Consider the following 144,179-nt stretch of genomic DNA (forward strand, 5'->3'; position numbering starts at 1 on the left):
AAGATAGTGACTTGTTGCGACGTACTGGGGGTTTTAATTTCATATTTAAAGCATCACTTAGTTTTTACCATCATTGCATATTTCTCTTTTTAATTTTTTATATTTTTTATTTAAAGCATTATTTATTTTATAAAAGTATTTGTAAATGTAAAAAAAGCAAATATTAGGAGCAAATATTGACCCTAAGTGAAAAAGGTGTAACTGCAGAGAGGGGTTACGCAGATGGATGTTAAAAGCCTCATGGGGTACTACTCTAAAAAGTTTGAGAACCAGAGCCTAGAGACATCACAACCCAGCATCAACATTCCCAATAAATTATCTAAATTCCCAAACCACTGTTAATTTAAACAGAAAAGCAAAAATAGACTACTATGTTTGATTTGGCATGGCAGAAAGCACGCAAAGAGCTGTCTCTTTATAATCACTAAAAAGTGTCCCTCATTTTAATTGCAACCTCACAAAGGTTCATGATAATCTGTCTAATCTGTTCATAATCTGTCTACAATGTATAATTAATTATTTATTTATATAGTACATATTGCTTTTATTAACATAAAACTGCATACAGCACCATGTTATGACTGTTGGGAAATCAGTGGTTTGATAAATGTGTTTTTTCTTGCTTGCAGGTTCATTCTGAGAATAAACCCTGATGGCACCAAATGCCTAAATCACAAAATCAAAATCACAGATCAGCCGGGCATCTGGAAAAAGGGTGCAGAGAAAAATCGCCAGCCTGAATCCTCTTGTGACATCTTTCATCAGAGAGCTTGTTGAATTCGACTGGCCAAATTATTGAAAGAAAACAAGACTAAAATATGTTTTTACTGTTTGATTTGTTCTGCTTTTCAGAATGTTTTTCAGAAATTTTTAGCCATGTTACAAATACACAGGATGAATTCAAACACATTTGTAGAATGTACTTTTTAAAGTAAATGTTAAATAATGAAATAGTTAAACAATGAAACAGCACATTTTAATGACAAATGTTCATGAGAACTTATGCATTTTTGGGGGAGTAAAAAACGTATAGTTTACAGCTAGTGGTTTTTCATTCATTAAACATCAGTTACACCTGTTGTTAATTTCATTAATTGGTTCGTCTTTTTATACTCTGTGTTTGGTTTTGTTGCTTTGTTTTCTCAGTATTTTGAGTTCTATATTAAATAAAACTTTGACTGCTGCGATTAGATCAGTTTCATCCATCTTTATTGCAACCTTACCAGTGACATGTAGATTAAAATTGTATTAATTTTGTAACAATAAAGCAAATGAAGCTAGACCCAAATCTACAAAAAAGTCTGAGTAATATGAAATCAATTCTAGTACTGTAAATAAAAATACAGTACTTGTACTGTAAATAATAATACAATATACAGTATTATTACTGCATATTAAAATACAGTACTTGTACTGTAATTGAAAAATACAGTACTCATACTGTAAATAGTAATACAGTATGCATTATTATTACTGTAAATGGAATTACAGTAATGATACTGTAAACTATTTTACAGTAAGTTACTGGCATCCAGCTGCCAGTAAGTTACTGTAAAATTTACAGCAACCTTTTTACAGTGTACTCATATATATATATATATATATATATACACACACACACACACACACACACACACACACACACACAAACATACTTTATACTTTATCTGTATACTTTATTCCACATTATACTGATATACTGATTCCACATTACAAGTCAAATTTCATTAGAAATCTTTTTTTTTAATGATCCAACAGATAAAGCAAATCTGCAAATTGTTATGGATAATACAGTTTTGTGGGTACAGGAAACATCACCTTTTCCAAATAAACATGCTTCCTATTATTGCTGAGATTGAACAGTACTTTGCCAACTGTTTAACCCTTATTGTAGATAGCCTCCCAATGCAAAGTCCACAGATCACCAGCCTGTGTACATGACCTAGATTACCAAACACCGGCACAATAAGCTGGCATTTGTACCTAAGGTTCTCAGTGGTTGACATTAATGACTGATATGTTAAAGTCTTAGAGCAGTAAGAGTCCTCCATAAACAATTCAAATGCACATGACACCTCAAATAGTGTAACTGTTTTGCCTTTCTGAGAGATGTAAACGATATCTTGTATATTAGCAATTCCTAGAAAAGTGTTTGCAGGTGAGCTGAACCATTCAGACTGTACAGTAGTGTGTTTAAAGATCTGCTCATCAGCCACGCAGGGAATCTGAGCAGCAATGAGGTCCACAAGTCTGTCATGTCTGGCAGTATATAGTCCTTTAAATGATGAACAGCTGTTCATGATGTAGGCTACTTACACCAGATGTTGAGGAGGATCATGCAGCAGGCAGAGGGGGGAATGGGTGGAGGGAAACAGTCATAGGTTGTATTTTGTAGGAAGAACCTGTAGATGTGCTTTTACACGGAAAGTTATGATCTCCTCACTGATGGTAGCATTGCTGTAAACGGTGTGTGATACAGAGTGGTCTGCGCAGGGCAGTTCTGCCAACTTTCCCTGGAGTTTTAGATATGACCAGTACTCCATATTTTGGGCTCTTTGAATAGACAGGAGAGTCTGCCTTGATGTTCTAGGCTGGAGCGGGTGGACAGTGTTGTTATGGTGCAGCCTGGCTTCCACGATGACAGATGTGTCCTCTATGACTGCATCAGAGACCTCTACAGGTTGGTAGTGGGAGGTCAGTACCTGTCCTCCAGCTTAGGTTGTTTAAGTCTGGCCAGTCTGATGACACACCAAATCCCTGTGCCCGTCCTAGCTTTCCATTGGTCTTTCTTTTTAAACCCAAGAAGCTGTCTTCCCCACAGCATGCGTGTGGCACCTTCCGTCTTTTAAAATCCAGCAGCAAGGATGCTCTGGACATTCGCCCCACACTGACATCACAGTTTAGCATGTTGATAAGGTGAGACTGTCTTGTGGCTATGTACTCCCACATGCAATTTGGAACTCCAAGCTATTTCCTTGCCAAGTTTACGGTTCTGTTGTCCATTTCACGCAATACGTTTTATGGGAGATGGACATTTGCAAAAAGATGTTGAATTTGAGAAAAAGCTATGTCTCTTATTGCTTGCACTTTTAGAGTAACAGAAACAGGTCATGCGTCAATGAGTTCCAGTCTGGTCATAAACTGATGTGCCATGTCAGTCACTTGCAGAATCCATTCTCCAGCAATATTAAACTTGTGAGCCAGGTAGTTGTAGGTCTCATGTCTAGTGCACTCACTGAGTTGCTGGTCTAAGATGGTAAAAGAGGGGGGTTGGCCGGCCCTTGATCTATACCAATGGTTGCCACCGCTCCTCCTCTCATAGAAAACTGCACATTTACTGTGCTTTACTAGGCCAGACCATGTCAGGAATCTGGCAATGCATGACAACATGTTTTTAATCACACCTTCATCTCAGTATGCGAAGGCCACATCATCAGTATAACCCTGGACTGGGTTCGGTGACAGGATGCGGGGCAGGGCACGTGTACAGAGCCATTTTAGCCATTGATTTATTGCAATGATAAAGTTTACAGCACTCCATGGACAGCGAGTTTTGATTCCTACTTCAAGTGGTGTTGGTCTTTTCCACAGATCACTTGCATGTAGGAGTCACTATATACATCTTTTATTATGTCTACACACATCTTAGGGAACTGTATCTCAATGCATTAATCATGACTCTATGAAGTAATGTGCCAAAGGCATCTCTGAAATCTAGGAAGACAATGTATAACTTAGCAGATTCATGCTTAAAATCGTCAAAAAAACATGCTCATTCATGCCTTGTCGCTCAATGTAAGCTTTTTGTTTGTTAGACAAAATTCCAGCATCAACCAGCCAAAAATGTATTATTGAAAGCAGGCACTTCATAAAGACTTTGTATAAAGATGGCAATAGTGAGATGTCCCTCCATGTTGAGGGGTCTTCTGGTATTATCTTTCTTCAGTATTCTTTGAATGAGTGCTCCCTTCCATGAACTAGGGACTTTACCATTAATCAAACGGGTGTTAAATATGCTTTTCAATAGCAAGCACACACACACACACACACACACACGCACACACAGTGTTGGGAAGGTTACTTTGGAAATGTAATAGGTTACAGATTACAAGAAGTTAATCTATTTAATGTAATAATAACTCTTTTGTTTACTTTATTAAAGTAATGTAACTGATCACGTTTGATTACTTTTTCAAATGTTTTCAACTGTTAACCATATTCATACAGGATTAACCTTAGTATACTCAAAACTAATTACTGTCGGACTTTCAAAATTCTCCATCACTTGAATTATGATTATAAAAACCTCATTTTAAAGCACAGTCACCACAAAATAAGATTTTAAAACCTCTTTTAAATTTGAGATCGATGTGAGGTTAAATGATACACATTTAAAAACATAAGAAATAGTTTAATAAATATATTTTTGAAATCAAATATTTGCATAGTTATGACAGGAAAAACTCTCTTCTAATCAGTGCAGCATTCAATTGTTTTCTTTTTCTTTCTTTTTTTTTAGCAAGAACGCATTTATTATTAATAACTACTAATGATTTTGTATTTAATCAATTATAAGTGATGTACAATTGTCCATGAATCATGGAAGTGAAAAAATTATATTTGGGTGTGCATTTTTATAGAAACATTTTCTTTTACTGATCAAATGAGCCAAAAGCAAATTCAGGAAGATAAATTTTTCAAACAGTGTTACGAGAGGATGTGGTGCTGGTCCTTCACTTAAGTCACTGTAAAATATTATGAACTCAGCACATTGTTTTTTCTAAAGGATTATATGACTATGAAGACTGAATTGATGGCTATTGGCTGCTGAAAATGTAGCTTTGCAACCCCTTAAATAAATTACATTTGACAATATTTTCATTATAATGTTTTTTACCGGGGTTTTTTTTTTAATCAAGTAAATGCAGCGTCGGTGGGCATAAAGAGACTTCAACCCCCCATTTTTAAACTGTAAATTACCCAGAAACAATAAAAAAAGCACACAACTTTGCCATTATATTCTTGCAAAATGTTTAATCAAACAAGAGTATTTCAACTTTTTGCACAGCTATCATAGATGTGGAGCTCACTACACTGTCCCCACCGCTTTATTTTTTTCTCACATTAAATAAACATGGTTTTAAATAACAATGCTCAGTAACATTCATTTGTACCATACTTTTATAAAAGCTCAGAAACCAAAAGCTGATTGGACTCATTTGCAAAGAGACCAAACCATTATTTTCAAATGGTACCCTTTAGTAAAGTAACTTGAACAGTGTTTTGCTGTAATATGGAAGTCTATGGCAACACTTTAATGCTGATACAGATGTGTCAGTCTGAACGAGGTGGATATAGTTCTCTTATATATCTAATATATATATATTAGACGAGCAGTGCTTGAATGTGAAGGTGGCACATTTGGTTAAGCATATACAAAACATTCATCTTATAAGACCCTCCTGTTAGCATTTCTCAGTTCATCCAGCAGGGGGCGACAAGTACCTGTCACAACTCTCTCTTTGGCAACTCCTATGTACTGTATATACAGTTTCCTTTAATTCCACTGCGTCTGTATTTGTGCACTTGCCCCGTGACAACTTTATATGTCGAAATCTGTATCAGGTGAAGGCTGCATCTGTTGGATTTCTTGTATCTCGATGTCGGCTAAGTGTGAACAGAAAATAAGGTCAAGGCCATGGGCAAAGTGCTTCAATTATCACTTGGAAAAGGCGATATTCATTAAAGCGAACCACTCCAGGGGAAAAGATGAGCTAAAGCAACAGGATTAGAAATAACACACTGGCAGAAACAACATAATGTTAAATCCTGTGATTTTCCTGTGGGTTGGTATTTAGTAAGTCCCTTGTTTTCTGATGAGAAATGATGGGTAATTAGGAGTTGCAGATCATTTGGCTCAGTATGAGGTCATATCTGGTCTGGTCCAGTAAGGCCTGTTTGTAAGGCCACTGTGGAAGGTCACTGGAGGGGTTTGATAAGGTAAAGCTTCTCTCCATGTTCACTTGTAAAGATGGGAGCTTTTTTGTAGTGCTCTAACAGTTCATCCATAGTATTGAAGCGGCGTTGACCGATGCAGTAAACTCCATTCGACAGCTGCACTTTAAAGTGTTTGTTCTTCCCGACTGCTTTCAGAGACACTGAGAAATCACTCGGCTGGAGAGAAGGAGAGAGAAAGAAACAGAATGTTAGTTTAGTGAACTTCAGCCTACAGGTGGCGCAATAAGCCATAGATTCCTTTTCAGCTCCCCAGCATTGCAAATTTCTGGTGTTTTCCTTATTTAACAAAGCTGAATAAACTCATCTGCTGATAGTCCTGAGCTGGGTGTATACAATAGAGAAAACATCCCAAATATGCAGTAACAGAACTGCTCTAGATTGAAAAGCATGTTTATTTCAATGACATGTACAGGTGCATATAAAAGAATAATAATATCTTTAAAAAAAATCACTTTTTGGTAACTTATTTCAAAAAGTGAAACTTTCATATATTCTAGATTCATTGCATGTAAAGTAAAACATATCAGTTTTTTTTTTTTTTATGTATTTTTATGATTAGAGCTTACAGCTCATGAAAGTCAAAAATCCAGTATCTCAAAATATATTTCCTAAGATCAATCAAAAAAAAAAAAGAAAAAAGAGAAAAGGGATTTGCAAAACAGAAAAGTTCAAGTTCTTTAATGTATGTTAATTTATGGACTCAATACTTGGTTGTGGCTTCTTTAGCACAAATGACAGCTTCAGTGAGGTGTGTTATGGAAGCGATCAGCCTGTGGCACTGCTGAGGCACTATTGAGCATTCAGCTCGTCTGTATTGTTGGATCGACTTCATATGGGGTTCAGGTCAGATATGTTGGCTGGCCAATCAAGCACAGTAATATTATGGTCAGTAAACCTTTTGGAATTAGTTTTGGCACTGTGCTAAATTCCTGCTGGAAAAGGAAATCTGCATCTCCATAAACCTTGTCAGCAGATGGAAGCATAAAGTGCTCCAAAATCCCTGGTAGATATCTGCATTGACTTTTGACTTGATAAAACACAATGGACCAAAACCAGCAGACGTCACGGTACGGTAAATCATCTCTGACTTCAGAAACTTCACACTGGACTTCAAGCACATGGTTTTCTCTCCAGTCTTCCTCCAGACTCCAGACCTTGAATTCCAAATATAATGCAAAATTTACTTTTATCTGAAAAGAGGACTTTGACAGTTATTTTTTCCTTAGCACAGGTAAGATCCTTTCTGTTTCAGAAGTGGCTTGGGAGCCCTTTTCCTGAAGACTTCTGACTTCTGAGAATGAGAATGAACTCTTGATGAACTCTTGATGCACTGACTCCAGCTTCAGTCCACTCCTTGTGAAGCTCTCTCAAGTGTTTGAATCAGCTTTACTTGACAGTCTCAATCTTGCGGTCATCTCTGTTGCTTGAGCACCTTTTACTACCAAATTTCTTCCTTCCAGTCAACTTTGCATTTAATATGCTTTGATACAGCACTGAACAGCCACCCCTTTGAGTAATGACCTTCTATGACTTACTCTCTTTGTGGAGGGTGTCAATGATTGTCTTCTGGACCATTGCCATGTCAGCAGTCTTTCCCATTATTGTGGTTTCAAAGAACAAGAGACAGTCTTTTAATGATACTCAGATGTAAACATTCCAATATTTCGAGATACTGGATTTTTGGCTTTCATGAGCTGTAAGCTCTAATCATCAAAATTAAAATGTTTTAAATATTTTACTTTACATGTAATGAATCTAGAATGAATTAAATTATTTTTACTTTTTGAAATAAAAAAAAAAAAAAAAAAAGAGGACTTTTTCAAGATGCGCTTGTATGTCCACGATAAAGAAATGTAGCTCTAAATTTATCAAGCTTTTAAAAATGTACTACTTGTTTCATATGGTTTTAAAAAATAAAATCTTACAGAAAAGTAAAAATTTTATGGGTCTAAAATGTCATGGAACAGTAATAAAAAAAGTTTCCTTATACATTAAATATATAGGAATATATCCATCACTATCATTTATTATCAATTGTTTATGTTTTTTGGTCACACCACAATACATTTTACAACCTAAACTTAACCAAAGTACCTTATATTTTAAGAAAGTTGTCCAGAAAAAAGGTGTTATGATATCTAATGTCTAATAAATAACATGCAAATAAAACAATTAGAATAAATTACTGAAATTTTTCTGTAAAGCACTATTAACTGTTAAGTGACCTCTAATTTAGAATAAAATAAATAGGGGAATAACTTTATTGCATTAGATATGTCACATTGCTTATACATGATTGGACCAATTTCAGTGTGAGCTTTCTAACCCAGAGCATAACCTGTCCCGGGGCAGACTATTAGTTTCTGGCGAATGGCAAAAAACACCAGTATAAGCTGAGTGACTTACATAGTGCCTAAAACCCAAGCATGGTGAATGATCAGTGTTATTTTAGTATTACTTACATACTACTGTAGTTCTTATTGACATTTTGAATGAGTTTTATATATATATATATATATATATATATATATATATATATATATATATATATATATATATATATATATATATATATATATGTGTGTGTGTGTGTGTGTGTATATATATATATATATATTTTTTTTTTTTTTTTTTTTTTTCGGGATTTATTTTAATAGAATAGTTACATTTATAGTAATTTTTTTTTTCATTGTAGTTTTTAAGAATATTCTGAATGAGCGTTTATTTTTATACTTTCAGTTTTCATCGTAGAATTGTTATATTTAAAGTCATTTTGTTATATGCTTTTCACCATTTTTTTATTTAATTTATTTTTATTTCAGTTTTTGTTTTCATTTTATTTCCAGTTCATAATGTTTTAACTGTTTTATTTACCCACAATAACCCTGCAAATGTCACCATGGACACAGCACTCAAGTGACTTTTCACAGCTATTGAAAGCAGTTCTCTGGTCACTGCATTTCGATTAGATCCAGATAAACCCTTGACTCACAGAGGACTCGCTGTCCCGCACAAGGAAGTCTCCCTCCACACCCCTCTCGTTCAGTGCACTCTCAGCCTGGTTCCGTGTCACGCTGCCATAGTACCAGTCCTTTCCGGCGAATTTCCCCGTGCGGGAGGGTCCCGTGTGGTTATTCTGCTGGGAATGGGAGCCCGAGGCTAATGGACCATCATTGAGCACAACCACATAGTTCTTTGGCACCAGACCCACCTGCCCACGGCAGTTCTTACACCTCCACCATTCTGGGTCATTCTCTGGCTTCTCCAGCACCTCCATCATCTCGCCCTTCTCAAAGTTCAGCTCCTCATCCGTGACGGAACTGAAGGGGTAAAGCGTCTGAACAGAGTGAAGGACTCTGGGGCCCTGACCGTTACTGAGGTCTGGCCTTGAGGTGAAGACAGCGGGAAAGTCAGCTGACGTGTCCTCCACCTCTTCCTCCTGGACGTAGTTGGAAGGGAACCAGCCCATCTGACCATTATAGCTGCCCCTCCACCAGCCGTCACTGCATTTCTCCAACACCATCAGCTGGGCTCCCTTCACCAGGCTGAGCTCATCCTCCCGCTCCGCATTGTAGGCAAACTTCGCCACCGCTGGAGTGTTCAGGTCATATATTCTTTCTGCTCCACCCCCGTTAGACGAGTACTCATCCGTGCTGGGTGTTGGAGAGGCTTCCCGTGTGCTCATTTTGCGTTTCGTTTTTCCCAAGCCTGAGATAGAGAAACAGAGGTATTAGACATCAGACACAGTCATTATCTAAAACTCAAGCCTCTGAGCTCTGCTAATTTGAAGTTGAAGAGAAAGGGCAGGGACATTGATTAAGGCTGTAAATTCTTCAACACTAATCATTTCCTGCTGAAAGAAGACATGTGATGTCATTACTGCAGCGTACCACATTTCCTCTTCTGCCCTCTATTTGTCCTTTCTCACATTCTCCAACCTCATCCATCACATCTCCTGTTGCTGCCAACCATCAAAATATTATATATAGATACTTCACCTTTTGTAAGCTCATGGTCAGTAAGATTAGTGTTGCTTTCAAAAGAAGATTCTAATAGTCAACAAGGCTGCTTTTATTTGATAAAAAAACAGTCACTTGATCCTTCAGAAAAAGGAAAGAAGAAAAAAAATTAAGAGAAAGGCTGTCCACCCATATAGATAGGTTTTTCAAGTTCAAGTTGCTTTATTGGCATGACATTTAAATTATAGTACTGCCAAAACACTTTAAGTATATGTAAATACAGAATATATTTACCCACCAAAGAAGTAATTGAGAGATAGAGAGAACAAATTTCAGTATCTCTTGTAGTGGTGTACTTGGGACAGACCAGATGAAAGTGCTTCTTTATCCTTGATTCAAATCACAGTGTCTGCAGAATCATCTTTTTTTTTTTTTCTTTTTTTTTTTTAAACAATAGGTGAGTAGGCCGATATTTTATGTTGCTGCATAAAAGGCTACATCACAAAATATTGTGTTAATAAATATGTTTACAGGGCTTGCAACAATGCTACACAGAAACAATTGCTTATCTGGGCATTTTGAATACTGCAACATGAGACATTGAGCAAAGACAGTGAGCATAATGACCCACCAAAAAAAATATATTAAAACATAGTCAATAAACACATCTATATGTTCACACACATTAACACACAATCACACACAATTGTACCCAGCAGTTTCCTTCCTGCAGCAGATGATCCACACACCTGTTTGCACACACTTATCTCACCACTGCCTTTCTCACTCAGCAAACAACACACACACACACACACACACACACACCCTCTCACTCTCTGTCTCCACCCCTAAGCTCCCCCCTCCATCTCAATAAACACCTGCAGAGCATTCTAAATGACAATACCTTCTTCACTATACTATGAAAGAATAAAAAAAAGAATGCAGGTGCTCACGTTGTCTGCTCAGCTGAGGAAAGAGAGTAAAGGTGGCCTAGTTTTAGAAGCGAAAAGCATCATGATATACTGGGTGTGCATTGGGGAGGATTGTTGTGGATGATTGTGTACATTCACACATGGTGTGTTTCCATTCAAATGAGGAGGACATGTGTCTAGAAATGACTAGAATGGGGCTAAATTCTAAAAAAAAGCTTTATGTTTTTCCCCCCTCAAAATTTATTATAAAAATGCAATAAAAAAAATAAATTAAACCTGCCAGATTTAAACTTGGAGACAGGGTATTTAATTACCTTAAAGATCCCAAAAAATTACAATGTGTACCCTTCTTCTTTGTATGTATAAATATAATAAACAAGAACTCACATAGACAGGCATCACATCAGTGGCACTGTGTATGTAAATGGACATGTGGCGTGAGAGTGTGTGAAATGCCAATTGCATGAGTCTCACAATGAATGCATGAGAGTTAGTAGCAGCCCTGTAAATAGGAAAGGAAATTAAATATTCATCAAAAGACATATTGGTCAATGACATGAGGCTCGTGTCTGAATTTATTAATTTATCTGGGTTATTAGTAATGACACTATATATATATATATATATATATATATATATATATATATATATATATATATATATATATATATATATATATATATATATATCACACTGCGTGAATTATCTCATCTCAACAATGAGAGTCAGTCTGGTTAACACTATCTGCTATTGCTGATAAGGGCTTCCATTATTGTGCATGTGCATGTGCATGCACACACACACACACACACACACACACACACACACACGTAATCTGTTGTACCAGCAATATAACCAAAAAATGTTTTTCCACTGTCAAAATTTCAATTGCGATGATTTGCATATTCCAGCCAGTTCATAAGAGAGCACCAGCATTTTCCCCACTTCAAGCACTGAATAAAATTCACTTCATATACAAACTTCTCATAACTGTAAATCAGTTTAAACATGACGCATGAAGTAAAGGGCACATGATGAACACGTTCTGCTCAGTATATTGTTTTGCTTGTGGCAAGACAAGGAAGAATAGCAAACATTATTTGTTGAGGAAGAAAACAAAAGCCGTTCTGTGAAATGTTTTTACTACTGGATAATAAACACTAATGTACAATTAATGGAAGCATGAAATTCATCTCAGGTACACATACTAACAGACACACCAGGGACAACCTGTACGTAAATGCAAAAAAGGATTTTAATTTTTTTTCTAGTTTAAAAGTGTGTGTTGGGATTTCAGAAAACGTGCTTAAGCTATTGTTACTCAAATAATTGTTAAATGGCAGTGGACTGCTGTTTTTGTGTAACTTTAGCCAGCAGTACCCACAATTCTCTTGTCTATTTAGTCTAAATATACTTTCTATGTTGCACTCATTGCAAAATGAACATGTCTATAATAAAAAATAAATAAATAAATAAATCTTGGTTCAGTGAACTGATGACTCAAGATCTGGATCGATTCTGATTCTTGAATTAATTGTTTGGAGGTTTTAACCAATTTGACAGAAGTCGTTGTTGATGTAATCTGAAATTATTAATTAAAAAGGAATACCTTATATGATGATGAATTTTTCATTTTCTGTGAAAATATATTTAATTAGCCTTATTTTTCAAAAGTATAACAACAAATAATAGTTTGGGACACATGCTGAAAAGTTCATTTAGTTTGCTTTATTTCAAATTCTGAATTATGATTGGAGCTTTAAGGACAGGAAAGCTTTTTATGTCCAAACTGAAATAAAATAAAATTGTCCAGGCATTTATATATTTCTATTGTAGGCTTATTGGGACTCAGATGCTCCAAGTTTTACTGAGGTATTAAAGCTGTAGTCGATTAATTAAAGAAACTGTGCATCGACTACACTTGTTGTGTCAAATCATGTGATAGGGCTTTGCAATTTTGGATGTCCCCATCTTATATTTACTGTCGCTATGGTTACAGGTCTCAGTCACATATAGAATTCATACAGTCTGCTTCTTTTATGATGTCATGGAATTGAACAGCAGTATTGTAGTCACTTTGGACCGTGTGTTTGACAAGGACAAACAAGATATGTTTATTCATTAAAGTAAAACTATAAAAATACAAGAATTATCAACTTGTTTAATTCCTTAAAATTATTTTTCTGAAAAGAATCAAATTTTTCTTTGTTTCTTTCCATCTTTGTGTCACTGCTTTCAGTGGGGAAAGTGGCAAGAAAGACAGCAATAAAAGGTAAAAAATAAAAAAAATCTGAATGTGTAGCATCTGGATACATTAGAAACTGTATTAACTAGTGTTAAAGTGAAGCAAGAATCTTCCATGTGAAAAATGTTACTGTATTTCTGAATATTTCCTTCATTTCATTCTTTACATGGCTTTTTCCATCTACGTGTCATGGTTTGAGCCATCACGATGGAAAATGTGGTGGAAAATATAACAGCAATAAAAGGTAACTCCAATCTCAGTGTTTTATATGAATACATTTCCAGCATGAACTTTTAATTCTGGAAAATCACCGTATTTCTGAGCATATTCTTCTCCATTTCTCTCTTTGTATGACTCTTTCCAACTACATGCCATGGTTTGAGCCATGAAAACGATAAGAAAGATGTAACTACAACAAAAGGCAAGTCAAATCTTTGTTTTGCATATGAAAAAAAAAAAAAAAAAAAACTTAAGTATCAATCTTGTTTTCTGGAACAATCACTCTTTCTGAGCACAATCTTCTGTTTCTTTCTTTGCATGAGATTGTCCTACTACCGTAAATGACTTGGTTTGAGCCATCACAATGGCAAAAAAGGTAATAAATGTCATGTGACATCAAAAAACTTTATTAACTTGTGTTAAAGTGCAACATAAATCTTTTATTCTGAAAATCTAAATGAATTTCCGAATGTTCTTCTCTTTCTTTATTAGCATTACTCTTTCTAACTACATGCCATGGTGTGATCTGCCATAATGACCTGGTAAAGTAAATCATCCAACAGCAATATAAGGAAAGTCCAGTCTGAATGTTTTGTATATGAATACATCAGAAACTGTATAGTATTGTAAACTTTATTGTACATTTTCTTCAATTTCTTTGCATGACTCTTTATGCAACGGTTTGAGCCATCACAATATCAAACATGGTAATACATCAAAACACTGTTGTTACACTAGTGTTAAACTGCAGCATGATTTTTTTTCTGTAGAATTTCTGTATATCTGAAATTCTCTGTTTCTTTCTTTGCATTATTCTCTCCATCTGAGCCATCACAATGGCACACCTGGTAAAAAATAAGATATGATATAAATAATATGACAGCAATAAAAGGTAAGTCAAATATCAAAGTTTGAATACATCAAATAAATATTATATTCTGAAAAATCGTTATATTTCTTAGTATATTCTTTGTGTATTTCTTTGACTATTTCCAACTACATGCCACAGTTTGAGTGTTTCAAACAGTGCACAGTTTCTTACATCACAATGGCAAATGTAAGAAAGATGTGACGGCAACAAAAGGCAAGTCCAATCTAAATGTTTTTACGAGAATACATAAAAAATTATTAACTACCATCTTATATTCTGGAAAATCGCTGAATTTCTGAACATTTTGTTTTCTTTGCATTACTCTTTCTATCTACATGCCTTTGTCGGAGATGCCACAAATGGTGAATATGGTAGGAAACATAACTGTAACATTAATCTTTTTTTTTTTTTAAGAAAATCTTTGCATGTTCTTCTGTTTCTGTGCATGACTCTTGTTAACTACATGACTTAGTTTTAGCAGTCACTATGGCAAAAATGGTGACAACATCAAAAACCTGCATTATATCGAAGTACAACATAAATCTTTTATTCTGAAAATCTATGTATTTCTCAACATGTTCATCTGTTTCTTTCTTTGAATGCCTTTTTCCAACTGCATGCCATGGTTTGATCTATCACAATGGTGAATATGGTAAAAAAAAAGATTATCTGACAACATCACACACACACACACACACACACACACAAAAACATGAATCTTTTATCATGGAAATTCACTCTATTTCTTAATATGTTCATGTGCTTCTTTTCAGTATGACTCTTTCAAATTATATGTCACATTTTGAGCCGTCACTGAGGTATAGTCTAGTAGTTCAGTAGATTCATACTGCAAGAATACTCAGAAGTTTTCTTTACATCATACTTTAAGTATACTACTACTAGGGGTGTAACGGTTCGCTGAAGAAAAAAAATGAACTGCTCGGTTCACCACACACGGTTCGGCACACACTGGCACCGCGGTTCAACTTAAATCTGACAAAGCACTTGTAGTAATATGGTTTGCTATAAACAGCATGTTAAACTACGGAGCCCCACACATGACACGCAGGAAAAAATATAAGGCTAAATCGTAACTCGATTTATAAATTGTGCGCACGATTTACTAATTAGTTCCCTTGATTTGCTAAATCGTGCGCACGATTTAGCAAATCGAGCAAACACAATAGTAAATCGAGGGAACGCAATAGTAATCATATGCACGTTTTAGTAAATTGGGGGAACGAATTAGTAAATGTATTTTTTTTTTTTTTCTTGCATGTCATGTGCGGGAGTCTGTATAAAACAAACAGGGTTCAGGTAATATATGTTTCTGTTGATGGATGTGCATTCTGGCTTCCCAGACATTACAACAACAGCGATGAGAGAGGAAAAAAAAAAACACCTCGACAAATCTTTCACTTTTGTTCAAGTCATTTATTCCGTCATCACCCTGATGGTGATATTGCTCGCTCACAGATGAGATCTGAATAGCACACATTAATATGTTTAAACTAGACTCATTTAAGCTTTGCCAGTTTAAACATTTAATAGTCAGAGGACGCAAGTTTGCACGCACAGTGAGAAGATTTGTGCGTGTGCTTATCCAAAGCGCGCAAACCCGCACCTCAGAACAAGCGGAAATATTAAGCTCTCTCTGAAGTATTTTGTTTAAAATTGACAAATTCAGACAAAAATTTGGTCAGAATGCCCATCTTGGTAAGTATCCTATAGAAGACATAGATGGCTGAACGTAGGCCTACTGGATCAGTGCATTCTCTTAAAGTGACAGTCTTTACATTAATCGAACAGCAACAACAAAGAAATCACTCACTGCTCTTGATTAAAAAGTTTTTGTAACTTTAATAATTTAAATGTTTTAATGTGTATATATTTTGTTGTATGAATATCTGAACATACAAAACCTCCAAAGAAAGAACAGGGTATCTGCTTGTAAACAAAAACATTTTATTATAGCTTCATGCATTCTTTTTTAAATATTAAATGTGGGTAATTTCATAAAAAAAATAACATTTTGAATTAAAAAGTTGAAAAAAGACTATGAACTGGATTCAGAATGAGCATCAAAACGTAGATCGATCAACACCCCAAAGCTTGACTGTAATTATTACCTCTTCATCTGTCTACTTTTATTCCATAACGTTACAGTTTTGATACTGTTTCATGTCAAATGATCATGTTATATCTGTTAGTATCTGTTGTTTCTTTTTTTCTTCTTCACTTGTTCTTTTGGAAATTCTGTAAAGAAGATGTGTACTAGCGCCCTCTACCAGATAACAATGAAAACACAGATTCTAGGTCAAGTTCAAATATATTTAGACTTTTTGTAAGTATAGGACAAGTATACTTAAATGTAATTTTAAGCATATTTCTGAGAAGTACATAAAGCCCATTTCTGAGAAGAATATAAAAAGTAAACTAAAAACATACTTTCCTATTTTTAGTTTAAAAGAAGTATGCTAATAGCACACTTGAGTAAACTTCTTTTTTGTAAGGGTTATCTCAACAATGCACATAAAAGCAAGTAGAGACAGTCTGGTCTTCCCTATTGCTATCTCTGCTATCGCTTATGAGGACTTCCATACTTCCATTATCACACATGTGCACACACACACACACACACACACACACACACACACACACACAAAACAGTATCAGATCAGTTGTTTGGCAAATGGTTCGTTTAATAAATAAATTTATGTTGTACCAACTTTTGACGCTTTAGCGGTTAATAAACAGAACTGCTTGCGTCTTGCGGAAGAACATCGTAGCCGGAACTACTTCTCTCTGTTTATGTCTATGAAGAATCACAAAGGTACTGGGTTACTCCGCCGCGGTACCCCCGAAGCAATCTAAAATAGTCCGAATATAAACACTTATTATAGGTGAACCCTAGTGATTCAGGACAAGCTAAAAACACGGTTTGGAAAATGGATTCATGGTGTACTAGCTTATTATGTTCATTTTTCTACATTTTGAACACAAACAAAGTTACGGACCGCAGCTCTGATTGGTTGTTTTTTACCGGGAGCGCATGACTTTCTGCAAATGGCAATAGGAGCACTGGGAGGAGCCAGAGGAGCTTGATTTTTTTCACAGATTATCTGTCTCATATTCTACTGTCAGGACATAATGACAGGTTTAATAAATATGTAAAAAATATTTTTTTACAAAAGTTCCCCACAGCACCTTTAAAACAGGAGCAAAAGATCACATTGTGATGCAAATCCAAGTGAAATGGACTATCACAAAAGAAATAAGGGTGGAGACTTGATTGTATCAATCAGTTGTTGAAAGATCAGCTGAATGTGAGCTTGTGATCATTTTGAAAGAAAAGGTTTAAGATTAGTCAATTGACAGGAGAAGTCTGGCATACATCATCAGAGAGGTCTGGCATTTTGTGGAAGATGAAGTCATCATGACATATTCATTAAAAAAGAAAGGCATTTACAAAAAAAGATAAGGGGAATTTTCATTTCATGAAGTAGTTTTTCGTTATTTCTTTACAAAAGAGTCATATGTGTGATGTAACCAACATGCAATATACTATGAAAAATAGAACAATGAATCATTTAAATATTAGATCATTTCCACTGTTTATGACGAGGCAAGGTCAGTTCAGGGTTTTCTTTATTAGCAACAATAACAAACAGGAAACTTTTCACCTCAGGCATGATGATCCCAGTGCTTCATTAAAATAGTGATGTTCTCTATTAGCATACTATGACATGAGAAAGTACTGGTCTAAAACAAGAAAAAAAAAAAGTAAGTGGGAATCCTCTAAAGACAACAGCTTTGAGGCATTAAGGTCAAAGTTTTCCACAGAAACAGTTTCTCAGGACAGCAGGATGCAGCTCTTTACAGCTGGATGTTGTGGTCGCACTAAAACCAGTGTGAAACATCTCTGATTTATGCGAAGCCAAATACATACACTGTCAAGCTCAAAGTTAAAAATTAGGCTTCATGCATCATCATAACACTCCTGGTAACAAACATGAGTCTGTTTAGGGTTGGTTGGGGAGATGGAGTCATTCTACTGCAGTTTACAAGCAAAACAATGATCGAGCCTTTTATTCATATGCCCGTCTGTGCTTTCATTGGCTACACATTCAAACTTGAAAGAACAACATGTCTTGTTTTCTAAACTCACATCATCTGGTAGGTTTTTCCAAACAGGTGAATTATTCACAATTATGCCACACCAGAAAAATGTAACACTTGTCACACAAGATGGTTTGATCTCTACAACTGGAATTTTCTTCAAAAGCCACCAATCACGCACATCCAAACAGTCTAGCCAAGAACAAACCTCTCTTGCAAAAGAAGAGAACACGGGTGGGAAAATTAACCTTCACCTCAGGCTGTTTTCACAATACTTGTAACTGTGATGTTATTTATGACAAAGTGTGCCATATTTCATCAAGATTGTGCAAGGAAACAGAGCTTTATTCACACAAACTAAAATTAAACCAAAACCAGATCTTGACACCAAGGCCACACATTGTTTCCAACAATGTAGGCTAAAAGAGTAGGCTCCCCTGGTTCATCTGCTGTAATGTTTTCAATATAGGCTGACTTGAAATAACTTGAGCAAATAAAATACAGTGAACCAAACATCAGCGTGCCCACCTCTGTGTCACCGTTAGAAAATAACTGAAGTACAAAGCCTATTTCCAAAATAAATAATAGTTTAGCATTTGGATACATCACAAATATTGAATTGTGCCGAATGAGAGAGGTGGTATACACGAGCACAATGCTCCATTTTGCAAACAGTTGAGTGTGCAAACCTTTAAAGTATACGCCTTTGTCAGTGAGAGAAGCGTTCAGAATCAGCACATGGTCACTGTCTAGTGGGTTTTGTTTTCAAGTGCGCAACTCATGGCATTTTCTGTTCTTCAGAGAGCGGTTATCAAAAAGGGTTGCATTACTGGGGGTTCATTACTGGATTGAGGGTGAAATCCACTCAATTTTTTTCAATAATACTGTTTTCTCATTAACATGTCACTCGAGGTTTGACACCAATGAAATCAAATGTCATTGGTTATCATGAGTATCATGACAATTCATCACTGCTGTCAAATCCCCTGCAACTCATCATGACATATCATAATTTAATATAAATAAATACGACTTACAAATAATCATTTCAGTGAACAGCTTCACAGACAGTTTCTCTCTGTTTGCATAAAAATATCATACAGCCTTATAATCAGGGTTGCAAAAAGGTGGAACATTTCCAGTAAATTTAAAAAACATTACAGATATTCTGGAAACTTTCCAGGATTTTATTTTTTATTTGTGTATGTGTGTGTGAATATTCCTGGGATTTCTGGAAAGTTTCCAGGTTTTTTATCGAAAAATGTTCACCCCTTTGCCACCCTACTTAGAATACATTACATAATTCAAATGGACTAGCCTACATTTACTAAATTATTGTAGTTAAAGTGATGGTTTTCTTTCTTTTTTTTTTCTTTCCATCAGCTGTCCAATTTCACTATAATTGCATTGGGAAGGGCTGCGCAATCATTCTTCAAATTTTCGATATTTGTGCTTGATGGAAGAAATTAAGTCAGCTTTGGAACAACATGGTTGTGAATTGATGACAATTTTCACTGTCTTTAATTCCTTTCTCTACAAAGCTCACAGACTTTCCTCATGCAGAGAAAATTAAATCTTTATACACTGATAAGAAAAAAGACTGAGGGAAAGCGCAAGAAAATAGAGAGAGTGAGACAGATGAAGCCTGCCAGAGAAAGGGTAACCTTGTCACAATGGATGAGCAGAGGGGAGGTAACCTTGACAACTGCAAATTGTGTGCAGGGATGAAGGCAGGAGCTGTATGCATGAGCGGCATTGACAGAATGACCTCAAACACGAGCAGAGATGAGATTATGAGGCCAGCAGGTGAAAAACACCAATACACCAGCACACCCGTGTGTGTGTGAAAGAGAGAGAATGAGCAATAGAGAAACGAGCACACACACTTCATTTATGTAGCCCATAAACACCTCACAGACGGCAGATGAGCACATTTATCAAAGCACACTGAAAGAACAAAGAGCCTGTGAGAGAGCTGTCCTCACTCTGTCCGCCCAGGATCGATAGGCCAGTAGACTGAGGAAGAGGATGTGCTTTTAAAACATGACATCCGAGGCCAAGCATTGAGGCTGCCTGTACGGTCATGACAGTTTTTGGCTCCTTTTCAGTGCCAAGTAAAAGAGGCATTAGAGGTGGCAGAGTGTACAGTGTATTTTTGTTCTAGAGAAAGTGACGTAATAAAAAAAGTCATTACTTACTCATCTTCCTGCCAATCTAAACCCCTGTGTTTTTATTTATTTAATTACTCAGGCACCACTTAACACAGTTAATTTGAAAGAAACATGGCAAAAAAAATTGATGAATGATTTAAAACATTCACAGTCAATAAGAATCTTGCCTTTAAAAAAAAAAAAAAAACTTGCGCATTTAAGGCCCCGTCCACACGGGATTTTTTATCGGATAGGCGTTTCGTCCACACGGATCCGGCGTGAAACCGGGTCCCAGAGTGGATCAATTTGAAAACGCCATCTTTGCGTTTTCGTCTGGACGGCTAATCAGAATATTTTCTGAAACGATGACGTCATCAGCCCACGTCTCCCCCCTAGTCAGACACCTCTACGTCACGTAACAGCAACAAAAACATGAACAAACACTGAACGATTGTCTTTTTATTAACTAACATTAACACTGATTAATAAATGCATTGTTCCATGTTCGTTTGTGTACCACGCGCAAGGTTTATGAAAATAGTCCAAGTTTTCTTCTCTGTTTTTAGTGTATCTCTGTGGCAGAATTACAGCGCCACATACTGGTCTGGCATGTATACTACATCATTTTGCGGTTTCGTGTGGACGCGGATATTTCTTGAGACGAGGAAAAAAAAAGATCGGATTGGGGTAAACTCCGTCTCCGTGTGGACAGGGCCTAAAGCTGCAGATGATATAACTTAAGCATCCATTGGTGTGTAAATGCTAATAAAGTTAATATTATAGTTATCATTCTTTGAGAACAAGCAATAATCTGGGATTACTTATATCTTTCTCATTGACACAATGGTGATAATCTTTTAGTTCATATCATGTGGTGCTCTAACCCAAAACTTTATATATATATATAAAACTGTATACAATGAAGTCCTGGTTTGAATTTATTTTTTATTTTTTAATGGACAAGCTCTACTCTAAGAGTGATTTAAAACGGCAAAATGTTCTTGTTCAGAGAGGTCTGCAAATAACAAATGAACCAAAAGCAATCAAAACAGCTATTTAACAATGATTTTAATGAACAAGAAACAGTAACACAGCCAGCAGGATCTCACTGCAGAGGTTCTCGCCCTCCTTCCTCCCATTTCCTGCCTTCGACTCCATGCAGGGATTCATGTGTCAGTAATTAAGTGTAGCATGAAACGTGCTTCATGTGGAAAGTGAGGGAGGGGAGAAAAGGATGTTCTAGAAAGGTTAAGGTCAAAGAGGCAGAGAGCTGAGGCCCATTTAGCCTTACAGGGAAGGGGTGGTGCAGTGTGTGTGTGTGCGTGTGTCTATTTGTGATTTGGACGTCTTGTAAATAGCTGTCAGCAGGAAAATAAAACGGAGTGGAGGATGTTCCTAATTGCTCTCTCTGTCTCAGAAAGCGATGTTTTTTGCACTCCACAAACATCTCTGTCTTTGTGTACGTGTCTTGATTGCTGCCAAATCCCCCACCTATCGGAATTTGAACTGCAGATGTAATCCATATGCTACTGATCAAAAGTTTGGAATTATTAAGATTTTCTTTTTTATGTTTTTGAAAGAAGTCTTTAAAAAAGGCTACATCTATTTAAAAAAAAAATCAGTAAAAATTGCGAAAGAATATTAGTTCGATTTAATTTGTAATATTTCAAATGGTTACGGTATTTGTATTTTATAATATATAAAATAAAATAAAAAAATCTTAATGATTACAAACTGACTGGTACATGAGCCGTAAAACACAAATTAAATCAACAGTCTCTCCATTTCAATTTAATTTACCATGAAATGTTCTTACTTAAACCACCATGTTGTTGATAGGAAGATTAAAGAGGACGTTGAGGAAAAGATGCAACTGCCATTAGCACGGCTCATTTCCTACCATCTGCATATCAACTGCCTTTAGCTTGTTCATCCCAGGTGGTTAAAGCATAAGTGCGACACAGAAGAATCTCCACCACAATAACAACAATAATCAACCATGCTTCTATAAAAACAAAACCACTGTCTGGAACAAAGCAAAGCTCCTCCGAACATACATTCAATACGCTCCATGAAACAGCTGATCGATCTGTTCACCTCTCTCCCTTGTGTGATTAACGGCTGGAAAACTAATTAGGTTTTACAACGAAAGCCTTTAAATTAGTGCTTCCTGCTTACACATCCTTGATGATTAAGGTCATTTGTTTTTGTTTTTGCTTTTATGAAAGCTTTGAATTTCTCACATGAAATCAGGGAACAAGTCAGAAATGTCAGAGGAATGGAACCATCCTAAATAGTTAATGGAAAAATAAATAAATAAATAAAAGAACAATGGAAAAGAAAAAAAAAATCTGTTTGGATATTGCTTACTTTTAAGAAAAAAATCCTCAAGTGCTTATTAGTATTTGAAAAACTCATGTGGTGGAACCTACATTCAGAAACAAACAAAACAGGAAATGATATCATCATGCAAACCCCTCCAGACACTCATGACTGCGTGTCAAGGTTAATAAATCTCTAAAAATATTAACCTTTTCATGTCAAGGTAAGGTTAGATGATACACTACCATTTAAAAGTGCTCACCAAAGCTGAATTTATTTGATCAAAAATACTGTAAAAAACATAATCGAGTAAAATTTTTCAAATAAACGTTTTCTATACATCATTTTAATATTCTGATTTGCTGGCATTATTTTTTTTTATTTTAAACAATATCTATGGTTTCAATGTTGTCCTACTTGACTTTTTTTGGAACACGGTTTATTTAAACTAGAAATCTTTTGTAACATTATAAATGTCGCATTCTCTATTCTAATTATATTCTCTACTCTATAAAAAATGTATAAAAATAAAAAAAGCTAACACTAGCTTCTTTAATCTTTTTGAATTCTATCTTTTTCTTTTATTTATTATACAGTTAACAAAATCAAACGGCCTCTAACACTAGCTTTCTCTATTCTTTATCTATTCTATCCGTTTTATTTTTATATATAAAAATAAAAAACTGTTAAGCTAACTGAGACTTGTTCTAGCACTTGCATATCTTTGCTCTCTTGTCTATTTTGATTGCTTCTATTGTCCTCATTTGTAAGTCACTTTGGATAAATGTGTCTGATAAATGACTAAATATAATGGGTTCAATGTCATTTTTGATCAATTCAATGTGTCCTTATCGAATAAAAATATCAATTTCATACTTTTGTATAGAAGTACATATATTGGAATAAAATATTTAAGATGTGTGTACACTCACATTTACTTGAGCTGAAAAAAAGAATATTACTTTTCACTTCAAATGTTTAGTTTTTGAATTGAAATATACCGTATATATTTTAAAAATGTTTTTAAATTGTTTTTTCAAAACCAGAAGAAACTGCCATAAATTAAATTTTTTACACATCTGTCACCCTGACATTACTGGAAAACCCTTTATTAAAAGAAATCAAAATATACAAGTCTCTTACCAAGTGTATCTTTGAGATTTTTCACCAGAGAGCCTTTCTTTAGACTGTTCTTGCGTTCGACGTAATTGGAAGGGACATAGCCTGTTCTGTTGGATGCATTTCGTACTCGCCACCACGTTTTTGAATCATCCAGGAGCCACAAGCGCTCGTTTTTCCTAATGTCAAGTTCCTGGTCTTGCTGTGCCGTATAGTCCCACTTGGCAATAACAATCGCCTCCTCTGACATCTTTCATGGATTCTCTCTGAAATATAAAAAAAAGGACAAATTTAGAATCCTTGTCTATCCCAAAACACAAAGTACAAAAAAAGTGTGTACATGCCATAAAAACAGCAGATTGTTATGAGTCAAGATAAATAATTTTTTAGTAGGCTTAAGGAGATCCTGGACTCCTGAGAACCCATGTAGTTAGCCTCTCTAGACGCTGAGCAGCAACCGCAGGAGAAACAGGACGGATCTAGAGCCCAGTTACCCCTGAGGTAAAACGAACGGCTCTAAATGTGGGAGTCTCTCTCTCTCTCTCTCTCTCTCTCTCACACTCTCTCTCTCTCTCTCTCTCTCTCACTCACTCACACACACACACATACACAACACAAGGGCTACATTTACACACACCCCACTAGCAGCAGCCTTGGCCCTCAAACAGCTTTAAAAGCCTTCCCTTTTCACCTCCCCATCTTAAACACCGTAAATTATTCAGCAGAATACACTGACAGAGGAAAAAAGAGAGATATATTGAAATAAAAATAAGAAAGTGAATAATTGTGTGTCAGAATATTAATAAATGAATGAAACATCCATGTGAACTTACTGAGCAAACCACATAAGCAGGTTTAAAAAAAATACAAAATAAAGATGATATCCCACAACATGGCTACAAGTAAAAGAAAGAGAAAACAAGAGACAAATGAAAAATGATGTCATCATTTACTCACTCTCATGTCATTCCAAATACTTTTTTTTTATCTTTGGAAAACAAATAAAGACATTTTTGATTCTGATTTTTGTCAGTCTATGCATAATCAAAATATTCAAGCTTCAAAAAGCACATGAAAAGGCATCATAAAAGCTATCCATATGTGAATGAAGCACAAACATGCATGCATGATGACACAAGGAAAAAAACTCACTGGTTCTTTAGCATCAAGCACGCACAAATATATAATAAATCACTGACAAGTTTGAGAGTAAGTAAATAACCATTTTCCTTTTTGGGTAAATTATACATTTAATGAAAAAAAAATATATATATATCAAAAGTGTTACATAACCCAAAATCATTGCGTTATATTTTTTGTAAATTTATCTTTGATGTAAGGATTCTTGTATTGTAAAAAATGAATGTTCACATGACAGTTTACATTAAACTATCTTCTGCTGTTAAAAATTTCTAATTACCACAAGAGCATTAAAAACACTTTTTCTGATTTTAATTTAGTTTAGTTTAATTCTTTGCAAAGAATGAGAAAAAATATTTAAATTGTATTTTTCTATACGCTGCTGTAATCTAAAGAATTTCACAAACATTCGTACTGTAAAATCACCAGAGACTGAATTTTAATAACATACCATATATTCACTTAGACGTGTATTTATTGGATTCATGATTCAGCTCAAAGAATTTTTAACCATCGTTTGTTGAAGCTCCATGAATAAAAACACGGCATAAATCCAGTTTCTAGGTTAATAAATTAGCTTTTGCAAAAAATAAAAAATAAAATAGTTTTGCAATGACCATAATGCTGTCTTGAATAAGCATGCACTTCTCTCTGCTGATTATTAAGTAGCAAATCATACAACAAGGAGTCATGGTCCATGACTTCACTATAAGCCTATTGGCCTAAACTTCCTCTTTCAATGAAACACAGAAACACAAGACAGAAATCTGTGCTTGTTTAGCTTCATGTGATGAAAAGCAATCATGAAACCTCCCTGTGTGTGTGTGTGTGTGTGTGTGTGTGTGTGTGTGTGTGTGTGTGTGTGTGTGTGATTGAGTACGAGTAAGAGTGTGAGGGAGTGTGTCAGTAAAAGAGGCTATGATTGTGCTGTGACAGTGCCGTTTCCTGCTCCAGGGACACTCAGTGTGTTGCCATCCAATCACTCTGACAGCTGCCACACACAAACACAGTTTGTGCCGGTCAGCAGAGGACAGAGAACACTTCATGATACTGTACACAAACACTGGCCACTTTATCGTTAAACAGCCCCCTCCACACTTCATCAGTGACAGCAGGCTCCATTATTCATACTGCAAGCACAAATAGACGAAAAGCAAGTGCATTTAAATGTGTTTAAATGGCACTCGTATCAACACAAATCACGGGTCTTTTTAACTTCTCTTAAATTCTGATATGAAATGACAGCTTACAAATAGCAGCAAGCCTCAGGTATGGCTATAATCCACTACTTTAGAAGTTTAGGAGCAAACAAACACAGAAGTCATCATTCAAAACTGCTGCCAGATCTCCACATTCCACTCTCTCGTTCCCAGTGGAGTAGGGAAACTTGTCAACTCGCAGATAAAGCTGTCACGTGTGTCAACACTGGCTGATACAATTACAGTGACTGCCTGACAGCCAGCATTTTAAACAGCAAGGGATAAAATCTCCTCTGTAATAAACATGCAGGTCTCCTCCTAGATCTTTCCATTCCTTGTGTGTCGTTGAAAGAGAAACACGCTCTGAGTACAGAGAGATCTTCGCTCTGACACTCACCTGTCAAACCAGAGTCATAAAAATAATCTTTCCAAACACAAGGGGTCTGGTTAAACAGAGGACATTTAGTGCTTACAAATGCAACATTATATTCATTACTTAAAGGGATACTGACAATTTTGACATCAATCACTTACCCCCATGTCGTTCCAAACCCATAAAAGCTTAGTTTGTCTTTGGAATACAATTTAAGTTATTTTGGATGAAAACCGGGAGGCTTGTGACTGTCCCATTGACTGCCAACTAAATTGCACTGTCAAGGTTCAGAATAGTGCTTTTGCCATCAGTGGCCATCATTATGAAGTGACAAGAAATACTTTTTGTACACAAAGAAAACAAAAATAACAACTTTATTCAACAATTCGTCTCTCCGCATCACCGTAGCGCCATTTTGGAGAACATCCGCTGGAAGCAAGCAGCATGTGCTCTTCTGTGTCAGCCACGCTGCATTGATGCACTGTTTTCCTTCAAATCAAAGCAAAAATAGAAAACATATCCTTGTGGTGCGGCTGACACAGAATAGCATACGCTGCTTGCGTCCAGCGGATGTTCTCCAAAATGGCGCAACGGTGATGTGGAGAGACACAGAAGAGACGAATTGTTGAATAAAATCACTATTTTCGTTTTCTTTGCGTACAAAAAGTATTCTTATCACCTCATAAAATTCAGATTGAACCACTGATGGCAAAAGCACTATTCTGAAGATGTTTTTCATACTTTTCTGGACCTTAACAGTGCAATTTACTTGGGAGTCAATGGGAGAGTCACAAGCCTCCCCCTTTTCATCCAAAATATCTTAAATTGTGTTCTGAAGATGAACTAAGCTTTTTACTCCACCCTGAAATTCTCATTTTAGGAGTAACTCTTTAACCATGGTGCTAAACTCATAGAGGCCACATTGTGCAAATTCATAATCTGGTTATGCAACATGTTTATGGATTCAAAATGCAATTTATAAAAGCATTCATTTTGAGGTGGAGTAGTTAAAAATAAACCTCTATAACCACTAAATATAGTGCTAATGACTGACTAAGAAGGGTGGGGATAAGCAGATGATTTCAAACGATATTACTACACAAATACCATGACTATGACAATCAGTGAACACACAGTGAATCATGGCTAAACCTATACTGAATAATCCCTGTCAATATTAGGAAATGCATTTGTGGGTGGGTAGATGTATTTATAGAATCAATTTGAGATGGGACAGCATCCTTGACTTTAAATGTCGAAAGCAACAAAGTTTTAATCCGTGAATCATTCTTAACCTAATGTTTGATAACAATGTTTGTACCAAAAATATTGCGGCTAAAATATTTAAACAGCAAATTATTGCTTTTCCAGTCAAGTATTTTTGGTTGCTGACATATCTGTGCACCACTCCTGCATCACGCTAGTATCTTCCTAATTTATCCAGTAGTGGATCAAGAGATGCTATGGGAGCTTTGGTTTCACTCTCGTTTTCAGCAGATGTCCTTTAAAGTGGCAGCTGGAAGATGAAATCAACTGAGCTGAACAACTCAAGAGCACTTGAATTTCCTCTAACAAAAGGGTCTGCCAATCCCAGAGCTTCAGAAATCAAAGAAGCTCTTCAACAAAGGACCTTGGGCATCTCATTCTCCTCTAAACACCTGTTCTCGTATCAATGCCATTATAGTGCACAACTGTGCTGAACACAATAAATCACTTTACCTTGAACTGTGAAATATATAATGCGAAAACAAATTAAAAGATGGCAGAATAAGATGAGATTAAACTACAAGAGAGTTTACTGTCTTTGTCCATTTAGTTAGTAAAATCATATGTGCACTGTGGAGTGTGTATTAAATAGCGACCCAATTTTGCTTTAGAAGAGAGAGAGAGGAAAAGATTGAGGAAATACAAATGCTTTTGGCAGTAATGCTCTCAGACCACATCTACATCTGCAAGACTCACACAAACACAAGCCACACATCTAATAACACAGTAATCTAGCTCTTAGAGTTACCCTCTTCATCTCCACTTCCATTATCCTAAACACGAGTCACTTTAATGCTTTCGATCTCTTTATGACAGGAAGTACAGAATTGAACAGAACTAGGGTCATAAGCTAGGGTTATTTCATACAAATATTTCAGGAGCTGATAACAATAACAGTGAAATTTGTGAGTTACTCCAATGTCAAAACAATCTAATATAAACACTCTATAAAAATATAGTACAGTATATAGAATATACTACAATATACTTGAATATAAAAACTTGCACTAGCCAATGAAAGTACGGGGTCGGTTTTAGGCAATTTATTATATATGTGTGTATGTGTGTGTGTGTACTTGTGTCTGTTAATGACTATAACTTGTGTATCTGGATACTTTTTTTCAGGGTTCAGGCGGTCAAGATGAACCATGTGACTGTGCACTCTTGTAACCCAGTTTCTGGGAAAGCCTTGACCCTGAAAGGAAGAAGGGATCAAGAGAGAGGAAAGCAGAGAAAGGAGGGGGAGAGTGAGGCCACATGGGCCAGCTGTGAAACACAGGAAGTCAGAAAAGTGACCTCAAAGTTACAGTTCACCCAAGTTGATAAAATTCAGTCAACCTTTACTCACCCTTATATTGTTGACAACCCGTATGACTTCCTTTTTTTCCATGAAACATGAAAGATTATGTTTTAGATAAAGATGCTCAGGTTATTTACTCTTAATGAGAGTGAAAGAGTACTTAGGGCTGTAAAGCTCTTAAAACAAAAAAGGTAGATTAAATACTATAAAACTTTTGTACAAAAAAAGAAAAAAAAAAGAAAAGACAACTTAATAAAAAAATGTTCAATGAAAAGTGTTCCTATGATGTTCCTCTTAAAATCTAATTTTGGCATTTGTGAATATCTTCAGCAAATATTGACTTAACTTTTGTATGGAATAGTGCACAAGTCGTATGGGGCACTTTTAAAATCTTTATTATTTCAAATTTATTTCATATTTATTTGATCAAAATGTGCACTATGAAATATATTTCACTGTAGCCTATATAGAAACATTTTATGCAACATTTTTTAATTTGTTCATCAAACTGAAATATTTATATATACATTTGGGGTTGGGGGTTGTGATTTTTTTTCAGGTTTCTATTATAAATGTTCAAAACAATACACCTGAAATAGAAATCTTTTGTAGCATTATAAACATAAATGTTACATTTGATTAATATCTCATTGCTTAATAAATGTATCAATTTCTTTAAAAAAAAACAACAACAAAAAAACGGTGTGAACAGGCATCATTTTAATTCTCTTTTAACCTCGATACTCTCTGGTCATGGTGTTGGTTGTACTAGATATAAAATAATATGCATGAACATTCATTAAAACATCTACTTTCTTGTCCAATGGAATAAAATAATCATATAGAAAATAATCACAACAATTTTCATTCTTGGATGAACTCCTAGCAAAATGGGGTAGAGAAAGAGAGAGATCAGCTAGTTTATTTGGCTCAGCACTGCAGTTTTCCTTGTTTGCAGAAAGGAAAATTTGACTCTACGTCATGTAGAATGAATGGAAAAGAATAATAGAAAGAAGTATTTTCCTTGCTCTTTAATTTTCACTGTCAACACTATCATTTCAGCTACCAAATGCTGCCTGTTCACACAAACACAACAGATAAAGGAGAAGAAATTACCACTAACAAGATCCGTATCTTTGACAAACACAGGCTGGAGGGCTCTGGTTTGGCCTGACATATTATCACAGCTGAGGGTGAAGGCAGATGAGAAACTTCCTATTCTATTTCAATCCTGATATGACAACACCATCATTCTCTGAGGTTTCCACTCAAGTCAATTTCTTGCCTTGGTTTGGTTTTCATATGTCACAGCCACAGAACATCCACACCACATTCGCTAACCATCTGATGCATATGGCACAATGAACTGGAAATACTAACTTAAGCAGAAATTCTAAATCTGATTGCCTGACATGTACAGGATTTCACAACAACAACAAAAAAAAAAATAAACGTGTGTTTGCAAGTTCCAGGACCACAGCAATAAGGACTTCAGAGGTGCAACTAAATGTAGTACTTAAAGTAAACTTCACAGCCTAGAAACTTTAAAAACATTTAAAAGCTCTGAGTCAATTTGTTGAATTTAAAATTGCTGAAAAAATGAAAGGTATTTTCCAGTCTGTTTCAGTCTGCTTTATTCTGTTTCAACAGAAACTGACGCTTGTTTCAGTTGAGAAATCATTGGTCACTTAAAGTATCTGTCTAAGTCTCTTTCTCACCCTGCCTCTTCCTTTTCATCTCGGTTTCGCTGCATTTTCTCTCTCTGCTACTGTTCTCTTTCCAAATTCCCACAGTTTTAATGCACAAGGGTAATGTAAAATATGTTTCCCCCGTTTAAAACTTGACTGCCAATTTGGTAGTTCAAACCACAGATCCCATAAGGTCCAGCTACAGCATCTTGGCGCCAGTGTCGTTCCCATCCTGATTTATCACGCAGGTGCAGACAACAGCCTCACGGCACAGTCGCGCTAACAGGAAACTAAGCTAACAAATTTGATTGACACCCCAATACCATCCAGAAGGCTGAGAGGAAGAAGAAAGAGAGCACTTTAAATCTGTCTCAATCTCAGCAACTGCACCAGAGGGAAACGAGCCGATGTGGAACCGAGACCATGCTGTACTTAGCATTCAAGTCACAAACAGCTGTCAAGAATCAATTTTCTGTTTGTCTGCTGCCTCTAATGCTTCGCTGCATTTATGGTTGGATATGGGACATTGCTAATTGATACGAAGGCATTCCACAGCTTGAAGCTCAGATCACAAATAAGGAAGCCAAATTACTTATTATTTTAATTTATTCCAAACTCCAGTTTCTTTTTTTAGAAGAATTAAGTAATAAAAAAGCATTAAAAAAAAAAAAAGGAAATCAAACTTGTACAATTTAAAGATTTATTAAAAATCTAACAAAAATGTAAAAATAACATTTTTAGGGCCTGATGGGGGGTGGAGGTGTGTATGCGGTGTAGTATTCCTTCATGGGTCCTCTGTGTTCTGTTTATATTTTTTCTGAATTCACAGATAACGAGCACAAAGAGATCTGGGACAAAAACATATCTCGGCACATTAAACTCCACAATGTTTGTTTCTCTGTCAACGATAAGTTGAAAAACAGGTTTGTCATTCACTATAAAAAGATCTGTTGGAAACACTGCATACAAAAGCATAAATCCTGGACTCATTTTAAAGATAGTGGCACACTATTTATTTAATCTGTACTTGATTGCATCTTTTGCTTCCAGTAAAACAGTAATTGTCATGTTATTATTTGTTAATCACACAGGAGGGCACTGGTATCGTTAGTGAAAGAACGGAAAAATGAAGCGCTTTGTGAAGATACTCTACATCAACACTGTTTACTTGCTTTGGTGAGAATTGAACATTCAGAGTTCTTTTCCTATTTCCTATCGGCTCCTTTGAGGATGTACAGCATTAATCACAGCTCTGAATTTAAGAGAAGTTGTTGATAGCGTGAGAGGAACTAGGTACAGAAGGGACATGCAAGAAAGTGGAAGAAACACATAAAATAAAAAAAGACAGAGTGGAGACACTGAGTGTTCTTGACATCAGGGCCTGGTCTACCTCTCTTTCTATTTCAGTCACAAGCTTCCACAGTTTTGAAGTGAAGTTCCTCTAAGGAGGTTCTTGTTAAAACAGACACTCCCTGATGTTCAACATTGCAAACCAACCAGTGAGCACCTTGATTTCTCTCTCTCTCTCTCTCTGATCGCTACAGTGGAAAAGTCCCACCAAATGGAGTTTGTAACACTTAATTTGTATCTGCCACTCAATGCTTTTAATCCACAACTACTACATCCAAGAACATTCCAATGAATCAAACTGGGGTAACACGCCTCCATGAAGGCAAAATAAAGAATGGGGATGTAAACATTTGTCAAAGTATCTTTTAAGGGAATGATTCATTCATCCTGTATGAATAATTTTGCAAAAAGCCTCCGCATTTTGAAAACATGTGACTGCTTTTCTGTGTTAATAATGGACTGTCCACGAGACTGTCAAAGCAGACATCTCTTAGATTTGTCAGCAGCCCAAATTTTATTATAAAAGAGACTAGTTTGGGTCATCTGTTTTGACTGTTGTTTGATTAAAGGATTCAATGACTCAATAAAACATACACACCTACTTATGTAACAATGCCAACAATGCAGAAATGGATAGAATCAGTGAATGAATCTTTTTGTGAACTAATTCAAAATATTCAAATAACTGATATGATTGAGTCAAGACACCAACCTGCTATTAAAACAATTCAACATAACACAAGTGTGACTGAAAATGAAAGATTTTTATTATATTAGGCACTTGTTCTGTGTTTATGTCAGCTTTGTCAACAGAATGTGTTCATGCATCGGAACTGACTGTCTTGCGCCTACACGGCAAATGGTAGCTTCCTCTAGGCAACAGCTTGTAGAGGAGGAGTAAATTTGCTCATTTTAACAAATACGACCCATTTTGGTGTGTCTTCAGGAGGGAAACAATGTGCAATTTCCCTGACATTTGCATAAAAGACAAGCTTAAGTGAACATTACAGCAACTACACTGTGAAAGACAGCAATCATGTCTTTGTTTAAACGTTTATCTCTTTATGTTTGACATTTTGAAGGTTCAAAACTGTCTGCTGCCATATGCTTTTTTGAAGTACATCCATTCCCACCTCAAATAAGATGTCTGAAATACATATGGTGATTAAGGTGGCAAATTATATGAGGATTTCAATCAATTTTAGGATCATTTTCTTTTTCCTGGAACCAACAGACAATGCTGCATGCAATGTCCTCTCTTCGGTCTCCTCTCAAAAAGCACCAAATATTTAACTGACTCAAGATCATATACTGCATACGCCTGCAGCCCAGATTGGGAGAAAAGCAGACCAACAGCCCCAGGGCAGAACATGTTGCCTCCTAACTGCTGGTCGATCGCCAGAGCTCTTTAGTAAAAAGCAATCATTTCTGAACACAAAGGAACTGAGTGTGAAGGTGTACATGAATATGGAGTATCTGCATGAGTAAAGACTAAGTGTGCGAGTCAGAGATGTTTTGTCTGTCTTCACAGATCTCAGAAGGATGGCTATGAATATTAAGTCATGCAAGACACAGCCATCCATTTCAACTGATGCCACCTTCCTAAAACACCTTTTTACCTTAACCATTGAAAGACAGCCAGATATTCAAACAAACCGTGGGCTGACATTTTTTTAATTAATCAATCTTTACCAAACCAGTCCAAATCAAGGAGAAGATGATGTTTAAAGCAGTTAATTACTAAAATAATTATACTGGTGCAGATGATTGTGGTGGTCCCATCTGTGAGTGATTTGTTTTCAATAAATGTTTTGCACTTGTTGAGCTGAGAGCTTGTACCATTAAATGAAAGCGGAAACTGCGGAAACAGTTGTGCTAATGCACTTTATTTGCATCCAAAAAGCAAGTTCAAGCTCTGGAGCTTTTAAATAATCCAAACAGATACTGAAAGTGGTGGGGTGGGCAACAAACAAGCAAAAATCACATCCTTTTTATGATGTTTAATACATTTTTCTGAATCAGCTTGATGTACAGTACCAAGCCTACAGACCCCAAAACAAGCTTTAAAGGCAAAATCTAAAAATAAATTGTGTGTGTACGTGTGTGATTAGAATTAATGGAAATGTTAAACTTTTCAAATAATATTAACATTTAATAACAAGCACTTAGTTTCAAATGTAAAAGTGTAAACAAATGTCTCTACCCTGAAAAAAAAATCATATATAACTGATAGTAAAAAAAATTAAAATAAAATCTAAATGACCATAAACACAGTATTTTGACTTTTCCCACTTTTGTGCAGTCCTATTACTGCAAGATAGCCCTGTCATCAGATGGTGTAAGAAAAAAAAAACTTATGATATTTTGTATATATATATATATATATATATATATATATATATATATATATATATATATATATATATATATATATATATATATATATATATATATTCTCATAGTCATGAAAGTAAAGAAAACTCTTTGAATGAGAAGGTGTGTCCAAACTTTTGGTCTGTAATATATGTGTGTGTGTGTGTGTGTGTGTGTGTTTACTTATTATTTATCAATACTTTCAATTTATCAGTATTTCTCGGTAACTTGGCACTAATTTAACTAGCTATATATATATATATATATATATATATATATTTTTTTTTTTTTTTTTTTTCATGGAAAATGCAACCAAATAACATTAAACATATTGATTGTCTGCTCAATATCCTTATGGATCCCACACTCACATAATTTTAATGAAGTACTTATGTGCCACACACACACACACAGATTGTGGCACACACTCACAGATCACAAAACATGGTTTGCAGGCTTCCTCCCACTTCTCTGTTTCCTGTGTGATCAGAAAAGACATGCGGTTTCATTATAAAGAAAGCTAATAACTGAAAAATGGAAAAGAACAAGTCATGCCGGAACTCAGAGGAGCAACTGAGCACAGGTTTAAGCATGTTTGTTCTCCAGCTTTTTACTCACACTGGCAATAACAGGTTTTTACATTATGTTCTTAATGGTGATTAGATACTAGCCAAGAAACCCATTTGAAAATCAACCATTTAGAACAGGGAAAAAATAAACAACTGGCCTGAGATCACAGCAAAGATTTCATGTGCAGCATGCAAATGTAAACATTTAAAAAAAACATACAGCATGAGTCATGTAACAAGTGACCCATGAACAAAATGGAACAAATGGATGAAAAGATGTATTATGTGCAAAAAGACTGCTAATTTACATCTAGTGAATTATTAATGTGAACTAATGAAGACATCAGATGCCTAAAATAAGATACAGAAGGGAAGAGAAGAATGATTCAAGACTGGGTAAGAATTCCTCTCACTTTAGTCTGGCCTAACACTTAGAGTGATGCTGCCTGTGCTGGAAATAGAGGTAAAAAAAAGAGCAGTATGGCCATCAAGAAGCCTGCCCCTCACTGCCTGCTTCATTTACACTTATCTTCATTTACATGGTCTTCTTTACTTCTCTTCTTTGAGGAATCAAGACTCCAGCAAGAGTTCAGGCATTTGATTCGGTTCTGATCTATTCTGATCATGACAGTGATCACAAACTTGTTCAGAAGTCTTGGTTTTCTGAAAGCATTTTTCTTATTCATTCTTTTCTTTTAATTTAAAAAAGAATCCTGAAGTGGTAAATATATATGAATGAGAGAAATCTTTATTCCTGTAAAAACAAGAACTGCAGCAAAATAACTACCACTACCACATCACTAAAGTTTCTCTAGAGAAAAATATTTTTCATTTATTTTTTTTTACTTTTGCACTCTTTTACTTTTAACTATATATTAACTGTAGAGGAAATACAGCAAGAATAATTAAGCCACTCATGTTTGGGAGTTATCAAGTATATTTTGTTTCATATATTATTATTTGTTTAATTGTTTTGAATATATCTCTTCTATAAACAACCAAACAAAGTTTCTCAGTGTAGCCTCAATTATACACACAAAAGCGGGCTCAGTTAGATTAAAATGGTCAGAGAGTTTTTGGTTAGGGACTGCTATCTCTAATGAGGCCTTTGCAACACAGCTTAATTATGAGAGTTTTTAATTATGATGTTATTTTAGACAGTTATGATTGTAAACCTGCTGCAGTTAGATGTTATATCTGCTGTAGTAAATAAAATAGTCTTTCCTAGTATGAAATGCAGAGATATTCCACTGATAATGGGGAACTTGATTCCTTTTAAAAAGAAGCAATCTGAGAGAAATCGAGCCAGGATAGAAAAACGATGGAAAGAAAACATTTACCCTTATAAAGAATAAAAAACAAAGACAATACACATTAAACTGATGCTTGTAGACTCACAATTTGTTTCACACATTCCTCAAAAACACAGATTAGGTATCTACATCATCAAACTTTACCAAGAGAGAATAAGATAGAAATTGTGTAGGTCCTTGCCCATTTCACTGAAAGCAGCGAAGGTTGTCTTACTAAAGTCATTTAAAGAGTTAGCAGCCTGCCAACACTTTACACCCAAGAGGGAGTGGGAAAAGAGTGAGAGAAAGGCAAGTAGACAAGCTGTCATTTTGTTTGACAAGCTGTTTTATGGTCAGACAGGAACTCTTTTTCAACCCCTCTGCTCATATGTCTTTGTCTTACCCTCCTCTTATCCAAAAGATAAGTCATATTCTGAGTGATCACACAAACACATTTCTAGACTGCAAACATCCAGCTCAGTGCAAATAAAAGGGTAAAAAACAGGTTAACCAAGCTAAAATGCTACGGAAGGAATGAAAATGCATCTTTACATCATAAAAATATGTGTCCGCAAGTTGAAATATCTCTTGACATAACCCAAACACTAGGAAGTGTAGTTATGTAGAAATGTAGTTAACATGCAAAAACGTACTAAACTGTAACAATTTAACATTGCCTGCCCAGCACATATGTAGAATAATTCATTGTATTTTTCATCATTAGGCCCAAAAAACTGATGAAAAACATTAAGCTAAAAATGTTAGATGTCATGCAAACTGTACAGAAAAAGTGTTTACAGCACACAAACATTTAGACCAATGAGGGTACAATTAGTTCACGTAGGGCTGGATGATTAAAGTAATCGAAACTGAAATTCAGAACCTCTAACCGACTTAATTTTCCCATGTCGGTTATTTAGGTTTTTTAATCCTGTTAATACTTCCCCCTTAAAAGCATACTACCGCGTGTGTAGCCACATGACTCTGTCGAACTGTTCACGTGACTTCTTTTACATTTATCATTGTTATGTACTAAAAATAATGATTGGTTTAATGAATTTTTATTGCACTGCATTCAATTTGGTCCATTAAGATTGCCTTAACAGCGAAAGAAAACAGAACTGACTAACTAACTAAAATAATTCTACATTGTAAATTTCCTAATACAAATAGAATGACAAGATGACCAATAACTCAATGAAAAACGGCTCTCTCTGTTATTGTTCTGACCTCAAACCTCTCTCTGCAGTAGTCTGTCTTCTTTCGACAACAGTTTATTATGAAATATGAGCAATGGTAAATGTAATCACCACAAGATTAAATAAAACCACAGGAGAATGTCTTGTCTATTAAACTGGACACACATGCTATTACAAGGAAAGCTGACAGCTAGGACAGCAGTAGCCATATTTCACTCACAAACAGTTCTATTAATGTCTATACTAATTAATCAATTTATTCAGTCTATACATGCCATATAGACTACTCTTCCTGTAAACCGATGCACCACACACCATCTGAACTTATGGGAAACAAACCCAAATGACAAAACAGACAGCTCCTGTTTAACTATCAGAATAGTACAGCATATACAATGCCATTTAGATAATGGAGACACCATAATGTGACAGGCTCGCTTTTAGAAACAGGACTTTCAAGATTCAAGAGCTGGTTCAAGAGTCAGTGACTAAGAGAAAGGATAAAATCTACCTGTTCTTAGAAAATGTTCTTTTTTTAGTCATGATTGCTTCATATAAGAGGAGTTCAATCTCAAACAAGCTTGACATGCTTTTGCTTTGCCTCTTAACAGAGATGATAAGATATCTACAGCTATAAACAATGGATAAATCAAGCATTCTGGCAACTACATGCATGACTCTAGCTGAGATTTTAAATATCACATAAATCCTATAATTTGTAGAGAATATCACCACTTCCTCACATCAAGGACATGTGGTGGTTTGGTTAACCAACAGAGAGTTATTTTTTTTTTAAAGGAACACTCCACCGTTTTTTGAAATAGGGCTTATTCACATTATTTCCTACATTTAGATAGGTGGGCAAATGCATTTTTGTGTCAGTGCATGCATTGTTTTAGTTTGACTGGGTCGGCGTTAGCTTAGCTTAACACAATGAATGGAATCCTTTGTTGCCAGCTAGCATGGCCGGAGTAAAAGTGATCGAAAAAAAAAAAAAAGAAAAACACCTAATTACTTCTTGTGGCCTGCGTATTCACAACGAGTACAAATAGCGATCCAGATTAACACTAGGCGATTTCCTAGGCAGATATTGACTTGGGACTATATTATGGGGAAGCACAGGCGAAGCACTGCTACTTCGGCGCAGAGAATCACGCAACACATGAAAACATCAACTCTATGTGAATACAGGTATAATATGGGTCGATCTATACATGCGTCATGATTAAAATAATCACTTACTCTGTGGACAGCTGTCCATTTGGTCCATTCGGCATGGGCCGTTTTTTCCAGTTCACTTTGTCACACCGGAAAAAAAATCGAGTACTGCAGAATGGATCAGCGCCGTGAAATCCTCTGTAGATGTGACACAACTTCGGGCACGCTCATCTTGATCTGACGTGTTGAGCCTGGTCATCAATGGCAAAAACATGTCCCACTCTCTACAGCACAGACACTCTATTTCCGTCGGTTATAGATTGGCATATTCCCCCACATTCACACCACCAGTTCATGTTGGCTCTCATCCTCACGTCCTCAGGCTGTTGAGCGAACGCAACCTCCTCCTCCTGTCGTTCTATTTCCAAAGCACGCAGCTCGTCTTCTGTAAACTCTGGTTCAAATAGGTATGGTTCTGGTTCTTGACTGTCTGAGAAGTCACCCTCTTCGTCTCTCTCAAAATCAGCCATGTTCATCGCCATTCGTGTACTGTAAGGAAAATATCCAGGCAGCTACTATTCACGCCGGTGTGTTGACGGAAGTCGTGGGATTTCATGTGTTGCGTGATTCTCTGCGCCGAAGTAGCAGTGCTTCGCCTAAGCAGCAGTGCTTCGCCTGTGCTTCCCCATAATATAGTCCCAAGTCAATATCTGCCTAGGAAATCGCCTAGTGTTAATCTGGATCGCTATTTGTACTCGTTGTGAATACGCAGGCCACAAGAAGTAATTAGGTGGGTTTTTTTTATTTTTTTGATCACTTTTACTGCTAGCTGGCAACAAAGGATTCCATTCATTGTGCTAAGCTAAGCTAACGCCGACCCAGTCAAACTAAAACAATGCATGCACTGACACAAAAATGCATTTGCCCACCTATCTAAATGTAGGAAATAATGTGAATAAGCCCTATTTCAAAAAACGGTGGAGTGTTCCTTTAAGCAGCAGATTGAGGTACCACGACTTTTATGATTGTTTTTAGAATTTTAAAATGTAGCAAATGATGATACATCAGGCTATTGAAAAACATCTCTCAATCATCGTACTGCATTGCAATATGTTTTGCCCCCCACAATAAAAAATAAGCATTTAGATATCATCTTACTTAGACATTTAGAGAGATATCATGTCAAAACTGATATTTAAAAATAACAAACTGATGAATTGTTTGTAAGTAGTCTCCTATACTGTTATAAAGATGTCATTGACTTTACAAAGCTATCAGAATTCTAAAGATAAAAATGTAAAATCTTACAAATATCATCATTACAAATATGCACCAAATTGTATGTTTTTGCTCAGGTTGGGCCTCGTTAATTTCTTATGTTCTCCCCCCTCCTTGAAAATGAACCCAGAAAATTCCTTTAAGCCCATTATTCAGTCCCTCCAGAAAAACGCAGATTATTTTTGTGATTGTTGCGGGCAAAAATCCTTGATTTTGCGGCAGGTTTTCTTGAAAAATGCGATGGAATATGCGGGATATTTTTGCAATCTTATGCGATGAAATTGCGGGAACTTGCAAAAACTGCGGTTTGATGAAAAAGAGAAAAAAAGGTGACCCCCCCCCCCCATCACCCTGTTCTCACTAGGCTACCACCTTACTGTAATGAGTCATTTCTTATGACTTCCTATGATAAACTAGCATACTAAATCACATAATATTTAAGTTCTCATTCTGTTTTATTTCAGACCTTAATTAACACATGGCTAAAACTTACAAAACATTGAGTCAAACAAGTTCTCTAGCTTTACAAAAGGAATATTCAACAACTTCTGTAAAAATGAATGCAAATAAAATATACACACATATATACAAATGCTGTTTTTCAGGAATTGCAAAGTGCAATCTCTTACTGCTACGTAAATTATTTTACATACTACTAATATACTACTAATATACTTACAACTGTAAGGTTTTGGTACTATTTCGGTACTATTCTGTAACAAAAAAGTACAATCTTACAACTGTAGAGGTGCTTCAACTTCTGAATGAAACTACAACAGTCCACTGTGAAAATGAAAACTAACTGCGTAGCCTCTAACACTGGCCTATCATTCGCCATCCTCATCCCTCTCTCAAAATAATTTGCCCCCACTGTAATGTAACACATCGGGTAACTGCTTCGCGTGGTCTTTTGCGCTTATTTTTGTTGGCAGATGAGAATGATTTGCGTCCTTCACCCTGGTTTGACCACGGGCTTCACAGATGATGTTCACGTCGCGCAATTACGTCACTTCATAAGGTCACATTGGGAAATAATGGCGATTTACTTGTGTGAAGTAAACGCAACATTTTTCAACTTTATGCTAAGATATATGTTACTTCTTTGCAATGAAAATTATTATTATTATGAAATCATGCTACCTCCGCATAATTTGCTTCCTGAAATCGGCAATTTATGCAGGGAAAGTGCGGCATATTTGAAAAAATGCGACCCCGGCATAAATATGCGGCCCTTGGCTGATTATGCATTAAATCACGCGATCGCATAATCGCGTTTTTCTGGAGGGACTGATTATTAGATAATGTTGCTACAGGGCAGGACTAATCACATGGGCAATGCACAACGTCCTCAACATGCAGGGTTGAATAAATATTGAGCAGCACAAAAAGTGTCCAAAGTTAGGTACCTTTCTCAAGGTCTTTACCAAGATCACTGCTCAGCAGGGGCTTATTCTGGAGATCCAGAATTTAAAAAAAAATGCCCTGTCAGAAACACGGAGTCGCAACCCGTGTAATTTGTCCTCCTCAGAGTAACTTTTAACAAAGCCTATTTTTGGAGGGCTTCATACTTTTTCCTGGCACCGATGACAAGCTGTGCACTGATGAAATATTGAGATGCTACATATTCCCAGACTGTTAATAAAATATGCATCATCCATGCTGAGCTGCAAATTGCTCTATTCCTGCGCTGCATGGGGGAAAGAATTAGACTGTAAAGAAAAATTCCTTAATGATGACAAAATTTACAGTTTACAATGTTACATTAAACGCTTTAAATCATTCATTTTCAACTGCACTTTGTAATTTAATTCCAGGTCAAAAATTATCAGGGATCGAACCATCGTCGTGTGGGCCTTCTGAGAATCATCTGAGACCAATAGCAAAGGCTCTGAAATGCTGTTTCATGATCAGCAATTAAACTCCCAATGGGGCAAGATTCCAGAATTCAGCCCAGGAGAGAGGATGCTATTCTTGGCAGAGCTAACCCCAACAAAGACAAGAAACAGCTATAAGCACATCAGGAGAGCATAATCATTTTCACACACTCCTTTGACCAAAGGGGATTCTGACAGTGAAGACTTCTGTATTTACATTGGTGGATATGGGTCTGAGACCTAGTTCAGCTAAACCAAATAAAGCCTATATACTCAAACTTTTTTAAAGCCTCTAGATTATCGACATGATCAAAAGTTTGCTGACTCGTTGAACACAATCTACATGCTTTCGGTCATATGATCGATAGATTAAACATTTTAAGAAAGTAAAAGACCTTTTAGTATAATTCTAAAAACACCCCTCTTCAGGTTGTGGTACATTTTTGGTTACACTTTATATTGATAGTACACTTTAGACATTAACACATTTAGACATTTATAGACATTACTAACTCTAAATAACTTTGTAACTACGTCAACTTATTCTTAATAATTTGCAACTACATTTAAGTCTCAGAGTAGACTGTAAGGTTAGGGTTAGGGTTAGTATAAAAAGTTGACATATTTGCATAGTTTCTCATAGTCAGTATGTTGTGGACCCATCAAAATAAAGTGTTAGAAGATATTAGGCAGACAGCCTACTAATACTCTAATTACTGCTGGTTGACATGTACAGTAGTTCCAAAGTTACTTACTGTTAGTAGAATGTCTAAAGTGGACTATCAAAATAAAGTAAAAATTTTTTGCTGTGAAATCTTGATTTTGGCAAATTTTTATGAAGTACCCAATAATACCTTTGTTGTTATTAATACTTCAGTATGAATACTAATTGGACTGAAGTAACTTAGATTTAGCAACTTGATCATTCATACATCACTTTTTAGAAAAATCGTGTTCAAACGTGTGTTATACTGTCTAAAGATCTCCTTGATTTAAATTACATTTTTGGCCATTTATCACCAACTGCATATTTTTTCCCAGTTTGGGCCTCTGAATAAGATGAGTATGAGCTTCATATTGTCATATCATACGATATGAGCAATACAACTTTTTGACTAAAGATTCTAGAACCTCTTCCATTTAAGAAAAGATTATAATCTGATTATTATGTCACATGAGGGTAAATGCATAATTGTAAAAGATTCTGTTATGAGCCACAGCTAGCTACTTGCTGTTGCTTGCTGAAGGGATCCAAACAACAACAACAACAAAACAATCTCTCTAATGCTTGAGAGGGACTTTAAACTATGACATTTTTACACATCTGAATAACTGAAATTCATCTTAAATCTCATCTTTCTGGCTGGCAGTATCCTAAATTGCATTCTGATATGGTGTGAGAGAAGGTCAATCAGATCCCCTAAAATGACATAGCTGAACAATTTAGCACACTCATCTTGTAATACTGTCATAATGCATGTAAAGCCAACCGGATTTCCATTGTCGACTGCAGTCAACAAGTGAAAATACCAAAGGAAATAGGGCCAGTTCATTATGCTTGACCTGTTCTTAGCAAATGAGAGAATTACGGGATTCAGAGAAACGGTCCAATTCTGTTATCTCTGGCATGCACACTGCCTACAGTGCGGCAGAGAGAGACAGGGATGCTCCCTTTCCACAGACATATCACAGGAGGGTAAAGACTGAGTAACAAACACTGAAGAGAGAGACAGACAGAGATTATGGACCGATACTGAAATCCAATATTCAAACCTTTCTATCTTAACTGTAAGGACTACTGATCAGTTCCTTTTGGTTGGTCCATAAACACCAACAATGCAGGCAACAGCATTAACACAACAGTACGATCAAAAAGAAACAACGGTGATCAAGGCAAATTAAAAAATAAAATAAAAAAATTAAAATGTTATTTTTTTTATTTTTTATTCAATTATTTATTGTATATTTTATATATATATATATATATATATATATATATATATATATATATATATATATATATATATATATATATATATATATATAACACAGGACTGAAATAACGCTGTGAATGACTACAGAATGTTTATTTTGGGGTGAACTGAATTTGTAAATGATTTTAATGCTGAAAAGCTTGACTAAATAACAAATTGTTTGTTAAGACTCAATACATCATTTAATTAAAAATAGTTCAGACTGTGCTGAAAATGAATGCAACCTTTGCAAACAAACAGGCTGAGCCAACATATTATTACAATATTTATAATATTAAATAGGCTATGTAATATGTTTTATTGTTGTACCATAATAATAAGGCAATAAGGCCTGGTTGATATATATATATAATCTTTTCAACTCTGCCATGTGGTGTTGCACAATCTACAATAACAATATCACAAAAAAGTCAGCTGGTTGCGGTACCATAACATCAGCTCTGCGCTCTGATTCTCAAAGAAAGATTCGAAGACTCGATTCTTATTGACCTCACTGCTGTTGTGCTGTTGTACTGGTGTGGGCACAAAAAGCTTCATACAGTGTTTAACCAGCGGCAAATTCACAAGACAAAATCGCCGTGTGTGACTTTAAGAGTCTTTGGCGTTTTAAAAAAGCTTTCGCTTCTCGGCTAGACTTTTTTTCTCGAAACGTCTATTACAGTGAACCACGAAACACCGAATACACCTCCCGTGGCGTGAAGCTGCCATACACGCTCACACACCTATATAAGTTTACGCGCTCGTCGTTCTTTACCTTTACAGGTTGTCTCTGGACAGTTCGGAGGAAACGAAGGGATGCGGATGAAAACGACCTTCAGTCCGATTACCCTCGGTGTGTGTGCATTCAGAAGAGGACGATGGAAAATCCCGTTCAGCGTTCTTTTCGTTGTCCTCCCAGTGCTTCGTTCGCAGGCCCGTAGGATCTCCGCTGCAGCGCTCTCGCGCGCTCTCTCGCTCTGCTCAGCCCAGCGCTCAGTGACGTCACCGCTGCCATGGCTGGACTGCCCTGGGCGAACACTGTTCGTGACTCAAAAGCAACAGGTATAAAACACCAGTGAGAACCCACCAAGACTCTCAAACAACCAAGGGACCCCCAGTACATATACAGTGGTGGGCAAAATTATTAGAAAAATGGTTTTAGGTAAGTTATTTCTATCTTTTGCTTTAGGTTTCTTGAAGCATCTATGAGATGTTGCCATGGTTCTTCTTCAGTTTGTTCTGTTTCTCAATGATGAGATCAGATCTCTGTGTGAAGCACTGGCTGCAGATTTCTTGTGCAAACAAAAACTCACTGGATTATTACAATTAATGGCAAAATGAATGTTTAATTGAAAATGTATATTTCCTACTGACACACTACAGCGAAAGATATAAATAACTGACTTAAAACCATTTAAAGCAGGTGCAAACTGAAAATTCTAGTGTTGTAATACTTTTGGCCACCGAAATAAATGCCATGTTACCCTTTTCCCCTCTTTCTGTATTTTAGGCCTATTTGATCATTTTTAAGCAATGTATTCAGTTCAGTTTAGTGAAAGTGAAGTGACATACAGCCAAGTACAGTATGGTGACCCATACTCAGAATTCATGATCTGCATTTAACCCATCCAAGTGCACACACACAGCAATAAACACACACACACACCCTGAACACACACCCGGAGCAGTGGGCAGTCTTTTATGCTGTGGCACCGGGGAGCATTTGGGGGTCCAGTGCCTTGCTCACAAGGGCACCTCAGTCATGGTCAATCAGAATCAAACCCACAACCTTAGGGTAAGGAGTCAAACTCTCTAACCATAGGCAAGGACTTCTGGCTTGTAAAACGTGTTTACATTAGAATATATAGTAATATTTTCATTCATATATAATTTTGAGATTCTTAAAGGCATAATTTTCCCCAAAATTTGTAAACACAAAACTAAAACTATATTATAGATTTTCATTATTTTTTTCATTTTATTAATATTTTAACCTGAATATTTCTGCAACACTGTACAGAAGCATTATGAAGTTCACAATATGTTATTCTAAAAATCTGATTCAAGTAAAAGGCAATGCCAATGATCTATTGTTATTAGTCTGTAATGAGTGTTTAGTGCTTCTGTAAGCATTTGATAGCAAAGTTGTAAGGATTATACAGTTTTAAAAAGAAAGTTTTTGTCCAAAAAAAATTGAGTTGCTGTGTTTATAGTTTAAAGCAATTAATGTGTCTCAGCAAATGTTAGTGAGAAAGAGGCCACACGATTAATGAAAATAGTGTTTGCTTTTACATGACCATCTGTTTTATGTCATGTTGTTGGCGTCTGTGTGAACATGATCATCTTTGACCTTGACTCTTTTTATTCAAGGATCCTCCTGTGTGTTTGTGTGTGTGTGTGTGTGGTTGGCAGCCCATATTCCCTCCCTGATTAGCTCAGTGAGAGAGTGAGTTAAAATGCTATTGACTGAGTGCAGTATTCCTGCTGCTGGCTCATGAGGGATGCCACAGTCATCAGAGAGATGGGCCTTTCAATATCATCTGAAGGACAGAAAACTGCTGTCTCTCTCTCACACAAATGCACACCGCAAAGCTGGCTGCTGACAAGCCAAATGGCAAAATTTTGATGACAGGAAATCAATGAAAGACAAATTATGATTTGTTGATATACCGGATGGACACAGTAAAAGGATTCATTCGTGGCCCTAGTCCAGGTTTGGCTCAACCATGCAAAATACACACATCTTACATCTTAGATAGTCAGAGTTTAGAAGCAGTTTTTGAGAGGTTGAATTTAAAACATTACAGTTGATTCATACATTGGTTGTTTTGTTGAATTCATAAAGCTCAACAATTCAACCCTGCTACAAAAGTTGAACTATTTGGTTCTTGATTTAGGCTATAGGTTCACAGTCATTTGTGTTCACATTTGGGCCATAATAGGAGATTCACGTTTTGTTCTTGAGTCACTTCAGTGTTTAATTAGAAACAAATTTAAATGAATTCTGTATTTGGTGTTGTAACTAACCTACAGTTTGAGAATTCTTCTGTACGTTTTATCTTTTTGTTGAAAAATAGCACCCCCTGGGGTCCAAAAGTAATGCCAAGAACTTACACGTTGAATAATTTTAAATAATTAAATAATTTTAAAACATGACTTTTTATCGACTGGTAGAGGTTTTTTTTTTTTTTTGTTTGTTCCTTGAATGTTTCTGTCTTCGTTGTGTTGACTGTTGTTTGTTCAATTATTGATTCATAGGTTTTTGGTTGAATTCAAATGCAATTCTTGCACATGGCTTATGAAAGAAATTGTATTATATTAGAATAAAATGAATTTAAAGGATTTTTCATTATGTGACCACACCAAAAGTAATTTGAAATGCACATAAAATGTAAATAATAATAAGAGGGATTCTAAAAGTTGCATCTTGTTTTTATTAGTACTGCTAATTTAAAATAAACTATTTCACATATCAAAGGTTTATGTTTACCAAAAGACAAAATAATAACTGAATTTACACAAATGACCTGTTAAAAATGCTCAATTCTTAATAGTGTGTGTTGTTTCCTGGAGGATCCAAAGCTTGTTGAGAATCAATTAATATCTGAACCTTTTGTGGTAGTTATGTAGGAGTCCCTTGGAACTCAGTATCATACACAGTCACTATTGAGAAGGGTAAGTGTAGGGTATTTCTAAAGAAATGGAGGCCATTTAACTATCACAAAACATATAAACCCGATTCCAAAAAAGTTGGGACATTGTACAAATTGTGAATAAAAACAGAATGCAATGATGTGGAAGTTTCAAATTTCAATATTTTATTCAGAATACAACATAGATGACATATAACGTTTTTAAAGAAAATGTATAATTTTAAGGGAAAAATAAGTTGATTTTAAATTTCATGGCATCAACACATCTCAAAAAAGTTAGGACAAGGCCATGTTTACCTCTGTGTGGCATCCCCTCTTCTTTTTATAACAGTCTGCAAACGTCAGGGGACTGAGGAGACAAGTTGCTCAAGTTTATGAATAGGAATGTTGTACCATTCTTGTCTAATACAGGATTCTAGTTGCTCAACTGTCTTAGGTCTTCTCTGTCACATCTTCCTCTTTATGATGCGCCAAATGTTTTCTATGGGTGAAGATCTGGACTGCAGGCTCGCCATTTCAGTACCCGGATCCTTCCTCTACGCAGCCATGATGTTGTAATTGATGCAGTATGTGGTCTGACGTTCTCATGTTGGAAAATGCAAGGTCTTCCCTGAAAGAGACGATGTCTGGATGGGAGCATATGTTGTTCAAGAACTTGGATATACCATTGATGGTGCCTTTCCAGATGTGTAAGCTGCCCACATGCACTCATGCAACCCCATACCATCAGAGATGCATGCTTCTGAACTGAGCGCTGATAACAACTTGGGTTGTCCTTGTCCTCTCTAGTTCGGATGACATGGCATCCAAGTTTTCCAAAAAGAACTTCAAATTTTGATTAGTTTGACCACAAAACAGTTTTCCAATAGCCACAGACCATTTTAAAGGAGCCTTGGCCCAGAGAAAATGCCTGCACTTCTGGATCATGTTTATATATGGCTTCTTTTTTGACCTAAAGAGTTTTAGCTGGCAAAGGTGAATGGCACGGTGGATTGTGTTCACCGACAATGTTTTCTGGAAGTATTCCTTAGCCCATGTTGTGATTTCCATTACAGTAACATTCCTGTATGTGATGCAGTGCCGTCTAAGGGCCTGAAGATCACCGCATCTAGTATGGTTTTCTGGCCTTGACTCTTACATACAGAGATTGTTCCAGATTCTCTGAATCTTTGAAATATTTTGCCCTGCAGATGATGATAACTTCAAACTCTTTGCAATTTTTCTCTGAGAAACTCCCTTCTGATATCTTGACTTCTGAGAGACACTGCCACTCTGAAAGGCTCTTTTTATACCCAATCATGTTGCCAATTGACCTAATAAGTTGCAAATTGGTCCTCCAACTGTTCTTTATATGTCCATTTAACTTTTCCGGGCTCTTATTGCTACCTGTCCCAACTTTTTTGGAATGTGTAGCTCTCATGAAATCCAAAATGAGCCAATATTTGGCATGACATTTCTAAATGTCTCACTTTCAACATTTTATATGTTATCTATATTCTATTATGAATAAAATATAAGTTTATGAGATTTGTAAATTATTCCATTCCTTTTTTACTCACAATTTGTACAGTGTCCCAAGTTTTTTGGAATCGGGTTTGTACAGTCACTAATCCTGAGTTTTAACATTCAGGGGTATGTAAACTTTTGAACTGTTTCATCTCTATAAATTCAGCTACTATTTTGTGGACTATATAAGTGACTGTTGAGTAAAAATGTGCCACATAAAAAAAAAAAAAGCAATTTCCCTCTTATTTTTTCTAAAGTATTAACATTTTGCAAATTCTGCATAGCATGTCAATTTATAACCTTAAGTATATTATGGGGAAAAAAGTGTGTAATTATCTGATTCAATATTTTAATGCTGAGCATATATAGGTGAGCAAAACTATTCCATATTTTTCAAGGACTGGAAATTCGTTTTAAACATCGCTTGCTATCATGAAAAATTAGACAGAACCAAAAAACCACCCCATTGACAATCAAGAGGTAATTTAATTATTTCAGTATTATAGTATACAAGTCTTTATACAACGTAATCAAACTCCAGATGTTCTAAATTCCTGAACATGTATTTTCAAGCAAAAACAGAGCATATTTTTTAAAAGGTTTTTATTTTATTTTTTTAAATAAATAACTTTAACAGAATAGTAACTTGTGTGCAAAATCTTGGTACTAAATGTATCAAGTCCATGTGGTCAGTATCCTTACAAAAAATCTGCATATGGAGTGAGTAACTGTAAAATGACAGATGTGCGTATAAGTCCATTATCAGAGCAAAGGATCGGGTCAAGAGTCATGTCGATGTCTATCTCTCAACTCTGGGCCAGCTCCAGTTTGTTTTCTAATGTTTTTGGTGCTTCAATTACTTCTCCACACATGAACTGCTCCTACAACAACAACAAAAATATTATATATTTTAGACTTGGACTAACATAACTAACATAAACTAACATGATTCTGAACACAATTGTCATAGTTTAGCTCAACCTTTAAAACAGATCAAAATGGATCAGAGATCATTAAGTAATCACAGTAACAGAATACTTGAGAATGTAATTTTAAGGTCTTTCTAAATAATTTTATCTCAGCGTTAATTTTGTATCATTATACAAGAAAACATACAATAAACAAAATTTGACAAAAAGGACAAGGCATTATTTCTACAATAAATCTATAACATTAATAATCATATGGTTACAAAATGAGCAAAACAAAAATAATCAGGCCAAGTTGTCTATACAAAAACAGCCCACCAGAACACACTAAACATAGATTACCTTATCATAGATTACTTTAACTATAAGTGAGCAACTCGGACAGGTGGCCACTTCTTCACCATTCTCAAGATCCTCCTGAAAAACAGAAGTAGTTTCCCCTTGACAAAATACTATTTAGTATTAAAAATGTTCTAAAAATATTTGCCACTTAGTTATACACTGACACCTCCTGAGTCAATACACACATCTACATTATTAAATAACTAAAGTGGCTGTTTCTTTTTTCTGGCTTATTCGTAGGACAGTTTTTTTGACTATTCCAAAAAGTATCCACTAAAAGTAAAAATGATTACACAAATTCAAATAAAACTCTACATACAAATTACATATAAATATACAAGTTATACATTTAAGAAAGCGATAATGTTAAGTTATGACTGTCTTAAGTTACATTCTGATCCTCCAATAGAAAAACACTTTCTTGCCTTCGTTATCGCGAATCTGTCGCCACATGGACAAGGAAAATAATATGTTTCTGTTTCATCATCATACTCAAAATCTTCGATTTCAACCTCGTCGTGAAATACCGTCATTCTAGATTAGTTACTAGTTAGACGTCCTCCCCGGCGCTTTTCAACCATAGATAGGCTGTAAAAAAAAAAAAAAAAAAAAACCCGGATACAACATGCGCCCGCTGTGACGTACTGGCGCACAATTTTGACGCTTGTCAACCAGCGAATTACAACAAAAAGCTGTTCACCGTTTAGCCACCAGGTGGTGACAAATGTCTATCCACCTAACGTCTCGCAACAAGTCTCGAGTAATTACAGTTTGAGCAAATTAAATAGATTTCTGGATGTTAACATTACAATTGACCTCGACTGGGGTTTTCAGTACACGATGAAACAATGCAAACAATTATTATTCAGTCATATACAGGTATGCAGACATACTTTACTTCCCAATGCAGGTTGGTTCCATTTGCTTTTTCCATTTGAGTCACTAAGTTAGGTTATGTTGGAATAGCATGCTAGGAATAGCCTATCATACCTAATATTTCTGCAGTGTATGTGTACTGTGTAAAGACTGCAAATCTATATGCAAGAAGCACCCAGATGACATAGCCTACTGTGTTTGCTAAAAGTGTTCTATTGGAGTATAATATTCCAATGCAATGCACTGGAATGTATTAGGCATTCAGTCTTGTATTTAAGGTCTCACAGATAACTGCAAGGAATATCAGCCACGATCTTTTAAAAAAATTTCATTCATTAATTAGTTTCTGCTATATAAAAATGTAAACAGTAAACTGGATTACACGTATCAGTAAATATCCAAGTATTTAATTTCAAATATATCCTTGTTCACTTGAATCACATGTACCCTAAACAAGACATAAGAACCTAGACCACATTTATTTTTTGGCATCAAACACATAAATACTTGGTCACACGTTTTTACTACTCCTTTGTGTGTGTTTTACTACTCCTTTGTGTGTGTTTCCAACAATGTTGTAATTGTTGGAAAGACCTTAGTTTTGTATTGAATTAGATTTTACAAATTCAAGCTTTCATTTACAGTTAAGTGAGTCTCCATGACTTAACTTGAGTAAAGGCTCAGAGACAAGCATTCATCCTTGTAATGAAAATGGGATTCATTGGTCAAATAGATTTGAGCTATTGAGGAGATAAAAGAGGAGAACAAGTTTTTTCTAGACCTGGTTTTATGAGGTCATGGAAAGAATTTGATATAAAAAATTTAAAAGCAAAATACTGACTATTAATGCTTTATTTGAGAACTATCTGGAACAAAAAGCAATATTCCGCAAAAGGACATTGTAGCAAAATGCAGCATTTTTTTTCAGTACAAATAGGATATGCCCTTATATAAAGCTAAATTAGGCTTGCACAGCGGCAATAACTGTAACAAGAAATTTCCTGTAATTTTAAATGTTTTGGCCTATATATCTTTGATTGACTGCCTGTGATCTTGATAAGATATAGTTTATGATAAGTCTATAAACTGCTATATATTTCTGCTTCCTCATTTCGAAATGGAAAACTTTTACCAGGCCACTCAGGACTGCACATCCATATAGTCGTAACACAAAACATGTTACCATCTCAGAAACCAACCACAAGTTGTCCAGTTCATCACTTGAACAGGCACATTACTGACAAAGGACATTAATGAGGGCGCCCTTGTGCAGAAAGTCCACAATTGAGACTCATAGAAGTCATAAAACCCTTATATAAGTCATTAATCCCTTATATTGACAAAGATAGCCAGTTATCCCTGTACTTGAATAAAACAGATATAGGCGTTTTGACTGAGGAAACTTGAAGACAATAAACATACAATATACAGTCATGCCCACAAATATTGGCACCCTTGGCAAATATGATCAAATAAGGCTGTGGAAATTAATCTGCATTGTTAACTTTTGATGTTTTATTTGAAAAATTCACAAAAATGTATCGTTTCATTGGATAATAAGAAATTAAAATGGGAGGAAATATCATTATGAAATAAATGTTTTTCTCTAATACACATTGGCCACAATTATTGGCACCCCTAGAAACTATTATGAGTAAAATATCTCTGAAGTATATTCCCATTCATATTCACAATTTTGAGCACTCCAGCATGATTATAAACATGAAATTATCCAGCCATTGCTTCCTGTTTCACAGAAATATAAAGTGGAGGGGAAACAAAGCCCAAATGCCCTTAATCATCCATCACAATCAGAAAAACCAAAGAATATATTTCTGATGTGCAGCAAAAGATGATTGAGCTTCACAAATTGGTAAAGTGGCTTTAAGAAAAGAGCTAGAGCAGTGACAATTCCCATTTCCACCATCAGGACAATAATTAAGAATTTCCAATCAACAGAAAATTTTTGAAAACTGCCTGGAAGAGGTCGTGTGTCTATATCGTCCTAATGCATGGTGAGGAGGTCAGTTTGAGTGGCTAAAGACTCTCCAAGGATCACAGCTGGAGAATTGCAGAAAATAGTTGAGTTTCTGGTTCAGAAAATCTTAAAAAAATTGTCAAACAGAACCTACATCAACACATGTTGTTTGGGAGGGTTTCAAGAAAAATTCTCCTAGCTCATCCAAAAACAAACTAAAGCATATTCACTGGCTTCTATGATCAGATGAAACTAAAAATGAGCTTTTTAGAAGTAAACACTCAAGATGGGTTTGGTGAAAACAGGGATAAAAAGTACTCCATGTGTACAATGAAATATACAGCTGTATTTTTGATGTTGTGGGCCTATATTTCTGCTGGAGGTCCTGGACATCTTGTTTAGACACATGGCATCATGGATTCTATTAAATACCAACAGATAAAAAATCAAAAAGTGACTGACTCTGTTAGAAATCTTATAATGGGCCATGTTTGGATCATTCAACCGTACAATAATCCAAACACAAACCTCAAAAACAACACCGAAATGGGTCACTGAGCTCAAAACCAAGCTTCTGCTATAGCCATTCCAGTCCTCTGACCTGAACCCTACAGAAAATGAGAGGAGTGAACTGAAGAGGAGAAGCTGGGGATCTGAAGGGTCTGGAGTGATTCTGGATGAAGGAATGGTCTCTGATCTCTTGTCAGGTGTTCTCTAACCTCATCAGGCATTATAGGAGACAGTTTTGAGCTGTTAAACTGGCAAATGGAGGTTTAAAAAATAATTCAATAAAAGGGTGCCAATAATTGTGGCCAATGTGTATTAGAGAAAAACATTTATTTCATAATGATAATTCCCCCCATTTTAAATTCTTATTATCCAATGAAAGGATACATTTTTGTGAAATTTTCAAATAAAACATCAAAAGGATTAACTGAGACGGGCAACCCAGAGTTAGAGACCTCAGCTCATCAGGAGATGGTATAGCAGGACCACTCCTTCCCCCGGACGAGGGCCGGGGGAGTATCCTTTGTTCTCGTTTTCTTTTTGTTTCCGCCACTGGCCCTGCGCCCGGTGGTACCCAAACCTTCACTAAAAGAGCTGTTTCCTCTACCTCCAGGTCCCAAGAGGCCACGAACGACAGTCGGCGACGGGGTTCCTCGCTGCTCTTGTTCTCCTCTCCCCTTGCCAGTTTCCATGCAAAAGCCGGTTCAAGAACGCTTAGCCTTCTCATGCCCTCTTTGCTACTTGGAGTCAGACGAGTGCCCGCACTCTGCCCCGGGCTGTCTGCTCCACCACGCTGCCCCACTGTGAGTACGCCTGTTGTCCCCTTGACCCCGCTGGTTTGGTTCCTGGGAGCCTGGCTAGAGCTCCCCAGGCCTTCCCTCTGGCTCATCCGGACACTCAGGCTCGGCTACGCGATTCAGTTTGCCCGGCGTCCCCCCAGGTTTCGAGGTGTCCACGCGACGATGGTGGGCAAAGATGCCCCTGTCATGCGTGCAGAGGTTGCGACCCTGCTGACAAAGGGAGCGATAGAGCCGGTCCCTCCAGCCGACATGAAGTCCGGCTTTTACAGCCCATACTTCATAGTACCCAAGAATACAGGTGGGTTACGGCCAATCCTGAACTTGTGTGCCTTGAACCGAGCTCTGCACAGACTCATGTTCAAGATGCTAACGCCCAAGGGCATTTTCGAATGCATTCGTCCGATGGATTGGTTTGCAGCGATCGACCTGAAGGACGCGTACTTTCATGTCTCCATTCTTCCTCAACACAGACCGTTTCTTCGGTTTGCTTTCGAGGGGCAGGCATATCAGTACAAGGTTCTCCCATTCGGGTTGGCCCTGTCTCCCCGCATCTTTTCGAAGGTTGCGGAGGGAGCCCTGGCTCCTCTCAGGGAACAAGGTGTCCATATCCTCAACTACCTCGCCGACTGGCTGATCCTAGCTCACTCTCGAGAGCAGTTGTGCGAGCACAGGGATCTGGTGCTCAGACACCTCGCCCGACTGGGTCTTCAGGTCAACTGGGAAAAGAGCAAGCTCTCCCCTGTGCAGAGGATCTCTTTTCTCAGTATGGAAATAGACTCGGTCGCCATGTTCGCGCAGCTTATGAACGAGCGTGCGCAGTCACTGCTGAATTGCCTGAAACAATTCGAGGGCAAGAGAATGGGAAGAGAAAAGAGAATAGGCTCCTGGGGCATATGGCGTCCGCGGCGGCGGTCATACCGCTCGGGCTACTCCATATGAGACCACTTCAGCACTGGCTTCACGACCGAGTCCCGAGATGGGCATGGCAACAGGGCATGCTCCGAGTGACCATCACTCCGGCCTGCCACCGATACTTCACCCCGTGGTTGGACCCCTCATTTCTATGGGCCGGTGTGCCCCTAGAACCGGTGTCCAGACATGTTGTTGTGTCAACAGATGCCTCTGCCACGGGCTGGGGTGCCATGTGCAATGGGCATGCTGCGTCGGGCTCCTGGACAGGACTCCGACTTCAGTGGCATATCCATTGCCTCGAGTTGCTAGCAGTACTTCTTGCTCTGCACCGCTTCAGGGCCCTGCTGAAGGACAAGCACGTTCTGGACAACACTGTGACCGTAGCGTACATCAACCGTCAGGGTGGTCTACACTCCCGCCGCATGTCGCAACTCGCTCGCCATCTCCTCCTGTGGAGTCACAAGCATCTGAGGTCGCTTCGTGCCATTCACATTCCGGTCAATCGTGCAGCCAACGAGCTCTCACGGCAGCAGTCTCACCCCGGGGAATGGAGACTCCACCCCGAGTCGGTTCAGCTGATTTGGGAACACTTCGGAGATGCTCAGGTAGACCTGTTTGCCTCTCCAGAAAATTCCCACTGCCAGTTGTTTTACTCCCTGACCGAGGGCACCCTCGGCACGGACGCCCTGGAACACAGCTGGCCGCTGGGCCTGCGCAAGTATGCGTTTCCCCCAGTGAGACTTCTTGCACAGACGTTGTGCAAGATCAGGGAGGACGAGGAGCAGGTCCTCATGGTTGCGCCTTTTTGGCCTGGCCGGACCTGGTTCCCCGACCTTGTACTCCTCGCAACAGCCCCTCCCTGGCCAATTCCTCTGAGGAAGGACCTTCTTTCTCAGGGACAGGGCACCCTCTGGCACCCACGTCCCGATCTGTGGAACCTACATGTGTGGGTTCTGGACGGGTCACGGAAGGTTTAGGTACCTTGCCACCACAGGTGGTAGCTACCATCACTTCAGCTAGAGCCATGTCCTCTTCATAACTTGGTGTTCTTCACAGCGTGAGGACCCCTGGAAATGTCCGGCCTGGGTACGTGCCCATAGTTCCCACCACTCCTTTTAGGGATCAGGTGGTGAACTTGCAAACGCTGCCCCCTGGAGGAGGCAGACCCAGCCCTGGTGCTGCTCTGCCCAGTACGTGCGCTCCGCACCTGCGTGGACAGAACTCGGTGCCTTAGGACCTCAGACCAGCTCTTTGTCTGTTACAGAGGCCAGCAGAAGGGAAAGGCTTTCTCCAAGCAGAGGTTATCCCACTGGATAGTGGATGCTATTGTCCTGGCTTATCAGGCTCAAGACCTGCCATGCCCCCTGGGGTGAGAGCTCACTCAACTAGGTGCGTAGCTTCCTTCTGGGCGCTGGCGCATTTGCAAGATTTTATAATCTCTGTGTAGAGCCCGTGTCCTCCTGGGTACCCGCCCCTTCGGGCCAGTAAGGACCTGCTCAGTGTCAATCCGCTTGCTGCACCATTCCACTCCGTGGACTGGATGCGTGCGCTATTCCCCTCAGGTGAGTTCCTCAGTCAGAACCCTTGGTTCCTCCAGCACTGTTGTCCAACACTTGCGTACATGCCCTTTGGTCAGCCCTGTGTGGGACTAGGTGCCTCCATGTGTCATGATTCCCCTTTTCTGGGTAATCCCACGCGTGTATGGCCATAGTAAGTCTCTCCGCAGCATGTGTCTTTCCCTTGGCAAGCCCCTTGCCGGCTCTGTCGTTGAAACTTCCACCCTGCGGGCTGGGTACCTCAGAGTTCTTATGTATCACCACCTTGGTATATACCTGCCTTCTGTAAGTCCTCCCACGGGCAGGCAGCCTGCTAGCATATGTCCAGCTGGAATATGCCACCCAGTGTATTCTGTGTGAGCTATAGGCCCTCACTCGTGCTGGCCTCTTGACAGAGTGCTATCACTCACACGAGTTGCTGGAAGACAGCCATGTGGCATTTTGTAAGGTACCCCATTCGTAACGTCGAACGTGACCGGCTGAAAGGGAACGTCTTGGTTACTTTTGTAACCCTCGTTCCCTGAAGGAGGGAACTCTAATATGCATTATACAAAGCCAAGATGAAAAGACAAAAAACTATCTAAACTTTTCTAAAGACAGTAAGTTCCCCTCAGATATAAATTGATATAAACTACCCCTAAATTAATTGTGGTTTGTTTAGCATCTCAACTGTTTTGAATCGTAACATATTTTAATCGATTTTTAACCAGCTAGCAGCAAATTGTTATATCTGTAAATGCAATGCTATCAACAGCATTTATCACTGTACAGAATACTATAAAAATTGCTATCATATGATCTGTCTTGCCACATTAGCCATTGGAATGGCTCAAATCATGGCATGTATTTGGAAAGAGTCATGCAAAGAAAGAAACAGAAGAACTTTTAAAAACATATTAATGCTACTCAAGTTAATACATTTCAGTGTATTCAGTATTTTTTATTTTTTTTTGGTTTCATTTATTAATTTTTCAGATTTTACTTGCTGTCATGTAATCTACAGTATAATTTCTTACCATATTGACGATTGTGATTGCTCAACCAGTATCATGTGGTTTGAAAGAGTCATGCAAAGAAAGAAAGAGAAGGCCATGTTAAGTAATACATAGATTTTTAGAATAAAAAAATTTATGTTGCACTTTAACACAAGTTAATGCCGGTTTTTGACATTGTCACATGACGTTGCTTACTTACCATTTTTACCATTGCGATGGCTCAAACCAAGTTATGTAGAATGGAATGTTTGCATGGAAAGAGAGAAAGAGAGAGGAACATGCAGTTCCTCAAAAATGCAGTGATTTTCCAGAATATTAGAAAGAAAAAAACATTCAGATTGGATTTGCCTTTTATTGCTGCCCATGATGTTGTTTACCATTATGGCAGATCAAATCGAGGCAGGAAGATGTAGAGCTATTATCATGTTTGCCATTGTCATGGCTCAAACCATGGCATGTAGTTGAAAACAATCATGCAAAGAAATAAACAGAGAAGAATATGTTCAGAAATTTCGTGATTTTCCATAATTAAAGATTCATGCTTCACTTTAAGTGTTTAATGTATTCATTTATATTTTTTATAGAGATTTACCTTCATAAATAGACATATTGTTGGTCCTATTCAAACACACAAGCGACTACTGCTGTTCAAGGCCATGACATCACAAAAGTAGCAGAATATTCAAGTTTGAATCAATTACAACTTCTATTCTACTCAGTATTCTATTCGAGACTATCACCTGTAAACATAACAAAAGTGACTAAAGTAAAGTAAAGTAAAGTAAAGTTTTTTTTTTTTATGGAAAATAATTTCTTTATGTCTTAAAATGGCTTGAATGTAACCCTAAGGGTGTTACATTGAGAATGCAGAACTATGAATATGCAAATTAGTCCCTGCCACCACAGAATAACTTTCACTCAGATAACGCTGTAGTAAATGTTATACAATGGCACTGACGATCGTGGATTAACAGTTATTGCTATGTTATTCATTGATGTTTTGAGAATTAAACCATGAGTTAATGTATTCAAATTCTTAATGGATAGAAGTGTAGGAAGCAACAGTACAAACCTCATTCAGAACTCATTCTGTTATAATCAATACTGATTATATTGATTCCTCATTCCATTATAGTCAGTGAAGGTCTACATGGCAAAATGAATCTCTTATTTACATTGTCTACATCTTGTTTTATAAGGAGAGGTTTCACAAGCTTGTATTAATCAGCATTAAACAAAACTCCAGCGTTTTGAGCGATGAAAACACCTATGATTGGCCATTGAGTTGAATCATTGGCTATACATTACTCATTGCTGCAAAACCACGTTGAAAATAGAAACCTTCGACCAGATATGAAAAGCACCAAACCAGACATTGTAATTGGGCACATCATGTTTGTGATGCAGGAATGGTTCAAAATGCATTTCCTAGATTAGTTGCCTCTTCTGTTTTTTTTTTTTTTTTTTTTGCTATGAATGGTAAGAGTGACAAGAAAGGGTAACACTTTACAATAAGGTTCTATTTGTTAACATTAGTTAATTACATGTACTAATGATAGAAAATACTTTTAAGGCAATTATTAGGAATTAGCCTAATGCTGATTCCATCATTTGCAGATGCTCAAAAGGCTTTCTTTCTTTTTTAGCACATGTGCTTTAAGCTTATTTTCTGCTCCTGGGATGGAATGTTTCGCAGAATCATTTCTAGCGCTTCTGTGTACAGAGTATACAAACACAGAGGACAGTTGTTTAAGGTGAAAAGCATAAGAAGACATTCTAAAATAAATGCATTAACTGGTCAGCAGGAATTAGTTTGTGAATTAAGACCTGCATGGGAAAACTTCAAACACTTGGTTAAAAACTCATTTATCAAAATGCTATTAACTACAAAAGCAATGCTTGAGAATCTTAAATTGACAAATTTTTCCAATTTAAGAACACTTAAAGGTGATATGCACAAGTAACAAACACAAGTTCGTCTTGGTGCATCAACCAAATATTAAGCCACTCTTTAGAGATCTAACAATTCACGAACACAGATGTAAAAGTAGAGAATCATTTATGGTTACTTTTATTCTACTTTTCTGAATTTATTTGAGCAAATTGTTAATACTACCCTGGAAAAACTCTGATGTTCTTTTAAAGAATTTCAATGCAATTAAAAGTATCGTCATTAACCTTGCTTTAATCATTAGAAAACCTTCTTAAATCTTTCAGAGAGTGTAGAATTTTTTCAAATGCTTCATGTAGTTTAGACCTCAGACCTTTTAGTTTTGTCATGTGCCCCGGTTAACAATTAAGCATCAGTACTAAGTTAACACAGACGTTTAAGTAATCATGATGTCTGTTCAAGTCAACATGTAAGTCTGCCCCCTGCATAACTCAATATGTGCACACAGAACAGGAAGGAACTGGTTAATGTAATGTTATTAGTAAATTAACGTAGTTGTGGGAAACATTCATAAATACTTTAAAATGAAGGGATTAAACATAGTGTGCTTTCGAGCTATGTCAAGGGTTAGAAGATCAACCAAACAAATGTAACTTAGCTGGTAGTCATTTGTCTGAGATTATTATGTATCCAACCAAGAGGTTAATGATAGAGAATGCTGTGCAATAATTGGTTTCCCTGTGTGAGACAGCTGTTTATATTTTATATATAAGGAACCATCTATCCTTTATGAGAAACACATACTGCATACTACTAAACAATTATTTCTCACTTTTAATGAGCATGTTCTTGGAGCGATATGAATTGGTTTACATACAGTCGTATTAAATATTTTTCTCAGTATTAATGTAAGCAAAACAAAAACAGGTTTTGGTGTTTATTATGTCTCTCAAATTGTCCGAAGACCCACAAGCATCATATATATATATTTACATGACTACAAGACATATTCAGTCAACATATAATTTTGTAAAAGCACATCTGCCAGCAAAATATATCCGAATGTAAGATTGGGCCAATTAAAAAAAAAAAACTGTGTTTGTATGGGAAAACACAGTTCCTTTGACCTTTCTAATTCACTTTTAATGAGTAACCAGATGGTATTGTGGTGATATTAATTTAGTTTGTTCCAAAAGAAATCCTATACTTTATCGAAATCACTATAATGAAATTACATGAATGGTCAATTATATAGACCGTAGCAGGTCAGTGCTATTTTAAGTTTAAGAAACAGCAGTTGCAACATAAAACTGCAAAAAAAAAAAAACGGCAGTGAACATGGAAAAAATATGCATAAGCCTAAATGTGCTTCTTTCAAAAGTCTCATGACACTATAAAGTTTCAGGGAAAAAAAATGAATGTCATGAGTATCTAAACCTCTCCTAACTTAATTTGCTTTGACTCCAGATAGTGCTTATGGTACTCTACAGGACCCAGAGATAAATGGAGAAAACTACAACTCTAATGATGTTATCCTGTGTACGTAAAATGTACCAAAGTCTAAGTTAATTGCAGCTTGCTGTGTTAAGTTGTAAGCTGTGGAATTTTGTACAGCCACTGAGAAATTTGGATACTGTTGTTGGACTTCAGTGGTCTCTTACACAGAGCCTCTAAAGGGGGTCCATTTCATGCGTCAGAGACCTCTTGTATGTGCTGCCTCTGATGAGTAGCAACATTATGTTCCAAAATAAAAGATAATACGGTTGCTGCAAACCTCAGTTGCCCGAACAGCAGATCACAGGTGGTCATTCAGGACACATATTGCATAATGTGAGTTAAAAACATCAGTTATCATGAATAAAGTCATAAAAAGTGAATTTTCACAAAAATAGACAGCAAAATTGGATATAAAGATTTTCATGCCATGTATAAATAATTCAAATGGAATAGACAATGTTTGTACTGTTGATACGCATGGTGGTTGGACTTCTGAATTGATTACTTTCAGGTGGTTTTGGATGGCATTTTAGATGTATGCTGCATAATAAACTTAAAAATATTTAAAAGGAATTTCCCAAGATACATGGGACATTACTTATCATAAAAGAGTGACATAACACAGAAAAGTATATCTACATACTGTAAATGGACAAAATCATGTGTGTGATCCTTTTCCCTTTTTCCTCTAACTTATGTTGATGTGTCCTTGTTATAGTGTAAATACCCAAATAAGTCCTGAGTAGCATTAATTAACAGATTTAAGGTTAAGTTTGGTGTGTTGTTAGTCACTAGTATTTTTTTTTTAATCATTATTATAGTATGTGTAACGTGTAACAAGAACCATACACTCTTAAAAATAAAGATTCCAAAATGGAGTTTGTGTAGCAGTGCAATAGAAAATCCATTTTGGGTTCCTTAAAGTACCTTTTAGTGAAAGTTCTTAACCTTTTTTTCTTAGAGTGAATTATATTGGAATAGTGAAGAATATTTAAATATTAAAGAAAAAAAATTGATGTTCGCGGATTTGACCTACAATTTTTTTTTTTTTCAAGAGACCATACAGCCTCAAATTAAATATATTTCTTGGGTATATGTTGTTTTATTGGTGTTTGGCTATTCAGGAAAGAGGGGAAATTGCTTTTTTCATTATTTTCAGTGCTAAAAAAGACTTTTGCAGACTCAGAAGTGAGCTATAATTTATATTTTCAGTGTATCTGAAATACAATTTATCTTTTTCTTCCAGAAATGTTGTAACTTCTCATTTAGGGCCATGAACATGTCTAAATAAGATGTGTTCCAAATTTGAAGTTGATATATAAAAAAAAAAAACGAGGTTCCCATGTAATTTTGTTTTGGCGATATACCAAAACTAGCCACCAGATATCAATCAAACCTCAATGATTTTATTTTATGAATTTTTTCTGTCACAAATGTATATATTTCTTTCTCAATATTACTTATATCTCAAAATAATTGTGAGACTCAAGACTTTTCCAACAATATGTATTTTGTCAAGATTATAAAAAGTTTTGATTCTAAAAGACTGTAATACATTTTGTAAAATGACCCCCCCCCCCCCCACACTAAGGGGGAGGAGCCCACTAAAAGATTTTAAAGAACCATTTCCAAGATAACGCAATGTCCAATTTCACACAGTATGAATTTTGAGGTTTTAAGCTATCAAGTGATATATAATTTATGATGATTGCTAAAACGTGATAGGGAAAGATTAAACAAAAAATTATTTTTGCGACAAAGGTCAGAACTTTTATGATGTGCAGTAGTATGTTTTGAGGTGCACTCTTGTCATAAATTAATCTTTTACTGTTCCTACATAATTTGCAACAAAAACAGTGATAAAACATCTATTTAGGAGTCTTAGACCTTTCCAACGATATATAGTTTGTCATGATTAGATTAGGATTTAACTGTAATATAGTATAGAATACAGTAATATAGAAGTAAACCTCTACCAGTGGGACGGTAACAGTTAAGGGGTTAAAAAATGTGGTTAAACATACAATTTTAAAAATCATACTTTTTATGTAATTTTTTTGGACTGTGTAACAAGTACTGATATATATATTTTCTGTCATACTTAATCCCTTCTTGTTTTTAATAATGTGATATTTTTGGAATTGTATTGAAGGCAATTATGGTCAATTTGAATCGCTCCGTTAAAATCGTACCCAGAAACTGAACATAATAGAAGGGTAAAACAATACTCATATACACACTGAACTGATCTATATCTAAGGCCAGGTGGATTGCATGGAGACGTGTTATAGCCCAAATAACACTGTACTATAAAAGGACATCATATCTTGACATTAACACATCTTTTTTAACTTTGTACACTCTTGTTTGACTGGTCAGATTTGGAAATGCTGGTTGATTTACAGCCAGTGTGATGGCCCAGGAGGATCACTGCTGACCTTATAGTGCTTGAGCTGTACCTCTCGTACTGTAATCTAGACAGTTGCTGGATTTATCCAAGGCCTTATCACTGGGCAGAGAGGATGGCACGGCAGCATCGAGGTGTGCGGCACTGCCAGCCCTGCGTACGTGTGATAATCAGCCTGGCCTGTGCACTTATGGTGGCATCCATGGTTCTGTCATCACATTCTCATGTTGTATTGATGGTATGAACTATCAGCACCTTGAAACCCAAGAAGTTGGGTTTCCCTCTGGTGCACTATTGGGACAATCAGTTAGAAATGCTTAAATGGTTAGTGTATAACTGAAATCTCTCTGATTGCTTTAAGTAACTGAGACTATATTTAGCCAGTGTATCTGACATTGGCTTGCTTTCAAGTTTAAATTGGATTGAAATATGCATCAATATATTTTAATGCTCTTTGGATGGCTTCTGTATTTTGATTCGTTTTGCAAAGGTATTTGTGGTGTCAAAATCACTGTTAGCTGCTTGTTTTGTTAGCGGTTCCTTTTATTAGACAGAGATGGCATAATATCATTTAGACTGATAGCTTTGTTGCACATAAAGTGTACATGAAGCAAATGCACCACACACACACACACACACAAAATCATTAGCAATATAGAATGGTCAAGGCTTTTGTGTAACCTAATTATAAACTGCATCCTCTGGAAATAATAGTCACAGCCAGGGATAAATGACGCATCCATTTGCAATCTGATCATGGGAATTCAAATGTTAACTGATGACTGGCATAACATTTTGGTTATTTAGCCATAAGTACATTTTAGTACCCATGGGAGTGACAGATGAGAATAGGCAAAGTTTGGAGCAAACAGGTGTTGGGACTTACCATCTCATTGTAAACCATCAGCTGCAGTGACGAAAGCCTTCCAGAGTTTCCTTCTATTCCTCCACTCCATCACTAAGCAACTGTACAGTATCACACACAGGCCATTGCTCATACTGTGGCCATAGGGATGGGGAACGAGCCAGGGTGGGGCAGGGGAATCCAAAGGACATGATGGAAAGCCAAATCCTACAAAAGCGATTGTTTTCTTTGTAAATACTCAGGCAAAAGTTAAATGTAGTATTCTGTGGGTATTGTATAGGCAATAAATCCATTCGTGTAGCTCCAATTGTAAAGCATGGCACCAACAATAATTCAATTTCTAGGGTAATAATGAAGTGAATGGTTAAAACTTCTTCTTCTTAAAACTACCTAATCGCCATCTTACAAAAGCCATAGAAAATCCAATGATGGCATGACCTTGAGACATATCGGCACATAACGCAAGAACTAGAAGAAACGCAGCCAGTGTTTGAAAACAAACAAACAAACAAAAAAACTTCTAACCCAACTTCAAACAGTACATAAATAAAAATACCATTATTTTTTTTATTTGTGTGTAAATTTGATGTCTTGCATGTGTAATGAAATGCACAGCATGGACGATTGAAAGAGCATGAATGATTTAAATAAGATGCCGATTGTTAGAAATTCTACACAAGTGGGTTTAATATTAGGTGGGAAAATTCAGAACATGCGGATTTCCTGTTTGATCACTTTGAACTTTGCAGTGTATACAGTAATGAATAGATCAGCAATGCTGATCATCAGTTGTGTTTTGAAATTGATGCTAGTGTGTTGGCATCACAACAGGCTCAAGAACTAGACTTCTTTAGTCCTAGAAGGAAGAACTAGACTTCCTTCATCATAAACCATGGGTCGAACTTATTTTGTTGATAAAAGAAGACTCGTTGCTTAACGTTCTGGTGTAACATGGTCTTTACAGTTTAAAAGACAACTTTAGGATGAGAATGTGAGTGCCCTGTATGCTGTAATGATTAAATGCACATCAGTTCAAGAAAATACATGCATGGCTCCACTGGATTGAGAGGAGATAAATATTTGCTGTTACGTATGTATTATACTGTAATATGCATGTGTGCACTGTGAAGTACTGGCTTAGAAGTTCCTATGTATTTATAGTTCCTGATAAACTGTCCAACCCATTTCAATCACCCCATTGCCCCTTCAAAAGGGGGAGTAATCCAATAAAGAGGAGCACAGGAGTCGCTCCTCCATCTCTCTTTCAAGAACCAAAGACACACACAGCACATCACAGGACAGGCAAGTCATACTTCTCTTCTCTTCTCTTCTCTTCTCTTCTCTTCTCTTCTCTTCTCTTCTCTTCTCTTCTCTTCTCTTCTCTTCTCTTCTCTTCTCTTCTCTTCTCTTCTCTTCTCTTCTCTTCTCTTCAGATTTGACCTATCATCTTTTTTCCCCACTAATTCCACCCACATTAAGCCTGTTGCTTTATATTAGCATCTAGAATGCTGTACTGAAGCTCAAATCTGCAACTTGTCTTTCTGCACTAAAATTTCACATTCTTTTTTCAAGAAAGTATCTGCCCATAATATCATTTTCGATTCATATATTGCATTTATTCATGAACTGAATTGAATTTCTATTGTCTTTATTGTTTTATTCTTTCAATTAATATACTCTAAAGAATTCTATTTTGAATTCTATTCTGTTTTGTCTGTTCAGAAGAATTTGAAATTATTTTCTGACTATCCATGCACAGATGGTTTACTTTCAGGCATTGTAATAGAATAAATAAAGACATAGAATAAATCCATCAGACTATGGATTTGTTGTTAAAAGTATTTTAAAACTAACATTACAAAACGATTACCAAGGCACATATGAGCATTTTGTTTGTATTTTTAAATACATGTGGTCTCCATCCTCTAGGTTTGAGATTTATGGAACAAGCAGTGTTTAAGTACTGGTATTTTTTTTTTTTTTTTTTTTGGTTACTAGTTGGCATGGGGATAAATAAATGTGTCAGGCATCTCCACAGCCACCTGTCATTCCTTTATCCAGTTATGGCTGAAAGGTTCCACACACAGAGGCCTTGTTGTAGTCTTTAATTAGCTGCACATTTCACTTTATCACTCTTGGTTAAAATGGAAATGAAAGTACTTCACATGACTCAAAAGATTCTCCAGCTAAGCCCCTGTTTGTGTCATTCTTATTTAATCCCTTTATGTGTATAACTGTCTGTTTGAGACTGTAGGGAGAATGAGGGAGATATGTCTCTTTACTGATAGTCAGGGACACACTAGGGACATCTGGTGCCCAGTGTTGGTGCCAGCCAGCCAGGCAGACACATCTAAGAATCCATTCAGATACAACAGTGTGATCTGACAAATGTTCACAGTGCAGATTTAACTGACACCATTACTTTTCTGTGGGAGTCATGCAGTATATAAAGGAGTCTATTAAGTTATTATGAAGGTCACAGTGACCTCTAACACTTTTACCATAGTGCATGATTTGTAAAATAAAATTAATCAGGTTTACATCACATAACTAGCTGTATGGACTACATTTCCGAAATTGTAAACTTGCTCTGTAGATCACCCGGTATGCCTACATTTTGCATTTAAGATGTGAAACACAAATCATGACACTTCATGACAGGGTTCAAAGACTTGTAGAAGTAAGCTAAAATGGTAAATGTGTTTTTAGCTTGTTTGATTTAACATCATTGGTTAGGTTTAGGGTAGACTTTGCTATAGATGGTATGTGAGGCACTCCCTGGACATTTCATTTCCAAACTGCCACAATTTGTACAATAAACAGCATAAAATGGTAATATCAAATATGTACTTAGGAAACTAAGGATTTTTTTAACTTTTGAAAAATGTAATCTTAAAGTAAATGTAAAAGCGATTGAACAATGAATAGTGAAGAAAATTGTCTTTCACTTTACCAAGTTTCCTGAAGTGACTCAAGTGAAGTTTTCTGAAGTGAAAGATGTGATTTATAGAGTCTTTTATTGTGTTTGACTGAGACTCATTGAGAAAATAAGCCACAAGTTTGGTGTAGAGCTCAGAATGGGTAAGCATTGTGTTCACAAAAGCCAGTCTGGACAGAGTTCTGAGGGATAACGCAGGAATATTAGCAGGGCTTTACTGAGGGAGACACAGCAGCTGTGACTAATACATTGGCATGCCTTCCGCTCTTTCTTTAGAAAGTTTGTGTCATGTAGTTAGCCTTTATCTAGCAGATTTTAAGCACTGGTATTATAGGCCTACAAGTATATTTTCATGCTTAATGACACCATTTTCAATGACCTCCTCAACCTGTCCACATTTAAAGCACGTTTATCTTTTAGGAATTGTTTGAATCCAAGATGGCAGAACGCTATGACTGCCACTACTGCAAGGAGTCTTTGTTCGGGAAGAAGTATGTTCTGCGTGATGAGAATCCATACTGTGTGAAGTGTTATGAGAGCCTCTACTCCAACACCTGTGAGGAGTGCAAGAAACCCATTGGCTGCAACAGCAGAGTATGTTAATCTTCACATTTTCTATGTTCACATACCGTACAAAATGTTTCAAATACAAAACCCCTGGAGCTTCCATTGACACAGTACATTTTATAATACATTTAGTATTTAAAGATAGAGTTATTATTAATACTGATTTAAAATGTACTTTAAATCAAACTTTTGAAAGTGCCCTTTTTAAGAGTATACTTAAGTGTGTCAAAACAGTGATGAAAGTCTACTCTCTTTAAATCAAGTAGCATTTTATTCCATTAATATTATAAACAATTACAGTTTTTAAAAGTATACTTTTTTTTAGATTTCAAAAACACTACAAATGCACATTCAGTATGTTTAAATGAACTTCTTTTTCAAGAGTGCTTCAACTTAAATAGCAGAAATTATTCAGAAATATGCATTATTTTCCATTACATCCATTAGAATGATAGTTCTAGCAGACTGTGCACCATATCGCTCAGAACTCAGTACCTAGAGCGACAGGTCTAAAAGTGCAGAATATTTGACAATTTTTATTTAGTAACACAGTGATTTGGAGCTTTGTGTGACTGAGCTCTGAAAGCTGAGAGATCACCATAGCGGTGGGGAGTCATGGAGAATGAACGCCAGCTCATGCACTCTGGACTGAAGCCAGCAGGAAGTTAGTGTTGGAGAGTGAGTCCAGAACCAAATAAAGAGACCAGATTCACCTTGGTGATGGAAACATCCATTGCCATTTCAAAGAATATTTTAAACTTTTATCAGCTTTAAATAATTTTTTAATTTCAGATAAAATCATTTCAATATACATTTTCAGTAAAATTTAGCTGTTATAGCTGTTCTATTTTAAGGGCAGGATATTGTAAAGGCAAGCATAACATTACTATTGAACTGTGGGTTAGGGATAGGAACAAACTCTGAAAGCTAATATGTTAAAGAGATAGATTATCCAAAAATGAAAACGCTGTCATCATTTACTCATCCTTCTCCATTCCAAACCATCTAGGAACACAAATTAAGATATTTGAAATGTCATTTTGAAATCACACTGAAAGCCCATGCAACTAAAATTGACACGTTGTAAAAGGTACAAAAAAATCGGTATTTAAAATTATAAAGGCCTGAATTCAAGTTAATTAACTTCTTTATTCATGCAGAAAAAAAAGATACAAAAATTTTCACTGGTATGGTGTACCATTATGTACCATTTAGGTAAAAATGTGCATCTTTAGGTAAAAAAGATACAAAGGTGTACTTTTAAAAGGGAACCACCCCAGTGACAGCTTTTGTACCTTTTTTTTCTGAGGGTGTTACTTTTTGAAGCATTAACATTTTGGTTGTGTAGGCTTTCAATGAATGAACACAAATTATAAGTGTGTGTGGATGTCTATGGGTTTGGAGCAACTGGAAATAATGGCAAAATTTACATTTTGGGCTAAACTATCATTCCAACTCAATGCTATGGACCTGTGCTATAGAGATGAATCATGCCACAAGTTGAGCAGCTTATAAATTATATTTTTTTTCATTGCAGATGATAAAACGCGCAAAAAAAAACAAACAAAAAAAAACACCCATTTGCAAATAAATGAGGGGAAACAAAATAAGAAACATGCTAGCGACATCATAGCACAGTGCTACAAGCCACTCAGAACACTTAAGCCACAGCATAGCAATGCCCTAAAGAGAAGAAAATTACATACGGTATATAATAGTGTATTATAGTAAATATTACAGATGATATATAAGGACCGTAATGGTATACTTTAGAAGTACTTTCCCATCCCTTATTTTGCTATAGACATGTGGTACTCTTCTCTACAGGCTTCTGTGACTTTCTATCATTAGCGTCACATTACATGGTCATTAGTCCTGATGAGGAAGATGTCACCAGTCTGGAGGACAGGCCTGGGGTGGAGTCACATCTGTGTGGCCTGTCCTTGGCCCAGTTAGCTGCTCCCCCCTCTAGTCGCAGGCAATCAGAATGACCTCATAGCACAATGGGCCAGCGATTCAACAAGCACACACTCTCTCACTCCAAATTGGTGGATAATTAAAGCAATGGTGTCATAAACTGCTCCTGAGGTGGGCTGCGTTCACAGCACGGGACAGACTCTCACTTATGTACTCCTATTGGCAGATCACACTGCGATTGGTCGCAGACAGCAGCACCTGCGGCTCTCATTGGCGAGTGACCTGCTGTGAAGCTGACATTGAGGAACACTTTACCCTCCCGCTCTCCCTAATTAGCTGTTCAAAGGCTGAAAAAGGGCACTGAGGCCAAGCACAGTCACCCTTAAACCCACATTTAATGCATGTGAGACAATGCAAGTCCAATTTGTCCATACCTGTATGCTTTTGTCCTCAGGATCTGTCTTATAAGGACCGTCACTGGCATGATGACTGTTTCCACTGCTTCAAATGTCACCGTTCTTTGGTGGACAAGCCATTCTCCACCAAGGACGAGCAGCTACTGTGTACTGAGTGTTACTCCAATGAGTATTCCTCTAAATGTTTTGAGTGCAAGAAGACAATCATGCCAGGTAAGTAAAATATTTGCTTTAACTTTTCCTTTCACATAATGATACATTCGTCATAATAAGACTATAAAAATATTGCGTTGGACAGCAGCTAATGACATAATAGCAATAATTAACTTAAGTATGGGAGTGCTGAGAAATTGAATGGATCAATTTCAAGGGATAGTATGGTACACAAAAACCATTTATTCACTCATGTCATCAGTTTTTCTCCCTTACGTCATTCCAAACCCATATGACTTTTATTTATCTTCCACCAAAGTTCCACTAAAACTCTGACACTTAACAAATGTATATAGGCCTAGACATTGTAAATGTAATTCATATGAACTGAATTGTTTAATCCAAATCTTCTGAAGAAGTTTCAAAAGATTTAATATTGGTTTAACGTTAACATTAATCAACATACATACCTGGGCCACAAAACCAGTCATAAGTCGCACAGGTATATTTGTAGCAATAGCCAACAATACATTGTAGGGGTCAAAATTATACTGATCGACCGGATAGGAACCAGAATAAGCCGGTTTTCTGCATTAAACATTAAATATTGCTGTTTACCATGAGAAAAATGATGCAATATGGATGTGCACATGCACAGTAAACATGGCAGGAAAATCTGATGGGCAGGAACTTATATATACGATAATTAGGAACCATCAATAGTTTCAGTCAAATCAAAGCCACAGCCGAAATGTTTTGTGTCTCCAAGCAAGTTTTCGTTACTGAATGAATCTACGACTTTGAACAAATTAAGTGAGTCAGTAACCCATTCATAAAGACAATAGTCACTTTTCTAGTTTCTGAATGAATCATCCATTTGAACGAATCTGTTGAATGAAGTACTAAATGACTCCACCTACTGGTTTGGTTTCATATTTAATACTATCTTTGCATTTTCCCCCTGAAATTTTCACTTATTTGTATGTTAAAAAATATTTAAAACATGAATCTTATAATACTCTTTATGCATTCGAAAATTTGCAGTGTTAATGCATTTATGGCACATCAGCTTCATCAAAGAATCTCTGTAAATACATCTAATGCCACTTCAGATGCAACTTCTGTGTTTCCTGCAGTATAAAGATGGAGTTTATTTTGTAATTCATTTTATTTTGAGAGTTGTTTAAGTGAGAGAACATCTGTAAACTGTCCATATGGGGGAATGTAATATTTAATAATTTTTATTATGTTATAATAATTTTTAATAATTTCAGTTTTTTTGTTGTTGTTTGTTTGTATAGCTTATGCTGTCAATTTAGAAAGAAAATTGGAATCTGCAAAAATCGGTATCGGCCAAGAAAAGAAAAGAAAAAATTGGTGCATATAGTCAAAATTATACATTTTTCTTTTATGCCAAAAATCATTAAGATATTAAGTAAAGATCATGTTCCATGAAGATATTTTGTAAATTTCCTATAGTAAATATCAAAACCTAATTTTTTATTATTGATATGCATTGCTAAGAATTTAATTTGGACAACTTTACAGGGAAAATTTCAACCCTTATGACTGGTTTTGGGGTCCAAACTCGCATGTGACCAGTGACAGCTCAACTGTTGCACTTACCACAATAGAACAAACCATATTGGTTCTCGGAGAGGCTAAAACATGCTTGCATGATATGTGAAAACTCAGAAATTCATTGTATTTCTTTCACAGTGTCTTTATCAACTCTTTTATGTTTTAATGTTTTGGTGGAATGGACTTTCAATGGAGGCACACTTTTTTTTTTTTTTGCTTTAAGTTGCTTGTACAAAATAGCATAGTATTGTACAATTAAGATATAATACATAATGACTGAATTTACAGCACATTCATTAATAAAACCAAACCAAAAACAGCAAAAACACACCTGATGCACATTCTCTATTAATCATTTTGTAAATGTAGAGTTAAGAACCGTGTTGAATTGTATGCATAAATGGTAAATACGAACTTTCCCAGTATGTGCATGAACCATAGCTAAATGAAGACATAATTTTCATTTTTGGGTAAACTAACCCTTTAACACATAGGTTATAATCCCTTCTCGCTATTATCCAGCCAAGTTATGTAATACTTACTTGTTTGTATGCATTTTTCTCTATTTCTCCAGGCTCCAGGAAGATGGAGCATAAGGGGAACAGCTGGCATGAGACCTGCTTTACCTGCCAGCGCTGTCAGCAGCCTATTGGAACCAAGAGCTTCATTCCTAAGGACAACAATAACTTCTGCGTGCCCTGCTATGAGAAACAATTTGCACTGCAGTGTGTGCACTGCAAGAAGGTAAGAACCACAATGCAACATTTTACATTGAATAAAAAGTATTATACTTGACATCACACCTTTATCACTTCTTCTCAGCCAATCACCACTGGGGGTGTGACCTACCATGACCAGCCATGGCATAAGGACTGCTTCTTGTGTACTGGCTGTAAGCAGCAGCTCTCTGGCCAGCGCTTCACCTCTCGGGATGACTTTCCCTATTGCCTCAACTGCTTCTGCAATCTGTATGCCAAGAAGTGCACTGCCTGCACCACCCCTATTAGTGGTATGAGCAATAAACACATTTACATCTCCTTATATTTGGAAGGTGCTTATCAGGACCAAATAGAACCTAAACACATTTAATATCTTTGTGCATAAAGTTGTGATGAAACAGAATAGTGACAGATCTTTTCAGTCTACATTGTGACATATATCTAAATAAAACAGAGATTAATACTTTATTTCTTTATTACAAAAAAAACATGTTTTTTTTTCAGTGAAAGTGAATCAGGTTTTTTTTGTATATTACTTAGATTACTTTGGATTTATGTCATTTTGGAGCTTTTGATGGGCTAATTGAATTCTAATGTTAAATTCTAAAGTTTATTATATTGGGGGGGGGGGGAAACATATTTTTTTTAATTTTACTTTTTGTGTTTCATGGAAAAAAAGAAAGTCCTACAGGTTTTGAATGACATAAGGTTGAGTAAATAATGATTGGATTATTCTGGTGGACTTTCTGACCTCAAGACCTGTATGAGTCTCACAGTAATCTTCTTGTCCGCACTTTAGCAAACAGTAGTCATATCTCCCATGATATTACTATCAGAGTCTTTGTTATTTGTTACTGTCATATCCTTTACAGGTCTGGGAGGCAGCAAATACATCTCCTTTGAAGAGAGACAGTGGCACAATGACTGCTTCAACTGCAAGAAGTGTTTGGTGTCCCTGGTGGGCCGTGGCTTCCTGACGGAGAGAGATGACATCCTGTGTCCTGACTGTGGCAAAGACATCTGATCAGACAGCGCAGCACTGCAATTCCTAACATTTTATTCTTTTACTAAATAGCTTATATTCTTAAGAGTTCGATAGCAAAGCTTTCATCAAAGGTAATATACGTATTTGTCTAATAAAAGTTATCTTTAGATAATTAACTTTTAAAGGGGACTGTGCATGCTAAAGCCTAAAATTATTATAATATTGTGTCATGATTTTGTGGTCTTTAGCCAAACCAAAAGAAACATATGCAGTGTGAAATAATTTTTATTTTAGATATAGAGACATAAAGGACAAGGAATGTTACATTTTAGTATACTTGCCTGTGTTACCTTTTTTTTTTGTGACTAACATTGGTTTTGACTCATCAATCAATATATATCATTTATAGCCTGTGTGAAGAATTTGCTGGAGCACATAATAAACTTCTTGAAAAGACATTCATGTAAGGCTCAGTACTGCTTACAGGAGATTGCTATTATAAAAAAATGACTCACATCCAATGCATTTCGTCTAAATATACCTCAGCTGTTCTTTCTCACCTTTCAGTGAAACCCATAACAGAGCCCAAAGGTTTGATTCATCACGCATCTGTCTCTGTAGTATTAAAAGCAATGTAGGTTTATTATACTCAAATCTCACTGGGGGTTGAATTTGGAAATATGGAAAATATTTCATAGATGACAGTTATTAGTAATATTACTATAATGTAAGTTTATTTCACAGAACATGGTAATACTTGCTTGAATTGATGCCAATTCTGACATATTACATGAATAATGAGATTACTCGTGCAGGCAACAAGAAGATAGTGAAAAATTGTAAGATGTTTCCACCCTTACCAAGGAACAATATTAGTATTATTATGTTACCATGGTGGTCTTCAGAGCGTAAACTAGATTACCTGGAGAAGAAGTTGGTTTATAACTCCCTCTTGTGGTAACATTTGTAATTAAAATATCATCTGTTGTACGAAGAAAAATGCCCGATTCCTCAATCACATAAACTTAACGTTACGTCTTTGTAGTAACCTTAGTTGTAGTCCATATTTAGGGACTTTTTTTCCAAAAACATAACGGAACTCACAAACAAATAAAATAATGACATCAGAGTTCACGTTTGATGTTATGTTGGTTATGTTGTAAAATAAAATGTGAATCGAAACCGTTAATTATTAATAATAATAATAACAGTAATTGGAAGTGCCGAAGGAGCCCATAACATGAAAGTGCGGATGTTTCCTGTTAAGCCTACAAACTTAATTATCTACCGTTAACATTCTAACGAAACTCCATAAATTAAGAATAATTTAGTGAATTATTTAAAGAAATTGTTTTCTGTTTTAACGACATTAACGCCAAAACTAAAAATTTTATGGAACCTTTTTCGGTTTCACAAATAAATAATCTAGCCCAGAGCCCACCCTCGTCACGTGGCCGGATGTATTTCGTTGGAGATACAGGAAGCGTTACCGCAGGGAGAGTGAGCGAGCAAGGGAGGTGGAGTGGGGCGCTTGAATGAAACGGGCAGGCCGTGAAAACACTGCCATCTCTCAAATCAGGACCGCACTGGCCACGGCTGGGGTACGATATGCGCTCGACTTTAACATCATCTGCGTTCTCTGCATGCCGCACCACTCACACACACACTCACACGACCAGACACGTAGGCTGTGTGTTAAACTCTAGCGAACTGTCTACCAGCACAGCCTTAATGGCTTAATAGGCGCATATTAGGAAAAATCCAAAAGGAATATTTTTAGATGGGCATCTCACTAAGCTTTAAAACACAGCCGTAGACGCCCGTGATCAATTCACTTCTGTCTGTCGTTCATATAAATGCTCACACCAGGCTGGTGTGGATGTGAAACTGGTGCTGGTGCTTAAAAGAGGAATTAAGTGTTGATTCGTCTTGATATGGTTTTCCTAGTGTAATCTAGTGTAATCTTTGGCTGGTTTGACAGAAATGTATCTCGCATACAACTTTGTATTACTAAAAATAACTGCCTTTTGCGTTTTGTAGAAGAACGGGACAGGTCTGTAATGAACCTGTGTGGAATACAAACCACAGGTTGATAGGCACCTGTTTTTTTACGTCAGAGCTGTGATTTATAGCTTTAGAATATGCTAAATTATACCAGTTAGTGACACTAATAAGCCATTTTGCGTTTCTGTTTAGAATATTGTTCATATTTGTTGTCAGCAGTGTTGGGGAAAGTTACTTTTAAAAGTAATTCATTACAATATTGGATTACTCCCTAAAAAAAGTAACAAATTCCGTTACTTTTTATGAAAAGTAATGTAACTTGCGTTACTTTTACGCTACTTTCGCATTACTTTTTAAATATGAGAAGGGCTTAATTATCTTTAATATAAGAAGTTCTATTTATAGCTTTAGTTTAGACTTTGTTCAGCAAGACAGGGAAACTCTTTACTTAACTTTTTATTTATTATAATAATAACAAAATCTTTATAATATTCTTTATATTATTACTCCTACTTGTCAGTGCAAGTCTAACCTTACACGTTGAATTTGTCTTTGTTTTCTCTCTCTGTAGATGTGGGTGGCATCATGAGCGTGAAAGCTTTTGAGCTGGTTCCCGCCGTGGAGCGGGAGCAAGTGATGGGTGAAAAGGTGCGGATAATCATCGAATGCATAGAGTGCTGCGGCAAACACCTGTACCTTGGCACCAGTGACTGCTTCATCCATCACTTCCTACTAGAGGAACACACTACAGCCAAAGGTAAGCTGGCCTACAGTGCCCAGAAGCTCCTCCACAAATACCTGGGCCTGAAGAAGCCAGTGGCTGAGCTGAAGGCTGCCTCTGCGTTGGAGCGTCTAATTGTCCTCTGTGACTCATGCATTATTGTTGTGGACATGGTTACTCTGGAGCCTGTGCCCACTGGTGGCACAAAGCTCAAAGGTGTGACTGCGTTTTGTATCAATGAGAATCCAGTGACAGGGGATGCGTTCTGTGTGGAAATGGCAGTGGTTTTGGCACGCAGACGGGCTGTCCAGATCTGTACAGTCCATGAGGACCGAGTGCAGATGATAAAGGAAGTAACCACACCAGAGCAGCCCTGTGCTCTGAGCCTGGATGGATTCAATATCTGTCTTGCCCTGTCCACACAGTATATGATTCTCAACTACAACACAGGAGCCTCTCAGGACCTGTTCCCTTATGACTGTGAAGAAAGGAAACCCATTGTGAAGAGGATTGGCCGGGAAGAGTTTCTCCTGGCTGCTCCAGGCGGGCTCGGTGAGTTAAATGGTCAAAAATGGCATTGAATGATCAGTATGTACAGATTGACCTTCTATTCAAATTTTAATATAAGCTCGCCCCCAGCATGAGGCTTTTCTTTTCCTTATTGGAACATTTTAGTCATCAATGAAATTTTGAGAATCTTCACTGGAAGTTTTCATTCAGATCTGTGACTGAATATCTTTTATGGTTTAGGTAAGGGAGATTTTAATATAAATTAAGAACATGTGTTTGGATAAATGTAACATTTCATTCTGAAAAAATAAATAGACTAAAAAATGTATTCTGCTGTCAGTGATGACTGAGCAGTGATGACTTTTGTTGTAGGAAATTAAGTTTCTTATTAAGATTCTTATCATCAAGATAATCTTTACAAATAAACACAACTTTTATTTTTTAAACAAAAAAAAAAAAATCACCTTAAGTAAAAAACTATATGTAAGCTATAAACAAACAACACCACAATTACTGATGAAGTTAATGTTGAAGAATAAAACTGAAAATGAAAATATCTTGTTCTTATGTTAACCACAGAACTTATTTGAGACTTTTAACCAAAAACCCAATTAAAACCTCATTGACTTCAGAATAATGGAATCCTATATGTGAAGTGGTTGTGGCTTTCAAAAATGTCAACCCTGCAAGAGATGCAAGCCAATATTCCTTTTTTTGTTTTTTGGACTTTTGGAAGATATTGTTTGTGGTATAAATTCTTAGTAAGAATCCCTTTATATTCACACTAATGCATTTCAAAAGGAAATGACTGAGGACTCTGTATCATGAATTGTTTTTATGGTTAATGCATCTGTTATTTGTTTATTTGTCATTTGTATTATAATGTTAGCCGCACCCCACCTGAGATATGAATCTGTCTCCTTGGCTATGTCTGTCGTCATGGCAATCACTCGTGATGAGTCATGGATCTCTGTATCGTTATCTCTCAGGGATGTTTGCTAACGCGGAGGGCATATCTCAGCGTGCTCCGGTGAGCTGGTCAGAGAGCGTGATTGCGGCGGCTGTGTGTTTCCCGTATGTGGTCGCTCTGGATGAAGGCTTTGTGACCGTTCACAGCATGTTGGACCAGCAGCTCAAACAGACGCTATCTTTCAGAGATGGACACCTTTTACAGGATTTTGAAGGTAAGAGTGCTGTCCCATACATTTACCGTTTATTTCTTCCTTGCACTGTATTAATTGTACTGGGGACATTAAGGCACAGTGTACCTATTTGGCATGTAGTCAGTCATGAAAATATAGCTTTCCAGCATTCCAGAGCCAGAAAAGATTTATTGACAGTTAGACTGGACCTACAGTAGAAACATACGGCAGATAGACTGTGTTTTCATTTACATCATGTTAAATGTGGGGGTCTGCTCTGTTTATAGCATATTCACAGTCAAGCTAGTCAGGCTCACTGCAGTCTTTGAGGTGGAAACTATGACTCCTCTTCGATGATGTATGCAGAATGTCTCCAATCATTTGTTTAGTTTGCTTCAACTCAGATTTTCATTGTGGTTAAATATGATGCTTTGAGGAAAGCTGGTAACCGTTGTTACAAGTGATCATTACCTTAAAAGTTTAAAACCAATATGTGACCGTGAACATAACGATGGCTAGAAAAAGGCAACCTAATGGCATATGCATGTTATTAAGAAAATTTTACATGCTGCATCTTTAAATGTGTTCCACAAAACAAAATTACAGTTCACACAAATGTACTGTTCCAAATTTTTTATTTAGCTTCAATGTTGTTGTTTTTTTTTCAATCTTTATGAAGAGCGGCAGCTGTGGTCTAATGGTTAGAGAGTTGGACTTGTAACCTGAAGGTTGCAGGTTCGAGTCTTGGTGCTTGCAGGAGTTGTAGTTGGGGGGAGTGAATAAACAGTGCTCTCTTACACACTCAATACCCATGGCTGAAGTGCCCTTGAGCAAGGCACTGAACCCCCAGTTGCTCCCTGGGCGCTGGATATAGCTGCCCACTGCTCTGGGTGTGTGTTCACGGTGTAATCACTTCTCACTGCTGTGTGTGTGCACTTGGATCGAATCGTGTATCGATAATAGTCAGAGATATCAACATAAGCAGATTTCTCTGTCGATAATCAAGGTGATATTAGGCTCATTCTCTTATTAATGTATTAAATAATAATAGCTGCCGTTATTATTGTTATTATTGTTATTATTTTTATGCACACCGCACTATAATGTGATGCATGCAAAATACATTTTGGCCGTTACAAAGTCTCCATCCACAAACATACATCATCCATCATCTGCAGATATAGGGTATTTCGTTGCACTTTAACAAGTAATCTGAACGATCTGTATATGTGCAATATTTTAAACGAGCCCTCACTAACTGAGTTTAATGCCACAGTTGTGTTAGAATGCATTTCATTTTTGTTTCTTTGGCGGTGCGTCGGGCTCGTCGTGAGGCATGCTCCGGAGTGCTGTAGACTGATGCATCAGTTCAATTCAACTTTACTCCAAATATATCAACTTACCTGTTTTGAATACTTTTATATTTAACGTGTTCGATTATGATCAATATTAGTGTTAAACTGTTGAACTTTAAAATAAATCTACTACTGATTTTCACCATTGACTGGTTTTGCAGAACATTTAGACTGATTACCTCAGTATGTAGATGTGGCATATTTGTCACAGAATGCACGATATGACAGTTGCATATTTTTTTTTATATTTAACGTTAGTTTAATCAGTCCGTATGTTTTAATTATATTTTTTCGATTATTGGTGATTCCATTGGCTCTCTCGCGCACCTGTGCGGTTTAAAACACCAAATTGTTATGCTATGACAAGAACAAAGAGTTTCTCTCTTGCTCCACCCATGCACGATAATATCGTGTATCGTCGATCTCACGGGGTGACGATTTGAAAAATGACCATATTGCCCAACACTAGTCTAAATTATTTGCAAAATAGACTGTTATTTTCAATCCCAGGTGTCATGGCATTGATTCAGTCAGACAACTAATTTCTAAACCGAATCCGTTCCAGTTATCAACTCACTTGTGGTGCCTTTACGGCACGGTTTGTGTTTCCTCTGCAGTTTAGTATTGTTTTAGAGTGGGCGGGATTATTCTCATGTCATTATAGTGGAGCCGCCTCTACTGCCACGACTCCTTTGGTTGTTAAAAAAAGGTGTGCTCTCTTCAAAACAGTTGCATTCAATTCTTCGCTGGCTGTGCTTCTTTAAATCTAGTGGTTTTTTTGTATTTGTGTCGCAAGTTCAGTGATGCAGGTCGTGACTATTCTCTCTGGCCAATCAGTGGTCAGCAGAGTTTGCACGTCACGTTTTGGTAACGGTACGGTTCACTTGGAACCTCAACCATGGTGGTACTAAAAAAAGTACAAGGTACTGTACCCAGTGGAAGCCCCCCCCAAAAGTGAACCATGCCAAGCCATACAGGGAACTACACTAACCTTTACCACTGGTGGCACTTGCGCGACTAACTTTTTCAGTTATTTGCGCAAAACAAAATTTGGTCGCACAAACTTTTTATATAAGCCGCTCTGGATAATAATGACACTGTACTGCATACAGATGTGCTTTTTATTTTACTTGCCATCTTTTAAACCACATGCTGTCTTGTTTTATTTCTTACAGTACACACAGTGCATTGCTCTGTCTTGGTACCTTAACCCAGGGCCATAGCTGGGTTAGAGGGGCCCTGGTGCAAATCGTACAGTGAGCCCTGTCTGAAATGGTTTAATATTTACAGTATGTTCGTTCTATTTATTTATTTCTGCTATTTACACAATGGTTAATTTTTTTTAAGTTTGTAGGTGTCCAAAAACTAATTTAAAATGGCACTGCATAGTCTTCACTGTAAAATAACATACAGTCAAACCTAAATGTATTCAGACACCTTCAACATTTCTCACATTATCACAGTTTATTTGTTATAGTTTAGAAATTTAGTTCTTGTGATATTTTATTACCAGAGTTAAAGGGGGGGTGAAATGCTCATATTCACTCAATCTCCTGTTAACCTTGAGTACCTATAGAGTAGTACTGCATCCTTCATATCTCCAAAAAGTCTTTAGTTTCATTATATTTATAAGAGAAAAATAGTCTGTGCCGATTTTTTTCGGAAAAACAATAGCCGCTGGAGGTGTGACGTGTGGGCGGAGCTAAAGAATCATGAGCACAAGTAGGCTTTTGCCTTGAGAGCATTTGGAAGTTGTGACATTACCGTGAGGAAAAAAAAAACATCATCCAAAACAAACCATGGCTAACAGTCAGATTCAGCCGTTTATTTATGATCCAGAATCAGATCCCGAGGCTGAAACTGAACGAGAGCAGCAGCAGCAACGACTACAACAGGACGTCTCTATGTAGTATGTAATGAAACTGTATATATTTGCTTATGTAACCCCTCTCTCCAGGGTCCTTTCTGACGCTCCTCGCACTCGCTCCGAGCGGGGCTCGCACCCAGGTCTCCGGCATGGGAGGCGGACGCACTAACAAGGAGGCAGAGATATTTTAAGCAGTTTTACTCACCGCCTGCGGTTCCAACAAACGATCATGACCCTTTTTCGTTGGGATTGCATCATCCTTAAGAAATAAACGATACGCAAATCGGGCGTCAAACTGGGCCTTGTTTGTAAAACAAGCATCTTCGAAATGCAGGGAACAAACAAAAACACTTGCACAACATGTTTTTTTTGGGGGTTTTTTTGGTAATCTGTGCAGGGTTGTCTTGCCCTGGCAACCAAAAACACATTTCATTTCTTTTGTGACATTTCGCTCTCGCTCTGATCAGTGAATGTCTCTGCTCTGCAGAGCATGGTCCGGTCGCTAATTTAATATATATATATATATATATATATATATATAATTTATTTTTTTATCAATTTCACTGGTAGTCTACTGTATGAAGAATTTTTGGGTATAATATTTCACGATCACTGTATTTTGCTTTACTCACTTACATAAATGAACTAGTGTCCTGCACCCACCAGTAAAACAATATAATCAATTATATCAGGAAAGCTGGCTGTGGATAAATTCTTGTTAAAACTACAAAGTAATTCAATCAAGAGCAGTGAGTGATTTACTTTCATTTTCATACATTAAAGACACTGACAGCAGAGCTATTAAATTAGGCGCGGTCACTTTAAGAGACATTATAATGATACACACCCGATTTATTTCCAACTCTTTACTTTCACTTAAGACATAACCACAGACTTTTTGAACACACTTTCCATGACAGGTATTTTGACATATTTAGTATGTATTTGTTGTCGGTACAAAAGCAAGAAGACGTCTCTGCGTGCGCTCTGAACACCAGAACACAGCGGTGCTGAATTGAGCTCTTTCGCATCCTTTTCTGTTTGTTTAAACTGTGATTTGTATTTGTTCATTCAGGTGCAGGAGGACACGAACGTCCTTAAGGAGAGCTCAGTTCAGTGTTTCTGTCTGTGAGACGCGGCTCTCTCTCTCGTGCGCAACCAACAGAGCTCGCGAGTAACCAGTTGAGCTTTCCCGCATCTTGGGGATGAAGCCAACTTGATGTGTTGAATGCTCAGAGCACGTTATGAAACATATTTTTAAAATACACATTTCTGTTTTAATAAATGCTCATAGTAAATCATAGCATATTGCCTAAAACATAAGGTAGGTACAAAAATAATCAATGATACATTTGCGACCTCATAAAAATTAGGATCGCAATGTCATTTTGAAAGTTTTGGTCATTTTGGTCACACTGTAGTTCCCTGCTGTACCATGCAGTGGAAAAACGCCATTTGGCGAATCGCAGGTTATGATTTAAACATGAATATATGATAAAATTCTGCGCCAATTATGTAAAATAAAAGTTTATAATTGGGTGCATAGATTCAATCAATAGTGAAAATACTATTAGTGAAAATACCAAAAGCAAAGGCAAAAAATCTGTGCACCAAACAAAATGCAAGTTCATTGTCTTTTGAACAAACGGAAAAGTTTTTCCTTTGCGTTTTTAAAAATGTTCACACATAAATGACATTTTCGCAGACGTGTAAATGCAAATCATTCATCAAAACATCATGTATTTTTTAAATGTTCACGCTGTATTACATATGGCAGGCCAGTAGTTTGCACTGTCACCTTGTTAGTAAACAGTACCTGTTGCCGTGTGTATATGAATTGGTTGTAATATTGAAGTAAATCCACGCTTTGCTGAAAAACCGTTAGCAAACTCTTGAGCAGCAACAATAGTACCATGTACTCTGTTTCCACCATTGTTGTGTAAGTTGTGCATGCTTGCCTTTAAAATCGACACATACAGTGCATGTCTACATACCAATCAAATACTACGCACGCGCATTACGTCACCATTTTTAAAGATTCTCGTATTGGGTGTTTACACAGAAACCACAATGGTGGCATTTTCAAAAAACTTGCTCTTTGAAACCTGTTATCAAAAATGTTTTCAGTCCCAAAAATGTCGTTGTCATGTAACCGGACAGGAAAACACATAAAAAGTTTCCAGTTTTTGTCTGAAAACATTGTGTAAACGGTGCCTAAGTTAGCACCAAAGATTGTCCAGCAAGGTCTGAAATATTTTATTTGTGTGTATGTGTGCACGGTCACTTTTTGTTTGTTTGTGTGCTATAGTTTTTGTTGTCACCCTCATCTTCAGGGACATATTTGTTCAGTGGACTTTGCATTTTGTTTGGTGTGTGGACATGTCAAAGACATGTCAAAAACATTATTATTATTTTTTTTTTAAGGTTTAATCACACAAAATTTCTTCCATGTTTTATTTTTAATAGTAAATCCCCTTTGTTTACCAAAAAGTTACGTTTTCTTAATTTTCAATAATTAAAAGATAAATTAAATTAATGTTTTATGTGCATCTCTGAAAATGCTTTATTTAAAACCCCAACCGAATGGCACTTAAATGCACTTAATTCATCTGTCAACTTTATTGTCATTGTTCACAGTATAACTACAGACAGAGAAACAATGGGTAATAATTAAATGTTTTTTTATATATATATGCATTGCATTCTATGCATTTAAAAAAATAAAAATATATATATTTTTTCTAATAAAGGAAACTTAGTTGTTAAGGAGTCTTATTTTCTCTTGCATAATTAATGTTGCACTTTAAGCAAAAACACATTTTATCCGATTACTTGATTAATCGATATAATTTTTGGTAGAATACTCGATTACTAAAATATTCGATAGCTACAGCCCTAAAACAGAGTTTCAGAAGAAAATTTACAAAAACAAAATCCTGTAAGAAACAGCAGAAACGTCACCGATTTAAACATTTCAATATATATTAAGATCTCAGGTGTCTTAGTTGTTATTCCTTCAGATTGCTAGTGCTACAGTCTACTGTTTTACCAGAATTGATTTCTCTGAAGTGCTGAGGTAAATTTCCCTACAAAGCAGCAAGGAAAATGTCTCCTGTCAAGACTTGCTAAAGCTTGATAGGGCTTGAATCAGGATGAAAAAAAAAACAGACTCATTCACATTTAATAAAGCAAGCGGTGCAGAGAATATAGTGAAGGCAATTTACTCAGGAGCTCCTGATGTAATGTGTTATGACAAGCTCAGATCAGGTCAGTCGCCATACGTCTTGCTTCAAAAACTCATTATTGTGCCGATCACAAGCTTGATTGTTTTTCAGTTGATAAATCATGTACGACCACGGGCACTCACACATTCTCATGTCCTATCAATGTGCTTTACTTTATGCTAAAGTTTGTTTTCATAAATGTGGCTTGTAGTGAAATTGGTGTTTTATGTAAACACCTGTTCTCCCTTTCATATCACTCAATGTTCCTCAATGCCTTGAACTATAGGTACATCAGCTACAGCATTCAAGTTATGCAGTGCTCAAAGTTCTGATAATAATTAGCTAATGAATTTTTTGTGTCCACTTTGTAAAGAAGAACCTCAATTCTTTATTTCTGATGCCCTCTCTCAGGTAAGGTGGTCTTAGCCTCTTCAAAAGCAGTGTATATACTGGTTCCTCTACCTCTGGAGCGTCAGATCCAAGACCTGTTGGCAAACCATCGAGTCGAAGAGGCCCTGACCCTCACCGAGGCGGCACAGAGAAACATTCCCAAAGAAAAATATCAGGTACCACAAACTGATCTGGCAAACTGGTGAAGAAATGAGTGTTTCTCTCAATAGGGGAAAGGATTTTAATTGACAATTTTCTCTTTTTATGTTGTAGATATTGCACAAAAGAATTCTCCAACAAGCAGGATTCATCCAGTTTGGCCAGCTACAGTTTTTAGAAGCAAAAGAGCTTTTTAGGTGAAGTGTTTCATTTTGTCATGTAATTAATACTGTTAATTGTCGCTCAGACCCAGATGCTTCAGAAGATGACTGAACGAAGTTAATTAACTTCTTTGCTAATTGCTTCTTATCCCTCTGTGCACCTGACCCTTATCGCCGTATGCTAATAAATGGAGAACAGTAACTTGTCTAACAGCTGAATAAATGGCTGACATAAATATCAGTAGATCTACCATGTTGAATTCTGCATGTATTTTAAGCTTCTACATCTATCATACAGCAAGAACTAGAACTAGAATCTATTTAAATCACTAACTGCTTATACTACCATAATATTCTACGTCGATGACATGGAAAAGGTGCATCTAGAATGATTTACTATAGAAAAACATGGCCTTCAGTAAAACTTGGAATAGAATTGGGCAAATGGACAGTTTCCAACCAAATTATTATAGTATTATTAATTGGTATTAGTCATCTTGAAAAATATTTTAGTATTTTTGTTCTTGTGTCAGATTTATTTCTTTTATTCACTACTAAAATTGTATTTATAATTTTTTTTAAAGGGTTAGTACTCAAAAATGAAAATTGACATTTAATTACTTGGGTAATTTCAAACTCGTAAGCCCTTCGTCCATCTTCAGAACACAAATTAAGATATTTTTGATGGAGTGCTTTCTGAGCCTGCATAGATAGCAATGTAACTGATAGAAAAAATGTAGCAAGGACAAAATTAAAAGAGTAATTTCATATCAGTGGTTCAGTCTCAACGAATAAGAATACTTCATAAGTGAATTGTTGGCCTTCTGGAAAGTATGTTCATTTACTGGATGTGTACTCAATACTTAGTAGGGGCTTCTTTTGCTTTAATTACTGACTCAAATCAGCGTGGCTTGGAGGTGATCAGTTTGTGGCACTGCTGAAGTAGTATGGAAGCCCAGGTTTCTTTGACAGCGGCCTTCATTTCATCTGCATTGTTTGGTCTCTTGTTTCTCATTTTCCTCTTGACAATAGCCCATAGATTCTCTATGGGGTTCAGGTCTGGTGAGTTTGCTGGCCAGTCAAGCACACCAACACCATGGTCATTTAACCAACTTTTGGTGCTTTTGGCAGTGTGGGCAGGTGCCAAATCCTGCTGGAAAATGAAATCAGCATCTTCAAAAAGCTGGTCAGCAGAAGGAAGCATGAAGTGCTCCAAAATGTCTTGGTAAATGGGTGCAGTGACTTTGGTTGTCAAAAAACACATTGGATCAACACCAGCAGATGACCTGGAACCCAAAATCATCACAGACTGTGGAAACTTAACACTAGACTTCAAGCAACTTGGGCTATGAGCTTCTCCACCCTTCCTCCAGACTCTAGGACCTTGTTTTCCAAATGAAATACAAAACTTGCTCTCATCTTAAAAGGACTTTGGACCACTGGGCAACAGTCCAGTTCTTCTCCTTTGCCCAGTTAGGTGAGTGAGTGACATGACGTGACATTCAGCCTAGTATGGTGACCCATACTCAGAATTTGTGCTCTGCATTTAACCCATCCAAAGTGCACACACACAGCAGTGAACACACACACACCATGAACACCCCGAGTTGGGGGTTCGATGCCTTGCTCAAGGGCACATAAGTCGTGGTATTGCTGGCCCAAGACTCAAACCCACAACCCTGGGGTTAGGAGTCAAACTCTCTAACCACTAGGCCACGACTTCCTCAGTTAAGATGCCTCTGACATTGTCTGTGATTCAGGAGTGGTAACAAGGAGTACTTCATCTGTAGCCAAATTCCTTGACACATCGGTGCGTGGTGGCTTTTGATGCCTTGACCCCAGCCTCATCCTATTCCTTGTGAAGTTCACTCAAATTCTTTAACCAATTTAGCTTGACATTCCTCCATGAGTCTGCGGTTCTCTCAGTTGGTTGTGCAACTTTTTCTTCCAGACTTTTTTTGAAGGCTCAGGAAACGTTTGCAGGTGTTTTGAGTTAATTAGCTCGTTGGTATTTCACCATATTCTAATTTGTTGAGATAGTGGATTTTTTTTTGTTAAATGTGAGCCAAAATCATCACAATTAAAATAACCAAAGACTTAAACTACTTCAGTCTCTGTGCACTGAATTTATTTAATACACGAGTTTCACAATTTGAGTTGAATTACTGAAATAAATTAACTTTTCCACGAGATACTAATTTATTGAGATGCACCTCTGTGTGTGTGTGTGTGTGTGTATACACACATATAAAATATATCATTATTTTAATTTTAATAGCTTTTTCTGTTGCCCATTTTAGGAAAGGACAGCTTGATGTACGGGAGCTGATCTCTCTTTATCCACTGCTCCTTCCCGCCTCTTCCTCTTTCACCCGTTGCCATCCACCGCTTCATGAATTTGCTGACTTGAACCACCTGACGCAAGGAGACCAGGAGAAGGTACAACGCTTCAAACGTTTCCTCATTAGCTACCTGCACGAGGTGCGTAGCAGCGACAGTGCTAATGGTTTCCGTGAAGATGTAGATACTGCATTGCTGAAGCTCTACGCAGAGACCGGCCACGAGAGTCTCCTTGACTTGCTGGCTTCCGATAATGCCTGTGTCTTGTCAGACAGCGCCCCCTGGCTGGAGAAGCATCACAAGTGGGTACTCGCTTTTATTTTTCCTTTGAGTAGCTATGGATCAGAAGATCCAGTTTTGAGTTTATTTTTGCAAGAAAACTAAAGATGTTCCAAAGATGATGCTTGTGACACCTTTGCTGATCATCACATTTTGTAATATTTTGGTTGGTGTCTCATAAACCGTCATGATGCATTAATCATCCATGCCCTCTGTCCTTTTATTCAGTTTAGTTACTATGACAGCGCATGAATTAAAACTTTAAATGTCAGTGTTTGACAATGGTTAAATAACTTTTGTTGTAATTCTTAATGTGATTTGACTGTAAATGTTTTTTTTTTTTCTCTCTGTTCAGGTATTTTGCTCTTGGGCTTCTGTATCACTACAATGGCCAAGATTCTGCTGCTTTACAGGTGAGATCTGATTGCTGATGTGCTGTCTGATTGTGTGGGGACCGCTTAGCCTAAGGCCCAATTCTATTTTATACCCCTTCCCCTTCCCCGAAAAAATATTCCCCTAAGGATTGGGACACCACTACTATGAGGTCACACGCCATCATTCATCAACTAGCGCTTACAATATACACACATACTGGTGAGCTGTTGTACATTAGAGCTTTTAATTATCGTTCTGTATTAATGAGCTGCTTACTGACACATATGACATGACACATATCGGAAATAGCGCAGCTCACACATCCAGGAGAAAATATACTTGTCAACGCTGCCCCATGATTTTTATTAAATACAGTTTAAATACTGAATCGCTACATTATATTTTCCAGCAACGAGAGGATACAATCGCTGTTTTTAAAGGGGGGGTGAAATGCTATTTCATGCATACTGAGTTTTTTACACTGTTAAAAGAGTTGGATTCCCATGCTAAACATGGACAAAGTTTTAAAAATTAAGTTGTACGTTTGAAGGAGTATTTCTGTTCCAAAAATACTCCTTCCGGTTTGTCACAAGTTTCGGAAAGTTTTTTTCGAGTATGGCTCTGTGTGACATTAGATGGAGCGGAATTTCCTTATGGGTCAAAAGGGCACGTCTGCCGGAAGAGCGCGCGCTCCCGTATAGCAGAGCACTGAGAGCACAACAGACATTCACTGATCAGAGCGAGAGCGTCGCGAAATGTCACAAAAGGAGTGTGTTTTTGGTTGCCAGGGCAAGACAACCCTGCACAGATTACCAAAAGAGAAACAGCATTAAGGGACCAGTGGATGGAGTTTATTTTTACAGAGCATCAACGGAGTTGTGCAGGTGTTTGTGTTTGTTCCCTGCATTTCGAAGATGCTTGTTTTACAAACAAGGCCCAGTTTGACGCCGGATTTGCACATCGTTTATTTCTTAAGGATAATGCATTCCCAACGAAAAAGGGTCACGATCGTGTGTTGGAACCACATGCGGTGAGTAAAACTGCTTCAAATATCTCTGTGTTGTTAACTTAGCTATCGGCGCGTAAGCAAATCAAGTAAACAACATGCGATGTTGTCATCAAACTGCACTTTCCACATGTACGGCTTAAAAAAAAAAAAAAAAAAAAAGACGACAAAGTGGAACTTAGTCTTTTTCCAAAACCGCTAAGCAAATATATACAGTTTCAGTACATACCACATAGAGACGTCATTGCTGATGCTGCTCTTGTTAAATTTCAGCCTCTGGATCTGATCGAATATACGCTGAATCTGACTGTTAGCCATGGTTTGTTTTGGTTGGTTTTGTCCTCACGGTAATGTCACAGCTTCCAAACGCTCTCAACGCAAAAGCCTACTGGCGCTCGTGATTCTTTAGCTCCGCCCACACGTCACGCCTCCAGCCGGTCGTGTTTTTCCGGGAAAAATCGGTACAGACTATCTTTCCCTTATGAATATAATAAAACTAAAGAGTTATGAAGGATGCAGTACTACTCTATAGATATTGGGTGAAAATGAGCATTTCACCCCCCCCTTTAAGTGAACTCACTCTAAAAAGATAAACGCACAGACACGAATACATGCAACTTCCATATCTCTCTCTCTCTCTCTCTCGAATAGGCAATATTTGAGAAAATGGTTTAGCGATTTCTAATTATTGGGGGGATTAGCCCTCATCAATGTCTACGGCAGTTATCATCCTGATCAGACATATGCTATGGCACTATCATGCAGTCACATAATGATATGACGTTAGCAAATATAAATGATTTTTTGCAAACATTTCTTTGAGTAACATGACCATTAATATGAACTCACAATTGAATGTAACATAAAACAAATGATAGATTTTTGTAAAAATCTTTATTTATGCCAAAAAAGCTTACATATGTGTCTTTTTGTTCGCTGTAGCAGCCATGTTGCCGAGATAATTCATACCCCTTCGTTTTAAGTCTGGTCCCGAAAAATCTTAGTTTGGAGGACTATCTGGCCCTTCCCCTAAGGGGTAGAATTGGGATTGGGCCTAAGTTTGCTGCCAGTGTTACTTCACCCAAAAATGAAAATTCTGTCATCAATTACTCACTCTCATGTCATTTCAAACCCGTAAGACCTTTGTTCATTTTCGGAAAACAATTTAAGATATTTTTAGTTAGATATTTTTTTAAGTTTATTTTTTCTGTGTGCAAAAAAAGTGTTCTTGTAACTTCGTAAAATTACAGTTGAACCAGTGAAGTCAGCAGGAGGTAAAAGAGCTCTCAGATTCCATAAAAAAATCTCCTGTTAGACCTTCGTTCATCTTCAGAACAGAGATATTTTTGATGAAATAAGAGCGCTTTCTTACCCTGTATAGACAGCAAGGTAACAATCATGTTCATGGCCCAGGTAGGTAGTAAGGTCATCATTTAAACAGTCCAAGTGACATTAGTGGTTCAACCATAGTATTATGAAGCTACAAGAATAAGGTTTGTCCGCAAAGGAAAAAATATTTTATTTAACAATTTCTTCTCTTCTGCGTCAGTTCATGGCGTTTTATTTGTATAACTTCACAGTTGGATACACTCTCAGTTAATGGATGTGTAAAAGCATGTTTTGGTCCTGTCCTGTTATAGATGTGGATAAAGATTGTCAATGGCGATCTCCAGGACTCAACACGACCAGATCTGTTTGAATATGTTGTGGATTTTCTTAGTTTTTGCTCCAACCTTGATCTTGTGTGGCGGCATGCAGACTGGGCACTACAGAAGGATCAAAAGGTTTGGACTTTATATTATCGTTAACCCACATAATAGTCATTTGGATGTCACTGAATAGGTCTCTTTATCTTTTAAATACAGGTTGGTGTGCAGATCTTCACCAAAAGGTTTACCTCGGAGGAGAAGACGGGCCAGTTAAACCCAGATGATGTGATCACGTATTTGCAGAAGCACAATCAAGCCCTTCTGCTCTACCTGGAACACCTTGTTCTAGAGAAGAGATTGCAGGTAAATCATCACTGTTCTAAGCATTTTTAATTATTTAGTCCAGTCCTGTACCAAAGCTAGAAGTTTCCCTAAATGTTGCATGTTGTGTGTCTGTTGTTACAGAAAGAGAAGTGTCACACACATCTAGCTGTGCTGTATGCAGACAGAGTGCTGGGCCTGATCTCACGACCTTCAGCCACTGAGGACCAGCTGTCTGCTGCACGCCAGAAACTACAACGGTTACTGAAAGAGTCTAATCTGTACAGGGTCCAGTTACTACTAGGTAGGCACCCAGTACATGTTCGCCTGTGTCTGTTCTCCAATAGACATTTAAGGTTTTTATTTTAATGTCAGACACACTGACCATTTGGTTGCAGTGTAATTAATTGTCTTCTTAAGAACATCAACAGCCGAGTTGAGCAGATCTCTAGTGGTCTTTGAGTTTGCAGATATGGCTCATTGCATTTTTGACTGGTCATACAGCAATAATGTCTTTCTGTTCATAACAGGCACTCGAGCCTCTTTAAAGCAGAGGTTTACAGTATCACACTAGATTTCAGTAGAATCTTCTATCAGAATAACACATGAAAGTTAAGACAAATATTTTACTATTGTAATATTGCACTTTTTGTTGTTGTTTCTTTTTTACAATACAATACTCTATTGAAATGAATTCTTTATAAGAACTATAAATTTAATAAGATGGATAAGAATATCTTGTTTGTTTTTGTTTGTATTTTTTTATTAAAAGAAATTGTCAAGTAGTAGCCATAAGAGATTTTGTGAAATAGTGGTAACACTTTAGTATAGGGACCAATTCTTACCGTATTTTCCGGACTATAAGTCGCACTTTTTTTTCATAGTTTGGCTGGTCCTGCGACTTATAGTCAGGTGCGACTTATTTATCAAAATTAATTTGAGATGAACCAAGAGAAAACATTACCGTCTCCAGCCGCGAGAGGGCGCTGTATGCTGCTCAGTGTTCCTGTAGTCTTCCACTGAAGACATAGAGCGCCCTCTCGCGGCTCAAGACGCTAATTTTTTCTCTTGGTTATTGGTTCTAAATAAATGCGACTTATAGTCCAGTGCGACTTATATGTTTTTTTTCCTCGTCATGACGTATTTTTGGACTGATGCGACTTATACTCAGGTGCGACTTATAGTCCGAAAAATACGGTACTATTAATTAGTTGCTTTTTAGCTTGCCTATTATTAACATGTTGGCTGTTTATTTGTGCTTATGAAGTCATATTCTGCATGACCATATGTGACACTGCACCACAAATCCAGTCTTAAGTCGCACATGTATATTTTGATTTGTCGATTTTTCTTTTATGCCAGATCATTTTCCATAAAGATATTTAGAACATTTCCAACTGTAAATAAATAATAATAATTATTAAAAAATTATTAGTAATATCCATTGCTAAGAACTTCATTTGGACAACTTTAAAGGTGATTTTCTCAATATTTAAATTTTTTTGCACCCTCAGATTCCAGATTTTCAAATAGTTGTATCTCAGACAAATATAATCCTATAATAACAAACCATGCATCATAGCTTATTTATATAGATTTCAGATGATGTATAAATCTCTCCTCAGACTGGTTTTGTGGTCCAGGGTCACATATTCTCCATCCCTAACCCAGTACCTTACTATTAATAAGCAGTAAAATTTGGAGTTTGAGGCAAAAGTCATAGTTAGTGGTTTATTCATAGTGAGAATTGGACTTTAAAATAAAGTGTGACCAAAATAATGTTATTCATCAAATTCCAATTGATATGTACACCCACCAGTCACTTTATTAGATACACCTGTTCAGCTCTTCATTAATGCAGATCTAATCAGCTGATTACATGACCGCAACTGTGCATGGTCAAGACGATCTGCTGAAGTTCAAACTGAGCATCAGAATGGGGAAGAAAGGTCATTTAAGTGGCTTTAAAAGTGACATGGTTGTCTGGTACTAGCAAGGAGTACCCGATAAAGTGGCTGAAGGTGTAAAGAGCTGTAATATGGTTTCAGTGTCACCTGCTTGTGTGCTTGTAGGTAAAGTTCAGAACTCGGAGCTGCTGCTGCTTGAGCGAGCTACTCTACATGGGAAGTTAGAGGAACATGACAAGGCCTTGCACATTCTAGTGCACCAGCTGAAAGACTCTGCTGCAGCTGAGGAATATTGCTCTTGGGCCTCTGCGTCTCATGACCAGTTCTACCGTCAGAACCTTTTCCATCAACTTTTGAGTGTTTACTTGGACCCGGATGTACCAGGAGGGGCACAAACAGTGGCTGCCGCTGACTTGCTTAACCAAAACGCTGACATTTTTGATGCAGTGCGTGTGTTAAAGCTCCTTCCAGAGGAGTGGTCTCTAACATTACTCCGTCCTTTCCTGTGCGGGGCGCTGAGGGCCAGTGTGCATGCACGGTGCACTTCCCAGATTGCAGTGGGGCTGGCCAGAGCACAAAATCTCCAGCTTCAGCATGACAGGGTACGTTCTCATGAGTTATGTTTTTATTTTCAATGTCAGCAGCACAGTGTCAAGTCACATGGTGCTCAGTCTATTCATTTAATCAAAATTAATTTAATGTATTTAGGGGGTTACATCTCTCCAGATATCATAATGAAGGGGGAGTGGGGATTCTTGATCAGGAAACTTGTATTATTATTATTTCTAGGGATGCACCGAAATTTCGGCCACCGAAAATTTTCGGCCGAAAATGGCCTTTTCGGTTTTCGGCCGATAGACTTTTATCACCGAAACAACACGGCCGAAATGTTGTGATGACGCAAACAGAAACCGCGACCTGCACGTGCACCTGCAAAGCGCAGACCACGAGCTCCACGCGACATTCACTTAACACCAGTGAGAACATTCTCTCTCTTCTTATTCCTTTATTCGCAGCACTAAAACGTCTCCTAACAAAGAGATTAAGACGGACCACGAAGTAAAAACAAAGAAAAGTACAGTATTATAGAGTCAGTTAGCACACGTCTCACTGAGATCTTTTCGGATCCTCTGCACTTCATCGCGAATGTGCTTGATCCGCGTTATAAAGACCATTACTTGTATGCGTAAATAAGGCAGCGCGCACGAGAAATGATCCAGGCCGCGCTGGATGCGGAGAACCCGCGTGGAGACGGAGAAGCGCCAAGCGCAGGAGACAGATCGGAGCGCAGAAAAAAGACTGGTCTCTGCACTAGATGAGGGGCATGCACCATCGTTGTCTGATATGTTCAGTGGAATTCTGCAAGAAAGTGCCTCAAATAATAATAATACGTTGGCTATTTTGTTCTTAGGCTACTACACACACACACACACACATATATACATACATAATATCAGATTGTAGCCATATTTATGTTAGATTTTCTGCTAGATTTCTGCTTTAATTTGATAAAAATGTTTATTTATGCCCTGGCCCTATTTAAATACACTCTCTCAAATATGTCTCAAATGTCAGGCAGATGACAAGCTCAACTGCTCAACAGCTAGATGGTTATCTGTCTGAAGTCCCCATCCCCAGAAGTGATAACAGTCTTGCCAACTGGAGAAGTAATGCACTTTCTAGTCCTACATAGAAAAATTTCAAATGCACTTCACCTAAATGCACTTTGTTTTTATGAGAGAACTGTTCATTTTAAAACCTTTCTGCAGGCCAGTAGGCCTGTACATTATTATTAAATATACACATGAGTGGGATACATTTTTTGTTTGAATTTTATTTTATACTGTGCATTGTTGCAATGTGCTTAATAAATATTTGCATCATTTGTAATTATGTATTTTTTAATGTTTTTTTTAAATAAGTTATGTAATTGTAATTATCTTTGAAACTTTAATATTAATTTATGCAATTGCAATGTCTTAATTTTAGTAAAGTTAGTACACTGTCATAGCAATAAATGCAATGGTACTAATAATTGGCATAATTTCTTTCGGTGTTTCGGTTTCGGTTTTCGGCCTTCGTTTTCTCTTTTTCGGTTTTCGGTTTCGGCCAAGAATTTTCATTTCGGTGCATCCCTAATTATTTCTTAATAAAAACAGCATTTATTTGAAAAATATAAGACATATTAACTTTACTGTCACTTCTGACCAATTTAATGTGTCCTTGCTGTATAAAAGTATTATTATTATTAAAAAAAAGAAAATTCAGACTAAAATCATTTTAATGTAGGTTTTTAAGTGTGTTCCTTTCCTTTTATAATTGTGTATACTTTACAGTAAATGTCATTGACCCACTAACCACTGCATTCTGTGTTGTGTAGCTCAAGTATCGAGGTGGCCCAATATTAGTGTCTGAAAAGAAAGGATGCCAGCTGTGCCACAATACCTTTAGCGAGCCAGACTGCGCCTGTTTGCCTGGCGGAACACCTGTCCACATTCACTGTGTCGCCAAGAAAACCCTGAACCTACCAGTAGAGCGGCAACACGAAAATGCCCACCGCAGCAACCACACATGAAGCTGATGAGTGCCATGGAGCAGTGGAAACATGCTGGCATCGTACCTGTACCGCACACACAGGGAGAAGGCTGAGTGCATAGAACAGCCATTCAGAGCCCTTGGTGCGACCAGGACCTGCAAATGAGTGTGTGGATGTCTGATTACTATTTATTCCATAATCCCTCTGTGGGCACACACAACGCTGACAATGAATATGAGAATATTTTAATGAACGTCAAACAAAAACTCTAAAGAAAACCTGACAACGTCTTTTTGGTCAGTTGATCTTTTTAGCATTGCCTTATAATGACTGGTCCAGTGGCTTTTTAAATGGATTGTGTCGATAATAACTATTGCTTGCATACTGTTTGGGGTCTGGATGCTAGTGTCTTGACTGTCTGTTCTCTGTGAGCAGAAATCTCCAAAATGAGTGTATGTAATTAAGCTGGTCACTAGGTTTCATTAAACAAACAAAACACCAAAGTTACCTGCTCTGTTCTCAGAGAGTGACAAGTTCTAGCCTTAATTGATTACGTCATGATTCATTTAATATAAGGGAGCCATGCTCAAAGACATATTTTTCATAATTTCATTAGGAGTATGGTTTGTGGTCATAGATATTTCAAACCATTTAATAGCGATACATTTATAGTCTGATCTGGAAGAACTTCAAAGTTACATCATAGTGTTATGTAAGATTCTCCAATGAAAGTCTGATTAATGAGCACAACCCAAGAAAGATATTCTTGTTCATCTCTCTCCTTTCCACGTCAGGTTAACTTGCCTTTATTTGCATTTTAAAGTCAAGTTTAAGTGAAATTGTGGTCATATCAAAACAAACCAATGGACTCAGGCTGTGCTGTTTTTGTGTATGTTATAACTAAATGCTAAAGTGTATATATTACATCCAACTGTTTGTTTCTCATATGCATGTGTGGTGATATGGATATGAGTGCTCATGTCTTAAGAATGCTAAGCTGTGATTTTAATGATATATATAATTTTAACATGCTAAATTACATGTCATGTTTTGGTACGCACGGTAGCAAACAGCTGCTGGAGGTTTTGCCTGATTTATAACCTCATCTCTTAATAAGCAGGCTGTTTGAAAATAAACGTGTAAAATGACTTCGGTTATGACCAGGGAAAGGCAGGGTGACTAGTTGCCTTGAGGTATTTTACATAAACGGTTTAACAAGTACTGCCCTGGTAATTGTGTACAAGGATTATGGTAAATAATATGTATTTTTTTACATTTGTCCCACCGTTAAATACATAAATTACTTTGGGTATTGTACACAATGCCTGTGTAGTAAAGTGTACAGTTTTGTTCAAAATAATAGCAGTACAATGTGACTAACCAGAATAATCAAGGTTTTTAGTATATTTTTTATTGCTACGTGGCAAACAAGTTACCAGTAGGTTCAGTAGATTGTCAGAAAACAAACAAGACCCAGCATTCATGATATGCACGCTCTTAAGGCTGTGCAATTGGGCAATTAGTTGAAAGGGGTGTGTTCAAAAAAATAGCAGTGTCTACCTTTGACTGTACAAACTCAAAACTATTTTGTACAAACATTTTTTTTTTCTGGGATTTAGCAATCCTGTGAATCACTAAACTAATATTTAGTTGTACGACCACAGTTTTTTAAAACTGCTTGACATCTGTGTGGCATGGAGTCAACCAACTTGTGGCACCTCTCAGCTGTTATTCCACTCCATGATTCTTTAACAACATTCCACAATTCATTCACATTTCTTGGTTTTGCTTCAGAAACAGCATTTTTGATATCACCCCACAAGTTCTCAATTGGATTAATGTCTGGAGATTGGGCTGGCCACTCCATAACATTAATTTTGTTGGTTTGGAACCAAGACTTTGCCCGTTTACTAGTGTGTTTTGGGTCATTGTCTTGTTGAAACAACCATTTCAAGGGCATGTCCTCTTCAGCATAGGGCAACATGACCTCTTCAAGTATTTTAACATATGCAAACTGATCCATGATCCCTGGTATGCGATAAATAGGCCCAACACCATAGTAGGAGAAACATGCCCATATCATGATGCTTGCACCTCCATGCTTCACTGTCTTCACTGTGTACTGTGGCTTGAATTCAGAGTTTGGGGGTCATCTCACAAACTGCCTGTGGCCCTTGGACCCAAAAAGAACAATTTTACTCTCATCAGTCCACAAAATGTTCCTCCATTTCTCTTTAGGCCAGTTGATGTGTTCTTTGGCAAATTGTAACCTCTTCTGCACATGCCTTTTTTTTAACAGAGGGACTTTGCGGGGGATTCTTGAAAATAGATTAGCTTCACACAAACGTCTTCTAACTGTCACAGTACTTACAGGTAACTCCAGACTGTCTTTGATCATCCTGGAGGTGATCATTGGCTGAGCCTTTGCCATTCTGGTTATTCTTCTATCCATTTTGATGGTTGTCTTCCGTTTTCTTCCACGTCTCTCTGGTTTTGCTCTCCATTTTAAGGCATTGGAGATCATTTTAGCTGAACAGCCTATCATTTTTTGCACCTCTTTATAGGTTTTCCCCTCTCTAATCAACTTTTTAATCAAAGTACGCTGTTCTTCTGAACAATGTCTTGAACGACCCATTTTCCTCAGCTTTCAAATGCATGTTCAACAAGTGTTGGCTTCATCCTTAAATAGGGGCCACCTGATTCACACCTGTTTCTTCACAAAATTGATGACCTCAGTGATTGAATGCCACACTGCTATTTTTTTGAACACACCCCTTTCAACTAATTCAACTAATTGCCCAATTGCACAGCCTTAAGAGCGTGCATATCATGAATGCTGGGTCTCATTTGTTTTCTGAGAATCTACTGAACCTACTGGTAACTTGTTTGCCACGTAGCAATAAAAAAATATACGAAAAACCTTGATTATTCTGGTTAGTCACATTGTACTGCTATTATTTTGAACAATACTGTATGTGCGCTACTGGGTCTTTGCTTTGGTTTGCTGATGCCTTTTTCCTGAAAAAAAAAAGATCCATTCGTCATGTGTGCAACAAAACTTTCCTCCGCTTTACTGTCTAAAGAAGAGACTGTAAACGTTTTCAGCTTGAGCAGTTATAAATGGAAATCCTCTGTTGCTACATATCTTTATATCCACAAAGTATTTTATACATAAAAAAATACATACTGATGTGTATATACTGTATTCTTAACTATTTGTTGCTTTGTAAATCGATGCTAGTGTGGGTGGAATGTACAGAATGTAAGACGTCCATTTTAATTAATAAAACTATGCCTACATGAATGGAAACACATGGTCTTGGAAGTTCTTTATTCTGAAGGAAAAGTGCAGAGAGACATTTTATAGCCATTATGTATCCAATGAGGATAGTGATAAAGGCAGGGGTCCTCAAGTAGCAGTACTGAACGGAGAAGCAGATCACCTGTTTAAAGCTTTTATTTCAGACAAGCCACAAACATCCATCAAATTGAAGTTACAAGCACTGATGGTAATCACTAAAGCGCCAGTGATTCAGAAACATAATGGAGGACAAAACACAAATAGTTTTTAATGATGTGCCCCGTATAGTTGAAATTAAGATTAGCGCATCTGCTTTTTTTTTTTTTTCTCTTAAGGGTGATTAATTGTGTGTGTGTGTGTTTCTGAGTACAGAAAGTAAATAAAATACTGAACTGTGAAGCTACTTATAATTTAAGGACAGCACATTAAAATATAGTTTCAAAAGTGATAGCCTGATACAAGTAAACGAAGTAGCCAATAATAAAAGACAAATGTTACATTTGTAACAACATTCATGCTGCAAAACCAACAGTGGTATGTACTAAAAATGATACTATTTTTTCCCAATGCAAATACTTATATTTTACAGAAAAATACTTTTTTTTTTTTTTACAAAATATGTTGTATTTTATCGTCACCACGTGCGCAACGCAAATTTCTGAGGTGTGAAATGTATACACTAGCAAAATTATAAGATTATTCAAATTAAAACGATAAATTATTAATTTCACCAGTCAGTTGTCAGTCAGTATTGTCGCCATCTTGTGGTAGAGCATTACAATCCAACTAATCTCATTATATTCTGGCTATTATAAAAAAAAACCCATAAAATAGAGATATTCACATATGAAAACAATGTTTATTGGAATGTTTATATTAACATTTTCAACACAGCTTTAATACACACCAATTAAATCTCTTTTCAGTTCACAGATGTCCAATGCCATCAACCAAAGAGTCTATATTTTGTTAATTTTAAACTGATGCAGTTGATTTGAACCAGTAGGGCTGGTTTATGTTTGTGATCAGCAAGGTATGGTAGTCCACAGAATAACGCAATAATAATCCAGTGAAAGAGATGAGCTGTGTCCTCTCTCAGGGTTGCTGTGCTGTTCAGCGCTTTTTCCAAGTGAATTTCTTCCGCGCTCCCTCCTGGCCTGGCTTCTTCCTCTCCCTGATCCTGGGGTCAGCGGTCAGCAGGCCAGCTGTTGTGTAATCAGAGAAAACAGATGATGACAGACAAACAGCATCTGTGACGTTATGCCACAGAAAAGCTATGCATCTGTGCCATGCAGTGCAATCTAATATTCCTGACAATGTTGTTAATATGACTTAAACTCACATATTAACAAGAAAAATTGAGAGGGGAGGGGGGCAACATTCATTTGAAAAAGCAATTTGGGTAAATGGGTGTAAACGCAAATAGTTTATTTTCTGAATAAACATTTACTGGTTACTGAAATTACAACTAATTAGTAAAATAATGCCCATTTGACTGGACCAATACATTTTTATATAATAAACAAAAAGAAAAAACAAGTAAAAGAATATAAATAGAGTAAAGAGTGCATGCGTAAGAGTGCAAGTTTTTTTTTAACCAATAAAAAAAAATAAGAAAACAAATAGATAAAATAGAAATATAATTTAGAATTTCTTTTTGTCAAGATTCTATTATGGATTCAAAGTTACAATAATAGTCTTAGCCATTTTTGATGAATCTAACGTCTCACTGATGAAACTAAATTTAAATAATAATAAAAAAAACTATTCAAATAAAACAAATGTGCATATTATTTGACAAAAAAAAAAAAAAAAAAAAGTTTTCATTTTCACAAACTTTGGACAAAATAATTTTCTGCAGTCAACATGAACTACATATAAAATAACCCAGAATAACTTCTTTATAAAGAAACTCCAGATTAAATATGCATAGGCATATTTCAGTTTAATGCTCTAGGCTTCTTGTCACACACCTTGCCTCATCCTTTCAACTTCTCCCTCAGACACAAAGCTGAGCAGTGCCCGAGAGATGGCCAATCGCAGAGCTCCGGCCTGAGCAGAGTGACCACTGCCCTCCACACTGCCCTCCACATCAAACCGGCCCAGCATGCCCACAAAGTGCAGAGGAAACATCAGCTGCTCCCTGGGAAACAGAAAGATCGAATGAAAGGTATACACACAGTGTGAGGAGACTTAAGAACATGTTTCTCTCGTCTGGACTACTCAGGCTTTCAACATCTGTATGAATGACACTCCTGCAAATCCCACTTTGAGCACTGTATCATCAAATTTAGACAAAGTGATAATCCCGCCACTTGGAGAACTATTGAGAGGACGTGATGCAAGCGTGTGTGCCCACAGTGCTGACACAGAGCAGCACTCCCCTTCTGCTCCAATTAGGCCTGTGTGAAGCGGACGGAGTGATAAGGGCGGGCAGCCGGCCGCACGCTGACAGCGCCAAGTCTCCGGCTCACTCATCTGTGTAATTAACTTTTCAACCACATTAGAAAAACCCAACACACTCACTGGACCACAAATGCTGGATTCGAACATTTTTTTTGGTGTGGCTCTCATTTATGGCATACTAACTAGAGTAAAAACAAATATCCGAGCTCTTGATATGCTAAAAGGATCTTTCCACAAAGATGCGACGCATGACTGAGGCGCCCTCATACACACCGGTCTTGTAGTAATGGAAAGCAGTGGAGGTAGTTCCTGCCGTTGATTGTGATGTTCCCAGAGCCACTGTCTCGGAGGGTGATGCTGGCTTTGGCGGTCTTCCTTCGGCCTGTGGGAAGGAGGGTGAAGTTAGAGTGATGTGGGAATTAACTGAGTGTGTACAGAAGACGACAAGATGGAAAGCTTGGAGAATAAACGTTTTTTACCTCTCAGATCTTACTTACAGGAACATGAGAATTAAAGGAATAGCACACCCAAATATTATACCATTACTTTCTCTCATGTTGTGAGGAATGATTCAGAATTCTGATTAGGTCTGAAAATCTTTTGTCGGATGTACCGGTCAAATCTTATGTGTTGTTATATTATATATATAAATGCAGGGTTATTATAGTTAACTAAAACTCAAATAAATATTTTTGTTATTTGAAAACAATTTGAAATTAAACTAATACTTGTATTCATTAGTTTAATTTAGTTGAATCTGAGCTTTAAATTAACTACAAAAAGACTACAACGTTGAATTGTTATAATAAAAAAAAAATAACGTATTAAAATTAACTAGTAGCATCTCTATACTTATAAACTATATTCATACAGAATGATTATAAATGACTTTCGGTATTTGAAAAAGATGAATTAAATAAATATTAATAAACATGGAAACTAGAAATGAAAACTGAAAAAGTGCTAAAATAACAACCTAAATTAGAAGTATAAAAACCCTAGCTTAATCTAGTTGACAAAAGCACATAACTAAAAATAAAAGCTTATTGATAATATTAATAAATACTGTAATATATAAAAAATGTAACAACACTGATGATGGTGGAAAATGGGGCTGAAAGACAAGATATTAAAACTAACACATCCCACTTTAAGTTCGCAATGGTTTTTGTTTCTAAACCCACAAGAATATTACATCAATTGAATAATGTTTGTCTAGTCATTAATTAATTTACAACAGCAGTATATTTTCACCCTAAACATTCTACTTGCACACGTTTTTCTCGTGTCTCAATTTTGATGTAAAAATGGCTTTTCTATTTTCTCATAAATTCCCTAATTGTGGTGGCAATCATTGGAATTTAAAGTGCACAATAAATGCAGTTATTGCAAATAATCAAATTAGGTTCAGAATTATCAGGCATATAGAATACATACAGTATGAAAAACACATACTGACATGTTTTATCAGCCTATTTATTTCTTTACCATCTGCAACGCTGAAAGCGACTCCCTGCGGGTCGTGCTGCAGGGCAGGAATCTCGTGCTTACTGGACTGAACCTCCAGCTGTTTGCGGAACTTCAGTATGAACTCCTCCTCCAGAGAGCAGTAGGGCATGGACAACAACTTCTCCATCAGCTGGATCAACCGCATATACTACGCAAAACAAGAGAACTCGCTTAGTTTGACAGCATCACCCTCTAGTGTTTCCATCCTGAATTACACTCTTCACAGGATTCGGGAAAGGCACAAGTTCTTACATCGTGATCGGAAATGTTCTCCACCAGATGCTCCTCAATTTCCTCTTTTAACTGCCACCTGCTCCCAGTCAGCAATCTGTGAGGAAACAAACGCAGTCAAGCCATCAAAATAATCACTTTCAGGGAAAATCAGCATTTCAAAAACATTCATTACATAATACAACATACTAGATTGATTCCTCATTTAATATTCGAATATACCTAGCACTATATATTGGCAATACATTTGTGCATTCGCTATCTTCTGTTTCTTGCAGGAGGTTTTGAAGCGCTCACATTTGTTTGGTTTCCGACGCGAAGAGGCCTTTATTTCTCATCTTGTCCTGGTGTCTTTCCATCGCCAGAATCTTCTCATAGACATCCTAGAATAACAGTAGAGAAAAATGGAAAGTGGTCAGTTTCAATAGCAAAAGCAGAATTTATGCAAAAAAGAAAAAAAGAAAGAATCCTCGGAGTATGGTCTCTGTTGACTAATAAGTCAATGAATGCACAGAATGAAGGACGAGGTATTCTTCATAGATATTCAGGAATCCCTCAAAAGAAAAGATGCAGTGAAGCAAAAGCAGGGATTTGAAAATCCCTCTGACACACACACACACAGTCTCCATTATGAAGGCAGATCTCATCTCTCTCCGTTCAGTTCTGGCTGAATTTAATGGTGTGTGTGTGTGTGTGTGTGTGTGTGTGTGTGTGGAGGGTAAATTGAATTGGGGAGCACTAGTGTCCTAACCCCCCACACTTTCGCTCTTCTTTTTAACACACACACACACACACACACACACTCGCACGTCCTCCTGACAGGAGAATCTGCCATGCGGAGCAGGATGGCATCCTCGGGCACACTTGTCTAAATTGGCATCGCGCCCGTGAGCCTGGAGTGCCCGTCAGGCGTGGTGGTGCTGGAGCGGTGCGGAGCAGGGGTCTGACGCGGGGCCCCGGTGCTGCCATGCAGCTCACGTCGGCACCTTCCTCACGCCTGTGCGAGAATTCATTTCCCCCTCAATTATCCCACAGCTGTTTGTTTAATTCGGTCCTGATAGAGTGCGTATAATCCACCGCTACTCGCCAAAAAAGCAAACATCGGGCAAAAACCAATTTTCAGCACAAAAAAGGAGGAGTAATAGAAAAGAAAGGGGGGAGGGAGAAAAAAAGCGGGGGAATGCACGTTACACGTTCGTGATCACAGCGCCATAACGAATCCAGAGAAATTCAAATGCCTTTAGGAGGAGAGAGAGGCTCCTCGTTTGAGCTTTTAATATGAACTTTCAATGTTGCCTTTTGGTTGGCCGGGGCTCCTTGTATTCAACAAATCATGGGTAAATTGTACAGACTCGCTCCTCCCAAAGCACGCACAGGATTTTTGTCAAAGATTAAGTCAAAAATACTGTATAATAACACTAGTTATGATCAGAGTTGAAGGGCCTGCATTTAAAAGTAGGAAGTACTCATGAGCCAGTGCTTTTATGACTTGTTTAAAGTAAACAATTGTTGGTCCAAGTATATATATATATATATATATATATATATATATATATATATATATATATATATATGTCTGTCCATTCTGTGGCCATCTCTGTAAACACAGGCAGCTAAGGGTGGGAGACAGAAATTTGCAAAACTGTTTGTCAAAATGTAGTTTAAATAATAGATTTCAAGTTAGGTAATACATCTGAAAACAAGAGTATCAAAGTATACTTTTTTTTTTTTTTTAGCTCAGATTATACTATAAAATATTTTTAGGCTAGTTCAGCAGTAGTGGCACTGGTAGTGTTGCTTTCGTCAACAAAAATATCATTGTCAACGAATCTTTATCATGTGACGAAAATGAGACTGCAACGTAAATGCTGGTCATGTGACGATGACTATAATTAAATGTATAATGCAATATTGTTGATGAATAAAAACGAGACCAAATGTGGTTTACAAAATAAAAATTATGCTAAAATGCCGAATCAAGACTAAACTAATTGTTATAACATTATTTAGTCACGTTATTATTATGCAGCATTTTTGTTTCCGGTGTCTCACTTCAGTGGCTGCATCAGGTGGCACTGCGCAGGCGTACTTTTAACAATGTTTGGTTGGTAAAATAAATTTTGTAAATTCAAATCATAGCATCTTCTGTGTCTGGAATGGATGCATTCTTGAGTCTATAAGGTAACAATAATATAACATAACCTTGTTTGAAATGGGTTTGGCTAAAGAAAATTTTCGTCTATACTACTCAGTACTTATACTATATTGACTGGATTAAATTGAATTGCATTACTAAAAAAGAGACTAAAATGCAATTTTCATTGACTAAAGCTAGATGAAAATAGTCATGGATAATTCTGACTAAGACTTAAAAGCCCAGACTTATAGTTGACTGAAACTTGACTAGACTAAAAAGATTATGAACGTGACTAAAACTAATAAAAACTAAAATGACAGCTTCACACAAAGACTAGACTAAAACTAAAATTAAAACAGGCTGCCAAAAACAAAACTAGGCACAGGTACATACAAAAACCACCAACAATTCTGGGATATACAGCTGATACAGAACTTTAGTGGGACACATACATTTTTAGATTAAGAGAATTAAAAGGGTCATAAAATTAATGCTTAAATACTTTACAACAGCAGTATAAATACTTAATACTTGAGTGTGCAAATGGGTTACTTTGATAGCTGTATAACATTCTGATAAACAGTATATGACAATAGGGTAAATGTCCATATTCACCGCCTGTGTATATTAGTTTGCACGTGTTTGTGTTTTGCTTCCTTTTCCTCATGCTAGAAAAATATTCCTCTCTGCAGGAAGGAGAGTTGTACATTATTTTCTGCACACTGCAGGGTTTCTGAACGCGAAGCACCTCCGTGCGATTCGAAGCTGGATGAGAGAGCCGGTGCACGCCGGCAGATTTGACATACCTATTTAAATTAGCAGCAGGGGTCCCAGCCACTGCAGGGCAAAGGGGAGGATGAGGGGCTTGGGCACACTGAGGACAATGGCGCATTAGTCATCTTGCACACACACACACAAACTCCTTACTGCTACTGTGAGACGTCTTAGCCCAAGGTCGAGTCCATAGATGAATGGTAGAGTAGTGAAAAATAAGCTAAAACAAAAAAACTTTGAAAAGGAATTAGCCGTGGTGACAAAGAGGCGGTTAACGCAGGAGGCTCTCTGGGGCTCTTCCCATCGCAGTAAAACCCCTGAGGCTGATGTGCACACACACCTACACACAAAAAAACAGCACATGTGCACGCGCACACACACTCACACGCACACCTAATATCACAAAGCCCTGGCGTGCCTACTGAAGTGTGTGATGCGCCCTGTTGTAAATGGGATTTAAGGAGGAGAAAGAGCTCAGTCACACTCATCTTCCTAACTCTCATTCCTCTTCTTTTCACAAATCCAAACCTACCATTTGCATTTTCCTTAATCATTCCCAACTGTTTATACTGGTTTGTTTTAACATCAACCATTCTATTTCATTTGATTTGGCACACTAAGGGTAAAATATCAAACAAAGCCCATCTCTGAGCAGAGGGGCATTTCCCCCATCACCCCATCCAGGCCCTGTTAAGGGAATCAGAGACCCGAGTCGCAGCGCTCTCTGTCTATCCCAGCGCTCTGTGATGTGCCCCCACCTACCCTCTGTCTGTGCCACTCCCTTCCTTCAATCACAGACCAGACAAAGCAGGATCTCCACCCAAACCAGTTTAACTAAATAAAAATGATGGCTGATACAGATACATTTAGTGATTTTATTTTACTGAACTGAACTTTTTTTATTTTGTTTGGGCCTTTATTTAGTGAATAAAGGCCTCCTGTAGCAAATCCTTGTTCCGGTATCTGTCATACGCAGAAGCTGATCCAGCAGATGACATACAGTGGAGCTCGAAAGTTTGGGCACCCCTTGCAGAATCTGTGAAAATGTGACTAATTAAAAAAAAAAAAATAAGAGAGATCATACTAAATGCATGTTATTTTTTTCGTATAAAATCGTACGGTAACTGCTGGAAAGGGTTCAAATATGCAAAGATGCTGGAAAACTGAAGAATCTGCAGGACCTTAAAGATTTTTCTGAAGAACAGTTCTCAGTTTAACTGTTCAGAACAAACAAGGTAACCACACAGTATTAAGAACCAAGGGTTCCCAAACTTTTGAATGGGGTTGTTTTAATAATTGCAGCAATTTTTTTTGTCTTGTGGGCTAAATGTTAACATGTTTTATGTACAATATCTTATTTAGAACAGTACTAAATAAAAGTAAAATGAATTTAGTATGATCTCTCTTTTTTTTTTTACTATTCACATTTCACAGATTCTGCAAGGGGTGCCCAAACTTTCGAGCCCCACTGTATGACATCGACATTGCTTGATTTCGTGACGTATGTGGAGAGAGAACAAAACAAAATGCCAGTCACGAATTATAAGTACAAGAAAAATGTTTTCAATATAAACCAAGAGGAGACTGGTTTTCATTTGCTTAAGTAAGGAAACTTTGCTTCATTTGCTCCAATAACTCGTGAGACTTGTTTCTCTCAACCCGCTTCGATTCACAACAGGAGGCCTTTGTTCACCCCTTGGAGCTGTGTGAGACATGTTTTATTACGGATACACATGCTTTACTTGACGACTTGTGGACTTTTCAACTGCAACAACTTCTGACTGCAATGATAGGGCTTGGAATAGACAGGACAGTTTTTAACATTTAACTCCAACTGGATTCGTCTGAAATAAAGTCATATACACCTAGGATTGCTTCAAGGGTGAGTAAAACACAGGCTTATTTTCATTTTTGGGTGAACTAACCCTTTAAACGTACTGAAGTTGGCTACACTATCTCGTCTCACCATACTCGAACGTAATTTAAATTTTGCATAAAATTGACAAAGCTCATGCTTGGTTTCATACCAAAAATTGACAAAATCATTTGATCAATAGATTTAGCCTTCCAAAAACTAGAAATTCATCTTCGGCCATTTTGGCACATTGGTTAAACTATAAACTATTTTAATTAAATGATTGATGACTAATAAATTATCGATTTAAAATTGTACACTATATTTATATAAATTAGAAAGCAGAACACAAAGCTTAAATCAGTCATCTAAAAGAAAACTAAGCTATCACAATATTATGCACGATGAAAAATTTATTTAATTTTGAGATTTGCAAGTCTACATTTAACTGTTAAATTGTCAGTGTTTTTAAAGTGAGAATGATGAAATTAAATGTAAAAAGGGGAAACAAGCATCTAAATTAAGTATTAAATATCAACCAATACTAACAAATAAATAAATTCTCACAATATATATGGGACCCATGTACTGTATATAAACACCTATTATTAAAATATCACCTAGAACACTCTGGTTCATCCTGTTGTATGCAAGCACTTAACATGAGCATGAACTTACATGCAAGAGGGAATAGTAGGACTGTCTCCCTGTGTAGAACAGAAAGTGAAAAGGGCGTCCTTCTGCATCCCACTGGACAGCTAAAAGAGAGAACAAGCTTGAACGGTAGTTCATTACCAGATACCAGCAAACTTATTTTTGGTGCCAAAGAGTATAGAAAGAGTTCAAAGGCAACTTCTACATACCTGTCTGTTTTGGGAATATTTCATCTGGGTGCTAAAACAAAAAGAAAGTAATATAATGAACAAATTGACTTTCTACAAAATTGACAAAAATAAATAAATAAATAAAATTATATATATGGATGAAATCTCACCTTCATAACAGGTCTTGCTCGTTTCTCAAAGAGTCCAGAGGGGAAGAGATATGCAATACTCCTCTAAACAAACAAACAAACGAGTGAATCAGAATGCACACTCTTTTGGATTTCTCCATTAAATGGAAAATTAGATTGTCACTTACTAAACCTTACTTGTCTCAACCTTACTAGTCAAGTAGACTATGGTAGGCAAACAAAGTCAGCATATTCCAGTTCTTTAAATACAAGCAACAGTACGTCAATAAAATATATTATTTGATGGTGCACCTCACAGGTCTCTCAATGCACCCAGGTGTGTTTTACTACAGTGGGAAACATTCTATTCTACTTCAAATACTCTCATAAAGAACCAAATTATTCCAGTGATAGCATTCAGCAGGGCATAAAGTTTTTGCCTCATTTGCATAACATGAGACATTCAGAATGGCAACCTTTGGGTCTTTGACCCTGTTTTCAGGATAAAGAGACAGAAAACAAAAGAAAAAAGTGAGGTGATGGCAGATGCACTCTAGGAGAACAGACATCCATGTATAAGGCCATCATAACCAAAGGGTGAGGAAAACTGAGTGAAATAAAGCAACACAGAGAGAAGAACAGACAGAACGGTGCAGGATGCAGTGACAGATGAAGGCAGCACCTGTTCCTACCTTGAAAAGAAAGATGGCCCAACTCCCTCAGGGAGGTTTAGCCTCGTCATAGTGTTCTAGAAACCTCTGCTGCCTAAACTTCACACAAGCCCAATCTGGGAAAAAAGCAAACTTGCTACTCGCACTCCAATGATTTTTTTTTTTTTCATCTGACCACTTGCTTCGTGTGCCATGAAAAATGTAGCGCTGAGAATCTAAAAGTGTCTGACCTTCACAGGTGATAAGGACATGCATGTTTTAACCCATACAAATCCTGCCATCACATCACTTTTGCAGCACCTTTTTTTGTAGTCAAGGTTTCTTGCACCAAATCATAATTAATTTTACATTAACATTTGTACTATCGCTGACCCTTCCATTCTGTACAATAAAAGGATTAGTTCACACACACACAAAAATCTTCATAAAAAAAAGGGAATAAAAACATATTCATTGATATCTAAGTGACCATATGGCTCGGTGAAATTATAATTTCATTTTTTGTATTATTTTACTAATATATTAGTTAAATTGATTTAAAAAATAATAATCGATCAAAGTTTGGTGCCTGGAATTTTATTTATCTATTATTTTTATTCAGCAAGGACAAATTAACTTGATCAAACAGTAATTTTATAATGCTACAAAATATTTATTTTAAATGAATCAAAAGAATCACAGTTTTCTCAAAACATCACAACTGCTTTCCACACTAATAATAAGAAGAAATCCTTATGCACTAAATCAGCATATTGATTTCTGGATGACTGGAGTAATGGCTGCTGATTATTTACATTTTAAAATAGTAAAATAGAAATCTGTTATTCTAAAGGTCACAAAACCTTTGAATAGAAGTGCACATTAAAACTAAAAAAATAAATATAGACCAACTTGCATAATTTCAAAATATAACTTTTACATTTCTAAATTAAAAACATCCTAAACAAAAGGCATTCAAATATTAAAAATTAAAGTGTTTTGTTTTTATTTTTAAACAGTATGGCTTTTTTAAACCATAAGAATCTAGTACAGGTACATTTTAAAAAATGTGGCATCTTTATATATATATAAAAAAGAAAAAAAAAAAGTCTCCTATACAGTTTTTTCTTTTTTTTTCATGTTAAACCAATAGTTCTCCTAAACATAACCTACTTGGCTATTGTTTGCAATCAGCATGTTTTCTTTGTATTGGTGGAACCCAAAGCAAGTTATTTTGCAGTATCCCCGAGCTGATATTATCAATAGAAATAAATGGTCACACTGCCAAGCTCCAATAATATGCAACATAAACGGAAATCACATAACTTGCACTCTTTTCCAAAACATGTGGAACCACTCTGCTTTAAAAGTTTGCTCAAGTTAGAATTGTCAGAAACTCAGCAAATTTCTTCCCAATTTCAGTTGCATGGGCTCTGTGAAAGTCATATCCCACCTGACGGGTGCAAACGCAATGTGTGTGCGAGTAGACGAAAGACAGCGGGAGAAGGCAGGTGAGGCTTGCAGTCTTTATTAATTACTTCCTCCTGGCAGCGCTTGCTGTGCAGCTGTTTCACACCTTCAGCGCATTCACGGGAACGTCATGTCGGCTGAAGCGCTTGGCAGACACGCCGGTGCCAGCTCAGGCACAGACGCCCCATCCTGTACTCGCTCTGTGCCCCGCAGTCGCAGCCATTTTCCACCCCTTACCCACCGATCAGCTGGCAGAGGGACGGTATGTGTCAGCTTGTTTTAGCCACACTTACTCTGAGGACTCAATTCATTAATGGTGACAGAGATTGGGGAATAATACTAAGAATCGAGAAATTGGACCAAATTAGTGGGATAAATCAATTACGGCCATTCCTGTCTGTCACGGAATAAAATACTGGACATAAATACTGTTTGTAAATATATGCCCATGTTTTAAGCAGGTCCCAGAAGTTCTGCAGTGACACCAGCTGATGACTTTACTTTTAGCTCAAAGGAGTCACAGTGATATTGATTGTATAAGTCTTTATATTTCTAGTTCCTTCTTTTTGAGGCTTGTAAGGAAACCAGAAGAGAGGCACCAGGCAGCCTAGAGGACCAAGGGCCCACTAAGAGGCCTCAGATTGACTTAAAATAAGACAGAACAATACAATTATCTAAACCAAATAAATACAATAAAGCGATTTCTTTTCTTCTCTTCTCTTAATTTGCATCCCTTAAACAAGAAGATGAAAAAGTATGATTTCTATACCTGGAAAGGTAATGTAAATTAGGAAAATCTTAAAGGGTTCATATGATGCTTTTTAAAATATAATTATTTATTTTGTGTATTTGGGGTAACAGAATATGCTGACATGCTTAATGTTCAAAAAACACATTATTTTTCAAATACTGTACATTATTGTAGGTCCTCTATGCCCCGCCTCTCTCAAACGCATCGTTTTCTACAAAGTCCCTCCTTCCGAAAAGTGCAGACTGCTCTGATTGGCCAAGTGACCCAACGCATTGTGATTGGCCGAACACTGCAAGCACTCGTCGGATATGTAACACCTCCTTCCATAATTGCAAGCTTCGTCTTTCAAAATAAACATTAAGACATTTAATAATGTCCTTAGTTTTACCATCTGCTCAAGTTCAGAGTCGCGTGACAGACACAGTGATGAAGCTCATATGTGTTTGCAGTACACAAGCCACAGACATTCAAGACAGCTGACTCCATTGTGTGACTCTATCTCTCTCTCTCTATCTATCACGCACACACAACGACAAAACTCTGCATTTGAACAGTCAGTAGCAAATACTTAAACTAATCACAAAACATACAGGACGTACAGTCCTCTCCTATGTTCTTGCAATTACAAAATGTCCTTTAGATTATAAGAAGTTTAGAAAAACAAAACTAAGACTATTTGGCTTTTGAATATTGTTGTTGACAATGGGAAAGCTTGGAGAGAAAAAGTCTGAGAAACACTATTCTAGAATATCAACTTCTAAATGGTACTATAGAAGATAGACAGGGTAAAAATATATAGAATCAAATCTTAATGCACAATAGTATTTAGAAATGACTCATTCGGTTATATTCTTACAATTAGGGTTGTCAAAAGTCGATACTTAATTTTTTTTTAAACCTAACATCTGCAGTACCTTTGGCACCAAGTACAGAGTCAATCCTCTCAGATTTCTAAGAGACTAATTCATAAAAGTCTTTAGAGACAAGATATCTCATCTTACTCAACTTAAAACTGTTTTCTGCTCCATATTTACACTATACTTATAAATACCAAAGGAATAACAACACCATCTAACGTCTATATCATTTAACATATATTTTAGATTATGAACAAATGACATATCAGTTTAACAGCTGAAGCAGAAGAAGGTATACTTTGTCCATTCTCATCTCTATGAGGTCACAAATTTGTGTAGTGACATGGGTTTGACATAGGTATTACAACATGAAGGTAATTTATGAGGACACTTTCGGTGTGGCCCTTATTTCAAAAGGCTTATAAATTATACGGAATAAGTTTTTTTTGAAAATCCAAAATGCAGAAAGTTTCATGTTAAGGAGTAGGGTCGGTGTAGAGCAATAGAAAATACAGTTTGTACTGTATAAATATCATTACACCTATGGAGAAACCAACATGTGTGTGTGTGTGTGTATTAATAAGCCAAAGATTCAGATGTAGCCTACTGCTGTATCAATGCTGTTGTTAATTGTTGAAGATAAAAGATAATCCTAATGGTTCTAGTAACTATACATAGACATGTACATAAAATAGCAGATTAAAACTGAACATACAGTCGTGGCCAAAAGTTTTGAGAATTACATAAATATTAGTTTTCAAAAAGTTTGCTTGCTTTTAGATCTTTGTTTCAGTTGTTTTTGTGATGTACTGAAATATAATTACAAGCACTTCATACGTTTCAAACATTTATGCAAAGAGTCAGTATTTGCAGTGTTGGCCATTTTTTTTCAGGACCTCTGTAATTCGACTGGGCATGTTCTCAATCAACTTTTTCAAAATTTCAACATTCTGGTCCCCCAGCCACTTAGTTATCATTTTGCCTTATGGCACGGTGCTCCATCGTGCTGGAAAATGCATTGTTCTTCACCAAACTGTTGATGGATTGTTGGAAGAAGTTGCTGTTGGAGGGTGTTTTGGTACCATTCTTTATTCATGGCTGTGTTTTTGGGCAGAATTGTGAGTGAGCCCACTCCCTTGGATGAGAAGCAACCCCACACATGAATGGTGTCAGGATGCTTTACTGTTGCCATGACACAGGACTGATGGTAGCGCTCACCTTTTCTTCTCCGGACAAGCCTTTTTCCAGATGCCCCAAACAATCGGAAAGGGGCTTCATCAGAGAATATGACTTTGCCCCAGTCCTCAGCAGTCCATTCACTATACTTTCTGCAGAAGATCAATCTGTCCCTGATGTTTTTTTTGGAGAGAAGTGGCTTCTTTGCTGCCCTTCTTGACACCAGGCCATCTTCCAAAAGTCTTGGCCTCACTGTGCGTGCAGATGCGCTCACACCTGCCTGCTGCCATTCCTGAGCAAGCTCTGCACTGGTGGCACTCCGATCCCGCAGCTGAATCCTCTTTAGGAGATGATCCTGGAGCTTGCTGGACTTTCGTGGACGCCCTGAAGCCTTCTTTACAAGAATTGAAAATCGTTCCTTGAAGTTCTTGATGAACCTATAAATTGTTGATTTAGGTGAAATCTTAGTAGCCACAATATCCTTGCCTGTGAAGCCATTTTTATGCAGGCATTTCTTTGCAGGTCACCATGGTTAACAATGGAAGAACAATGATTTCAAGCATCACCCTCGTTTTAACATGTCAAGTCTGCCATTCTAACCCAATCAGCCTGACATAAAGATCTCCAGCCTTCTGCTCGTCAACATTCTCCCCCGAGTTAACAAGACGATTACTGAAATGATCTCAGCAGGACCTTTAATGGCAGCAATGAAATGCAGTGGAAAGGTTTTTTTGGGATTAAGTTAATTTTCATGACAAAGAAGGACTATGCAATTCATCTGATCACTCTTCATAACATTCTGCAGTATATGCAAATTGCTATTATAAAAACTTAAGCAGCAACTTTTCCAATTTCCAATATTTATGTAATTCTCAAAACTTTTGGCCATGACTGTAGAAGCATAGAACAGAACCGTAAAGAACAGAATATAACAGATGAGAATAGAATTGAATAGAATATAGAATTGTAACTCACATCAATATCCTCTTGTGTGAATGTCTCTGGGTCTTCTCCCATCATGTTGGCCAAATGTCGTTTGCCAATTTCAAACTCCTCCACCTGTTTGTCGATAAACTCCTGTGTGAATTTCTGAGGGCCTGCTGCTGCCAGGTTCTTCTTCCATAAAGAGGATGACACACAGATTTGTCTGACTGGCAGCTGGAATTAAGAAAAAATAAGAACAACAAATAAGAACCAATGTCAGTCAATTGCTACAAAAAACAAGTTCATAAGTAGCCTTGGTGATCAAGCGAATATGAAATAATGAAACACCAATAATAAGTAAAAAATAGTCTAGCTTTTATTTATTATGAATATTATTCTAAATAAAAGTAAAGGTCTATATAATTATAAATTTATTTTAATTTCTTAATCTCTATTATCTAAATAGCTGGCTTGAGCAGAGGGCATCATATTAAGCCATATTGTCTCTATATTATACATGTTGGGATAATAACCTGTACTATTTGAAAGGTTTATACTTTATAAAGTATAAACCGTTTAAACAGCACAGGTTATTATCGCAACATGTATGCAATGAAACGGAAAGACAGCCTTTCATCCTGTCAATCTAATGTTACATGTTTTATACAAACTCCAAAAGCACTGTACTGTTACAATGACATGATACTCTCAGCAACATCAGAACCAGACACGACTGACTAACTTAGTCGCAAAAGAAGAACGCATTTCACCTGCGGAACAGTCTTTGATCGGGACAAGCAGAAATTCTTCCCACTGCTCCCATACTTCCATAAAATCGACCTCACGCCTCTGCAACCGGAGGCAGCCATGTTTGCTCGACGACTCGCGCTTATACAGGAAGTGGAGACTACATCACATCCTGGAAGCAGACAAGGTCGTTCATCAGTCACAAAAAAGCCTTTGAACATTGAATTTGTAGTGGTACGGATAAAATTCCACATTCATAGATCAAAATATTCAAATTACAGACTTTTTTTCTTTTTCCGTAAAACAATTTGAGTAACAAAAAAAAAAAAAAAAAATCTGTTTGCAACTCTTTCCTTCATTAAAGGCGACTTCTGAAACCTATTTTTAGTTTGAAATGAATGTATTACCTCTTTTTAATATAATAATTATTTACATGTTTATCATTAATTATACTCTGTCATTTTCTGTATATTGTTTTAAACATTATTTAAAAGAAAGAAAGAAAGAAAATATCATAAATGTACCTTAAAATACTGAAATACCATCTGTTAAAGCGGTGCATTGATATGGAACGGTGATTAAACTGACTTGGAACTAACTGTACAGCCTACCTGTCAGCCAATCAGAATCCAGAATAAAATAAAATATAAAGAGACTCTAAATAGATTTGGAAGAGAAATAAAGTTTTAGGTTTTTGAATGTTTAACATTTGTGTTAAATAACGATATCCTAAATTTGTGTCAGTTGCAATTAAACTAATTTTTGATCACTTTGAATCTCTTTTGATGCCTGTTCTTAAATATAATATAAAACATTCTCATTAATGTTCTTGGCCTGATTATACAACTATATGCTCTACCTCTAAAAACCGACCTATAGTTTTCAGAATCAAGAATGATGGGTGTTAATACCAACATCCTTAGTGCAATTGTCATGTAGCCTAAGTGTAAATAAGTGTAGCGTACATACATCTAAAAACTGCTAAAAAGTATTTTCATCAAATATGTGGAGTATACATATCTGGACATGCATCTTCCAAAAGGTCAGATTTGTCATGTGATCCATATTACTGTTCTCTTCCATTAAAAAATCCTCGTAGTGGGATAGTCAGATGTTCATCAGAGGTGAAAACTGCACATCTCATTTGACATTCTATTTTTTGCATACTAAATAGTCTGGAACTAGGGATTTTCAGATGTGGGTGAGAGCAACTTTAATTAATAAAAATAAAAAAAAATCCATCTCCTTTACACTATATGTGAACAAATCAGATGGAGGGTTCAGAGCCACAGGCCAACATTTATTCCAGGGGTTATATGTATGTGTGCACTGCTCTTAATAGATGCCAGGGCTTCACTCATGATAGAGTTGGAGTGAGTGTTTGTGAACATTAATCAAAGTGAAGGGGCACACGCTTCTGGTTTGTGCCAGTCAATGCTCTGGCGAGCTAATGTGGCGCAATGATGAACAACGTTTGCGCTCAGGTTTAGCCACAAGCGTTCACAAAGAAAAATAGACTCGACCCCTGGTCTCCAATTCACCATGGGGGTTAGTGAGCTTCACATTAATCACATGCTAGTTCTGGCCTAACTCAGCTAACTCAGGGCTAACACGTCTGCTGGAGGTGTTTCTGTGAGCCACCCTCTCAAATATGAAATATCAAATGTCACAAAGCTGTACAGCAAAGGATTAAAGAATTCTATTAAACTCAATTTAGGTTTTTAAGACGTAAACACTTTTAACCTTCTCTCTATTTAGACTTTTATTACACTTCTAAATCACTTCTCATATCAGTTTCATGAAATGTAAATAAAAGGAATAGTCCACATTCAATACAACTCGGCCCAATCCACAGCACTCGTGGCATAATGTTGATTAGCACAAACAAAAAGGAAAAGGAAAAAATGGTTTAGCCTTTTCTGTTTAAAGTTACAGTCACATGTTAATTGCCATGACAACATAACAAACAATATAACAAATAATTATATAAAGTTTTGATGTAATAATTCATACAAGGATAATTATACAATTTTAATACTATATATACTTTCTGCTTTTAAACCGAAACATCCCAGAGCAACAGAAAAAAAGTCACCATACAGTTGATTGATTACATTAAGAATTTAACATTTTTTTTTTGTATAAATTTTTCTATGAGGTTGTGTTTAAATATGCAAAATTAACCTAGTTTCAATCATTTGCATACATTTCCAGAATAAAAACCTGAACATTGGACGAAGCTATGTTCAAAATTCATGTTTCATTTTGTTGGCATATTAGAGTCAAAGTTGCAGAGGGGATTTAGTATTTTTCTTTTTATCACTCCATAAATTAGAAAATTTCCATAAATTAGAAGATTACATTTTCACAAATTTTCAGGAATAAAATGTTGTATACAGTAAAATCAGTTAATAGATATGTGATCAAATATATAAATATTTGCTTCTACTGAACCTGGAACATGTCAAAATGATTGCAAGACCAACGAATTGTGACTGCTTTATCGTCCTTAACTGTAAAGCATGGCGTAGTGACTTCACCACTTTCTTGCGAAGATGGTTTTGTTGTCTTTTCAAAAGTTTAATAAATGTTCTCCTCCTTTCCTGGAATTTTGGAAAGTGGCCGTAGTCCAGAAAGTAAGTTCCTTTAAAGGCAAAAGAGCTGTGTGGTTTTAGAGAACGAGAAAGGAATCGCAAATTCCACAGGCTGAAATGTGGGAATTGAGTCTTTTTAAGAAATACAGATTTACACCGCAGGGAAAAATTTTTTAGAAGTGGCATGGCATGAGAGGGCAAGAAAAAGGAGGGAGTGAGGGAGAGAGAGAGAGAGAGAGAGAGAGAGATGGATCTGGATTCTAAGCTTTAGTAGTAAGATGCAAGCTTATTCTAGTCATAATTTCCAACATGCTTTTCCTAATATCCTTACTGGCCTGTGATGGGATAAGCACTTCTCACAGCGTGTGTCATTTTCATCTTAAAGCTTTCACACTGCTTACAGCGTCCATTGTGGCTGACACAATCAGCCATAGGGGCAGTCTGCTTAAAACTGCTTTTCCTCTGGTATTTTGCATGCTGTATCTCTCATTCCATTCACGGGGGATTTATGTGAAAACATCTTAGTGGCTACAAACAGCACATGCTTTCTGTTAAGACTTGGTCTAATGATTTTGTTTACTCGGGGCCAGTGCCAAAGTAAATGGCAACTGTCCAGAGATTTTTGAAATAGGCTTTATTTCAAGAAAAGGAAATATTGCGACAAACACTACAAATGTGTTCTCATGAGTTTGCATAATGTGATGCAAAGTGGCTATTTCCATAGCAATGAATATAGCAAGGCTATTATTTAACCGTCTAGTATACAAGTTCACTAATACTCATAACTCTTTTGCTTATAACGCAGCGTAAGCCACAATTTAGGACGGTGCAACACGGGCCCATATTACAATAATGAATCAAATATGAATAGTTCGCCGATGCAGGGAGCACCATTGATCGATTCTAAGACATAACAGCTGGAGGGGAGTGAGGGTGGTGAAAGAGCGAAAGAAAAACAACAGATTTCTCTTTTCCCCCTTGAACACACACTTGCGTTGGGGATGCAAATGTGTGAGTGTCTGATTGTATGTGTGTGTGTGTGTGTGTGTGTGTCTTTGTCATGGGTGCTAGTGCTCCTTTCATGTCCCAGGGCCATGGAACCTACCCCTTGCCCCAACTCTGCATGAACTAGCACCTGCACTGATTGGCTGCTTATCTGTAGGGAGAAAGAAGAGGTAGAGAGGCAGTGATTGGAAAAGGCAGCCGGAGGATACGAGCGAGGCCCAAATGGTGTCCTCTCCTCGGAGACACAGACAGAATCCAGGAGAGCCGTAATCCACACAGAACACACACGGCCCAGGGACGCAGACATGTAGATACACATGTAGCGCACACACAATCAACTAAGCCTAAATAATAAGTATGCAGGAGTGAAAGCAAGACACGAAAGCATAACTCTGGAAGAGCCTGCTCTTTGGAAATCACTGTTTTATTTTCATTGCCTTTCCAGAATGGGTTTATTTAGGAAATGGAGTTTTAATGAAACAAGTCTTTCTAATGCCGAATCCTCCAGTATTGGTACAACGTAATGCTCCCGAGGCATCCGCGGAGAATGCTTATCCAGATTTCATATCTGCCCTCCAACAGCCATGGAAATCATCCGACTGATTATCAAAGAGGCGCGTGTGGAGTGGCCTTTAATTGATAGCAAAAGCTATGTAATAAATAGAGACGTTTTGCTGAGAAGCGGAGAGAAGCTGAACTGCCAGTGATTACCTGCTGGAATCAGGCCTCATCAATATCAGCCTAATTACAAAGCACTTCTGGCAGTGCGTGAAACAAATCGACCGCCGCAGCAGATTGGGCCGTGGCCACGGATGTCCACAGATATTAGGGCTTTTAGCAATGGGCCTGTGGGGGGCTACCTGAGTATTGCTCCCCACACACTGCTGATAAGGAAGAATGAGGCGATTTAGATCAGTGAAGTGCTTTGCCTCTGCCAGCTCTGCTAATGCCTCCTTTGCAGGTTTATGTGGTCATGGGGCTACAGCCAGCACTAGCGCCATTTTTCTCAATGTATTTCTATCTCGTTCATCTCATGTCGTACACCTCGGTTCATCGACACAATATTCGTTACACGGGCAGTAATGATAGATCAGAGTACGGATCCGTCAGCTTTACATTGTGTGTGTAGGCTGTATCCTGTGTGAGTCTCTTTCACTCTCAGATGGAACCACTTTGTAGGCCCATTCAGATCCCCCCAACCCACCCCCCAAACACACACAAACCAGTGGAATGGCTGTATTGGGTTTCCAGCCTGAGACAAGTTGAAGGGTTCCTTCCCTGCTTCCCATGGATGAAAAGACCAGTGTCTTCCCCCCCACCCCCATCTCCTTCATCTTGCGTCTGTATTTTTTCCCCAGGTAAGCATCTGAGGTAGGGTCCCTGTGGCAGCTAAAGGAAGGAAGCCATTACTACACAGTGCGGAGAAAGAGGCCGTGGGATGCAGCTGCCTGTCGCTTGGGAGGAAGAGGTTCAAGACCCCAGACAGGACGGGAGTAATCCGACCCTCTGGAGTAGCTGAGACTGACCTTAGAAAAACTTCCTACCGCCTCATCTCATGAACATTTCCCGCTAATGGACTTGCACCCCCTCATCCTGCTACCTTTAACTACATTCCCAGCATAATATCCCTCTTTGACCAACATATTCATTTTGGGGATTTGTTCATAGAATCACGGGTAATGTTTGCACTCTGTCTTTTAATCGCTTGTGCACAGCCGCATTTGTGCACACAACTATAAACACTTTAAACAACAAAGTAGATTCCAGTGATGATATCGGTGAAAGTCTCAGTGCTACCAATCAGACATAAAGAGTTGCTCTTAATGAGACAGGGATAATAAGGACCGGGAGTCTTGAGACATCTCCCTGCGCTGATGAGAGGACACCGGCTCTCCGGCTACCACTGGGCTCCCCAACATCTGCAGAGGCAATTTAAACCCACTGTAGACTGCAAAGGTTAAACCACTAAAATCTAATATTTGCCTGGAGGGGGTCATGGCACCGCAATTACTAGGTACAATCGGCAGAGCTAATCAGCTTGCCTGGCTTGCAGGGGGCCGGGGTGGGCAAACGGGCCCATGATCAGAGTCTCTGTCCCCTCGCTGTTCTGTTTACTTATTAAACTCCATCTTGTGTTCAAGGAGCCGCGCGGCTGCCCTCAGCCCTCTGCACAGGGGGCAAATTTAGCTTCCAACACTCTCCACACTTCACAAGAATTCGTGTTAATCAGTAGTTTTGTTCTTTGGTCTGTGAGAGAAAGGGGATAAATCTGGCAGTTATTAACATACGTAATGCTCTTCGCATAAGACAATCTACTGATGATGTAAACCTGACCTGAGAATGAGTTCTGAGATGTGTTTGTTCCAGCATTGTGAAGCAGTCGCTGTATATATTCTTTGATATATTGATATCCTCTTTGCAAAACCAAATATAGGATTAGAGCATAATGCATTATGATTGTCTAGTCTACACCCTTTTTGAACGAGGCTCGGGGAACAATTACGGGTAATTAAATATGTGCCAGTACAGAAAAAAAAAAGATAATTATGTCCTTTGTGTATTACACCAATTAATTACTATTATTTCTGGGAGTAAAGCCTTTAATGACTTGAGAATCTGCACATACAACGCTTGCGAGTGCACTACAGATGTCTAACCAAGTTTTCTGCATTTCTTCTCTTTGTCTTCCTGCGTTTCTGGCAGGTCACCTTTGATGTTTAAGGTTAATCACTCTCATATCAAAGCCTCGGTGAGTAAGTTTACGCCGTCCGTCTGCCCAATGGTGAGCGGATTAGATGAATCTCAGCCGCCCGAGCTAGGTGAATGAGTGTCCAGGTGTTAACTCTCCCACACCTGGAGTTGTCCTAATGAGGGCTGCTGTAGAGCACCTTTGAGCCTTTGAGCCTTTTATCCTCATCTCCCCTTCTCAAAAGAGTTACAGAAGCCATTTAGGCTACGGACAACTTTCTTTCACAACAAGAAGCAGTTCATTATAGCATCTTCTGTTTTAGTGTAGAAAACCCATTGAACCTGCTGCACATGCATGCAAACCAATTTTCACTCACGCTCTCACACTTACTCTTCTTATCTAGAAAAGATTTTCCAGTGCTGCATTGCTGATGTCTGTTTAAGCAAAAGAGCTGTGGCATCCATTTACAGTGATCTATTTATTGGCTTCAGGCAGTAATACCTAACCTAGGATATGTGGGTCCAATTATTAGTAATCTATTAAACCCTGAAACCTATAAATGGTTACTTTGCAACTCTCTGAGCTAAAGACAGCTCAGATGCTCTATACTCTAAATCCCTACCTGGTTAATGAGACATTGAACTTAACAGCCCCTCTTCCAGCTCCGCTGTCCCCCTCCTGGGGCCTCTGAGGATACTGTAATTCCATTTTCCTTCTTGTCCAAGAGCCACTGATACTTTGCTTAATCAGTGGATGTATAGGAAAGCACGTGCCTATCCAAACAAAGGGGCGATCTCTGGATGGGATGGTGCTTGCCTGCATGTGTTTTGGGACAGTGGGTGTCATGCGGGCTGCTGCCCCTCCTGGTCTAAGCACTATTGGCAAATCCATCAAGGAGGTGATGCATCAGCTCCCTACAAGCCCGATCCAAGCAGCCAAAGCTCTGACATGCTGTCACCTTGGTAACTGCTGCTGAAGAGAATGGCCTGCTGGGATAGGTGACCTCAGTTGGCGGAACGCCATGAAGCAAAGGCAGGCGTGTGGCTGGAGATGTCACCAGACCCCTGAGGACCATCGATCCACCCAACATCTCCACCACAAGAGCGTGGCAACTTAACATTTGGGATCAGATGGCAAGTGGAAGCCATGGATTTGAGTGATTAATGGAACTCCAATTATCCCCCGTCTGGGAGGGGGCTGCGAAGCACAGAGATCCTCAAACCCGGAGACTTGGGAATAAATACAAAGTTACATTTTGCAATTGAGAAGCACTTTACCACTGAAAACTCCAATAAATGAACAACATTTCCCTTAAATATTGTTAATATTAGTAAATTACTCTCTGTATTTTGGACTGAAATATTATAGCTTGGATGAAGGCTTCTTGCAAAATCTGTTAATTTTTTTTTTTCGTATACTAATAACTGACCAAAATTATATTCATTGATTGTCTGATTTGCTTGTTGAAATATGCTCTCCCATTTCAAGTTGAATATTAGTTAAATGTATGTCAGTATTAAACAGGAAGATGATAAAATACATTATAAACAATCTTCCCAAAATCCACCAAAGACTTCTCACCAAAATTTACATTATTATAATTTTACTATGTTTGTATATCTCACAGCTGTGCACTTTCAGAAATATAGTTTAATAGATCAACATTCATAGGATATATTTAGCTACAATTCTTGCAGTTTCATATCGATATACAGTTCTCTGGATTCTCTGTATCCACCAATAACTTAAAAATACAAGATTATGTCATGTCAAATTGATAATATGAGACAGAGTTTCTCGATGGTATTGCTTAAAGGTTCTTTAAAACTTAAAACAGTATGCAAAAATACTACCAAACATGAACAATGTTTTTTTATGGTTACATTTTATTTTAAGGTGTCCTTGTTACAGTTTGGCCTAGGGTTACTTGCATGCATGCATAATTTATTGTTATTATAATAGTACATGTAACAAGGACACCTTGAAATAAAGTGTTACCATATCTTGTAAAGAAGACCTTAAAAGTTAAGTGAATGTATTCAATTATTTATGTAAGTCTACAAAATGTTGCATGAAATTAATATGAATATTAGGAAAATATTATCCATCTATTGCAATTAGTAAGTTGTTTTCAAAGTTGGTCTATCTGAAGTTATACACCTATAATAATATCAGGTGGCATGCACGTTGCTAAAGGCGATTTTGTTAACCTTTTATTTTATTTATTTTTTAACTCATTCATTCTTTTATTCTCTGTTAAAATGTATAGACGTTTTGTAAAAATACAAATGCATTAAAATGAATGCACTATTTCTCTCCGATAAACTATGAAAGCAAGCGAAAAGATTCATTAAAGTTGCACGTAATGGATTTATGAGTGGCCTGGGGCTTTCGTTAATTTACGAACGCTTTTACTACAACTAATAACAGTAATTTGGGTAAACGTGCTTCACAGATTACGCTCTAACGTCCTGTTTCGGTAAACCAGCCACGATCAATCGAATTTTTGATAGGTTGCCAGATGATCGAACAAAATGTAGGCTACAGTCGAAAGTAGGTCTCTTGACTTAGATGGTAAAATCGTGGTAGCCTACTAATTGTTTAGTGACAACTTTATATATAAACTGTCACACTCAAGAATTTAACTTGAAAAACTTTGGGGGAAAATAGCAACATATTAGGCTTAATAAAAATGTAGCCATTATCTATATTATCTGCCTAATCAAATAAATGCAATTTTACAAAGAAAAGTAGTAGCCTATATAAATCCTTATGTATAATTTACATGTAAATAAAAACTAGTTCATCTTTGTGAATGACAGTGATACGAAACGGCAGATGGCGCTGTTGGGCCATGAAAGTATTCGGCCCAGTTGCGTGGTTGACTGTAGAGCTGTATGTGTGTTGTTGAGGTTACAAAGATGCAGTGACTTGAAAAAGACGGGAATTCCTTCGTGTTAGTAGGCCTATCAACCCACATAAAAAAATAAAAATAAATACCCAACCCACCGTGATAGATATTTTCTTGACTATTTTGGATCAAATGTAGCTATTAATATAAGCATGCCCAAATAACAGTACGAAAAAAAAAAATACGCCTTGTGCTTTGTATAATCTGTTAACATTTAATGTAATGGCGTATATTATTTTATTATTGCTACTACTACAACTATACAACTAGTACTTTTACTACTTTTGAATAAACAAATTTAACTTTTAGGTAGCCTATATAATTTGAATACACAATTATAGGTCATTGTAAGATTAATTACACATTCTAGCCTATTGCTAATTAAATTAAATTAAATGTAAATATATTAAATTGTTAGTTTGAAAAAGCACAAATTAGCTACTTTTTTATATAAATTTGTATAATAGCGTTAAACAGTAAAAATGGGAATGAAAACAAACCAAAATGCAAATAAATTGGTTACAATAAAGACTCTTTATGTTATCTAACTATTCTATTTGTTCTTACTGTTATAAACTTTTGAGTGTTATCTTTTTATATTCCACCAAAACGGTTATGAACTGTTTTAAGGTTATTTTAATTACAATACACTCAGTTCAGTGCCCCTTTCCCTCACCTGTCCGTCTCCTTGTCTGTCCCTCAAAGCACAGAGACGTGAGCTTCTCATTCTATAGAAAGGAAACTCCACACGTCACGTCACTCTGCATACATATTTCATTAAGTTCTATTCTCGCGCTCAAGAGCGGCGGAGGGCACGCGGTGCCCGGCGCGCACTGCATACCGCTTGGGCATATGATCCGGAGCGATCAGTTTCACCACTGGTCCGAATTGTCCAGTCTCTACAATTTTTTAATGTTGCCGTGTTAGCTATGAATAAAAGCTACTTTTTTACGTATTTGTTTGGGGTATAAACCTATACACTCCTTTACGGTAGTCGCACTCAGCACGGAAGAACTCATTAGACACCTCCAGGGACCCAAGTGACAGCAGCTATGTCTGCACAATTCTCTGTCTAAAGAGGCTGGGATCTCAAAGAGACACCGTGCAGTAATGCAAAGCGTACAGCGAAGAGGAAGACAGTAGGCTACTGCGTAATAAACTGATCTAACGCACAGATAAACAACAATAGAGAGAGAAAAATATAGTATAATAAAATAGGCTTGTCTGCTTATTGTTTCACATGACTTCAGGAGGCATGAGATGGAAATGTAATCTCTGGTTTGCAGAGGGGAGTAGCACCTGCGCCCGCTGAACGGCGTTTACGGTGCGTCTCCAGAGGGAGAGAGTGACTGGGAGTGGCTGGTCCTCCAGACAGCACAACTGGGGACTTCCGTGGAGTTCTGAGGGCCCTTACTGAAGACACGCTGCATGCGGCAGCTGAAGTCTATGTAGCCTACAGCATGTACAGTCAGTCTGCTCTGGAACCTGTTTTTGATTTTTGATGTTTCTGTTTTAACTCGATACAAATACAACAAATATTATACTATTGTTACTTAATAACCAAGCTGGCTTATTATTATTAATATTAATATTATCGTTACTTTTTCTGTTTAGATAGGCTACTTTCAATATGTGTAATGTAAAATTGATTATGTAAATTAAAACAATAAAAACTGCATTACTGTGCAGAATTAATAAATCTATAAAACACCACGTGTGCACTAACTTTTCCTCGAGTTTAGTGGTCGACTATTTTGAGAAACAATAACTTTTAAATAACTTAATAAATAGTTTAAAGAGCTAATTCGGACAGGTCTTTATAAAACATTTCAATTAGCCTAATAATTCTATAATTTGACAAAACCTTATTCATAAATAGACTATGACGAATATATATGTATAGAGAGAGAGAGAGAGAGAGAGAGAGAGAGAGAGAGAGAGCATAGTGCCAAGAATAGCACAATGCAGAGATTTTGGATTAAAACAATTTAGATGTTTAAAGGTTAGAACCATTTCTACTTAGCCTACTGCTTATTACCAACATAATGACAATGGAACATGGATTAACAAAGGCGGTCTGGAGGACATCTCCCTACTGAGAAATGTCCCATGTAAGAGCATTATGTATGGGGTAAGAGACAAAAAGGAAACATCTAAGCTAAAAAAAATAATAATAATAATACAAAAATAATAATAAAACCCCGACCAGTCTGGCCTATTTCTGTTCGTCTAAAAATAGATTGTAAACAATCAAGTCAATCAATCAAACAATCAAGTCATCGATTACATTAACACTATCCTACCTTTTTTGACAATTGAAACAAGTATTTGTGTTCGTTGTTTTAGTTAAAAGACCACGTTAATCATTCTGTATAAAATATGGTGTTAGTTATTGTGACACTAAATGCGATGTTCAAACTGAAATTTCGTTTACACATTATACATATCTTATAGTACATAAATACACTAAATTAGTGGGTGTCTGTCAGTCTGATATCCTGTTTAAAATTAATTGTTAAACATCTAGTGGCAAGTAATTTTGCCCCAAATTAGCAAACCTTTATGAATATTATTTAGGAAATTAAAGCAGGCCTCTATCAAAAGTTTTATTTTTTTATTTTTATTTTTTATGTTAGTAGCTGGAATCCAGCGCGATGCCATTCCCTCTGTATTATTATTATTATTATTATTATTATTATTATTTATTTTTATTACTTTACAACTGGTCAAGTTGATTCGTCTTTCCAAAAGTACCGGTGTACCGTTATATGTCTGTTACAAATAGCCTATACACATATATTACAGTTTTATGTACTTCAGGTTTAGTGTTAACACTCTGTTTGATAGATTATTTGACAGTAACACAATTGGTAGTTTGTTTAATAGGAATGTTGGCAAGAAAACAAAAATGAAATAAAATAAATGTTATTTGGGCTAAAACGTGGGGGTAGACAAAATGTAAATGTGTTACAAAACAATTTTAATAAAAAAAAAATAAAAAATGAAAGAATTCAAATAAAGAAGGAAAGAAATCAAAGAACCTAGGAATTTTTATAATCGTAGTAGTTCTTTGCCATACTTTATCAGCAGTGAATGCATCTGAGCACGTGGGTCGAAAGTCATGTGACAATACTATGGAGTTAGTGCAGTTTGCCAAACATATTCCAGGCCTCCATGCAAACTACAGAAAGCGAAATTTGAGAAAAACAGTAGCTATATTAAAATACTTTTTTCTATATTTATGCCGTGCTAACTCCCAAAAGAAAAACAGGGTCATTGGACAACAAAATCATGCTGAAGACAGACTTTTGTCCAGACATTTTCCTCTAAACCTAAATGCTTTTAATAAATAATATAGACCTAATGGTAAACAACGCGATAAGCCTCTGAATCTTCATGAAGCAGTCATACACATTAGCTGAAATTTTCTCACATAAGGTGATTTCCCGCTCAAAATGTCTACATTTTAATTATGAATTAATTTAGCCTACTTCTCAGTGACAGCATTTCTTTAACTCGGGTCGCACAAAATCAGTCTGAATGTCAGAATGGCACTCTTGACAAAGAGAAGGGATGCATACTTCTATAACATTGATTGAATTTAGTTGCTAAGCAACTAGTGTATGGGAATTCATCCGCGAAATTTAAATCTAAGAGAGAGGGAATTGCGCGTTTTGCTGAATAGTCATCCCAAGAAAAAGTTGAAGGGATGTCGTTTTCGCCCGCTTACAAAACACTTCGTCCGTTTTATTTATGAGGCCTAGCTCAGAATAATTTCATTCCCTGTATAATTAAGCTTACATGAATAATGTTGGGAATATAACATAAAATCATTTTATGACATGCTTATACCGTCTAAAGTTTACAGCATGAATTATATTATAGGCTATGTTTGTATCTTGGGGGCAATCCGCTGTGAGATCGAGTAGCCTAGTCTGTCTTATTTTAATAAGCAAATTAGAAAATTGACATTCGATGTTTGGGAGACTGTAGAAATATAAAATAAAATATAAAAAAATAAGTAATATATTTATGTCATCACATTATGCACGAATCAGCCGCAAAATTCAGAGAGATATTGTGAAAAATATAAACTAAATGTTATAGGCTACTATTCTGCTATTGCTAAACACCTCGACTGACCGAATTCTAAAAATGCAATAAAAAGGCATAAGCTACATATGCAAAATGTCCTTAAACACGTGTTTTAGTTTTCAGGGTTATGCACGAGGAGCTAAAGTCATTATTTGGAAATATTTACATAGATAGATAGATGTAATGTGTTTGCGTAAAGCAGACCAGTGTAACACTAAATAAAAATGTCAAAAAAACAAAAAAACAATGGTCGGGTAGATAGAAGGCATGTGCATTTGACAGTTGGCATGAACGCAATAAAACAGGTAGCCTACACTACACAAAAGCGGGTGACACTGTAAACACTCCACCTCCACAAGCGATCAACTTTTCTGTGCTTTCTCTCGTGAGATCTACTGAAAGTTGCTATCTCTATTACTTTTCACACAGACACATTTCATCCTGCTAACAATAAATGACTGTTTCCTGAAGTAATTTACAGCGGTGATACTTTTGCTGCTTTGTCTAAGAGGTGAGTTCGCTTAACAGAAATTCTAAAAGTTCTAGAAAAGCTAAACTCCCGTTAGTGCTCTCTCTCGAGGCCTAAACGATTGCCACGCAACACTGATCTGTTTTTATTATTTATTTATTTTAGAACGCATTGTGTGAAATGTTTATATGACGGCTGTATTTTTAATCAAACATCTCTATATTGTTGGCATAATAATAGCAAGCTTTGGTTTTCCAGCGTTATTTCTATTCTGCATGTCATAACATAAGGCTATTAATATTCAGCAGTCATCATTTTAAAATGCATTTGGCTAAATAGTTCAAAGACCATCCTACATTTTTTTTTTTTTACAAAAAACAAAACAAAAACAACAACAAAAACAAACAGCTATACGATCTTAGGCACAACACACAGTTTTGTTTCATTCTAACAAATTTATTGTTCTCGATCATCTCTTACGGAATCACTACTGAAATTAAATTACAATCAAATCATCACATCAAAATATACCCTTATCACCTACTGTCAAAGTCAGCTCGTGTAGATTTGTGCTCTTTTAAAAATGAGAATACAAAATTTAACAAAACAAATAAGGTCAACAGCGAAAAACAGGGAAAAAACATTTTACACAAGTCTGGGGGAAATAAATAATAACTGTTTGGAATAGTTCGTATGTATCCCGAATACAATATTAAAACAAAGGATTTTAATGAAAAATATTAAGTAAATAATTCCGATCACCATCTGATCTAATGAATCTATATTGCCGGCTTTACATAGTCTTGTTTATTAAAACCTACCAAAGAATACTGCTTGGAAATGGCAGCACATGAAAACATCCACAGCACCAGCTCTGGCCCACTTGGCAACGATGCTCGCACAGAAGATTTTCAAAGAGGTGCAGCTGCAGAATATTCAGTCTTTTCAAAAGTCATCTTTGATTTAAATTTGTCCTCAAAAATCCACGTAAGATTCAGTCCTTTACATTAAAAAAGAAAACATTTTTTTTTTTTCAAAACCTGTGATCTTGGAGATCAGAAACTGAGGGCAGTCTTTAGTTGTTTTTGTAAGGATTGGAAGGCCAGGGGGAAAAAAAATCCATTCCATATTTTTGGATAATATCAAACCATGCAGTCTTCTCTGCCAAGTTGGATGGAAGCTTCGTGGATGCCACTGTTCTTCGCTTTGTTTCAGTTGAATTTCATCACTTTGTTTGAGGTTCAATGTCCCATAATAACACACACAATTGCCTGCGTCTTTTGCCTCTCAAACAAGACATTGGTACAACACGGAATGGGGGGGCAAATATTTTGCTGTTCATTGCTAATTTCTGTTATTTTTCAGTTGAAGTTAATGCGCCAATATTACCTGGTGGAACGAACTTGTAGTTGTCACCCTCTGGTCGCCCGGTTCGCTCGGCCCAGTTAAACTTGCATCTTTTAAGTAATCTACTAAAAAATGTCCCTGAAAGAAAGAGCAGACACAACCTTTTAGGTTAAGACATTTAGGGCCTGGAAGAAGATTATCGGGCGGTTTAGGGTTGGGAAGGAAGAGGGGTGATTTGTTTTTTCTTGTGAAAAAAATATATAACACATCTGCAGTCTCAATATTCCCTCACAATCACAGTATCAAAATGTGTTGCTATCTTGATGATAGTCTGTGTTTTATCAGATTAGTCATATATAAAATATTTTTTTTTGTCTTGTATGCTGTTCTATGTCTCACTGAACATTCGTTTGCAGTCCATGGAGGGGGGCGGTGTATCTGCACTCACATTGCCGACCTGAGAATATACATCCTCCGGCGTCTGCGGCACTCCTGGGGGCGTCATCCTTTTCTCTTTCTGTCTCCGATTGCAAAACCAAACTCTCACCACCTCCTTCTCCAACTGCAGGTTGTCCGCCAGAGAGGTTATCTCTTGGGCCGAAGGCTTGGGACATTTCAAGAAGTGGCTCTCCAACGCACCTTTGACGCTCACTTCGATGGAGGTGCGCTTCTTGCGCTTCCTGCCCTGAGCCGCTATCTTGTCGATGCTGGTGGGGCTGCCTGTGGAAGAGTCTGCTTCCTCCAGCCATTTGTTAAGCAACGGCTTCAGCTTGCACATGTTCTTAAAGCTGAGCTGCAGAGCTTCGAAGCGACAGATTGTGGTCTGCGAGAAGACGTTCCCGTACAGAGTGCCCAACGCCAAGCCCACGTCCGCTTGCGTGAAGCCCAGTTTGATCCGGCGTTGTTTGAACTGCTTGGCAAAGTGCTCTAAGTCGTCCGACGTCGGCGTGTCCTCGTCGGAGTGCGGGTCGTGGCTGTTCACTCCGTGGTGTGCTTGCTGGTGATGTTGATGCTGGTGGTGATGGTGGTGGTGGTGGCTGCTGTGATCGAGCTCCGGCGTGTCGCCACGCACCAGACCCGGGTGTACTAGGCTCTGGCTGCCTGGCGGACTGAGCATGCCGTTCACCGTGAAGCCTCCCGGCTGCGAGTATATGAGGGACTGCTGCTGCTGCTGGCTCCCAGTTAGAGAAGGGATGTGGGCAGCGGTTGTGCTACCCCAGGCACCCGCGTGAGTCTGGTGGGGACCTAAATGTGGGGGCCTGTGATGCAGCGCAGTCCCAGAGTGCAAATCGTCTCTCCCCGAGTTATTTTTCACGTCCTGCTGCTGCTGCGGGCTGCCTGTCATTCCAACGGGACTAGACGACCAGTGCGATCCTGCTTCAGCTGCGGCCACTGCGGCAGCTGCAGCCGCCGCTGCAGCGTGAGGCAAGGACGTCACCCACTGGTGAGCGTGGCTCAGCATATGTCCCCCGTTGCTCGCTGCCATCGCGCCCTGCATGAAATCGCTTTGTACCATTTTAACCGCTGGGTCTCCTCTGTACCCACCGGACACTGAGGTTACCGCAACGCTGCCCTGCTGCATCCCACCTCCGGAGTCCGAGTGCACGATCGAGCCGGACGATAATATACTACTGCTGGATAGATAAGGGTTGGAAGCCGCTGTGGCCATTCCGCTAACCTTATGAATATGTTTGCTGATCACCCCCTCCCTTTTGCAGAAACTTTTTTAATGCAGGCAAATTATATCTCATGAATTATTCAAACTTTAAAAGTCTGGCTTGTGTTTTGACAAACACCATCAACAAAAAGCAAAGAGAAAGATATTGTAGGAGAGAGGACGAAATCCGTCTCTTGAATAATTTGCGCATTCATATATTTCGAACATATGAATGACTGAAACGATAAATTCCACTTTTATGTCGGCGTTGAAAAGCTCTCGGAAGTCAAACAGTCCTTCGATCTATATTTTCTTTTTAAATAGTCTGAAAACAAAGAAAAACCAAAGAAATGAAAGATAAAAAAAAAGAATGTTTCAAAACTTTGTCCCGCAAGAAACTTCTGGCGCTTGAAGAAGTTGTAATATGCCCTTAAAAATAATAAGTCCAAACGTATGTTCCGTTACTGAGTTGAAAAATATTAAACGTGGTTCTTCCTCAATTCTTTTGTTATTTAGCCGCAGCGAATTCACTTGCTCCGTCCCTTTATTTCTTTTCTTTTGCAGATTCTTTTATGGTGCTGTAAAGTCTGTCTCTTTGTTCTGTTTTGATGTGTTTAAACCTGCCAAACCGCTCCAGTTGAAGTACAATCCAGTATTACAGTGCAAAGCAGTGTTGCATGCCTTCTTTCTCATTCGCTTGTTCTCTCTCCTCTCCCTCGCTCACTCTCCCTCCCTCTTTCTTTCTCTCTCTGACAGTTAGCTCCGTCCCTCCCTCAGAGCTCGAGGACACACGAGTGTTTACCCTGTGCTGCGTACATCGTCCACTTCTTTTCCCCAAATGCAAGGAAGTCGGGCGTACGGCTCTCGTTGATTGGATAGCACCCGCAAGATTGACAGGTCTAGAGAACGCGCTTCAGGCACTTAGACCCCCCTTCCGGCCATTCCAATTGGCTGCTTTTGAATTTAAATAAATAAATCAAGATAAATGACTGAAAACTCTAAAGAATGTGGAAATATATGAATAAATACCAATTTAAGTAGCCTGTAATTTCCCATAGTTTTGGAGAATTATTCTGGGGAATCATTGACAAGACAGACTCTGACTCTTTTAGTGTGCTATTTCTCAGGGCCATAATAAAATAGCAACATACTTCTATTACTAAGCCTTAGGTTGAATTTAGATAAGAGTGATGAACAGTGACCTCTAACAAATAGGCTACAGCTGATCTTGTTGTAACTGAAATTTAGAAATTGGTCTTTTGAAAAGCCCTGAAGTTGCACTGGCTGCCTGTGATCTCTGTTTACAGCGATTTCACTTACTGACAAAAGGAGGTCTAAAATAGCTTCTCTTCAAGCATGTCTGCTGCAGTTTTTAAACTCAACTAAGCACGATGATATAGGCTAATATATTGACGCAAAAACCATCGTAATTGCGTCACTATACTATCGACTAATTTTCTTGAAACGGCGGCCTCTCAAGAGTTAACGGGATGACTGTGCGATGCTTCCAAGCGGAAACAGAGAGTGCAAGGCAACTCAACACAAGAAAGGCATGGGGAGAAAGTGGCAACCAAAACGAAGGCAAACAGAGCAGTCCTTTGGGGATTTACAAGAAACGTCTTTTAATTTAACTACCAAGATCGACTGTAGATAGGCCAAATATACGACATTCCGTTTCAAAATTTGCGCTGAATTGTTTAGACGTTACCATTAGACCCCTACAACATATGGATTCACCCAGTGGTGCCTATAAATAAAAGTGCAAGTCCAAAGAAAATTTCGGGTGACTGACATACGGTCCCCACAGCTTCAGTAGTAAGAGAGGTGTGACACCCGCTGTCAAAGGATCTCATTGTTTATGAACTACTGCTAGAATAACAGCTTACATAGCTCTCATAATAATAAGGACAGGCAAACCATATCCTACATGAACCAATGCACCATTTTACACCAATAATCACACCAAAAGCTATTGTGACAGAAAAGCTTATTTTAGATTTAATTTAGTATCGGTGTATTGGGTATAATGACACTGAATCAGGTTTTGTAGAAAACCCAAGAGAGGACTACGCACTCCCCTTCCCAGAAAATTTAATTTGGACCAGACTCAAAAACCGATAGAACCTCGTGGACTTGTTTACATTGGATGGCAAAGATGGGCCACCGCCACGGGGCTGTCTATTCATTAATTTCTAGCAGATTTTGGTCTAAATTAGTGATATGCATTTCATACTGCTCGCTTTCAAAGAAAGTCTCGTGCGGCCATAAGAAACGTGATAGCCAGTGGAAAGGCATTCACTCACTCAGAGGAGTCGAAGCAATTTCAAATGTTCAAGCCTTCAACTTTTGAAGTTTAATGCTTTTTTTTTTTATCTGAAAAGTAGGCTGTTTATTATTTATTTGTTTATGTAACAAGGTCCCCGTGTTCCCTGCTGGGGAGATCATTTGTTTTCTGTGCAAGTAGAGAGGGAAAAATCCCCAAGTATAACAAGAGACGAACAGTTAGTGCTGATTTTCATTTGCATAAATTTTCATATATTTTAGTGAAAATAATAGCGGTGCAGAGGAGAGCTCCGCTCAGTTGAGTCAGAGGGAAGAAAATCTTAGGAAGGACCGAAACGGAGGAAGAGAGTCGGTCACTGATGGACGAACAATGCAGTATTTCAGACATTTTTCCAGTTATCGTGGAATCTTACGGTAAGTGAAAATAAATCAGTATTCAGCGGGGTTACAGCTGTATCACCAAATAGCCTACCTTAACATTAATCCATCTTTATAGTACCTACCTATATACACACACACATATATATATATATATATATATATATATATATATATAGTTGTATATATGCATATGTCTGTGTGGTTGCAAAAATCGTGTAAAAATCAATAAGACTGTTTAGCTTTATAAATAGCGAGCAGACGGTTAAGCTGCTGTTTTGTAGTGAATGTCCAGTGGAGAATGTGCAATCAATCAAATTCAAACAGGAGTCCCTCGGTGGAATTCTCGGCGGAGTCGCGTACAAGTGGATATCAGGTCTTTTACATAAATCGATCTTTTACTTTTTTTTGCCAAAGTTTGATGCAACTTGGTCTGCAGCACTGACTTGTTTTGGAGCGCGCGCGGTGTAGAACTCGAGACGGTGTGGGTTTTTAGTTGTTACTGAAGGACTGTGAAGAGACAGCACTGCACATGACGAGCAACTGAGCAGAAAGCAGTCTAGCAGATCATCACCGGTGGCAAAGAAAATATGCAAGTGTCTAAGTAAGATATGCTTGAAATAAACGAGACAGCAATAGACACAGTTTAAATTATAAACATTTGGGGGTGACCAAAATATAGGTTACAGACAGTTGCAAAACTACATTTTATTAATAATAATTATATATATATATATATATATATATATATATATATATATATATATATATATATATATATATATATATATATATTAAATGCAATGTAGCTAGTCTATATGCAAACATAACGAAAACCTTTCCATTCGATAATTCTTGGGTTAACTCTGTGTGCCCTCCCGGTCGAAGATGCCATCTCTCTCGCAGCCCCACTAAGACCGTTTGTTTCATTCATGGGCAAAGCATTTCTGAACCCTTCCTCTCGGTTGCTATGGTGAGTGGAATAAAAGAGGGAACACTGGTCGCATTAAGCTATATGTTTGTGCACTGGAGTCGAGATGAAAGAAAGAGCCACAGTCAAGCCAAGAACATCTACCTTTGCGCCAAATACACAACTCAAGTTCTTAAATGTCTATAGAAATACAAGCGTCTACAAAAGATATATACATAAAATAACTGAAATCAGCACAGCCATAAAGATTAGATCCCACACTTACACGCGTGACAGTGACGTATGGGGGAGTATTTTGTCACCAGCAGGTGTCGCGCTTAGTCAGTATGGAAAAAACGTTAATGGCGAGTAATTGGGGTATTGTCCTTGATTATAGATTTATTCCTATATTTTGAGGAGAAGCATGGGGTGCTGATATTGTGAACTGATACCTGTTGAAATCATGATGCGAAAAAACACCTCCGTACAATTAATTTATTCATAAGAAATTAATTCAAATTATTGTTATTGCTGAAAGAAACAATGAAGACCCTGCTGTTTGTTACGTTTAAAAAATGATTCAGTGTATACTTTTTTAAACAGATTTTCACTGTGTACGCCTTTGTAATTCTGACTTTGATTGATAACGTAGACCTAAGTTGCAGTTTGTAGTTTATTAAAAGGTTTCGTTAAGGTTTGGGAAGTTCAAAAAGAAAAAAAATTCTAAACAGACAGTTTATTACATTTGGCAAACATTTACATAAATATTTTTGCGTTAAAATGCTTATGTAAGGTACATTAGTATTTAAATACATGAAAAAACTTTTCTATGTGTGTGACACAATATCATTGACCAAGGAAACATGTATTAAACAAAAACAGATCTAGATACAAATAAATTATTTGATATAAAATTCATTATAAAAAAAGTGCGCGCATGTTTGATCATCTAGTTAAATATTTGAATAATTACGGAATTTGAAAGTCACGAAAAAAACACACTGAACGCAGTTTTAACTGAATATCATTTAAGAGGATTGTGAGTAGGCTATTAACAATATCCCAAAGAAAAAAAAAATATTGCTTTTATTATAATTAAATTAAATGTCTGTTGGTTTTGAAGAAAGACAATACATGTAACAGAAATATAGCCTACTGCTGAATTGTCATTAATTTGAGAAACAAACCTTCAAAGCGCTAAGCTCATGTCTGACAGCGTGAAATTGTAGGCCAGAGCTCTGGCGTCGTCCCAAAAAAGAGGATGCGATGTCTCTTATTTTCTCTTAATTCCGGAAGATAAAATGTCATAGTGGGATGGTACATGTATATGATGTTATTATAAAATAAAATGGACTAATTCTAATTATTTTCTTACACGTAATTATATGTTGTATTTTTAAACCTTTAATTTAATTTGTTTAACTGCAATCATAAATGTATTACTTTCTTCATCGAAAAAGAAAGGAATTGGGCATGTGTCAAGAGCTGCATGCAATCCTTCAACATTGCCAGTTTTGAGCTTGCCACATTTTAATATACAGGCTGGAATGTGAATAATTAGTAAACAATTTATAGTTATTTGAAAGAAAGATAATAATCAAAATAACAACAAACACGCAGTAATGCATTTTTTTTTTTTTTACATTTTTTTTCCACAAATACGAACATGATCAGTTTAAAATATTCTGTGACAGTTGGTCAAACAGGAAGATTATTTCATAATTTGTGACTACGAATGACATTATTTTACATCCCTTTCCTATACATGAAAGCCCATCGAGTGCGTCACGTCGTTCCGCCTTGTTTATTCCACTGCTCCCCTGTGCATCATTTCCCGTAGCACCGGCCCAGGAGGCGCGCTGCTCATGACCGAAATGGCAAGAAATGTTTCAGAGCTCTATGTCTTACACGAAGATTATCCGAGCTTCATTATTCGTAAACATTCCAGCCAGCCCCTTATTGATTATGCTCTCTCCCATTGGAAATCAATCCAAATGCCATAATGTGCTTAAATGATATGCGGATGGAACATGTAATACCAGTATGAATATATATTATGTGTATATATACGCCAATGCAAATATGTATAAATAATTGACTAAAATCAATAAAATATAAAATAAAGACCCCAAAATATATAAATCACATCAGACATTATATTTCTGATATTATCCCCCAACTCAATTTCATTGAATTTCATCCATCTCAAGATATGTGTGATGTGACACAAATCTGTCTGTTCCATGATATGGATGCTAGTCTTCTCTCTCTCTCTCTCTCTCTCTCTCTCTCTCTGTGTGTGTTTGTAACTGACAGATCCCTCTTAACTGTCCCATGTGGACTAACAATATCTCTCGGACATCCTATAACAGAAACAGCACTGATTACTGCTGCAGGCCACTGGTACGATCTAACCCCTACTGTCCCGTTACAGGTCAGGGGCACTTTCATGAAACTCTTGATTATATATACATGCTAGGTTTATCTGACAATCCAACTTAATTATGCATCAACATATTAATCTGATGAAAAAGTTGCCTGAGCACTGCGATGTGCCTTCTACCATTTCAACTGTATCCATTGTGTGTGGACTGAAGTGGTGCCCTGCGTGTTTTTGTTTGTCAAACAGCACCGTTCCCTGAGGAGTGCGGTTTGTGGTACCTCCCTGCTCAGGATTACATTAATCAAAGCATTTATTTCCCCAGAGATGCACAGCACAAATCACCCAAAATCCCAATCAAATTGAATAACAGAGGAACCACGCATTGGAAGTGACCCCTGTGCTTTTTCTGTCGCTTGTTTTGCAGAAAAAAACAGGGTCTCTTGCCATTTTAGCTTCACTCACGAAAGCAAAGGTGTCTTTTTCTGAGAGGAGTTTCAATAGTTGAAGGTGTTATGCTGACTGTGAGAAACATGGAAATCTAATGCCAGGGGCCAGACACTGTGTGGTTTTTAGTGATGAAACATAGATGTTTGGTTTCAACAGCACATCTACAGATTTAAGGATTTGCTGTTGGTTGCAGAAAAGAGCAGTCTGTTAGGTTAGACAAACCCGCTGGTTGAGAACAGTCTCATCCCTTAGTATTAAAAAGAAGATCATATGCAGATGAAATCATTTCTTTTATGCTCGAGTTATACAAAATAACTACATTTGACTGAGTGCAAAACTGACAACACAATAAATCCCCGGCAAAGCCGCTTGGCTCGATAAATATTGCGTGCTATACGAGGCCTATTACAGGTACTGCAAATAAAATAATACAGCTGTAATTTTCCTCATGTGTTGTTTTAATGTAACTGGCGTGCGCCGTTTGAGATTCATGGTGAAAATGGGAAGGAAATGTGAGGCTGTTTATGGCAGTGCAGTGCGTCAAAACACAAATTCAGCTCTGCTGCTTTCAGCCCGATCAGGGATAAATGATGGAGCCTGTCCTGGAGTGGGTTACCAGACGGGAACGTTAACTCTGCTGGGGAGGTGATGGAAACAGGAGCATTTTGCTGTAGATACTTTTGTTGAAATATACAAGTCATAGTATATAAGTCACAGTTTTAACTGGTATAAAAAGAGCCTTTGTCTGAATTGTAAAAACGAGAGAAATCTGTGGCTCAAGTCAGTCGAAAAGGTGGCGTGCGACTGACAAATGACAGCATAAACATGTTAGCAACTACATAAAATCTGTTTTAGTATGTGTGGCCACGCTCGGTTGCCAGAAATTCATTTGTGTGTGTCATCTTAATTACGTTCCCACCCACAGTAGGAAAAATGGGTTTACATACATCTGTATCCTTATTTTGGCATCCTATATCTCCTAAACCTCTGGGCCTTTCCTCACTCTCTGTCTCTACCATTTCTACCTCTCTTTGTTTCCTCCTTCTAATTCTCTCCCTCTTGGTCCACTCACGCATCCAGCCCGCAGGGTCACAAAAGCAACGTTCACCAGCCTGCTAGAAGTGGCCTGACCTTCTGCCAAACTGCCTACCACACATTACTCATTACTCAGGCCGGGCACACGGACAGCCCCACAGCTAAAACGCTGCCTTTAACTCAGGCAACATGCAATGGATCATTCTTAACTCCTCCAGTTCGCTCTCACTCACTTTTATTAAAATGTGCATGCTAAGGGTGCACCGCAGTGCTTAGAGGCTGAATAATGGCTAAGCTAAGGAAACATATGCGTCTCATGTGTAAGGTGGAAAGGTCAATGAGTCTAATTTCTGGTATGCACGATAATGGCTATACAGTGCGCTCGCTGTGGATGATAGAGCTGGATATTTTTTATCTAAACCTCATGTTATATATGCAAACAGGCCTCCTGTAGTGTATGCTGAAGAAATTATAAGGTAATATCATTAATAATGGTGGTCATGGTGACGTAAGAGTATATACAAAATAGCAAACCTACATGTGTGTTAACAATTACTGACTGTTGTGGTGTTTGTATACAGATAATATGGTCATATAGTGTCAAAAGCTCATTAAAACAGGGTGAATAGGTTTAAAATTTGACCTCGGTGGAAGCTAATACTTATAAATAATTTATTAAAAATAATATCACTAGAATACATAAAAATGAAAAGAATATCGCAGTAATCCAAAATTGAGATAAGCTCGTATTTAATGAGATAAAAGTATTAAAATATCTAAACAAAATGTAATATCTATCTATCTATGATGTAATGAAATTAACTCAGCGCTGCATTTTTATTTACTTGCCTACACAGAAAAGTACATTTCCTCTCAATTCAAAGATCAGTCACTCACCTCAGTGAATAAAGTGTAAGGGGTGTTATCAGATAGCTACACAGACTTTATTAGCGAACATGCTGAGCATCTGGACACCTGAAGGAAAAAAATGCGCCTGGAGACAAAATGTGTATTGCGTGCCGTAGAAAGAATATTTGTTCAAGATGCAGTTCCAACAGATTCTAACATTGTTATTTCTCTTGCAGGAGAGGAACTTCAACTCTCCCACCTTCCCTCCCTTCTCCAGGGAGAGGGGCCTCCATCCACATTGGACTCAGACTCAATGTGCTGCAGAGGGACAGAGTGGCCACGCTGTGAGCGGAGACACACACACACACACACACACACACAGAGAGAGAGAGAGATCTCACTGCTTCCGTTTTCAGCTTACACTGCTGCTGGAGCTGTTAGCCTGCCGGCTATTTTTCTTTGAGAGACTATAAAAATATGCAAATGCTGTTGTTAAAGAGAACAGTCAAATGTTTTTCTTCTTCTGTGTTTGCACCTTGTGAGTCTGCAGAGCAAAATGCGTAAGGATTTCACTTTTGTCCCTCACTTTTTTTTATAGAAAGACAGGAAAAATTAAAGGAGAGCATCAGCGACAGACACATCATAAACATGTTTGAAATGACCAAGCAGATAGGGAAGAATAAAATAAATCTTACAAATATCCTGCTTCACTTGAACTGTATCTGCAGAGTGAGCGAATTTTAAAATGCTTTCCTTTTCTTTACCTCTCATCATGGCGGACAGGCCTTAAACACAGAGCATCAACTGCTTTAAGAGTGAAGGGAAAGTACAGGGCGAATTTGTAAACCCCTCACGGTGCCGCGAACACTTTTTGAAGTGATTATGAAGACAGTTCAGATCAAAGGCTTTGACAACTCTGAGTGCCCGCCAAGACTGAGCCCCTGTAATCGCACAGAGCCCTCCGTACAACACAGCGCACACCCCTCAAGCACCCGGCAGAACGCAACGCCACACTCACGCATAAACAGATTATCAGGGGACAGAAAACGGCTGGAAAGTAAATATGGGATTAGAGTTTTCAGACTGAACTGCACCGATATAACCGAGGAGATTAGCGAAACATTTACAGGTAGATATTAATTATCGGCATCACAGGAAGAAGAGGGAAAAATAGTGAATTAAAAACTCCATGCATATGTTATAATATAAATATCCTCATTATATTTAATATTTTCCATTGCATTCAACATATCACATGTATTAAATTAACTGCCATAATTTTCTAAATCCTTTACAAAGAAACCATAAGAGGCAGGAAAAAAGAGAGGGAGAAAAGGAGAGCGGGCATAAAAAGTGCTTTGTTGAAGTCAACAAACTCTTATATTTTTATATAATTATGTGCTCTGCTGCGCGTAACTGCTAGGCAGCATTGTAACAAATGTCCATCATTGGCTCCATTAGCCCTGAAGACAGACGGCCAATACATTTAGCTCAGTATTTTGCTAACACTATAAGAAAACACAATGGCACCAAACAAAACAACAACATTTATAGTGATTTTATTATCTAAGCATCCAAGCTGTATCGTAGAATTTGAAAAATATATTTTGTCACGCACATATGCACACACACTGTAAGTCATGTGGTAATATGTTAACAGGCTGCCATCTTGAACCTGCTCATCATGTTGTGGTTTGGTCATTTAACTGAAAGTTTTGCTTTTGTCAGTGTATTTACTGTTTTGTGGTACCGCACTGGTGCTGATGTGAAACAATAAAATGTGTGTGACAGCAAGTCCCCTCTCTGCCTCCTGTTTACGGTGCCACTCAGCGCCTCTCTCAGACTAACCGCTTGGTACAGTCTTCCCTGGATTACTTCCAGAACCCTCGGGTTCCGAGTGGCCCAGTCTCTGAAGAGCAGCCAACAAACGGGCCTTTCAGTGTGGACAGCAGATGGGGCGGGCCAGCCAGCCACTCGGAGGAACTTCTTGTGTCGCCAGACACAGAGAATGAATCCGCTTTTATCTGCCAGCCCAGTGGACTACAATGAGCCTTCCTGTGCACTTAACCATGAGACAGCACACACACACACATAAAGAGAATGATGCCAGACAGGTAGAGCACATTGCCATTCCCTAACCATGGAAGTGAAAATCTGAAACTCTGGGTTTGGCTACATTCGCGATTTAACAGACAAACACACAGTCTGTTTGTTCAATCATGTAAATCATTCTCTGGGTGGAAGAGCTACAATCCTGATAAACAAGTGAAAAATTAATTCCTGAAGAATGATCAAATTCAACATTATTTAGGCATTGCGATCAAAGACAGCGACTGCGCCAGGCTATACAAGGCTGTTTTTAATCAAAATTGCATGCTAATATTTCTTAATTCCTTTCATATCTTGCATAGGGGAGTTAGAAATCCACGCATATTGACCTCTCTGCTGTTTAATATTTACAATTCAGTATTTTGTCAGCCGTTTATGACTAATTGTTCCAGACAAGCTTTCCAATGTCTCTTTAAACAGTAGCAGATACTTCCACTGACTAGTCTCTCACGGATAATCATCTGACACCACTGCGCCGTACTGCTTCATACTAAGTGTGTGTAGTGTGTGCATGTTTGTTCTTTTGACAGCTTGGTCACAGGGAACTGCAGGCCCTATCGATTGCCTGATCATTAGGAGTGACCAGCTGAGCGGCGACATAGCCGCAAACACCACTAACTGCAATGCAAAACATCTGACCTCTCTTTAACGAACAGCCATCGAGTGACCAGACCTACTCATTGACCCGTAAAAGTCACTGAAGGCCAGCAGTGTTGAGATAACTACACCCAGATGTGGACTGTTTCATCGACTGCCATGGATCCGCTGGGCTCGTGCGATTCAGAAGACGATCTGACGTGGATTTTTATGAGGAAATGTATCTCATATCTGATGGTTTAGCAGATGTCCGTATGCAGAACAGTTGGCAGGTGTGTCTGCCAGTACAATCCCACTGATGATACAGTTTACACTAGTCCGACACCCACTGCTGAAAGTCTGCGAGTGACACTGCTCACCTCCTGTTGCGCTATTAGAATGCACGGCTTCCAGTTCAGAGCCTCGCACCACCCCAGTATGTGTGTGTGTGTGAGAAAGAGACAGTGAGAAAGGAGGGGGAGGCAGGGAGATGGTATGAGGAGGAGGAGGAGGAAAAGGCCACTGATCAGTGAGTGAATGAAGCGTTTCTCTGGTGAGTCCCTCAGAGGGGAAGCACCCTGCAGAGGACAGTGTGGAAATGAACTCGATGAGGCGGTGAGCGTTTGACCCCATGTCTGTCCTCGCGCCACCCTCACCACTCTCATGGCTGACTGACACCGACTACATCCTGTCTGCAATGACTCACTGCCCGTCTGTCATTACCTCGCCTGAGCACTTTCTTAATTCAACACTAGTACATCCGACCATAAACGAGCCAGG

General features: G+C 37.4%; 6 protein-coding genes and 1 long non-coding RNA gene across 10 annotated transcripts; 3 read left to right on the forward strand and 4 right to left on the reverse strand.

The window, feature by feature from the left end:
* Positions 1-5,007: 5,007 nt before the first annotated feature.
* nck2b (NCK adaptor protein 2b) lies at positions 5,008-44,974 on the reverse strand. Of its 3 annotated transcripts, none has more exons than XM_052559033.1 (4): positions 44,762-44,974; positions 23,979-24,220; positions 9,011-9,726; positions 5,008-6,174 (listed from the first exon to the last, which is right to left on the reverse strand). In XM_052559033.1, the coding sequence occupies exons 2-4, from the start codon at positions 24,202-24,204 to the stop codon at positions 5,980-5,982; spliced, it is 1,137 nt and encodes a 378-aa protein (XP_052414993.1). In that variant the 5' UTR covers positions 24,205-24,220; positions 44,762-44,974; the 3' UTR covers positions 5,008-5,979. The 3 variants fall into 3 exon arrangements, with proteins under 3 accessions (XP_052414993.1, XP_052414995.1, XP_052414994.1); XM_052559035.1 differs by lacking the exon at positions 44,762-44,974 and adding an exon at positions 25,546-25,802; XM_052559034.1 differs by lacking the exon at positions 44,762-44,974 and adding an exon at positions 24,299-24,454.
* A 4,637-nt stretch (positions 44,975-49,611) lies between these two features.
* LOC127959715 (diphthamide biosynthesis protein 3) lies at positions 49,612-51,042 on the reverse strand. The gene is made up of 3 exons (XM_052559044.1): positions 50,842-51,042; positions 50,417-50,491; positions 49,612-50,026 (listed from the first exon to the last, which is right to left on the reverse strand). The coding sequence occupies exons 1-3, from the start codon at positions 50,947-50,949 to the stop codon at positions 49,952-49,954; spliced, it is 258 nt and encodes an 85-aa protein (XP_052415004.1). The 5' UTR covers positions 50,950-51,042; the 3' UTR covers positions 49,612-49,951.
* A 14,862-nt stretch (positions 51,043-65,904) lies between these two features.
* Positions 65,905-74,434, forward strand: fhl2b (four and a half LIM domains 2b). The gene is made up of 6 exons (XM_052559040.1): positions 65,905-66,002; positions 68,059-68,232; positions 70,577-70,751; positions 72,847-73,016; positions 73,095-73,281; positions 73,864-74,434. Exons 2-6 carry the CDS (start codon positions 68,077-68,079, stop codon positions 74,013-74,015), a joined length of 840 nt encoding a protein of 279 aa, XP_052415000.1. The 5' UTR covers positions 65,905-66,002; positions 68,059-68,076; the 3' UTR covers positions 74,016-74,434.
* Positions 74,435-75,409: 975 nt separating this feature from the next.
* On the forward strand, positions 75,410-99,232 carry tgfbrap1 (transforming growth factor, beta receptor associated protein 1). The gene is made up of 12 exons (XM_052559009.1): positions 75,410-75,577; positions 76,552-77,253; positions 78,201-78,395; positions 85,211-85,365; positions 85,463-85,545; positions 87,810-88,151; positions 88,484-88,541; positions 91,150-91,293; positions 91,375-91,521; positions 91,624-91,783; positions 93,552-93,988; positions 95,767-99,232. The coding sequence occupies exons 2-12, from the start codon at positions 76,566-76,568 to the stop codon at positions 95,959-95,961; spliced, it is 2,604 nt and encodes an 867-aa protein (XP_052414969.1). The 5' UTR covers positions 75,410-75,577; positions 76,552-76,565; the 3' UTR covers positions 95,962-99,232.
* An 830-nt stretch (positions 99,233-100,062) lies between these two features.
* mrps9 (mitochondrial ribosomal protein S9) lies at positions 100,063-115,849 on the reverse strand. Its single transcript, XM_052559787.1, has 11 exons — positions 115,686-115,849; positions 114,967-115,149; positions 109,130-109,192; positions 108,999-109,029; positions 108,814-108,893; positions 103,667-103,752; positions 103,391-103,466; positions 103,118-103,286; positions 101,903-102,011; positions 101,197-101,366; positions 100,063-100,428 (listed from the first exon to the last, which is right to left on the reverse strand). Exons 1-11 carry the CDS (start codon positions 115,782-115,784, stop codon positions 100,337-100,339), a joined length of 1,158 nt encoding a protein of 385 aa, XP_052415747.1. The 5' UTR covers positions 115,785-115,849; the 3' UTR covers positions 100,063-100,336.
* A 14,011-nt stretch (positions 115,850-129,860) lies between these two features.
* On the reverse strand, positions 129,861-133,234 carry LOC127959149 (POU domain, class 3, transcription factor 3-B). 2 transcript variants are annotated; one of them, XM_052558157.1, is made up of 2 exons: positions 131,230-133,234; positions 129,861-130,910 (listed from the first exon to the last, which is right to left on the reverse strand). In XM_052558157.1, exons 1-2 carry the CDS (start codon positions 132,439-132,441, stop codon positions 130,797-130,799), a joined length of 1,326 nt encoding a protein of 441 aa, XP_052414117.1. In that variant the 5' UTR covers positions 132,442-133,234; the 3' UTR covers positions 129,861-130,796. The 2 variants fall into 2 exon arrangements, with proteins under 2 accessions (XP_052414117.1, XP_052414116.1); XM_052558156.1 differs by having other exon boundaries at positions 131,221-133,229.
* A 1,166-nt stretch (positions 133,235-134,400) lies between these two features.
* Positions 134,401-142,508, forward strand: LOC127959344 (uncharacterized). The gene is made up of 2 exons (XR_008154244.1): positions 134,401-135,126; positions 140,951-142,508. It is a non-coding gene; the product is annotated as an uncharacterized LOC127959344 (long non-coding RNA).
* Positions 142,509-144,179: the final 1,671 nt, after the last annotated feature.

Source organism: Carassius gibelio, chromosome B6 (genome assembly GCF_023724105.1).
Source record: "Carassius gibelio isolate Cgi1373 ecotype wild population from Czech Republic chromosome B6, carGib1.2-hapl.c, whole genome shotgun sequence".
Taxonomy (NCBI): Eukaryota; Metazoa; Chordata; class Actinopteri; order Cypriniformes; family Cyprinidae; genus Carassius; species Carassius gibelio.

Coding starts and splice junctions, on each gene's coding strand:
- nck2b (XM_052559033.1), bottom strand. CDS start 24,204: ATGTCAGAGGAGGCGATTGTTATTGCCAAGTGGGACTATACGGCACAG. Junction 9,727..23,978: donor AAATCTCAAAGATACACTTG/GTAAGAGACTTG, acceptor TCTCTATCTCAG/GCTTGGGAAAAACGAAACGC. Junction 6,175..9,010: donor TGCGGGACAGCGAGTCCTCT/GTGAGTCAAGGG, acceptor CCTTCTCTCCAG/CCGAGTGATTTCTCAGTGTC.
- tgfbrap1 (XM_052559009.1), top strand. CDS start 76,566: ATGAGCGTGAAAGCTTTTGAGCTGGTTCCCGCCGTGGAGCGGGAGCAA. Junction 85,546..87,809: donor GAAGCAAAAGAGCTTTTTAG/GTGAAGTGTTTC, acceptor TGCCCATTTTAG/GAAAGGACAGCTTGATGTAC. Junction 93,989..95,766: donor TCCAGCTTCAGCATGACAGG/GTACGTTCTCAT, acceptor TGTGTTGTGTAG/CTCAAGTATCGAGGTGGCCC.
- LOC127959715 (XM_052559044.1), bottom strand. CDS start 50,949: ATGACGGTATTTCACGACGAGGTTGAAATCGAAGATTTTGAGTATGAT. Junction 50,492..50,841: donor ACAGATTCGCGATAACGAAG/GCAAGAAAGTGT, acceptor TCTGTTTTTCAG/GAGGATCTTGAGAATGGTGA. Junction 50,027..50,416: donor TTAAAGTAATCTATGATAAG/GTAATCTATGTT, acceptor TTGTTGTTGTAG/GAGCAGTTCATGTGTGGAGA.
- LOC127959149 (XM_052558156.1), bottom strand. CDS start 132,441: ATGGCCACAGCGGCTTCCAACCCTTATCTATCCAGCAGTAGTATATTA. Junction 130,911..131,220: donor TATATTCTCAGGTCGGCAAT/GTGAGTGCAGAT, acceptor TCTTTCTTTCAG/GGACATTTTTTAGTAGATTA.
- fhl2b (XM_052559040.1), top strand. CDS start 68,077: ATGGCAGAACGCTATGACTGCCACTACTGCAAGGAGTCTTTGTTCGGG. Junction 68,233..70,576: donor CCATTGGCTGCAACAGCAGA/GTATGTTAATCT, acceptor TTTTGTCCTCAG/GATCTGTCTTATAAGGACCG. Junction 70,752..72,846: donor CAAGAAGACAATCATGCCAG/GTAAGTAAAATA, acceptor CTATTTCTCCAG/GCTCCAGGAAGATGGAGCAT.
- mrps9 (XM_052559787.1), bottom strand. CDS start 115,784: ATGGCTGCCTCCGGTTGCAGAGGCGTGAGGTCGATTTTATGGAAGTAT. Junction 108,894..108,998: donor AATATTCCCAAAACAGACAG/GTATGTAGAAGT, acceptor TCTCTCTTTTAG/CTGTCCAGTGGGATGCAGAA. Junction 101,367..101,902: donor TTTCCATTACTACAAGACCG/GTGTGTATGAGG, acceptor TCTGTTTCCCAG/GGAGCAGCTGATGTTTCCTC.